This window comes from Leuresthes tenuis, unplaced genomic scaffold, assembly GCF_036924035.1.
Source record: "Leuresthes tenuis unplaced genomic scaffold, fLeuTen1.0.hap1 SCAF_2, whole genome shotgun sequence".
NCBI classification, from domain to species: domain Eukaryota; kingdom Metazoa; phylum Chordata; class Actinopteri; order Atheriniformes; family Atherinopsidae; genus Leuresthes; species Leuresthes tenuis.
Window position 1 is genome coordinate 8920994 of NW_027325356.1, and position 130288 is coordinate 9051281.

The following is a 130288-nucleotide window of genomic DNA, read 5'->3' on the forward strand; positions in this document are numbered from 1 at the left end:
TGATCTTGGACGTCGTTCTGAAATGTGTTACACATCTGTTTTATCAGTTAATGCCATGATATATCTTGACATTTTTAAAGTTTTTGATGCCATCAAAGCTGTTCTTGTTCAATCAGAGATATCCTTGTAAGTGTGAAATAAGGTTTACTCTAAATAATTTAAAACTTTAAATGTCACATTTTGTCATTTTTACATATTGTTGCTTCAAATGGATAACAGGAATAAACCAGAAATAAAATTAGTTTTTCTCATTTTTCACTCTTGTAGATCATTTCCTTCACATTTATCTGTAGGAGTTGCAGGGCACGTAAAGTGAAAGAGTCTGTTCTGTATCTACAAGTTGTCCGTTTCAATTTTATCGCCCATGGAAATGGACAAAAGGTTGGATGTTATAATTTACAGCTGAAATGGAAAAATCTGGGTGCAGTGTCTGAGCAGCTGTAATAAAACGCAAAGCATATTTCAATGTAGCGCCCCATTTTTGAAAAGAGACAATACGTTTATTTGTTAAACATCACACCAGACAACAGCAAAACATAACAGGTTGAATTTACTGACATAAAAAATTGACCATTTTGATTATCACAGAATGTTAGAATAAAAGTAAGTCAGAATGTTTTTAAATTGAGAAGTTTGGTTATACTTATCATAATACTTAACAATTTGTGTTTATAGAAAGTTAACATCCCTTATTTGTTTAACATATACAAGTATTCATATGCTACATTTCAATACAGGATACTGCATTGTTTAGATACATTTTGTGAGTTTTCTGAGAGGACAAAAACATTAATACACCACACAACAAACCGCAGTTGTATTCTTTGCAGGTTAGAAAGTTACACTGCTGAAACAATGTTTCATTAGATTTAGTTTAATAATCAAACTGTACAAAAGGATGAAATGCGGGGCTGTGTCATTTAAAGATAAAAGATCATATTCACCAACATGTTGCAATGTGCATGTTCAATTATTTCTGCGTCACAAACAAATGACCTGAATTACAAGCCCCCAAATTGACTTTGTGAAATCAAGTTGAAATATTTGATGATATACAAATTCCAGTATAGCAGACATACTGTATCCAAATTACTGACCCATGACTTTACACATGGTTTCTTTATGAGAAGACTGGTTGGTTTAATCTTTAATTTTCACTGACACATTGCTGTTTACTTCTTGATCGTAACTTCAAGTGAAAAAGTCTTTGGAAATGGCTTCTACAAAATTGGGTGCTGACATGAGGATCCCGATAGTGCAGAGGATAGTGAAGACTGAGAAAGCCATGAGACAAAGCCTGTCGATAACGGACGCAGCAAATTTCCACTCGTTGCACACGGTCTCATCCTCATCTTGGTCACGAAAGCGTTTGGCAATGTAACGCACCTCATCGAGGATCTTGGCGAGTTCCAGTTCCATGTGTACCGCTGAGGAGCTCTGACTTGGAGGGAGCAGCAACTCATCCTCACCTACTCGTCCAAGCAGCCGTCCACAGAGGACCCCGGAGTCAGGAGATGTGGCGGCAGTGGAGCTGTGAATGCTCTCCAGGCCACGGACACCAACATAGAGCATGTTCCCATTGGTGGACTGGGAGGCTGAGGTGCTAGCAAGCTCCATGCTGGTCAGGCTGCTCCGTCGAGTCTTGTTGTGACAGGCTGAACGCACTCGCTCCTCACCTGGGCGCTTCATGCGCAGGAACCAGGCGCACCAGTTCAGCAGGATCACACGGGTCTTTAGGGTGAAAGAATAATGAAGAAGTTAGGCATCAATTTTAGATTTAACCCTACGAACAACTGGAATCCTCTTCTTGGTACCTAAAGCCTCAGGTATCTCCCACCCAGAACTTAGAACACAGCCTTGACTCACCTCCCCAGGCGGTTTTACAACCATTCACAACTTGGATTCAGGTGGCTAGAACTGACAAAAGCTTTCGGATGAGAGGTGAAGCATCTTCAAGAATCAGTAAGTGAAGTCCAGTTGCTTTTGTCTGAGGACTACCGTGACCTGGATTACAGAGAATCTACCCCAACATTTAACTTCTGAAAAATTAGTACGAAAAGAAAGTCTATACTGTTTGGCTTACATGATTTTCTGCTTCAGAGAGTTGCTCAACTTGTCAGCCAACTGGAATAAAAAGCTTGATATACTGTGTCTAATTGGTCCTCAGGTGTTTATTGGATTGTGTGCAGTGACTCTTCAAAACCTTTAGTATAGTTTAAAATAAATTCACTTGGGGTGCTGTATTAGACCTCAGATGACTACTCAACTCTATGTTTTTGCAATTCATGGCATTTTATTTACTCTCTCTGTTTTTAGTGCTTTTTATTAATTCTGTTCATGATGTCTGATGTCATATTTCACACCTGAAAGCATTGACTATGCTGCAGACCAAATTGCCTCTGAGGAACAAACAATGATAAACATGACCTTGGATTTTCTCATTGTGTTATCATATCAGTAGACCTCATTGTGCAGCAAATACTAGCTAGGTTTAGAAGCAAAATGCAGAAGCAAAGAAAATTTCCACATTCAAACACAATGTCCTCCACTGCTCTGGCTTGAGGCTAAAAGACAGATTACCAGAGTAATAATACCATATAACTAGTCAAAAGTAATAGTGAAATATGAAACAACACTTACCCACTTTGGCATCTTGCCTCCATCAGGGTCATGGTGGTGATACTGCAGCACCAGCACAGTAGCAATTACAGAGAGGCCAACAATGACCATGGTAGTGGCAAAGTACTCAGCTGGGTAAAGATGATGAGAAGCAACTCAGAATCAACGCACAAAGTTGCGTCAGACAGTGAAGAATACAGAAGTAAAATTACATCACAAAGATTTTCTTTTAAAAGAAAAAAGGGCAAGTGGAACAGAGAAAAATCCCAGTAATGATAGTACTTCTCTAGTGTCTGAACAGAATCTATAAAATCTTCAGAGACAAATGCAAATTAACCAATTTAGTTTATTCTAAATATTTTTGATCAAATGTCCACAGTTTTTAAGCAACAACAAAAGGCTTTCATAGAGTAAAATGTCCACTTGACAAAAATACTGGCACTCTTCAGTTTTCAGTGTTCACATGACCTGAATAAACAAATCAATGGTTTTACTGCGTAGTTTCAATGTTCTTTTTCATTGAATTGAAGACAAAATAGCTGTCTGAGAGTATCAGAAATGCTACTATGAAATTTCAAAGCAATCATCAGTAATAAGTCTGCTGAGATTCCTGCACGACTTTGTGGTAAGAAGACATTAAGACATTGGAGCAGGTCTCCCCACCCTCTCTGACATCATCCCCTACCCCTTCTAAACACCTTTGCCGATATGAATTACTTCTTTTAAGGTAATAAGACATACTTATTTTTGCTCAAATACAGAAATATTCGGTGGCTGTCAAGTTTGCCACATTTTTGGACATTTGCATTAAACATTCAGATTATAATAACTGGTTCATTGCACTGATTTCTGAAGATATTCTACATTCCAGGACTGTATATGTGACGTTTTTGTTGTTGTTGTCATTCTACTACTGTAATTTTAACAGGATGACTCAGATCTCTGAATGAAAAAAGGGATAAATATTAAATGGCTGCTTAAACTTAGCTGCACTGTAATATTAGAGAACAAGTAAAGTGAAATGACAGCCGGAATTTTCACCAGTGCTTTTCCTCTGATAGTGTTTGACAACCACAGCAACTGCTTTTAACTTCATCCAGGCTTACCTATTAAAGGCACTGAGTCTGATGTGGCGGGCATAATCTCTGCTACTAGCAGCATGAAGACGGTAAGAGAGAGCAGGACGGTAATGCCTGGCAAGAAACAAAATCTCAGTTAGTGAAAAAGTATTAAAAAGGCCCACTTGTGAGAGGTTATCACGTCTCATAGGGTGTCTAAAGCCTACTAATTTATTCCAAACAGTTGTGTTGCCCTAATTTTGCCTTGTTTTATAGTTGGTGCTACTCTTTTCCTTCTTTACATGCTCTGATATTTAGAGGAATACTCAAAAACCAAATTGTGTTGAGGTTAAAGCTTCTTTTATCACATCTGCAAACCACATCACCAAATAAAGTACAAGCAATTCCCACATATGACACTTGTGAGGAGGCCAGATTTAATTTTTACTTGCACTAATGTTCTCTGGAGGATTTACATTTTAGCAAACATATGTGAAAAGCACACACACACAAAAAGAACATTATGATGACAGCTGCTAAAGTTTCTTACATCTTTAGACTGTGGAAGAGCATTTAAATTCCTCTTAGAGGACAAGGAAAGTTCTGAACAGCAGGGTAAGTCGACCCATCTCCTGTAACTTGGCAACCATACACTTTCATTGTCATGTGACCATGACATTTGAAGTGATAAGCACTAATTTTCTTCAAAAGCTCTGTTTGGCTCATGAGAATAAAATCTTAGCATATCAGGCTGATCCATGTTGGTGATTTACAATGTAAAAACAAGCAAATAAGCAAATCCATCCACCTTCTATACCCGCTTCAGAGAGGCGGGGTACCCTGGACAGATCAACAGTCCATCACAGGACCACGCAGAGAAACAAAACCATGCACGCTCACACTCACTCCTAGGGTCAATTTAGAGTCACCAACTAACCTAATGCGCATGTCTTTGGACGGTGGGAGGAAGCCAGAGTACCCTGAGAGAACCCATGCATACACAGGGAGAACATGCAAACTCCACACAAAAAGGCTGGGAATTGAACCCTCTTGCTGTGAGGCGACAGTGCTAACCATCACACGACCACCATGCAGCCAGAACAAGCAAATCATTTAGCTAAATATTAGCCTGAATTGCTAAGGTAACTATTTTTCATTTTCTATTCTTCTTTAATTCTTTTTTTTTTTTTTAAAGTCCCCCAAACAGCAACTATTCAGCAAAGTGGACTATGTCACAGCTAAGCTGATTACCTGTATTTCGAACAATCATTTGCACTGGTCTTCAAAAACCAGTCCCCAAAGTGAAAAAGGATTTTGCATTGGACATATCATGTCAATGTTAATTTAGGCAGCAGCTTTTGATTCAGTATGAGACTTACTCTTTTCACTGAATTGTGAAATTTAACTTCTGAAAAGCTGACTAACACAGCCAGAAAAGCTGGATTTATCCCTGAATGTATACGCTCAACTAGACATAAACTGACCTGGACATCCCGGACATGCATTTCTTTGTAAAAGCAACAAGTGTATATTAAGTGGCTGCTCTCGTTCATATATTTTTCTGTTTCTTTTGTCAGACAATTGAATGCATCAGATGTTGCGATTGAAAATTATTAAGATTATGTGTCAACTAGAATGATGAAAAGAATACGATTATAATCATTTCTCCCTTTGCTCTGTGTAGGCTGTAAATCAGAAGAGATTGAAGCTGTGGCTGTTTCCTGTGATAAAACTACAAAAATATGTTTATACAATCCAAACATTTACTTAAGTTTTCTGTATCATGACTCTTGGGAAATACACAACATTACAGCAGCAGTGTGTTTGTAAGTGTTATGTTATTCATCAGACTGAAATGCAAGTTGTTAACTTATCGTTATCATCTCAGATAGTTTCAGACTAACAGGAAAATAAGTAATCATGTAAAATTATTTGGTCAGTTTTAGCAAACTTCACACTTAAGTCTTGGAATTTGCTGCCATTCAAAATGTTCTCTGTTGCAATACACAACACTATATTTTTCACACAGATGAAAAAAGCTAATCATATTACAGATTAATTAGAACATTTAATTTTTTGTTTAGTGTTTCTGTGAGTTTCTTCTCATATATCACATATAAAAAATATGGAGTCTTATTCTTGTTAGTTTCTGTAACATTATTCTACCTGGTCTCTTGTCATATTTGGTGGCTTCTGGAGGAATCTTTTATCAGCCTCTAAAACATGACAACAAATTCATATGTATAGCTGAGCAAGTGCAGGTCTCTGACAGAAGATTGCTTTATATCCCACGAGTGTAGAAGAGACCAAAGAGCAAAAAATAGCCAAATTCTTTAGTGATGCTTTAAATTGCTGTAAAATATACAGAGAACAGAATAATTACACAAACATAGTTGATGCATACTCATGAAATCAATCAGCTTCTTTTTAAGTCGTGATCACTATTTTTCTGTATTGAAGAATGATTGTGTTGTTGCTCATCACATTTAGCATGGCTGTGCAAAGATTTAAAAGATTGTGGGATTTTTTTGTTGCTGTCTTATAGTTGGTATATTAAGATCAGACCAACCGAACTGTGAGTCATAGCTGATCTGAGGCAGAATGCTTTGTATAGCTGCCATGGACCCTTTAGGGTTGAGAAATAGGGACTTAAGTAAATAACTGTTTGATGCAAGAGACAAATTAGAGACATATTTCTCACATGGGAATTGCTGTGCAATTGGTTTGAGATGTTTTAGAACTCACTCTTCTGGTATCCCTGCTCAGAGTAATTGTTTGCTTATCTCCCCCACAAGAACCCTGATTCTCCAAACTGAGAGTGGTCTGACTGCTGTCTACCGCACGTCTAGGTCTTTAAGTTTTACATGACCAGATTGAGCACGCAGTCGAGTAAATGAGCAGTTCTAACATTTTCAGTACATTTATGCAAAATGCAAAGGTTGTTCCTGTGTTTTTGAATTTTAACCCAACTTTGAGAATAAATGCTGCCATAAAAACTCATTTCTCAATGAGTGTTTACCATTCTATCATAAAAATGACAGAGAATGGGCAGGTTGATGCATTGACTTCATATACACATGCGCACACAAGTGAAGCACAAACCATAACTCATTACATACGCCTGATTTGTACTGTGGCCTATATTATATAAAAACTTTCAAGCAAAATCTGCATAACAGAATATCATTAACTTCACATGGGCAGTTCTCATTTAAATTTCCTCTATCCATCAATGTGCTATCAACGCATCTGAGAGAGTGCATGTGTGTAAACACACACACACAAGCCCACACATCTGGCTCTGCAGCACAGTTGATGAAAGAGTCCAGCTGCAGCACATTTGAGGAAAGCCCTAACTGCATAAATCAACACCTTCCTGTCCCCACAAACAGTTCACACACACATCCCACAATCAAAACCCACCCGCAGATAGTGTTTGCATAAAGCCTTAATAATTCATGCATCACACGTTGAAGTCGACTGTGACAACTGAGATGAGATTAAAGAGTTTTCCTGATCCTTTGACAATTAGAGAGTCAGTGAGTGTTGATTATCTGCTCAGATCACAAGGCCACAGAGGAAGGGTTTGATAACAAACCAGTGTTTTTCATAGAATGGCTGATTACTCAGGAGACAAGTGGAATTGGATATTAAACCTAGATGGATAAAAACTGGAGGATAATAAAAAAGGGTTGGCTGTGTGTCAAAATCACTTGGGCGGTAAAGGACTTCCTTTGATTAAACAGTCATTTTTAACAGCTCACAACACAGATGTCACAGTCATATCAACCCCAGCAGGAGGCCTCTAGAAAGGTGTAAACCTTTTGATACAGAACCATAAAATTTTGCAGCATGCAGGACATGAAGGCTTGTGTTATTTTTATGATAACTGTAACTTATGTTCTTGTTTCAAGAGAATCTGCAACTTTATCGATCAGCAAAGTGAGTACCCAGAAATTAGCCAGGACTGGAGCATAATACCAAGAGATTAGATAAACTGAACAAGATGTTTCCTGCCAAAGAAATGGAAGCACTGCAGGTCCAAAAGGTTCACAATGACTCATTTTATAACTCTGATCATTCTGTGGGGCTGTTAAAATATATTTAGAGGAAAGTTCTGAGACATAGTGCTGTAGAAACAAACTGACTTAAAATGTTTAGACAGCTCAAAAGTTCTGTGGTATATGGATGAGTGGACACATTGATCCTTTTACTGAACAAAACATAATCCAGTTAACTTTGAAGTGACTTTTACATTTACATCCCAGTGTTTGACTGCAACTGCAGTTTTACATCCAGGTACCGTATTGATACCATAACAGTTTCACCCTGTTCATTGAGCTCATGGCTAACATCAGCTTAATGGCAATGCTAACACACCTGACAAACATGTAGGATAAATAAAGTTGAAAAATAAATTTGGTCTGCAAACTGTGCACAAACCCAGCGCTCAGAAATATTACTCCTAAATTCCCCCCGAATGTTTATATTCTCACAAACTTTTCTAGCAACTACAAAGTACGTTACTTCACATCTAGTCTGTTGTAACATATTTCCATATAACTCTCAAATGAAAAAAAAGGACGTCATTATTGTTCAAATGGCCCTTGACTTTGTTCATGTGTGCTTTTCTTTTTTGTTTTTCAGAAAAATTCTTAAAATCTAATCATACAATATCATACTTATACAATATCATGGGATTATACATCGTACTTATATTATGTAATGTTCATGGCCTCGGTTGGAAGTATGTGTCATGAGCAACATGTTCTCTGAGAAGTTTCAAATATTGAAAACTACCTTAAATATTTACTTAACAATGATAACAACATTAATATGTGAGAAATTACAACAGTACAACATTGCATTGCAGAGTCGGGTTTGCATTTTTCAGGCCAGTTAGCAATTATCAATGAGAGCCAATTAAATTCAAACTGGAAAAAAGCATCAGGGAATGATGTAATGAATGACATGTTCAATGAGTCAGCCTTATTCTCCAAAACATAAAGCATTTAGATGAAATTATCTTAAACCTTCTTTAATAAAGCACTCTACAGTATGTCAATTTGTGTGTTTCAGTTTTCCAAACCCAGTGAGATCTTTTCCCCAGAGTCAGCAGGCAGGAGGAAGACCAGCAGAGCCAGAGTGGAGATCAGGACACATGGGATGAGCAGATTGAGACCGTAGTAGAGGGTCCTTCTGCGCATCACCACAGTGAAAGTAATATCAGGGTAGGGCTCCTCACAGCATTCGTAAAAGCGCTCGTTCTTTCTTCCTGGAACCTCTGCAAGACAAAACACAATCTGTTCTGGTGAAATATATGTATATTTAGATATCAGTCCAATCCACAGGACAGCAGTCCTCTTTTACCGACGAGATCCCACTCTCCATTTGCGATGTAGCCGGTGATATCTGCCTCCAACATCTTTAAGTCCAGAGACCAGCCTCCATATGTCCAGGAGCCAAACTTCAGGTCACATCTCTGGACATCAAAAGGGAACCAGCGCACATCAATATGACAGGTGCTCTTAAAGATCCCTGTTGGAGTGAGAAACAATAAAAGAGGAATGACAGCAATATCTCCCACAACTTTAAAACCACTGACAGGTCAAGTGAATAACATTGATCATCTCCTATTTTATGCTTCGAAAGAGAAGCTACTTGGCTAATCCAGATGCACAGGAAAATTGATAAATTACACGCCTGTGCCCAACAACTGAAGCGGCAGTATGAGAGGTTTTATTCTGAAGAAATATAGAGTCAGTGTTCCATCCATCCCATTGGGAGCAAAAAATCCAATATGACAATGGGATGAAAGTGGAGGGTAATTCTCCAGGAGAGGCAGCGCCAAACTAATTTCCATCCATATTTAAGAAAGATATGAGATGTAGGCAGTAAACAGGGTCTCTCCTCTCACCCACTGCTGTGGAAATGATAAAGATGAAGAGGAAATAAATGGAGATGGAGAGCAAACAAACACAATGACTCCTATTTACAGTAATGAAACTCTGTGACAAAAACAAATGTCAAGAAATTCAAATGACTGGTCCATTGAGGTCACATCTGCATACATTTAATGCAGTGGCGTTGAGCTCATGCGTCGCTATTTTGTGGCAATATGGTATTTTATGAGAGTTAATTTGGAACAAGTAGAGAGGCAATTTGCTTGAAGCAGAGGCAATCAATCCAGTAGAACTTCAGTGATAGTGCTATTTATGTTGGTATTGATTAAGATGCTATGGGAAAGGAGGCCAGAGCTTTTGCATGGTAAGGGATAAAAGGGGAGGAGGCTGCCAGAGGGAGCAGGAATCGCTAGCTGTGACAGAAAGGCTTTCTTATTCCTGGTGCATGCATGCATCTGTGTGTGTGTTGATGGTTTTACAGAAGTTGTCATGTATTTCATACAACCGCAGAGTCTGGATTAGTTTTTAATACGAGTGATGGATATAGGTGTTGGGAAGATTTGATATTAACTTGCTGTAACTGGTATGAGCCCATAGTAAAACAAACAGGATTTACAGACAAAAAAAATTTGACTTTTCAAGGAAATACATTTGTTGGTTTACATCTCAAGATTTACATTCATATTACCAAGCTAATGTTTTTTTTTTCTTAGATTTGACTCATATCTGAATGTTCCAAGGCTGTGTAAACACAGAAATCCTGAAATAATTTTCAGTTTTAAGTCACTTCAGCATGCAGTCCTACATCAGATATATATCCAGGACATGGCCATGCAACACGAGAGAGGACTCGTAGATTTGAGCGCTGAGAAGTACATCATCTTCATGAACCAGACAAAACCTCTCCCCGACTATGCCTCAAGATCATGTCCATGAAAACCACTCACAGGATCAGTGACAAGAGGCAGCCCTGACACAGCTAGACTTTGTACGAAGAGTTATTGCTTTGGCTATACTGGGGCAGAATAGCCCACAAAAGTGATCTGGTACCCTGTACTCCTGTAGCAACCCCTGCAGAATCTCTTGGGGGACATGAACCTGGTGGTCATGAACCTTCTCTAAATCCACAAAACATACATAGACTAGATCATCAAATTCCCATGAATCCCTCAGTAACTCTGCAAGGGTGAAGATCTGGTCCACTGTTACCTGAGTTAAAAACCCTTCTGTGCCTCCTTAATCTGATATTCAAAAAATCAGTTCCAAATTGATGGACGAAAAATACTCTGCTGTAGTGCCTCTCTGCGTTGTTTTTTATGTCAGACATTTCAATAAAACTTCAGGAAATTATGTCAGTTTGAGAGTGAAGAGATTAAGGTAGTGATCACAGTTTTTCAATGTAACAGAAAAACGGGATTAAAATTCTTACCTGGAGGTAAGTAGGAACAGGAGCCCGAGGAGTTGACCAAAATGTTGGTGTGGAACGTTGCATCGAACCTTTCATCTGCACTGAACACAACAGTTAACTTTGTATTAACTGCAGAGTTATATCTAACCACTGTTAGAAATGTGTATGGCAACAAACAGCGAATAGAACAGATGTGGAGGGAAAATATATATTTCTCCAAGCAGTAATACTGCAGCAAAAGACACAAAAACTCACATCAGATGCAGCACTGATGATGGTTATTTAACAGTTACCCTCATTCTCCCATGCTACCTACATTTCACTCTTTCTAAATGAATTCCCCTGAGATTGGGGCAGGGTGGAGCTCATGCTGAGAATAATAATTATTTCTTTCAGAATCTGAAATCAGGGATTTACTCAGTAGGACAGTGACAAATGAAGTACATAACCCTTTCTCTCATTAGTGGATTGGAGAGTGGAGTGCCTTTAATGTGGTTTGTTCAGAACCTTTAAAGATTGATTAATAGTGATCTCTGTGGCACTTTCCATTAGGGACATATAATAAAAGCACTTTCTCCTATCTTTTCTATAGAAGTTTATTCATTTGTCTAAATGATTTATTACTCTAAAGCAAGGATCTAGACTGTGCAGCATAAATTTAAAGAGCCGAGCCCAGCTAACCTTGAAGTGTAATGTCCTTGTCTAAATAACAGCTTACCTAACAAGATAAGTCATTAAGGTGGAAAATGACTCAATTTACGACAACTCTTGTTAACCTTTCACTGTTAACAAAGTAATTCATTTGAAGAAAACTGATTTTCCAGACAGAACAGTGCTGTCAGAGGTCAGACATATCAAAAGGACACAGGATCATGTTTAAACACAGTAAGCTTCCTTGTGGATAAAAAATAAAAACACTGAAAGCTGAAACTTTGCAGAACATTCTCAACTGTAGTTATATAAAATTCAATGCCAAAAAAAAATAAAGCAAAGCAATGCTACAACCATTTTGTCATGTAGGCGGCCTCTGGAGTGAAGGAAAAGTAGTGCTGGCTGCATTTCTTTCACAGAAACAATGTAGTCACAGAACAGGTACGTGCCTGGTGGAAGAAAACTACATTTGTTTGGAGGGGGTTATCTATCATTTTCTGTTTGAGTCTCAGCAACATATTCTAAATAAATCCTGCACAAACACGCAGGTTGATGCTGTTCTGACCTCAAGAAGCAAGAGCAGGAGCTTGAACAGAGCCTGACATGAAGCTACCTCATTATATTTGTCTTATTCAGGCTTTTTTTTTTTAGTTCTATTGGATTTATTTTATTGGATGTTGTTTGGAATAATGCTCATTCAAAAGTAGTTTCACAGAATGCAGAAAAACATCTATGATATTATAAAGGTCTTGTTTTGAGGAAATTAACAGCTCGCGCTGTGATTCTGGAGGCTGGAAAGACAACAGACAAACAAGTAAACACGTCTATACTGTAGCCAAATATATATACTCTCTATATGTGCATATGTGAGACTTTACTCTCCCCACAGCTGATGTTTATTTTCACACTTCATGCAAACTCTCAGCTCTACAATACTTATATATAAGTGTGCATTGACAGTTATTCTACTCAGACTCAAATTCATTGTGTTTGAAGATGTTCTTTATCAACAATAATTTAATCAAATTCGGTTAGATAAAAAAAATTAAATAGAAGGACTAATGAAAGGGGACTGCCTCAACCATCAGATTGAATTGTTTTGGAAAGCTTTTAGCCAGATAAGGCAAAATGTGACCAGTTACTAAATGATAGCATGCTTGGAGAAAATGAACACATTTAACCTTTGTACCGTATCATAAAGACATATGGGGGTCTTACACTGAGGTATTGATCTTAGAAGTATATATGTCAGCTTGGCTCAAGAAAGCCTTTGAAACTTCTTTTGTTCTTTGTCCTACATATTTGGCATGGAAGCTGCATGACGCTGTGCACAGTATTAAAGAATATTCCCCACTGAAGACGATAGTCTCCAGCTGCGTTGATTCCAGCCTCCTTGTTACTTTGCCTCATGGTACTGCAGACATCAGAACAGCTACCTGGAGAAACCCTCCGAACACCAACATTAGGCACAGATAATGGGAGACTTTTCCTCCCTGGATGGTGCTCATTTCCCATACAGCAACACGTGACGAACCTTTCCATCATCTTTATAAAAGCAACAATCACACCGTGTGAGATTGTGAATTTCGGTGAATTTTAGCATAATACTACCACACATTGCAACTTTAAGGGAAAGTATTGTTGCAGTGTGTGCCATCATTTTGCAAAAACTAAAAGGTGTATAGATGATATTTTTTGGAAACTTGACAGATTAAGAACATTTTGCAGTGTTGGAGTAATGATGTACAACAACATCTTTTACAAAAAGTTTGTTACAATCAGCTTTTCTTTGTTTGTCCTGAGCTTCTTGTATTCTTGCTTCTTGAGTTGTGCACGTGTCATAAGTCAGATTCAAAATAACACAAAAATGACAAATCTTTGTTCATCCTCAATGGATGCCACCTGCTCTTGCCACACTGTCTATTCGATTGTTGAAGAGTGCATTCAATAAAAAAATTCAAAGGTTTAAGTCAGAAAGGAGGAGTTGAATGGTGCTTAAGAAGACAGGAATTTGCCAGAAACAAAATATCAAGCAAAGAGGCCCTTAAAAATGGAGGGTTCTCAAGTTTAAACTTTTATCATCCTCATATATATTAAAGTTCAATTTAGTAGTCATTCAAATCTGAGTTCATTCACAAGTCACTGAGTACTGAAGTCAATCAAGTTTTTATCTCTTCATTAACATTTTGTTCATACCAGAGAGAATGTTAGAAATTCTCTTGAATATCTTATACTTGCCACTTGAGACTGAATATCACAGTGGTATGAGTCTTGCACAAGCTGCAAACACGTGGTGGAAAAACAATGGCTTTCTTTTTGTTTCACTAAAGTCTAGTCTGTGCTGTTTAAAGTGTCACCGTGAGTAACAACGGAGCAGCTTCAATTCATCTCTGCAGCACAAAAATCCAAAAAGAAATCTTCCCTCTGACATCCCTCCAAATTATCATGCAGAGTCTAATTCCAGTTACAGAGAAACAACCAGCAGATCTGTCCTTTCAATGCCTACCTGTTATAGAGCAGAATGTCTGGCTTCCAAATGAGATGGTCAGGAAATCTCACGTTGGTCACACCCGGATAGTCCAGTGGGTTCCATTGGAGATAATGATCATTCCAGTACTGTGAGAAATAAAATCATATTGTACTTATGTTTCATATACAGACATCTTTAACATTCCCTGTTTTGGGTTCCACTTTTATAAGCGAGGGACTTAGGACACCTTGTGAAGTTGCAGTGACAGTTACTATTACAGGAAAAAATGCATGTCTGTGACAGCAGCTGTAGTTAAATCCATGCAGTCACAAACTACAAGAATTGAGTTTAATCACTGAACTGAGTGTCAGCAGCATTTGAGGATGAAATGATATTTGTCATCATGTAGGATACTGACCTTTTTAAAATTTGGAATAATGGCTTAAGAGAAAAAAGTTTAGGGCACTTTCCCTCTTGTGCCATTATAATTCACTCTGAACAGGTCATGCATGTGTACTTGTTCAGTATTCGTTGTGGCTTAATTTTCCAACAAGTATGTTCTCAAGTTGGCATGAAGTGTTTAGGTTTATGCAAAATATGACAGGAAATAAACTGCGAAGACATTGATTTTGATATTTTTGATTATTTTTGGTGTACAGTTCTTTTTCAATGCAGTCCCACACCAGAATGCATTGTAACTATGTTGGTCTTCAGTGCAGAATCATCAAAAATAGTTAAAATACTGCACTTTCTGGGATACAAAATTGTTATATGTCCGAATCCACCTATAAAAGACAAAGCATATATACTTTTTGTATCACATTGAACTGTCATACATGCTCAAAAATTGTAAAATTACTATATATTCAAAGCTATACAGCTATAAAGCTTTACATCTCAGACGATGACATATAAGGGACTGAGTTTGAGTCGCATTTGATTGTCCACAGAATTTTCCTTTTTCAACTTAGTGAAGTCAGTCATAGTTAGATTGAGTTTGGCTTGAAAAATGAATGGTTAGGTTTTAGATATTCATAAAATGTCATTAGGGTTAGGGGCGATACAAACCCCACTCAATTAGGCCTTTAAAGTTCACATTATGTTGCCTTTTCAGAACAACAGGCAATGAAAACTTTACCATGTCACGATTTCTGTTCCTTTATTGTGGCTGCTGAATGTGGAAAAACATTTTCTCAAATGTTTTCTTGAGAGATTGGGCTGTATTTTTCTTTTTTCTTTTCCCAATGACCGATGTGACAGCGATCCATTTGGCCAATGATGAGATTTTCAGTTTGGACTGAAGTGAAGGATGAATCCTTTGCTATTTCCATCCATAAGGCCACAATGCAGCTGGTGACAGCCACAACAAACAGTCATGTTGCCTAAAACTCTGCAACTGATTGCAAATCAAAAGGAGCCATGTCTTAGTTGAAAAGGAAAGAAGGAAACAAAATGTGAAAGCACAGAGCATGACAACAAGAGCAGCATTTTGTCAAAAACCCTGTTTGACTATCTTACCCTTCACACCAGGATTTAGTGATTTAAATCAAAGCTAATAAAAGAATAAGATGACTTTTTCACAGCTGCTGAACCAGTCTTTATGCTCTAACAGTAAAACATGAGACAGACTGTCTGCGGAAAACAACATGGCTGTAAAGTACTGCCCCTGCCTACTGGAAAAAGGGAAATATGACTAATTTTAGTGTTTTTTAAAGCAAATAAGATGCAATTTTCAGTCTTTCATTTGACAACACATAAAGCCCTGTTAAGGAAGAAGGTGGAGAGCGCAGCACTGTCATTCTTTGTGGGAGATGAGTAACAAGAAAAGACTTAACCTTCCTGGTTGGGTTTAAAAAACAGAATTAATTCACTCGGGTTAGAAAACAATCATGATTATTGATAAAATATGTTATATTTACATTGTGACCATCGCTTTCATGGAATGCAATTTTGGTGGTTTCCTTGATTACAGATATTGTCATGCCCTGGTCATCTTTAGGCGGTAATATAAATTGGTTAGGGTTAGTAGGGTTAGCGCAGGAATAAAAAGCAATCCTGGTTGGGGCTGAAAAAATTTTCTTTTTACAACACAACCATCACCATGTCAAATGTCACTTTTACCGTTTAAATGCAGTTGCTTTCACGACCACGAGAGGCTGCTTCTTTCCTTTTTTTTTTGCATCAACTGTTCAAATCTGCCTGCATGGATATTACAGTCCCAGGCCTGTTCTGATATCCAGATTGTGTGTGTTTGCTGAGTGCTGATTTGCTGGCTTAACTGTGCCATTCCCTTTTCATGAATGGCTGAATAGTGTTGACTCTTTCCTCCTTTGTATCTCGTACCACTGAACAGAGGGTTCTTTGGGCTGGTCCATCAATCCCGGTGGCACCTCAGCTCTGTTCTGTGCCATTTACTTTTGGTGCAGCTGGGATTTGGTGTGAGCAGCTTGCCAGTAGGCGCTGTTTGTCTCTGTATTATTTTAATGGCCATGATTATATTGCATGAAATAGTCCATAATGATCACAGGACCAGGGGTGTTAATTATTTTACTTATGTTAAAGTGGGTTGCTCAGTTTTTGATTTGCTATTTGGTTTTAGTAGAAAATGGTTAATATCCATTCTGATTTCCTTGGTTTAACACCCGCAAGCTCTGATCTCAGTTGCAGTTTTTCTTTCTTTATTGTACACTTAATATTTTTTCTCACAAAACAATAAATTACTTTACTGTGCATCTACATCATCTGGTTTAATGCTACTTCCCCTCTCCTTGGCTGAGCAGGGTCGTAACAATGAACAAGCGCCACATGGGCACATTTTAGGGAAGAAGATAATCTTTTTTTTTAATCTGGTTTCTGTAGTTACTCCTAGCACTTCGAACGGGATTTCCAATAATTCACTGAGCGTGAATGAAAATATCCAGTACGAAAGTTGTTCTAACAAAGTCAGTCATTGCCACTTTCACAATTGCCTTGGTTACTTCACAAGAGATCAAGTTCTGTTTTAAGTTGCCAGATTGTCTCGATCTTCTTTCAAGGAGCTCGTGACCTTTTTTTTCTGTTAAGTGTTAGTCAGCTCTCCAGCATATTTTGGATCTCTATAAGTCTGCGTTTTGCCTGTCTGTCTGCTCTTTGTCTGCACCATTTACATCTGCTGAATAACAATTTGAGCTTGACCTTTTGCTTGTTTTGGAGTTTTAACCCTTATCTGGTTGAGGAATCAGCCAATTTCTCAGATAGTTAAAATCATGTTTTTGCTCATAGACATGAAAGTCAAACTAAAATATTTGAATATTTAAATTTAACATATATATATTCTCTGGAAAAACTACATAGATTAAAAACAGATGTGTGGATACAAAGACTCTGGCTGATTTCTAGCTCAATATAGAAAAATGGCACAGCTGGGTGACACATGATATCTTGATTAAAAGGCTTTTCATGAGGATTTTTCAAGTCAGACCTGTAATTCACTTTTAATTAACTCAAAGCATCATGCTCAAACAATGGCTCTCAACAGCGTGGAGAGGGGTAGAATCACCTGTGCAGCACTTATGGTAATTTCAGAATAAACAGCTCACAGAAACTCGATCTCAAATTCTAATATTTCCATCCGCATTTAGGCCTTACCGCATCTGAACCACAACACAATAGTTTCTCATTGCTGTCAAACAAGCATTCATTTTCTGTTCATGCAAACATTTTCCCTCAGGAAAATGACTCATCTTGTGAGCTTGCAGAACGATCATCAGTCTTTCACTGTGGCTTTCAACAAAGAGTGCTTCTTTGGGACGTTAAAACTTCTTTTCTCGGATTCCACACCGAGCCAATGAGTGTTGGATCAGTGCAAACAGATGGTGGACCTTGTGGGTGCCTGTGCTTTTATGTGTGTGTGTGTAAGACTGCTGCTGTGGTTCCACAGGGTGATTTAAAACAGGCCTAACAGCCTTGGTAGAGCTTGCTGACGACGCAGCAGCAGGGAGCAAGTGTCACAAAATGAACAAGCTGTAATAAAGCATCCATGTTCATACACTTCATCTCACTGCATGGAGGAGAAAATGGTATGTTGCTCTGAGGGAGATGAAAAGGCAAAAGGCTGGTGTCACTACGAGATGTGAATTACACAATTAGGCATGGGCACTCCGTAGTTAAATTCATTCTGATGTGCAAGAAGGTACACTGTTTTCTCTGTTATAATCAATTTAAATGAAACTGTGAAAACAATAATTTGTTGATGGTAGTAATGCATTTTAACAGATGTCAGCAGCTGTAAAACCCTCAAAGAAGAAGAATGAAATAACTCGTTAGCTTTATATAAAACATCCAGCAAATAATCCCAAAAGACTAAGTGGAGTGCAGCCTTTCACTCACCCTGTTTTCACTCAGATAGACTCAGCAATTTGTGACCATAAACAGAACAAAAATATGAAGAAAAAACGTGGATTTACTCTTAAAATATATGTGTGTGAGTGAAACCATTAAGTTATGCAACTTATCTTTTTTGAGACTTTACATAAATTATCGAAGAAACTGGCTTACCAGCTGTAGCCAGATGTTGGTTGTTAAAACCTGGTTCTTCTCATCCTATAAGGGAAAAAAATGAAGACTATTATTCAGGTTTAATTTTGTTACAGTAGTCTCTTCTGTCAAGGGTGTGGTAGTAGAAAAAGCAGAAGCAATTACATGTAGATACTTTCAGTATATTCTCCTACTGACTGGTTTTAAAAGCTCGGGCTGTTAGATAAAGAAAAAAACATGTGAATGATCAAACTGCATCTATGTTCACAAAGGCCGATTGGAACACTTGATAAAATATGCTGGTATTCAGCCATAATGGAATAATAATTTAGCCATAATGGAATAAGCCAATATTCTTTTCCACTGGAACTAAATTCAGCTGTTGCGTGAGAAGCCAGTGATGGAGTTTCTAAGAGTTTAAGGTAGCTGATCATTTACGCACCACGTCCATGATCTGCATGAGGCTGAGCCCAAAGTGAACAGTGAGACTCTGAGAGTCGTTGTAAACTGGTCTCTCCAGTGTGTTGTAGGATGACATCAGGTCCCTGTAAAGTCTTCGCTGGTTTGGCCCTTGATGCGAGACTAGAGAAGACAGACATTTAATCATATCATTTCATTTTCAGTATCTCTGAGTGCGCTTAGATGTGCACAAACATCCTGTCTGTGACTGAATCATTGAAGTATCCTGGTTCTGTGTCACTCAAGTCATTTTATTCTGCTTTAAAGAGCTTGGATAAGGTCTCATGACTGGTTCATTCTGGTTTTAGAAAAATGTTACCTCAAATAGAAACCAGGGTTTTGGGGCATGAAAAGACCTTTTCTGAACAGTCATGCAGGTAAAGATATCAGTGTCTGCAACTCTAAGGAAACTGGCACAAGTGGACACACATGATCAGAAATCTGGATACTTAATCAACATGTACACAGGAATATGACAGACAGGATTTCTAATGGATCATGTGAACAACATAGTAAAAATTTGATCAAAACCAGGATACTAACATGTATACAAACAGTCAGGGTCAGACTTCAGCTATCCAGCAGCATGAAATAAATGACATGATTAATACTGCCTTTCTTTTCTTTGTGTCACAAAGTTTCTTTCTGTGAAGAGCTTTTTCTGAGGAATAAACAGGGAAAGTACAGAGTAAATGCATGAGATTACATGACCATGAACTAAACATTAACAGACATTAACAAAAGTATAACTCAAATTTCATCAACAGCTAAGAGAAAAGAGGAGGCAGTCGCAGGATGGAACCCTTTAATACTGGAAATTAAACTTCTCATTATTTAACTGTGCGGTATCTACACAGCAGGAATGAGGTTTCTTGATCAGTTCAATTGATTTCTGGCAGGTTGTATTCTGAATTAAAACTTGATCAAACTCAAGTCCTTTGCAGGAGGTTGATGTTCTTTGCTGTTTTTGGTGTTTACAAGGAAGGACAGAAACTGCCATAATCCAACATACAAAAGACTCCTTCTGTGTTTGGGGTGTGCCCTGCACACCCCTATGACTCTGAATTGGATTGAGCGAGTATAGAAAATGGATGTTTGGAGAATGTATTGATATCCCAATAAATATAATTTCAATAAAAAATTTAAAAATCATTCTTGCAATGACAAATGTATAGACTGTGAAATATAGTCATATTTCTGCTTTCATTTCTAAATGTATGATCAAATTTTGTACTAATACCTGTCTTGATTGAATTTTTAATTTAATTTATTGACTTAATCGTATATTACTGATTATTTGATCTATTTTTCTTTTAACCATGTATTAATTTCTCCAAAACCTGCCCTGAAGCAGAAAAAGAAAAAGACATCAGCACATATACATAATAAATGTCTTTCCGACTCTCTCAGTGTCAAAGACCAACTACACTTCATGGGAGATATCTCATCAGAGGGGAATGCTTATATTCTGAATGCTTGTCTCTGGTGACATAGAAAGATTTGGAGCAATTTTACTCATCTTTATCAATTAAGATCGCTACGATCTTTCTCATGTATGAACATACATTGTATTAAACTCACAAAACCGTTTCACCTTATTCTAAATCATTATTATGCTGCAATAATATATCTGCAGCATATCGATTTTATTAAAGACAGAATCTCCAGATCTACCTGTGCTTTAATGATGTGGTAGTGATATTGATCGGATAATTTATTATTAATCGATACATTCATACAGGCTGCTTTTTTAAAAAATTCTATTAAGCTAATTTGAAACTAACAGAGGCAAAATAGAAAACTTTTTTGGGTGAGACGAATCAAAACTTCTTTTTGGAAATCATGGACACTGTGTCCTTTACACCAAAGAGAAGAAGATCCAGCTCGTTAACAGCACTCAGTTGAAAAGTCTGCATATCTGATGGTATGGGGGTGCATAAAGGCCTTCATTTTAGTTTTGTGTGAAATCTGAGCCCATTTTGTAAAACACTGTAGTGTTTCAAGGCATTTTTTTTCAACATTGGCAATCATAAAATGTTGCCTTTTTTAAATGTCACAACATTTTATCAAATATTTCAGTTAAACAAAACACTAATACATCTTCTTGTTGTAGTGTAGTATGAGCCCACTAATGCATCCAAACAGGTCAACGACTGGGTCATCGAGATCTGCTGCAGGGATCGGTTTTACTCCCACACTCCACCAAATAGAACCGGAGGAGAAGGTCTGGTTTTTTTTTTTAATCTAGCCTGTTCATGAACTACTTCTTTCCTGTTGAGGTAAATACTGCTATAATTACAAAATGTTTAGAAACTGGTCTTTTTCTTTGGTCACTCTTCTATGTGGTTTCATCTTATGATGTCAGTCGTTACCAGATTGTGATCATTTCACACTAAATATAAAATACAGCGGGGCCTGTACCGTATGTGCCATAAAACAATAGTTACCATTTGGCAAGCTTGGGTACTGATTTGTGATGGTGTCATGTTGAAAGTTTTGTAGGTGGTCTAAGTCATGAGCATATATCATTTGGGAATGTTAAGCTCGACAGTAGATGAGACAATGACAATCTAACTGTGACACTTGAGAAAACACTGGGGATCACTAAAGGCAGTAGTAGTTATTTGTGAGACAGTCTGAGAAAACCTTTACTGAAGGCTAAAACTCATGTAAGAGACTAGACTTGCAGGTAGAACCCACCAGTACCCCTGTTGCTCTCTGGGGGAGTCTCTTTTTTTGTCATATATCCAAATTGCAGCCATCAGATCAATCTCAAATCAGACCTGATCCTCATTTTAACACTCTCACTTCCTCTCTTGAGTTATGGAGTGTTTTTGGCAGCATCCATTCACTTCACTGATGCCCAAAGCCCAATTATCCAAATCCACCTATGAGAAGCACATTATCCTGATGATTTGGCAGAGACCATGCTGTATGTCGGCATCTCCTCGCCTCTCTGTTCTCTACAGCATTCAGTTCTTTCAGTAGAAAAGATTAGCTGAAAGCCCGTCTTTGTCCATAACTGAATCCTCTGTGGATGTCCTCCATCCTGATCCCGCCATAATCAGATTTCACCATGATCAGGATCAGCAAGATGACATTAATGTGCGTTATTGTCCGAAAATGTCTCTGTAATACAACACAGAGCAGTTCTGTCCAACAGACCACACAAGGGGCATTGCTGAGATACTGTCAGTTGTTTGCAGTATGTTGCTGGAAATCAGCTCAGAGCCATAAAAGAAAGCAGCAAAATCTTTCAACTCCTTAATCAAATTCAACAGCGTTAGTAGTCAGCGAGATGAACAAGGGCTTTAATTACTCGTCGACATGTGCTCAGACATTTAAATGTGCAGGTATGTGCACACACTCACAAGATTTCTCTCCACCTACCTCTCTATGCTTCACTCTAAGGGAAGTCTGCATTAACTAGTGCCAGTAAAGTGCAGACTGAAGAGTCTCAGTGAGTGATTACCAATAAATTAATTGCCTCAATCAAACTGTTCCAAATTCCGAGCTGATTTTAGTAAAACCAATGAGAATGTCTCAAACATCTCAAGAGGCAATTATCATTTAAAGATTGGAGCTGAAGATTTCTGGGAATTTAAATAGGTTGACTTGACTTTTAGACAGGATATGGTATCCACAGATGTTGCGACATAGTGTGAAAGGCACAAGGGAAAGAGTGTTACTCTGGATCTTATACACAAACTGTCATTCAGTCACACAACAGAGATCTCTGCAAGAAGAATTAAGCTTTCAAGCTGAGATTCAGTCAGTTTGCATCAGTCTTTATGTCAGCCAGAATATACTGCCCTGCCAAGGAAATGCTGTGCCTACAGTCTGGATTTCTCATTAGTATACTTGTCTGCAAATCTCCACTTAAATCTTAAATCAACCTCACAGAGTATCAGTAGAAGTTGCAAGAAGTTCAATGCTGACAGACAAATCGCTCACACACGATACAATCTGATGCCTTTACATGACACAACATGAAATTGTGATTGTGGAATTATTGTAAGCTGCAAGTTGGATCTTATGCTCGTGCAAAAGTCTAAATCCACCCCTCATGTCTTCACATTTTGCTCTCAAGCACATAAACCTTATTGAGATCTTTTAAAGTTACATTCAACAATAGTTTTTCCAGGCTTTTTGAAGTTGTTTCAAAGATTTTCCTTTGACTTATTTTTCAGTCCAGTCCAGAGCGTGTTTTCTTGTTGTTCTTTAAGCAACTTAACTTTGATCTATGAATAATTGTAGCCTTTAAAAAAGCCTATCGATTTATTTCCCATTTTTCAAGCAATATGTCAAGAAATAAAGGGTGTCTCAAGACTTTTGCACAGTACTGCATTTCCACATATATATACAATGTTTGCATGGTTACGTCAACAGCAAATATAATCATTCATATAGTCATTCACAGCTAGGCTTTGGCATAGATTTTACATACTTTATGCATTAACAGGGGAGAGTCTATTGGATCAAAAAGGCGTGAAAAACCTACTAAGACGTTCAAATAACTCATCTTTTACTGATTAAAATAGCCTTTAAGACTGACACTACCAATAATTCGTGCTCGGCACAACAGGTATGTTTCCAATTAGGAGAGCTTGCAAATCAATCCAGCAGGATTTTATACACATGAAACGCATAAACCTAAGCAGAGGGCGATCCCCTGACTCCTAATAAAGATGATCCCCCATCTGCCTCTCTTCCTCTGAGAGTTAATTAGCGTCTGAAGCGCTGACTGCCTACCTTCCACTGTGCAGGCAGCGACTGCAACAAACAGTAGAAAATTCAGCAAGTCCATTTTCAACCGGGTGAGAAGTGCGAGAGGAGCTGTCCCACTGATAATCACTGGACCTGGCGCGATGCGGGAGAGACGATCAGGATGGTGGGGAGGTGCCGGCGGGGGCAGAGTTAAATAACCCCTCCTCCTAATGAACAGCAGATGCTTAGCAGGACATGAATGGGTTGCTATATCCAAACTATCCGATCACAGGACTTTGACTACAAACCTTTAATGAACTGTTATTTATGAACGCGTTTTATTGATAACAATTGCGTTACATTTAAAGGATTATTTCAGCTTCGTAACTACAAAAAGCATGCGCCATTTTTTTATTTTCGTCTTTGATCACCGTGAAAAATATTAATTACATCACTAAATATCATCTAACACAGGACATAAACACCAAATGCTGCAATACAGTATACTTAAAAAAAGCACTTAAAGTACTTAAGAACTACCTTATAAAACAGCTTGTCTATTGAAAAATAAAAATAAAAAATTACAATGGTTAACATGGATGATGAAAAAGTTGTGCAGAGTCCATCTGACCAAGAACAAACCCATGTTTGTTAAATACGGGGACATCTGCTGGTTACTGAGCGTCATTACAGTTCAATTGTGCAATTAAACGTAAGAGCAAAGTATTGTTTTTCTGCACTTTCTGGGCCTAATTCTGCACATGTATTTGTTTTTTCGTATTTTCTTTTACATGTGTAAATACATTAATGGCTACATCCTATATCCTAGATGTAAACACCGCATCAGACAAAGCTGGGAATTATCTTAAGTTGCAAGACTGAACCTTTCCCATCACAGTGGTGGAAGAAAACCCCAAACAATAAAAAATCATATATATTTAACAACATAGCAACAAAACTAAAAACAAATAGATTAATACATTTTTACATCTCCCAAAAGAAAAAAAAACACAATTCAGACAAAACAGAAAATGCAAAAACAACAAAAGAACTCCAACACCTGGATAAATGTCATTCAGATCAGCATCACGATTTGGTTGTTTTGTAGTTGGATGGTTCTGGTTTGATGTTGTGGTGTAAGGAAGTCTCTTGTGAATGTATTTCTGTTTTTTTTTGTTTTAGTGAAATGTCTTTCTGTTTGATAATGTTCTGTTTACTGTTGGACAGTATTGCCCGTTTTGTGTCTCAAAATTTACTTTGTTTTCCGTTTTCTTGTGTTTTCCGTTTTCTGTTAAAAGCAAATGCATGCGACTATAAAGGAATGATCGATGTTGCGTGTTTCATATCACACACATCTCTCTGTCAATCTTCACAACACAAATAAATTTGAGTTTTTTCATGAAGACACTGCACAGCAGACATACTGAGCCGGTCCTATTTTGAATAAATGATCGTTTTAGCTTCTGATAAGCACCAACCTCAAGGTAAGTACCAACATAGATGTTGATTCTTCACTTAGTTTTATTTTACAAGTTGCTGCTGCCGAGAATACCTACTTCTTTTTATCAGTACTTTATATTCTACCATAGTTGTATAAAAAATAGATGACTTAATGGGACAATAGCTGAGCTGAATGCAATCTGTATGTAAAACAATACATATTTCATCATCTTGTGACCTTGATGGATTGTTGCCACGGGATAATTACACGTCACAATGATTTTATCGGACTTGCAGAAAGCGCAGTCTGAATAAGCACAAGCTAAAATGCTCCCAGATTTAATGTAAACACTGTTCATCCCGCCACTGTGAGCAACATACATGATGATAAATGACTTTGCATACATTCAGTGCAGGTATGAGACTGTAGTATTTCACAACTGAAATGAATCACAACATGTGTTGAAAAGGAAATGTGCGTGAGTGCATGTGTATGTGTGTGCATGTGTGTGTGCTAAGCAATACCATATGGAGGTCAAAGAGAGGCCATATCTTGAGAGTCCTTACAAGGAGCTGTTTTTTGGTTCAACAGCTGGTCTCTGAATTTATGGAAAATTTAGTATATCGAGTTTTCTCTGGCATTTCAAGGATTTCGTAGATTGTAACTTCCACACTGAGAAAGACTGATCTACTGAAAGGAGTTTCTTATTCTTTCTGTTCTAAAAAGTTCTGTTCTTTTTCTGTACTTCACAACAAATACAAGAACATCCTGCTTATTGTGTTAATTATGTCTTCAATACTTCAGAAACAGCATGGGATGCATGTGTTTCATTAGTTGGGAGCAGCAAAGTCTTGTTTCCTACAAGTCACTGAAAGTGAGACTTGGGAAATATATGGAAACTATCAAGAAAGCCGAGTGTTAAAGACATTAATTTTGCTCTTCTTGCTGACATACAGCCGCTGTATGATCAGTACATTACTATATTGCTTCCTCCCCTCATTAAAGACCAAACATGTGCTCAAGTGTGAGCCACACCAACCAAACAAAGATGATTAGGTATGAGAAGTTGTTCTGGCTGACATGAACATGCGCTAATTTAGAGTCGAGGTTTTGGATAATAATTATGTTAACTAATGAAAGCAAAGCAACTGTATTAAAAGTAAACATGCACAGAAGAGGAACATTTTCTAAACTGGATGCAGCCCTCATTAACACATATGTGCTTGTCCTATTCCAAGTCAAAAAGACCATTCATATTGTGCACGTTGAAATTGCGGTAATTATACAATTCTAATACATTTTGCTGCCCTAATTAAAAGCTGCTTTTGCACATGTGAACCGAAACATAAAATTAAAACAAAAGGCTTTTGGTCCCGTTTGAACACCTTGGAGACCAGAAATCCTTTCATACGTTTGCTTTTAACTGAAATGCACACAGCGAACATTACTGAAAACATTCCCCAACATGAGGTACGGTCGCAAAGGGCTATTTCCAACCTCTAATTAGAGGATTGAATTTAATGAAGAAAACAAATTTAATAAATGGTATGATTTCAGTGGCATATACTTTGGTTCGTTGTTAGGAACCAACATGTATTCTTAGGAAATCTTATCAGGTAGAGTGAACACTTTAATAGCCAAATTCTTTGTTAAAATGTTTTTTCCTTTGAATACAGGTGTCACAGTCAAAGTTTTGCAGTTTACAGAGACTTCAACACAAAAGAGTTGCTACTCTTTTTGTTGTAGCATACACATGCTGGAACATCAGTTTATTCAGAGTGGATGCAGTCAGCAGCAGATCTCAGAATAACACCTTAACACAATATAAGATGGATACTGCCACCTACTATACAAAGCTGTGTGCACAAGAATAACTTGTTTTTTAAATTTTGAATGGAATTGCTTACAATCACACATAATTTAACCATCAAACTATAAATGTTAAAAGCCTGGCAGATGAGGTCTTCTAAGGACACTGTGTGCAAGCAGACAATTTCACTGGCATCTTCCTTTTACTGTTGGATCTGTTACAATGAAGCAACTTAGACCTTTATAAAGGTGATAAGTATTTACCACATAGCACAACTCCGTAGACAATAGGGGAAGTCTGATCTGCCGCAGTAACTAAAACCACTTAAGTTCAAAGATCCAGTTGAATAGAAAAATTTTTTTTTTCCAAGCTCTTACGAAAAATATAATTAAGAAAAGTTCTGGAGGGTTTAGGCAAACAAAACTAAAAAAAATATATTGTGTTGTCACAGGCTACTCATATGCATGAACCTGTTCTCAGAATTGTCCACATGAACCACAGTTCGTACAACTGGATGGAAATAATTGAATTACTAAGTTACTGCACTTTCTTTCTGTACTTCCCTCTATTCCTGCACTGTCAAATCTGACAGACTGACTAGTGGTTTCCTTCTACGTAGCTTATTGTTAGCTGGAATGTTATATCCTCATTTGTAAGTTGCTTTGGATAAAAGTGTCTGCTAAATGTATAAACTAAAACTCACAAACGCAAGTTTCCTAAAATCTGTGTCAAGAATATTTTGTACTAAGGAGTACACTTTTTATGCAGTTAGAATTTAAACTGAAATGTAGGTAATCTTCCCAGCTTTACAAGCACAATATACCACATTTGATCCATCGGCTAACTTTGTCTTTATCTAATTTAGTTTGGAAGAGTTTGCCTTCAAGTCTTTCCCCTGGGGTTGATTTGGCTCATTTCCATTGTTCATGACATACTACCGTTTGATTGGTGGATTACTCTGATGGGCGGGGTTCAGAAGGAAAACAAGGAAGTGAAAGCGCTCGTGACAGAGTATTCGTGTAGTTGAGTCCCGTTAACTCCTCACAGTTTTGGGAGATACATGTTAACTAAACAAGGAGAGTTTACTCAGAACTGACAATGGAAAATGTACGAAAACGTCGAGGCAAAAATGTACACAGGTTTGTATCGTGTTTATCAAAATGTATCCTTTAAGTCGCTGTTTTATGTTCAGAGACATGCAGTCGATTCAGGAACTTCAGATGTAGAGAAATGGACTAATGAACTAAGTTTCCAATCTGCTGCGCCACCCACATCTTCCCGAAACCAGAGGCGGCAATACATGCTTATGAGTATCGCCTGCGTATCTGTTTCAAGACAAATTATAACCCGTTTGTTGTGGTGGTATCTGAAAAACATGACTAACCGTCAAGGGTTCTTCAGATAGAAACCCCGCTACTGTTCATAGTTACCTCAAGCTTCCCTTCCGGCTTCCTACCAGGATTTTCTGTCATTATTTGGAAAAGCCCGCGTATTTTGTAGCTGCGTTCCTCATTCATAATTGAACTTTGGTTCGTTATCAGGGATGGAGTTGGTTACTAGGTCTGTTTCCATGGTTACAGACTCCAACATGCTTACATTCAGTTAACGTTCAGTTATACTTTATTAATTCCTGAAGGGAAATTACACGGCTGCAGTATGAACTAGAGGGGGGAAAACAACAAAACACCTAAATAATGAAAATAAAAAGCAGTCAGTCATCAGAAAGTTTTGAAGGTGCTGCTCTGTGTTTTAAGCTACTTGCACACAATCACAGGAGTCCTGAATTTTCATTTGAACTCGTTCGGATTCTCACTCCAGGCATTACTTTGAAGAGCTCAATCAGCTGCGACTACATGCTAACAACTTTACCGTTGGCATGGCTGCTTATAACAGATGTTAAACAGTGCCAGAATTGCCATCAGAAGTTATTCCAGCCGCAGCGTAGCCTTACTCATTAACACACTCTCAGTAATTAAAGCAGATTATTTGAGTGCATCATTTACAGAGGTTTGACTTCAGAAACAAGGAAGACATGTAAGAAATTGGTTCGTTAGACATATTTAATTGCTAGAATGGCTGGGTTAACATCTCAGGACCCACTTCCCTGCTCATTTTAGACATTTCCCCCCAACTCCAGCACACCTGGCTTCAGTTAATGGGTCAATAACAACCTTCTCCAGAACCTGTCAAGATGAAAGAGGTTATCACGTAGTTTAAAAAAAAAAATCATGTCTTTGAAGCAGAGAACTATCCAAAGCAAACATGGTAGTGGTTCCAAGGACCAGGGTTCAGTCAAATAGTAATTTCTAAATTTAAGAGGGCTGTGAAATTACTCAGATAACCATAAAAGCTGTCAAAATTCATAAAATTTCAAGAAAAGGAGATTCAATGCACAGGAAACAGTGGACCCAGCAGCTCTTAAGGTTCTGAGAGTTTCTTCCTCTTTAATCACTTTAACTCTATTGAAAGTGAGGCAGCTGTCAGATTGTCAAACAATTTCCCAGCATGTACATTAGGGCAGTAATGAGTAAAATTGTAAATGTATTCAGTTTGGGATGTACGTATATTGGTCTAACATCATATTAGTCAGTTTTCAAATTGTTGACTCCAATTTATTAGTGGAGATCCCTTAGAGTAACAATATGTTTTAACCTGAATTTGCAGCACTAGTAAATGCTGCAGTGAACCTCATTTTAATGCCGTATTCCCAACATGTCTGTTGAATGCTCAGCCTCAGTTTATTACAACGACTTACTGTCACTGCAAAATGTGTACTGACAGCACTCCTGGGGTTTCTGAGGAGAATGGGTCGCGGGGGAAAGTGAAGCCCTTCCACTTTGACCTGTGGTTCTGTCTGACCGCACAGAACTGGATTCTTGACTTTGGAAGGCCTATTGTCATGGTAAAGAGGCGCGATTCACTCAATCTGTACCTGATGTGGTTCAGCTGTTGCTCTCCCAATTTATGCATCAGTGAATACAAAATGTTTTCTTTATCATGTGCATTAGATCATCCTTCCTCTGGAGTGGTTCCCCCTTAATAAGCCCAGTGCTGGAGACTATTTCCACATGGCCTACAATGTCATCACACCTTTCCTAATGCTCAAGGTAAATCTTCACATGTCTGCCTCTTTCACATTTCACCTTTTTAGGCAAAAAAATCCCCAAAAACTTTGTTAAGCAGTCGCTTTTCTTCCTCGTAATTCACACTTAAGAAGCAGAGGTATTTGTGTGTCTTTATACACATCAAGTTGGCGTCATGGAATCAGCTGAGTGACATCAGCATCTTTGGTTAGAGTGGCGCTCTCTGCTTAATGTGTGGAAGCACGGTCGAAGGAGGGCCTTTTCGCCTCTTTCACTGCCTCCCTTGCCAGCTCAGAGGCTCATCAGCGGCGGCTTCACTTCGACCTCTGTTCTCATTCCGCCTCTGTGCTTTCGTACATGACATAATGCAGAATGCAGGCACATCAGTCCCGGCTTGATTTCCAGGCCTCTCTTTCTCTAACTTCTCTTCTCCACAAGATTTGACCATGTTTAGCCAAACAAATCATGCATGTTCGCCCTTGTGGCTTTCAGTGGTGTTGCATGTTAAGACGCTTCCTCCTGAGTTTCTCAGCCGACATCAGCAGTCAGACGCTCTATTTGCGTGTAAACGATGAAGTTGAAGCACCCTCTAATGATCAAACTGCGTTATGAGCCTATTCTAAACCACCACAAAGCATTTGTCCGGCATTTGAAATGTGTTTTGATATCAGGAAACCTACTGATACTAATATTTGTACTGTAGGTCAGAACTGGCGTCGTCAGTAGACCAATCAATTAGCTGACTGGCCTGTAGCATCTGTTATATTTGATTAATTCAGCTAATTTCACTTTGATGCTAAGCAGCTGTCTCTTATTATTTCAGCGCTGCATCTAACTGGATAGTAATTACTGATTTTGTTTAATCTTTTCATACAGAACACAGGATTAATAGTTTAATTCATTATCAGCTTTTAGAGAGTTATGGTTGATTTGGTTTTATTTGTTCCTCCGTTGCAGAAACCAGAATTGCTTTAATTAAATTTGTTTTGTTTTGGTGATTTTCCTCATGGTAAAATGACACTATAAGAATAGTAATAAGTTAGTGACTGACTTGTATTTCAGTGTGGATTGGTTAGATTAATGCACGCCAGCTCAAAAATCAGATTGTCACCATCGGTGTCGGCAGAACAAAGAGATATGAGAAGAAAACAGTGCAAAATACCTCAAATGAAGCAAGCTACTTTGTTGTTCTTTTAGCATACAGATGTGATCATATGAAGAATACACGTGTTGTTGCTCCCCTCAGCTGATCGAGCGCAGTCCCAGGGCTCTGTCTCGCACAGCTGTCTACCTCTGCATCATCACTTTTGTCATGGGCGCCAGCATCCACCTTGTTGGAGACTCCATCAACCACCGGCTCATCCTGAGTGGCTACCAGCTCCACCTGTCTGTCAGAGAGAACCCCATCATCAAAGACCTCAAACCGGCGTCGCTGGTAAGAGTCCAAACCTCCTCCATGAATGTACCGGGGAGATTGGGAATGTTTGTTTTCAGCGTTGGTATTTTATCACATATCAGGACAAAGGGCAAAAGAAAAAAAGGCAGACTCGTTTGATGCAGCAGAATTCATCCTGCTGTGTAGGAGTACAGATTATTTATCTCTGGTCTTTTTTGGGTCACATCTTTTTGTCATCTCAAAGCAGAGTATCACACGTATGACGCTGACTAATACTTCTCTGTAAGTGTGAGGGTTACTCGTCTCCATCCACCCCCATGATTAATTTAACTAACCCTGCTGGTTAATTCAAGGGTTTACATTGAGTCAAATTCAGTTTTCTTTCCATATGCTTTGTTTCTCACTTTTATTTGAATTGCGTTTACCACTTAAACTCCCTGATATGCAAACCGGCTCAGGTTAAAACTGTGAAATCATTTTAAATACAGATTAAAGTAATGAATCTCTCTCGCTGCTTGGCATGCACCAGAGACTACTGCCACATGAATATGTTCCACTTAATCCTGACATTGTTATAAAGGCAGCCTCTTAAGTTTTGGATGAACTGTGAAATTATATTCACTTACAAGTGTTGAAGTGGACCAGCTCCACGTTTTCTGTCAGACTTGTTGAGCTTTTACAGAGCAGAGTTTTTAGGTATTCCTGGATCCAGACCGGCATTCATATTTACTTGTAAATTTACGGCTCCAAAACCTGTGCAGATCAGATTATCTGGCTTACTGCCAGCGGAAAGTGGCTCCTTTCTCACTTGTAGGAGATGTTTTCCCCCCACAACATTGTTACCCCTGTGGTTGTTGAATTACATCCTTGCATAGTTATTTAAATGGCTAATCTGTTTGAATGGTTTGTTTTTCTGTGGGATTTGAATGGGCTTGTTTTATTATAACCTGCCTCTCTGTTAATTTGGTGTGATTGTAGCACTTTGATTCTGCCTTTTTTCTGTGTTTAATTATTCTTTTTTGTCATAAATGAACTGACTTGACAGTCACGTATGTTTGTCAGCGATATATTTTACTCTACATGACATCTAAAGAGCAGCACAAAAGCAGGATTATTCTAGTAACTGACGAACCTCATGTTAAAATGATGTTAATCCACTTGGTTTGTTTTGATCCCTGCAGTATTTCCTATTCAGAGAAACAGCTTGGTCTGCTCCTTTTCTTGTCTCCAGTGCATGAGCCCACTAGAAGTGATGATAAGTGACAAGAGAGGCTCAGACCAAGCTGCTGATGATCCGTCAGAGTGATGAAGGTTTACTGTGTAAAATGAAGGTGTTACAAAGAAAAAAAATCATACCAGTAATTACCTGCTTCTTAATGCACAGCTTGGAACTTCATAAGCAGATTCACAGACTTTATTCACCCAGCCTATTTTGGCATTAACATAACCCTGGTGTGTTTGTATCAAATATATGATCAAAGTAGGCTTATAAGGCCTTTTTTTAGACATTGAATTAATTTAGCAGACACGCTTATCCAAACGGACTAATAAGTGAGAAACAGATCAGGGGGCAGCGTGGGGTTTAGTATCTTGCCCAAGGATGCTTTGACATAACGGACAGGAGAACACGACCTTCTGAATGTAGGAGGACCACGGCATCATCCAGCATGATCGTGGCTAAAACGCGTGGCTTTAAATGGGCCATTATCAAAGAAAAATTACAGTAAAACCAAAAGTTATGTGTAGTAAGAAATCATTTGACTGTTTTTGGTTTTCATAACAGCATTGTTATTTATGACTTTTTTTATTCTGTTATCGTTTGATGTCAGTATCATAACAGAATTATTTATAACTATTTGTATTTCGGCTCAGTCTCCGACACTTGCTTGAAATTGATTTTGAAATAATCTTTTCATCGCCTCACTCTGCAGACACCCTCCCTGCACTCTGTCTTTGTTACACAACTGAACATAGAAAAACCTTGTTAGAAACTGGGAAGTTCAGTTCCACACCAAGGTCTCCTTCAGATGGGTTTACGCTAATCATCCTGCCTACGACAGGACGGCAGACATCTGTGCAGTGGCGGGGTCTGTTTAAGATCCGTTTCAGGGCAGAGAGGAGGGGTAGAGTCTCAGGGACCAGAGGCAGGTGAGTCTGATGAAGACAGCTGCAGGGCATCTTAATCAGTCTCACACTCCTGGACAGACAGAGCAGAAAAGCCACAACAAGCCTGTGGGTCTCTTTAGAGAGTTTTAGTAACAGTTTATGACAGTAAATGTCTGTTCAGCTCAGTAGTCTGGCATAAATGAACCAACAAAAATGTGTTGTGTTGGGGGGAGGGGGGGGGCATTCCACAGAAGCAGGTGGTCTTACACTCTGCTGTGTGAGGTTTCAGAAATTATGTAGCATCAAAAGAGCAGACAAAAAATCCCGTGACTCAGTCATTGGAGCAACATGGATGGTCTGAAATATCATGCAAACACTTGGCGATTTTGTCATCTGGAGGAGTCATCGTGGCCCGTGTTGTTGGTGTCGTACATTTATCAGAGTGCATTTAGTGATACCTACATGTAATTGTCATCCAACCTTTTTATTTTACATACGACAACCTGTTTAACATGTCGCTCTTATAGGTTTTCACCTTCAAATCTGATAACCGAGGGCCATATCCTGTGATTCCTTACATCATTTTATACTAATGAATCCTATCCAGTATGTACATATGTGCATTTGTTATTGTTTCTTCAGGCATTTAAGGTTTTCCCCTTCCCCCTGTAAATGTGATTTGTAAGTGTAAATGGTACAGGAACAGTAAGTGCACTGTGGGAGAATACTCCAGGCAGACTAAAACACGGCACCAACAGAACATACCTGCAAATGTTGAGTTCTTGGCAGTAATTCAGTCTTTTGGTCCTCTCTTCACAGATCGACTCCTTTGAGCTGCTGTATTTTTATGATGAACAGCTGGGACATTTGATGTGGTATGTACACACAGAGAGGCAAGAAATGAGTGACGTGTAATAATGAAGGACTCGTCTCTTTTAAAAGGAAGAGGAAAGAAATAACAGCAATTGAATTGGACTCAAAATAGGCATTCAAGTTAATGTTGTCCATTTAAGTGTTCTGAATGTTAGAATAAACATTTCTGTTTGATACGTTTGAAACCATTAGCAGCCTTCTTCCATGCTGAAGTTTATGTTGGCTCCTCTTTCCAGACATGGACTCTAAATAAGTAGCGACAGTGGTTTGCATGTGAATCCATAGTTAGTTCTTGTTTGGGTGGGAGATGAAACCTCAGCTCTAAATAACACTGACCACAAAGATCATCCCTGCACGATGTGATCTGATGCGGTTCATTAACTCAATGTCACTCAGTACTTCAAGACTATTCCTCCTGCCTGCTGGTCTTTCCAACAATTTTTCCTCTGTTAAGACTCCTAATGGCTTTTCTTACTCATAACAAGGGCTGAGATGCTTCATGCAGACCTTTCAACTTCTTAGGCTTCACTTTAAGGGGATTTTTTTTTTAGAAAATGTCAAGAATTTCCTGAGAAATTCATCTGTTGTAGCAGCTCTTTAATTTGAATCTTTATGAATGGGAGATATATTGATCTTTTTCCAGGAAACCGTAAGATAAGAAACATGGAATAAAAAACAATCAAATAAGGGAGTTAAAAGGAGTGTGAGAGACCTAACTCTGAGGGTCATTACATTCATAAAGTTCATAGGAATACAAATAGTTCACTAAGATATAAGGGTATTTACGTTTTAGTAACTGCCAGATTGTGTTTGGTAATGATACAATTTAAATGTTTAAGGAGATGGGATGTGATTCAGAAACTATAGCTGAGAAAGTTTAGAGATAAACCACATCAGATAATTATTATTTCCTGTTGTACAGATGGAAATGGTGAGTATGAAATGTGTCATTAGTGATAAAGCATCATGATGACCAGGGTTTATCAGCTAAAGTAGTGAGTGTTAATTCCACCTGCAGTTTGATGCAATCCTGATGAAATTTCAGTGAATTAAGAGGCAATTCTCGCAGATGTTCTGTATTAGAAACACGTAAGACCCAAATGCAGACAGCAAACCGGATGCTCATGGAAACTTACCTGGTTTATTAACAAAAATTAAACCAAAGACGCAGCAGAGCCAGAAAAACCACTGACTGAATTACAGAGACGAAACAAACTACAGGGAATAACCAAGAAGGTAATAACAGTGAGGATCTGACAGTGACCGAGACAAACCCAGGAGCATAAATACTGTGCGGACCTGATGAGTGGGCGTCTGAGTGTGGAGCTGAGGACAACTACTGGTGAGGATGTGAAACCGAGGAACGTAGAAACTAAACTGAGACCAGCACACAAGCACAGAACTGAGGCAAGATGAAAATATTACACACAAAAGCAAGAATAACGACAGACGAACCATGAGAGGAACTACAAACAAAAAGAGAATAAATCCTAATTCAAAGCAAGAACTCCAAAATAATAAGAAAACAGAATACAAGAAAACTAAACTGAAAAGTTGGAAAATTCACAAACGCATCTTAGTTCTTTCTTTCCTGGTCACAACATTTCATCACACCGAGATAAAAGTGACGTTTCTCATTCTTTGTGGGTTTGTTTCTTTGATGTCAAGTCAGCTGTTGCCAAACATAGGAGTGTAACGTGATCTGGTACAGTTAGTAAGAGTCGGACTGGTTTTCTTTGTCCAGGTATATTCCCTTCTTCATCATCCTGTTCATCTACTTCTATGGCTGCTTCTCCAGCACCGAGGAACAGAGGAAGATTCCTGTCAGTGGTTGGCTGTTGCTGGGACCCAGCGCTCTCTACTATTGGTCAGTCATCTGACATTTTTTAAATTCTCATGCACGTTTTCCTTGGCACTACATACAACACAAAACATACATGGCATGTTCACGCCAACAAGTTCTGTGAAAAAGAGACCAACAGACACGTCTTGGATCGCACGCATCTTTGACCACAGCCGTCTTGATGTCCCAACACTTTGATGCCATTTATCAGCCATTTGTTTGACGTTCACAGCATATTCTGTATTTTCTTGTCTTCAAGGTACTTGGTCACTGAAGGACAAATCACTGAACTCTTCCTGCTTGCTTACGTTGCCATGGTTGCCGTGGTGACATTTCAGCGCAGTAAAGGCCTCCGTCCAGACAGCAACGGGCTGTTTCTTTTCTATAGTTTCAGTGTCACTGTGCTGCTGGTGGCTCTGTGGGTGGCCTATCTGTGGAACGACCCGGCACTACGCAACAAGTACCCCGGGCTCTTCTACGTTCCAGAGCCCTGGTCCTACTACACCTTACATATCAAGAAGAGCCAGTGAACCATGTGTCGTCTGTGTTTTTAAAGCCATAAGTTACTGATGTTTTCAGGAGCTAACTGATGCATACACCTGGGACGGAGGGAATGGCTGAAACCTGAGCAGCAACTTCGCTGGAAACAAAGATCTGCTGGCTTCAGAGGGGAATTTTACTTCTCTACATTTCTGGACTGTGGCTTGTCGAGTGTTGCTTTATTTGTCTTATTTAAAACGTGCGGTCAGATTTGAAAAGCCGCTTTTATCTTGGGAATGAGATTTGAGAGGCCATGTAATTTGTAGTTACTTGTCTTTGAGAGAAAAGGCACATTTGACGAGTAGCTTCTTAAATGTTGCTGAGCACTTCTGCGACTTGTTCTTTTCGAGCTTTGGTCCATTAAACATGTTTCACCAAACAGTTTAACTCAGTAATAAACCATTTGTACCAACCCACTGTTGCATGTGAAGTTAGAGATAATTTGAATAAGGAGTAATTTATATAAATACAGATATTTGAAATGTCTCCATTTATATATGAAAAGTATATTAACTCAAAAAACTTCAAAGAATCTGTTCAATCAATTACTAAATGCTCAGGTACAGATGTTTTAATAAGAAAATGTGGTACAGCTGCTTCTTACTGGCTTACAAGAAGCTAAATTAGAGGTACGTAATCCCCAACTGCTTTAAGAAATATTCTCACAACTTAAGCTACACAAATGTAATAATAGTAACATCTAAAGCAAAAAGTAAGAGCAAAGCTCAGAGTGTAACTTGACAGAACAGTTTGTTTTTTTTATCAAACACCAGAAATAAATCTTATGAGACACTGGCTGTGCACCTGTGCGAGTGCACACAACATGACGTAGAGGACACAGTAATCCGTTGTTTTCATGTGTGATTGTGAAACCATGTGCATCAACGTGGAGCTTTAACAGCCTCCAGGCTTCTGGTTTCAGCCCGTCACATGTTAAAGTCTGAGGTCCAACATGTGGATCTGGCTCAGAGTAGATGTTCCAGCACAATTTCCACCTTGAAAAAGTGACAAATATGTTGCAGCAGACACCAAATATCCTGATTGAAATCCTTAAAGTAGAATCTCTACATGTGTCAACGTAAAAATTTTTTTTTTTTAAATGTACATTATTGTTCTTATTATTACTGATCAGCTAATGGTTTTACTTTAAAACTCACTCTGTTGAGTTCCTGGATCACATAAACACATGATCCACTCTGATTTTACAGAGCGATTCAACTTTAATCGTCCCATCATTTAAATAAATGGAATTACCAATGGTTGACTGAATATCTGGATATGGGGCTTCTTCCCCTCACAAACATTTAAATTCTGATTTAGAGTCTTGATTCCAATCCTAGTCCATGAAATAAAAGTATAGCTCAGTTTATTCTGAACATTCTAAATGTTTTTGCAGTCTGTGGGACGAGAGATTCTAAACCTACACAGCTCTCCGTCAGGACTCATCCACTGATGCGCTTTGGAAATGATAAGAACTGACATTTTGTTTCACCTGGAGTTGAGTGTTTTGGTTCCCAGCCCTGTGCATCCATGACAGAATCTGCATTTGTCTTGTGCGTTTCTGTTCTTCGCTGTTCTCTGCAGCCGATCTTCCATCTCATCTGTCGGAGGCACCGGTGTGAACCTGAGGAAGTTTAAATGAGCATTCTTTGTGTCTTTGGTCGTTCTGTCTGAAATCAAAGCTAAAGTTTGCATCCTTTGTGTTTCACTGTGTATTCACTCCTCCTGTGACATTAAAAACAATCCAGTGAGTTTTATCACTGACTGAAATAAGCATTTACGATTAAAGACCCACGGTTCTGGGATGGCAAGAGGTGAAACTACAAAAACTGCAGACAGATCCTTTTTCACTGATGAAAATGCTTTCATGGTCAAGTGGAAAAATCTGGTTGACAACTGGAAAAAAAACAACCTTTACGATCCCCTCTAATACAGGTGACACTGGACCATCCTTTAGGAAAGAGGGGAGATGATTCTGTCCCATCATTCCTTCTTCCATCAGGGAAGAACTTTGACATGAGCATTTCTGAATTACTAACCTCGATCATGAACTATTTTATATATATTTCTACATTGTGCACTTGAAGCCTCTTGTGCCCAAAAGTCTTTTAATCCCAGAGATGAACATCCCTCGATATAACTGCGGTTCAGAGGATTAAAAAACTGATAATAGTGAATGTATTATAATACATGTTTATTCTTTGGATTGCAGCATAGAATTACATAAAACAATTAAATTAATCAAAACCCAAACTTGTGCTCAGATTTTTCTTTTTATAAGTCTTAATATGCGCATATATACACATACATACAGAGAGCACCCACTCCGGTGGCGTTCTCACACATACAGATGACACATCTAAACAAACCTGCTCCACAGAATCAACAGCAGCAGTGACTGATGGTGATTAGTTACAATGATCATAGATAAGTAATACTGCTGACCAGGCCAAGGCCACATTAAACAAATGTTTGAGCATCTTTTTCCTCAGCTACATGTGAAAAGTTACAGGACTGGAGGAGCTTTTTTTTTCTTTTTTTTTTCTTTTTCTCAGGAGGAACAGCAGGAATAATCTCCCTGACTTAACAAGCACCAAACCCTTTCCTCCCTCAGCTCTCACTACCCTTCCCGTCACCAAATATGGCTGCTGGTACCTTGGAGAAGAAAAATTCATACCGACTGCCTTTAAAAATGCACCAGGCGGACAATCTGTGCCCCAATTTCCCTGGAGAGCAGACTCTGGAAAAACATGCACCTACAAACAGATTCTGTTGCACCGCCCCGTATTGCTCTTTTTATGTGGTTCATTTCAGCTTTTGACGACCCACAGAAACAGGAACTGGGAGGGGAAGGATTAAAAAAAAAAAAAAAAGGAAGGAAAAAAAAAAAGTCTGGCAGAACAATCTAGATGGCCAAAGCAGAGGACGAGGTAGTTAGAAGGTGAAAACTTTCTACCAGGGCAGGAAAACTGGCCAAACACTGATCCACAGATTAGTATTCGGCCATCTTATTTGTTCCCGGGTAGCTGTTAGGAAGCACCCTGCAGCAGGGCAGTGGTGGGTTGTAAGTTTGATCATTTTCTGGTTGTATATAAAATTCCCTGTGTGCTGAGGTTTGCCAATGCCCACCAGGGGGCGACATTTTAGCATTCCTTCTGGTGGAACAGGCAGTAATGAGCCTGACAGCTCCTGAGAACAAATTCCTCAAAAAAACTCTTTTAGAAATTGAACCAAAGTGGGAGTCTGTTTTTTTTTTTTCTCTTTTATTTTGTTTTTTAAACTAACCCTTCAGTGTAAAACATCGTGCTGAGGGTTTACTGTAGTAACGACATGCTTAAAGTGAAGAGCAAAAACCGGTCTGGCTCCAGGTTGAAGGCCACGTTAAGGTGGGAGGTTGCTCCAGACCAGTGAAGCCACACTCAGCACAGAGCTGCAGGAGAAGCAGCCGACGGCACAAAGATATGGAAAGCATTCAGAGCAAAAAGAAAAGCTAAAAAACACGATGGAGCCGCATATGCTTGGATCCAGATCAGAGGAATTAAATGTGTCTCTGATGGTTTAACCAGCCAGAAATAATAATGCTGGCTTTGCTCCAGCGGCAGAGATGAAGACGACTGGATGACACGATGTGCTTCTCTGTAAATTATGTCAGAGTAACAGTTAATCCAGCTTTAATGAATGTGGACAGACTGATGAGGAGGGTGTGTGCTGGAACTGAAGTCACTTTCTGGTCACCATACTGGACCAAAACCGACGCCACAATACCTGTGCAACAAACTGTTCAGTTATGCCTGTGCGTACACGTTAGACTTCCTGTACAACTTCTTCTAGTGCTTTTAATGCGGCGTACTGGTGTCATTTTCTCAGTAGCAATGGTTCAAGGTTAGCAAGAAGATCGCAGTGAGCCTCAGGTGGTTGATAACGTCAATACAGCGCCGTAACCAGTGCTGGAGGCGTACCCCACTCGTTGCAGTTCTGATCCCAAACAATGGGTGTCACTATTGGGAAAATGACCACTACAGCACAGGACTGGCACAAGCAGAGGTTTGTAAAGGAAACAGCTGAATCAAACACAAACGGAACTACATAGTTTTAACTGAGCAGCTTTACTTTTAATTGCTTTTGGATGTTTCTGTGGCATCTGCAATAATTGGACCAGCTTAGGTTTTGATGGGTCGCACAGAAAAAAGATTAAAAAATTTAAATAAAAATAGATAATAATTTGAGGAGCCTGATTGAGCGCCCGGCTCGCTAGCTATTGTGACATCAATTCTGGAGCTTAAACGGAGCATTACGTCGCCGAGTTGTCGTCACAATGTGCTCACGCAATAATCAAAGTGTCGAGCATAACTGCGGCAAAATAAAGTTAAATACTCTGTTACAATGAATCCAGGCTGTTCCTTTCACTTAAAGTAGGTAAAGCAGAGAGTGAAAAATCCCAACAGTGTTTTCTTCTGAGAAGAAGAGAACATATCATCGCCTCTGTGCAAATGAGCTGAAGTGTTGATATGAAAGCAGTGGTTGGAAGAGACACGGTCACGTGGTTTTCTGAGGTACAACAACAAAAAGGAACAACCAGAAGCCTGAAGTGATCTCAGACCCCCCCCAAAACAGTTTCTGATTACTTTCCATCTGACTCAGTCAGGTCCAAGCAACAAACTCACACACACACACACAAAATCACACACTAGAAAACTTTACAGTCTTTCTTCATGAACATCTAACTGTTACGAACCACATTGTTACAAAAACAACCAAACTACTCCCACAATAGCTCAAACTACAACCTGCCAATCAAAAACACACCAGACAGCCAGCGACCAATCAGATGACTCCAAGGTGTTGGGGCTTTAAGGCCAGATAATAAATACACAGATATTAAACTAGACTATGGTGATATACAGTCGTCTCATCCTGCAATTGCAACTTCAATATTTAAAAGAAAAACAACTAATTTTTCTTAAGAAAGCAACACTGAAGTGATTCCTCATCCAGAAACCGAGTCCTTTTCATCGCTCCTGCATCAAAGTGCCTCAATATTAGTTTTAAAAATATTGGCCACTGAACTAAATGCGCCACCATTAGCTTGTCCAACTCGTCTGGGATTCAAATACAAACCATTAAAACTCGATGTAGCGTACAGGAAGAGACTGCGAGAAAACAGAGAAATCAATCCATCCATTTACAAGTAAATTTACAATGATAAAAGCAGCAATTTTCATGAAATCATTTGTGCAATATTCATTCAAATAAAAAGGCTTTAAGTTCCATGCAGTAAAGGCATGTGTACGAGCATTATAAATACTAACTTCACACCCCTCAAATTAAGAAGATGCATGATAAAATAAATGAAAGGCAGGTGGTATCCAAGACACACAGAGCGCCGACATGGATGCAGTATCCCAGATTATTTGAACTAAAAGCATCATATAATATTAACATGATCAATCTGTATAGATTCCTCAGTATACATGGATAAACTGGATGTCACCATAGAAACGGTTACAGGCAGCAAACCCAGTCTCAGCCACACCAAAAACTGCCGTCATCAGGATGTGAGCTGAGCTGGCTGCTAAAAGATGAAATATATACTTTCCACCTTTAAATCAACTGATCGATCCATGCTTTTTGCTCACTAGGTGAGACAGCATGGCTTAGACTCTTTGCTTTTCCACTCGCCCCAGTCTCGCTCAGCAACGGGCGACTCCTCAGATATTTAGTATTTTAGTACAACGATTCCAGTTTAAAGCAGCAGAAGCAGAGATATCAAAACTTTTACAGTACTGTGCAAAGGTGTTGAGCACCACCCCCCCATCTTACAGGTTGCTTCCAAGCAGCTAGACTGTCTTGGAATCTTTTAAAGTAGTCTTGAGCAATAACTGTCCAGGCTTCACATTGGCTCATTGCAAGTCTGGTCTTTGTAACCGACCACCAGAGAAATGTGTTCATGTTGTTGTAGTTGTTAAGCCAGCCAACACTGACCTATGAATGGTTCAATCACAAAAAAGGAACCTAATTAAAGGGATGAACCAGTGTCGCGTCCACACATAAGACAACAAAGCAAAGAACCAATTATAAATAGAATCTTGAGGCACTTTGTTACAAGCAGCCTGTCACAAAGACAAATTGTTTGTTCCCATTTCTTTAGTTACATCTATGAAAAATACCAAAGATAACACTGTTAGACAGATATAAAATAGTGCATCAGCAAAGAGATTCCCTAAAAACTGTCAGCTGAAATCTTGGCATATCTCAGAGTAGTTTGCAGGATGTCCTTAAAAAGGAAACTGGAGAAGTGGAAAAAATCCAGCACAGGACCTGAGAGATGCATCTGAACCTTCAGTTGATCCATCTACTGTTCACTGAAGCCTCATCAGAAATGGCTGTCCTTATGGCTGCCATTCATAGGGGAAGAAAACACGGAGGAAAGGCTGAGGTATGCCAAAAGACAAGACTGAAAATCAGTGGCAACAGGTCTTATGGAGGGATGAATCCTCCCCAGAGCCCGGACCTCAACATCACTGAAGCAGTGTGGGATCCTCTTAACGCAGAATGGAACAAAAGGCAGCCCACATCCAAAGAAGAGCTTTGGGATGTCCTTCAAGAAGCCTGGAGAACTATTCCTGAAGACTACTTAAAGAAATGACAGAAAGCTTGGTTCAGACTGTGTTGGAGAATAAAGGCGCTCACACCAAATCTTGACTTTCAAGCTCGTTAGAACTACACAAACTCCATTTCCCATTTATGTTTGAACATGTTTCAATAACCCACTCCATCCATTTCCCTTTCTCCTGACATCATATAAAGAAATGAGGGGTTGCTAAAGATTTTCACACAGCACTGTACTTCCTGTTGGATCCTGCATTTCCCACAATGCCACTCGGTGGCAGCTTTTGTTGGATTCTCTCCCCCCGTGATGGGCTTTTTCTCCTAAATTTGTACAGCAGTACCATGATGACACCATCACTGATGACATCATCAGGGTTTCACAGGCTGATTGTGGGGGGAACCTTCTGCAGTAAACTGAATTCCATGTGAAAAGTAGGTGGAGCTGCCCTTTATCTTGTGGAAAGATAATGCATACACACATATTGCCATCCATAGAACTTTTCTTGAAAACATGTCGTAACAAAAGGTGCTGAACTGAAAATGTCTCCATGAACAAATGTTCAAGATTAAGGTCAGTAAAAGTGTTGCAGACCCTCTGGAATGTTCAATTAAAATAAAGAAATAATTAAAAATCTCCCAAAATCTTCCACGCCATCCTGGGTGTGTCAGGAATGTTTAGTCAGTCAGAACTGCCTTTAAGTTTAACGTTCTCCCAAAATGCACTCAGCTTGTTCTCCCAGTCGTGTCAGTATTTAGAAACAGAGAATAAAAACTAGGTTCTCTTTAAAAAGATCAAATGCATAGAATTAAATTAATCATTTCCTCAAGCTTCAATATCCAGCAGAAACTCAACTTACTCTTCCTCAACACATACTCCTGCCTTTCCGTCTACATGCTGCTGAGAGAGCGCCTCCTGGTGGCCGACTGTCATTAGTCGTTTACACAGAGTTTACTTACAAGGACGTAAAAACGATACCACACAGATGGAGAAGAAACCATCAACGTGGTGTCAGCTGGTTCGAGGGAGCAGCCCTCCTTCTCACCACCTTCAACCCACAGTCCCCTTCTGCTCACATCCAGACGCCTCTTATCCAACATCTCCAGTGCAAAATCTACTTTTAAAGCCTCTCAGTTTGAGCAGTCGCTCCCGTAGTGGCTTTTCCCGACTTTTCACAACACAACTCTTCCTGCACTACACTGCACGACCACAACAATATGAAGTTACTTGTGCACACAGGGCAAAACTGTACATGTACAAACACACACACAGACAGACACACACACCCCACCTTATCCTTTCCCGTCTGCAGTCCCTGAGATCACCTCACACTTAGCACAAGGCATTCTCTTCGACACAAACACAGCGAACAGAAATCAAATATACGGAGAAAAAAAAAAAAAAACACCAACCAGGCCGTGGTGAAGGCACATTCTGGGAGGATCTATCTTCAAAAGAAAAGGAGTCCGGGAGGGAGACATGAGTCTCAAACGATGAGTCAAAGTGAGTTCAGGAGAGTGGCAGTCGCAGTGAATTCTGGGACATGGAGTCTCAGGACAAACAGATGACATGCAGGGATGCAAACACACCTCGTGTGAAAACCCTGCTCTCAAGTTGGCAAGTTTTCTTCCCACTCGGACACCGGGTTTTTAAAATCGTAATTTGGATCCATTTCTATTTTCTCACTTACAAAGAACAGGAAGACAAACATTTTTAAAAGTTTTCCCCATTTGTCAGAAGGCAAACCAAATGCTCATCAGGGACCTCAAAAAGGCTTAAATTTGCATCCCTGCGTATCAATTCAGAGAGCATCTGTGAAGGAGCGACTAATCCACACCCACAGGTCCCAAATCTTCTTCCATTCACTCTTACCATCTTTCTACCAGACTGCTTGTTGCTTAGCATCATCTTCCCAAATGATAAACGGTCCTTCCTTGGACTTCTACAAATTCTGCGTAATCTCACAACCTCTCTGAGAAGTTGCTTCACTGTCTGTTCTCTGCTTTCATCCACTTTCTGTGAATGAATGCAGGATGTGTAGTTTCTAACTGTTAGCTGTCAGGCAGTAGGTCAGTTCTGATGTGTGAGCCTGTTGCATAGCTGGGAAGAGGAGGAGGAGGACCATGGGGAGTTCATCTCTCCCATCCAGCTCCTGGTTTCCTGTCTCAGCTGCTCCAGGACTTGCGGTTCTCCCCCCGACGCGCCACGATGGCTTCTCCTCGCAGGACGGGGACATGGGCTGGAGGAGGAAACTCTCCCGTCTGCCGACTGGTGCGATCGCGACTGGACAGCCGATCCGGGCGGACGAGCACCCCGTAACCTGGTTTACATTGGAAATATCGATGTCCTCCCACTGAACCGTCGTTCTTACCTGCAGGGGGGAAAAGAAATGGGTAACAACAGCTCAGCACCAGAATTGGGCAGGTTTCATCAGTGATCAGTCCATCATTACTGCGGCTGCTTGGTGAAGTGTCTCCTACCTTCTAACTGGATACGTACCTACAGGAGTATCCAGCTCCACTCCCACCCACACTCCTCCAGCAAACTGTGTCGCTCCAACATAGCGCACTGTCCCCGCCTTATTGCTTCCTATTGTGACATACGCCCCTTCTGTCAGCCAATCGGGCAGTACGTCGTCATGACTACACTCTTCATCATCCATCAAGATCTCCAGCCTCTCGAAGCCTTCACCTCTTCCTTCTCCTGAGTTAATCAGCTTCTGGTCAGAGAAGGAACACTCTGCAATGACGTTGTTGTGATTGGTCGAGCCATGGGATGCAGGTGGAGCCCCGACCGCCATCTGGGCGCCACACTGAGGAGGAGAGGTCACAACATCGTTCCTATCAGCGCTCTGCTGCTGAGGGTTTGTGGGGAGCGTAGTCTCAGCACCCACGAGGGAGGAGGACGAGGAGGAGGGTTGGAGGACGTCAGACAGGGTAACCGTAGAAACGCTAGCGGAGAAATAACCACTTGACGACTGGCTGAGGGGGCTGAGGGGGGTGGTGTCATGCGGGTCATGCACAGGAAGAGGAGGGACTTCTGGCAACTCTGTTCGTCTGTCTTTGGCCGGGTGCCGTAGGAGAGCAGCCTAGAAGGGGACCGATGGTTGCCACGGGAACAGAGCATGCAGAGACAACAAGGCAAAAAAAACAAAAAAAAACAAAACAACAAACAATAAAAATCAACATCTCAAAACGTTTACAAGCACATTCTGAGCCAACAGGGTGAAGTTTGTGGTTCCTTATGTGTTTCTTTTATTCATTCATACACTTGCTCGTTTAGTTTTACGTTTAAGACCAATAAACGTCTGTTTTGTCACCAGCTGCTCCATAACGACCGACTGTAGAAATACCGCAGTCATCTTTTGAGTTAATGAAATTATTCAAAAAATAATGAAACTACACAAACAATCGGATCAGGAAGTAAAGCGGAACCACTGTAACAAAATGAGCCCAGAATTCAACCGATCATGTTGAAGAATGTAAACCATGCTGATTTGTACATATTTACAGTAAAAGCTTCCTGGGTGGGTCATTTGTTCTCCCTCATAGATTCATTTTCTGTGCTGAACTAGAAGTTCCATGGGACATGTAACTCTGGGGTTTCCTCCATTTAAAGTTCTGAACTTCATTGGTCTTACGCTTCCACCTCTTAGATTCTCAGATAACTTTCATTTTAACAGTTCTTGGACTTCAGATTAGTCAGTGAGGAAGATGGCAGTGGCCGCTCCAACACGTGCCCCCACCCACCTGAGACACATCTAAAGACGTAACTGTTCTCCATGGCCTTAATTCTTCAGCATTTTAAGTTTTCTATTCATTTCTTTTTGGACCCTCACTATATAATCGTCTTATTTGTATTTGCAACTCAGGTTTTAACTTTGAATTTATTTTTATTGCCATTGTTTCAGCTCCTTCTGCTGTGTTTAGCTATAGGGTGACTGGGATAGTGTAGTGGTACGATTGCCGCCTTTCATGAGGGAGACCTGGGCTCAAATCCCCTGCATGCAAGGTACTACCTCCAGTAGGGGTCCTTAGGCAAGACTCCCTTACCCTGACTGCCTACCTGTCAGTCGCTTTGGATAAAAGCGTCTGCCAAATGCATAAACATAGTTGTGCCTTAAAGGGACAGTTCCAGGTTTTTTGATCTGGAGTTGTTTGTGACGCACTTACCCTACCTGCATAATTCCTCTCTGCTTGTCCACTCCTGAACTATCCCTTTAATGAGTAAAGCACTTAGTTCAACTCTGGTTGTTTTGAGCATACTTCATTAGACCCATTTTTACACAACTGAAGCAATTCATGAGGTTAAAGCCATTTTCAGAGCTGTTCAGGACAGGGTGTGAATACTTGTGTCTCATAAACAATAAAGAGGTCAGCGGGGAAGGAAGGTGACGCGTAATCTCACCGTCTCAGGCTTGACTTTGTTGTCGTCCCCTCCCGATGATGTCACGATGCGTGGTACATGCTGCCAGGTGACAAAACATGACGAGTAATAAGAGCACATGTATGTATGCGCATTTGCTGAATTCACCTGAAATTCCCCTGAATCAAACAACACACTGCAGTGATGGGCTCATGTCTGCTGACCTGCTGGTTGTGCGGCGAAGGTCTGAGCTCCTTCTTGTCGTCTCGTGCTGGAAACAGAGACTTGAGCAGTTTGGGCATCTGAGGGACCAGCGCCTTAACTGAAAGATAAGAGGCAGCAAGTCCTGAACGACCTGGGGGGAGGAAGGGAGGGGGAGGGAGGGAGGAAGGCGAGGCGAGACGAGAGAGGATGGAAAAGGAGAAGAAGGAAGCGAGGAAACAAGAGGAGGTCCGGGAGGTAGAAGAGGTGTAAAAGATCAAGACAGGAAGTTGAAAGCGAGTTCAGAAAATGGCAAAAATCCCAACACAGTGACAGAAGAAGCTGCCCATCAAACACACCAACACAGAGATGCCTGAATTAGCAATTATGATCTGGATTAAGAAAACACTCTAAATCAACACAAACTAATCAAGATTATTCATTTTGTTTGCTTCTGAAACAAAATGAATCTAAAGGACGTCACAGTGACGAGAACAAGAAGTCACTATGAATCAGCTACCTGACAGAGAATTTTCCCAATGATCACACAAGACATTGTAAAACTTTGGTCATCAAGATGAACAGACACACATTTCCAGAGTAAAACAAAGCAGAATGGATGGATGTGGCTTAAAGAAAGAATGGGTGGAGAGGTTTTACACATCTGCTGTGAAAGATGGCAGAAGAGTCTCGGCACAGTTTAAGAATATGAAAAATTAAATGGTAGTAATGAATGAAAGTTGTGTTTAGGAACATCTTATAAAATAGGCTATTCAAGGGCAGAGGAGGTAGGAAGAAAGAAGAGTTGTTGTAATGGATGAACCCAGGAAGAAAAAAGAAGGGGAGTAAAGAAGGATAGCTAGGAGAGTGGGATGGTGGAGCAAAGAGGGTGTAGAGGAAGATTTACCTTGTTCTGGCTCCTGCTGTGGGGGGGTTGTGGCAAAAGGAGTAGGGGAAGAAGAGGGCGAGGTGGAGTAGGTGGATGGGGAGGAGGCCGGGCGCGGGAGGGTGCGTTGGAACTGAGAGGGCATGAAGATGTCCTGCTGGCTCTCCCATCGACCCTGAGGCAGACAAACAGAGAGTGACTTGTCAGGTTTTACATGTTGATGTAACACCTCACATGTTTGACTCATTTCAAGCCAGACAGGTTCATTTGTGACTCTGTAAGAAGATCCAGAGATGAACAAGAGTCTTTTCAAAGTGATGAGTTACCTTATCATCCAGCAGGCAAGTTGTAGACAGGTCCTGTCTACTTCCTGACAGCTGAGAGATGGAACAAGCAGTGAGTATAAATATCTCAGCGTATTGCAATGTCATCTCATGATAAGACTTAGAAGCGTTAATGTTTTACCCTGTGGACAGAAGGAGAGCTTAAACTCCGTCTGTTACTCCTCCCTCTGCCTGCTAGCTGCTCCTTCACTGCCACTTCCTGAACCCACACACAGCACTTTTTAAATCAGATAACAAGCGTAAAACTGTCGTGTTATTGCTGATCAGTGCAGCCGAGTTCTATCTTATATACTTCACAGTTCAATAACTTTCTTACCTGTCTGAGTCTATCCAGAGTCAGGATGTTCTCCAGACTCATTACGCTGCGAAGGTATTTCTCAATGGCGGCCTCATCGTCACCCGACTGGCTGTTGTGTGCGCTAGCAGCAAGCCGGGCCAGCATCTCTCTATCCTCTGAACCTGGAGCGTCCTGTTGTGACATAGCATTACAAAAATATGTCTTTAACAGTTCGTCATGCTAAGCAAGACTAAATGTCAGGTAATGTCCAGCGTACCTCAGGGATGTTGGAGACCACCTCAAAGGTGACGCCACAGCCGGGTATTGTGCTGCGGGTTGACATCCTTTTGAGAAAGTTGTGGGCAAAGCCCTGGCGGCCCGGGTTAACATTTACACAGATCCTCTTCCTCAGCACCAGCTGCATGTCAGCGGGGTGGCTGAGCTGAACCACCACCCGAATCGTCAGGTAGACGCGCTGCTCTGGCCACGTTCCCCCGCGACTGAGCTGGGGACACTCATGGACTGTGGAGTCCCATGAAGCCTCTGCTTTCACCTGCAAGTCAACAATCACAATTAGTAGTCAGAGGTTCGTAGAGTTGGAGGCACGCACCTTGGTTTTTCCAGTAGGTCAGTTCTCACCTCTCCATCATAGTGTTTGACAATCTGCAGGTCAAAGAAATCGTCCTCATCTTCTTCGCTTAAGATGGCATCCCAACCTCCAGCCTCAGGCACCTCAAACTGATCTTGAGAGCTAAGGTCATCAGCTGAGGAAGCAACAAAATATATTAGAGGAAAAGAACATGTGAGCATACATCACTAAACAAAAGAAAAGATCCTTACGTTTGAGGTCCAGGAAGAGGACGGGAGTGTGCGTCTCCATGCCTGGCAGGGGAACCCTGTGAATAGACACACATCGTTTAAAAAGCCGGTATATGTTTGCATCTGTGTACCTCCAAGCTTTAAAGTTTGGACAAAAAAATTTAAATGAAACATTCTGTTCAATGAAATCTGAGGAAGTGAGTTGTACCATTCAGCGGGAGCTCCAGGGATGCCGCTGCCAGCAGAGGGCACCATGACAGCGTTTCTCTCCTCTGTCAGAGTTAAGCGCCACTCCAGCAGCTGGGCCTCCCTCTCCATGTCATCCTCTGTCTTTTCTGTACACAACACTCTCACAGTAAACACATCCTACACTTGAAACAAACTAAAATTAGCTGGCCTCATTCTGCACACCCTACAGCACTCCTCTCCCTAACAGTGACAGAGAGTTCTGGTATAAAGCATTTGTGTTACCTGCTTTGCTAACGAGGCTCTGAAGGTGTTGGTCCAGGTATTCCTGTCTCTTGGTGAGAGCAGCTAACCACTGCCGCCGCAAACGTTCCAGATCTCTCTCCTACTCAAGAAACCTCTCAGTCAATACCTGTTTCTACTGCTTCAAGATTAATAAAGATAAAACTTCATGACATAAGGAAAGGGTCAGATGCATTAAGCTTCTGTACCTGATAACTGTCCATCTCATCCCCTTCCTGGTTTGCAGTCGTGTTCCTGATCTCTACACAACCCACTGATACTGCCAGCACGATCTCTGCTATGAGAGGCATTGTGCCCGAGTCCTGAACTGAGCGCACGTCGATCTGGATTCGCCTCGACTGACCCTGGACATGTAGAGGGAGAGAAGTTGAGAAAGAATGACTCAGTGCAGAATATTAAATGAGCCGTTTCCCAGCCGTACACAGGTCCCTTGTGGTTATGTAGAAGCTTGTCCCTACCTGCCGAAGCTGGAAGATCCCACCAGTCCGCACATCTCTAGCCGGAACCACTTCCACTGGGACAAAGTCTCCGTTCTCATTTATCTCCAAGATTTGGATCCAAAGCTCCAAGCGACGTGTGACCTCACTCCACCTGCAAAAACCAACATCACACATTGTTCACGATACATCTTGCAGAATCAGGGTAAAAGGTGACTGAGTGCGTGTCTACCTGTCTCGTAGTGTGCGTGTCTTTGCCTGGATAATGCTGAGGTCCCACAGGGCCGGGTTTCTCCCTGCATCAGCCTGTCTGTGTCCGTACACCTCTATGGCGACTGCTCCTTCTGTGAGGTACTCGATGAAATCCTCGCCTACGGACACTGCGAGCTCCTACAGTACCCAAAGAGACGGTGTCACATCAGCTACTTTTAAGAGGGATGAATACCCTGTGCATAGTTGGGTAAATATTTACAATCAAATATTCACACACAGTTATGAAAGCTAACAGATCGCCTCCCCTGTGTTCACCTTGCAGCTGTCAAACACCACCATGCAATGAGGGTCTTTGGAGCTGGACGATGAAGATGAAGTGTCAACTTCAGGAGCCACGATGAAGGGCTCAGGCTGGTCCCAGAAAGAATACTGGCAGAAGACGAAGTTGGAAAGGTACTGAGGTAGACCAGTGGCTTGCAAGATCTTTATCTGCAGAGGAAACCGAGGTCAAAGTTCATTTTGATCCAAATTCAGGAGCGTTAAAATTACATAGTAAGTACTCTAGAATGTAAAACACAGAGCAGAATGATCTCAAACCACGACTCACCATGCAGACCAGTTTGCGATCCTCAACTTCAGAGTCCTGGTTGTTGTCTAGTTCATCCCCTCCGGCCATGTTGTCCTCCAGGCCCCCTGCGACCCTCACCACCTCCACATGCAGGCGTCCGGCAACCTGACCACAGGGAAGATAAAAAATTAATCTGGGTGTTAGTCTGCTCGACAGCTGTCTATTCATCTTTTGGAGTTCTATTGTCGTCATCCAGTTTAATGCAATTTGTACTTTTTCTTTCCACTTTTACATCATAATTCAGGTATTCCAGAAACACAATTCTCATCTAAATATTATACTGAAGTCTACAGACTCTGATATCTTCTTCATTCTTATTTTTAATTTGGGTACCTTCAGTCAGGGATAAAAAATTAAAAACAGAACTGTTAACAACTATGACTCTACCTCTCCCTTTTGGTTGATGATGGGAACGGCGTACTGCAGCTTAACGTCATAGAACAGACAGGAGAGGAAGACGTTGGCAACGCCGATCAGACTATGGTTTTCTTGCTCATCAAAGAATGGGTCTGCTCGACGAAAATACGAGCGCATTACCTGGAGAAGGAGGAGAGTTTTAATAAAAAATATGTGTCCAAAGTAGTCCTTGTGGACTCTGTGAGCTGAGCAGTTCTTACAGGGTTGTCCTGATGATGGATGTTATAGTCCTGCCACTCCTGGTAAAGTTCTCTCATATCCACCAGACGGTTTTCCATCTTCTCCAAACTCCAGATCTGTTTCCCTCGACACCGTCGTCGGACCTGAATCGCAGGTTCACTGAGCACCGCATCCCTCTACACACACACAGACACACACTTAGATTCAGGGCTGCAGGAACGACGGATGACAACACTGACATATGAGGCCCTCATTTTCGCGTGCGAGACCTTGCGGTTTGCATTGAGGTTGTCTGCCGGGATCTGCAGGGTGACTCTGTACTCTGTGTGACGTTCCAGCTCATCAGAGATGAAACAGGCTTCTTGCACCAGGAGGTTTGCTCTCACTATCTGCTCCCTCAGCCTCCGAAGACTCCTCACCAACACCGCCTCCCTGCGGGACAGGAGGTGGAAGACATCAAGAGGGAGATGGAGAAAAGGAGGGAGGATGAAAATGTCAACTTGCACAACATGCGTACAAATGCAGACCAGTACAAGTCTTAAACTGTCCCTTGTTTCTTTAAACAATTCCACGAAAAAGGTGCTGCAATTTATTTATCTATAGTGTTTAAGACAGCCTGGATCCTTTAAGACAAGATTGCCTTTTTCCTTTAAGTTGTCTTCAGGAATTATTTTCCAGGCTTCTTGAAGGACTTTCCAAAACTCTTCTTACATCTGCTATAGATAGTCTTTGTTTCTATGCCTGACTCTCCTTTTGTCCACCTTCTGTAAAGATATGCTGCACACCATGCTGAGATACAGCAAGTCGTCTTCTAATAGCTCTTTGGGAATCAACTTGATAAAGCAGAAAAATACTACTTTGGCTTGTCAAACTCCATTTTTGACATTGTTTCCAAGATGCAATGAAAGAAATGGCCACACACACGGTATGTCTTTGTGACTGGCTTGATGCTGCTAGTATAAAAGTGCCAAAAATTTAAAAATGGTAATTTGCAAAGCTGTTAGTTCTGTGAGGACACAAGAGTGGTTCACCCCTGGCCTTAGTCAGGAAAGTCTGAGTACCTGTCCTCACTCCACTGCCTCAGTCTGCTCTGAGCACTGGATGAATGGCTCATCCCTCCCATGCTGAGTCTCTCCAGGCTGCGGTAGTGAGACTGTTGTGCTGGTCCTTGCTGGACAGACGTCTGTCCTCCTGATTGGCCTGTGGACAGACGGTCCGGGTTGAGCTTCTTGCGAAGCTGCTGGAGCTCTTGCTCGTACATCTGCCTTTGTCGCTCCAGAGCAGAGCGCTTTTCCTCTTCATGCTGCCTCTCCAGAGACTGGAGGACCGCCTGCATTGGGTCTGACCGGACACGATGCAGGTAAGTCACAAAGACTGATGCTCTGCCTCACATTTAATCAACATCGCATCACTTTTCACTCCTCTCACCATTGTTGCCAAGGGCCTTCATCATGACCTCTGTCTGTGCAAACTCATAGGAGAAGCTGACTTCACTGGACACTTCACTGGCTGTGTCACCGTCTGCATCCAGCTGCTCACTGCTGCCACTGTTCTTCATCACACCACCCTCACCCTCCTCATCCTCCGCTGTCCGAGACCGTCGCTTTGGCAGATTGATCCTTGAAGTGGGATAAACACGAGTCAGTCACTCAGTAATATCTGATGTAGCTTCAAAATCTCCAAACAGTGAGCACTGCAAACACAGGCTGAAAAGAGGTTTACCTGAAGAAGTGGTTGTTTCCCCACAGGATTCTGTCACCATGGTGAAGTTGCAAACCGCTGGTAACTGGAGACCCATTCACACATGTCCTGTAACACCAGAAAACAAAGTAGTGACGTTAGCAAAGGGTGGCTTTAATCCTTTAATGTCTGGAGCAGAAGGAAGATTTGTACAATAATTACAACAATATCTGCTGTAAGAAACCAACTTTAAATTGTGGTGGTGGTTGATCCCACATGTCGGCCACAGAGTTCACTCTAATTGGCTTATTCATCATCAGTCTGTGGATTTGTAACGTTGATGTTCCTTACCGAGCATTGGGGTAGGGGGTGAGGATGACAGCCGCCTCTGCCGTGATGTCAATGACACAGTGCTCCGCCTGGATACCCATCCCACACAGCTGGATGTCCTGGGAGTCCACGGAGCCCACTTTGGTGTGTTCCTGAGAGATGAAATTTGGGATGATACAGTCGATGAACATGGTGCGGAGCCACGTAGTTTGTTAGATGCATGCAGTCTTTCTAAAAGCACCACAGCTGACCTCAGCTTTAACTCGACTGGCTCTAAATGTTGTCAATTTTTCCATCAAAGCTGTTTTGTACTTCAAACTTAAGTAGCAAACCGCTACTCAGCAAGTTCAGGGTTCCTACGTGTTGTCCATTAAAATAATCCATACTCTTCAAGTCTTAAAATGACAGAATTTCTTTCATTTTTATATATATTTTTTCCATTTGTGATACAAGGACAACAATCCAGAGGTTTAATACATGGTTTTGAAATGTAAACATGAATGTCATACTACATATGCCACTATTCTGCTCAGAGGATAGCAGATGCTGTAGCTCAAACAAATCAATTACCAATAAAGAATCACTGTCCAAAGAGGGGATAAGCTAACCTGTGCAACATATTCTTCTGTTACCTCCCCTTACCATAATAGGCAAACATATTGTTTCCACCATATATTTATTTTAAATAAATGTATAAATAAAAAAAATTAAAAATTTAAATTGAATGATTGTCTACTAACTACAAAATGGGAAATAATTGAGTCGCATAAAGAATCAAAATACTAATCATTGCAAATGCCATTCACTTATTGCTGTGGGTAGGACTGTTCTCTTTTACTGTTCTTTGTTGTATTGGAGCTGAAGAAAACTCTGACTGAACACACTTTGCTGTTTGATCACAAAATATCTTAAACATTCAAATTTTCAAGGACTCTGTTCGGCTTCGATTATTCATGGACTCTACAATGAAGGCAACTGTAAAGCTGTCAAAGACATCAAGCTCTTTCTGGGGGAAGTTGGAAAAAAAAGGAGTTCCATGACAAGGTCTCATCCTGCAAAGCTGATCCGTCTACTGCTATACGAGCAAGCTGGGACCCGATTAATGAAGAACATTGTTGCCAAAACAAAACACCAAAAATGACAACAATTTTGATTCATTTTTGTTTGGTATGTTCTCCTAAGCCAGAGTGTTCAGCTGTTAAATCAAAGAGTTTTGTGACGCATCTGCAGTTTTTTAAACAAACCAAAACAGCTAAATGAACATCACCCTTTGTCTTAGATAACCCATTATACACATTATACAAAACCGTGATAAATTAGTTCATATAAATGTTATATAAAGTGCATAGCTCAGTGGGTTTGATGAATTCTCTGTTTATAGAATGTAGGATTGTTGTAATGTATTGTTTGAGCTCCTTCTCAAAATTTTAAAGAAGATGGTTTGTGATTAGAGAATTTAGATTTGTGGTTATGGTATTTAGCAAGTAAAACAAGCAGGTTGACGATGCAATATTCACAACATAAACATGAGTCTGCGTACACTGAAGACACGTTTGTGACGTTTGGTTGTTTCCGTTTGTCTGGTGGTGTTGTCCTTCCGGTTCAAAGGACGGACCACCAGTCCAATCAGCAACGATTCATATCAAATCACACTGTCCCTTTAAAATCTTTCAGAAAATCGTATAAAATCGAACCGAATCATTGGCTGAATGCTGTTTATCGTATCGTGAGATTAGTGTATCGTTACAGCCCTAATGTTAATTTTGTAAAACTATGGTCTAATCCAAAGGACAACACAACAAAGCACAGTATGATTCATGACTGGGCTGAGTTGTGACTGAAAAGTTGCTCAAGTACACTCCACTATATAAAAGACATCAGTATATACTATTAATGGTCTGCATCTATGTAGCGCGTTTTAACAACAGCTGTGTTCACAAAGCACCTCACTTTGCATCTCTCAGTCATCCTCTGACACATGGGTGCTTGTCAGTATCTTGTCCGACATTTAAAAACATGGAGAAGCCGTGGACTGAACCACTAAGTCAAAGCCACCAACGGCAGTCAGAGTCGTACAGGTGCGCAAACACACGTTTGGGTCTCTTTATGGAGAGGCTCCCTGATTGTTTGATCAATTCATTTTTCAAAAACCCTCATTTTTTTTATTTTACTATTCAGAATATGTACATCTATCCAGACCTGGAAAAATACTAAAAACAAATTTCATACTTGTCTAACTGTTTAAGATTGCGTAGGAACCCTGAAAGCTAGAAACATGAACCAAAATGTGTAAAGATTTTCTGAGAGTGCTCTGTAGAGATGTAAAATTAAATAAAGATGGTTAATGAAATTAGCTGTACAAAAGAGGCTGGGACTCTTAAAGCATGAGGAAAGTGTATGTATGTATGTGTTTGTACCTTTAGGTAGTACACAAGCAGCTCATTAAGGGCAGGATCAGCATTAAGGTTGACAAGAAAACTCTTATCATCTCCAACTTTGATCCCTGAAGACTGCAGAGAAATACCCAAACTCTCCAACTGCTTCTGACGCTCCTATAAGCACACAGAAAACAAACCAAAAAAACCACAGAGCAGTTTTAGAGTTTTAATCCATCATGAAAAGTAAGCATCAAAGCGAATGATTTGAAAAAGCAGCTCAACATATTTACTTGTGCAATTTCCTCAGTTTTGCGAAGCTTCTCCTCCCAGGTGTAGGTCATCTCTTGGATTAACTTTTCAGACTCTTCCAGACGGTCTTTCAGTTCAGGAGCTTTCAAAGACTGTAAAACAGGCAGCAGGTAAGCGCAGGGGAAAACAGACATTTAAACACTGCGACGTCCAAAGCTGTGATGAAGTTTCACCTCTGCCTGGGTCAGCTGAACACGTAGTTTCTCTACTTCCTCCCGGAGCTCCCTGATGATGCGAGCGTTGGGGTCTTCATTGACGACAGCATGGTTAACTATGTTCTTTGCTCGGTCGGCATAGCGCAGTGTGGACAGGGTCTCCTCGTAGTTGTCAGCTGCTGGACTCACAGTCGCGACCATGGCTGTGCGGCTGTTGCCCCCAAGGCAGTCCTGGAGACGGGGAAATAAAAGCAGATGTAGGGCCTCTGACTACGAGATAAATGTTTACAGCATCAGAAAACAGAGAAGATGCACTCAACAGTAATGAAAGTGGGAGATGTTGCCGCTTACCTTTAGCAGCCATGTTAGAACCGAGTCTCTGTAGGGAACAAACTTGTTCTTGTTCTTGGCAGTTCCCTGTTCAGCCAGTGCAGAGATCACCAGACCTAGTGTTGTTAGGGACCTAGTAAACAAACACACACAAATACCCAAACACTCAGCATCACAGTCTTTTTGTGTTTGTCATGTAGGTCAACAACACTGAGGGTGATATCAAATGAACCACAACACAAAATTCATTCAAATCAAACAAGCGCAGAGTTTAAATGCTTTTCTTGACATTTAGTTTCAAGCTAAAACAACATAAAAACAACCGGTCCCATGATTGAGATGATGATACTCATCTGCTTACTTGTTGATGTTACTCCCCTCCTTCAGTCGCTCTCCTGCTGCTCCAGTTTTTGCTGCTCGCTCACTTCCAGCCAAGTCCACCAAACTCAGCCGACTGACTTTCTCACCGCTCGTCTAAAGAGAAAAACGAAGGAAAATGGTAAAAAAAAAAAGGCTACATATTTTCCTAACTTTTTAACCTTTGTTTTTAGAGATAATCTTATTGAGACACAGGGGTCTCAATCTGTAGAGATTGTAGAGATAGAGTCCATCTGTAGAGATAACTACAGACAGACATAATTATAAAATGTTTAAGTACAAGAATCAAGGGAAAGCAGCGAAATGGGAGAAAATTTCCAAGGATCCTTTTCCATCATCCTTAAAAATAAGTTGACATTCACTTGGTGGGATCAAACTGCACAGTCTCAGAACCTGTTGTAGCATTTTCCAAGTCAAAGGGGCAGAAGGACCACCTAAGGTAACAAGGACTGGAAGCGAACATGAACATTTGTTGACATGGATGCATTTGTAAATAAAGTTATACCAATGCAAAAGTCAGCGTATAAATTATGATGACTAGTTGACCAGAGAGTAAAAAATGAGACGGTGAGTCAGGGGTTTACAGCCTGTTATGACCTTGGTGCTCCATGATAAACAGCATCCAACACCTGCAGCAGTGACACCATAATCAATAAGAGGTGAGAGGGTGGCAGGATCAGACAGGTTCCTGGCATTAAATCAAACTCAGGATTTATTCTTTAAGAAAAATCCCTGATTTAGTTTCAGTTTCTTTAAAAGATGTTAAATATTAGGCTTAAAGGGGAGATTTTCATCAATTAAGCTGCATAGGTATTTATAGGCAGGACAAAAAAAAAAAAGCACTACAACAGATTCTACATGGGATTAATATAGTATCTTTAGATTCTTTTTTCATTTTCGCAAAGTTGATAGGAGTGCTTTGTGTGGATTTAAAAGAAGGGAGTACTTCTGGAACTTTCCTTTAGTTTAAAAACAGTATACCTTTTGTTTTGTTAGCATTTAGTATAAATTTAAGATTAAATAAATGTGACTGAACAGTATCAAACGCAGGCTGCAGACGGTCAAAAGCAAGCCCAAAAGTGTTTGCACCATAAACAACTGTGTCATCAGTATAAAGATGGAAAAATGCATCAGTAATATTCTGGCCCACAAAGTGAATGTACATATTGAAGCACGTGGGTCCTCAAAGACAAACTTGGGGAACACCAATGATGACATTAAGATTAATCGATAAGAAAGCACTGAGTTGAGACAGGTGTTTTTGTTTCATTCGTTTTCTTAGGAATAAAAAGAAAAGAACCACAGAACTGCTTCCCTCCAGCTGGGGCCTTGCAGCCACACCTAAGTTAGGGATGGTCTTTTCCATCGAGTGGACAATGCAAACAGATTTTACTCTCCTGACTGTTAATTTGTAGGTCTTACTCAAAGCTCCAGTATGTTTGAGCTAGATGCCTTGGCTCACGCTTGCTGATAGCTTCTATCTATGGTTTTCTAAGGGCTGTTGAAGAGGAGGATATCACATCCCTATCAGTATGCTGCTGACAAGAGTGAATCTAACACCTGATCAACGCCTGCTGCGAAGTATTTAACATCAGCAGGTGTAGTTCTCTTTCTCTCTGTAGCAGATCGACCCAGCACAGCAGAATATCATGCACACACCAAGAGCTGAAAGTAAGGGGTAAGATGTCGGCTTTATTGACCATCTACCACTGAGATGTTAAATTGAAACTGTTTTTCAATGAGGGGTCTCCACACGCATCCAGCAGTTATAACACGGCCCTTGTAGTTGAATAGGTTCAAGCCCTCATAACTTCACGAATTAAGCGTGGAATCCCTAATTTTCCTGCAGTGTTATCTTATCAATAAAAAAAAAAACAAAAAAGAAAAACATTTGGCATTTTTCACCAGATTGCATTCTTTCTTGGTAGCGTCATTGTTACAGGAAACAAGTAGCCTTTAAAATATGGTGCTGCAAAAATTAAAAAGTAAAGAAAAAAAATTTTAAATCGTGTTTTATGTACGTTTACTAATAAATTGTAAAACAGACACACATAATTCTGTAGTGGAGTGACAAAAAGGAGAGTTTCTGCCTGTGTCACTGTAACCAGAGAATTTGTGAATGTTTGCCTGGGGGGGGGGGTCCGATCCATTGTGTTTTGCAGACAAAGGCAACCTTGTATTGTAAAAGGGATCGCGTTGATCTTACAAATGTGCATGAACTTCTCAAACATTACATCTCACACGTTGTCCAAAAAGAAAGTAATAAATCACACGTGGAGCAAGATCAAAAATCTGACCCTGAAAACACACAGGGAAGAGATGTAAGAAAGACCAACCGCAGATAGGAGTGACACAGATCATCTTCAAACAACTTCCATCCAATCGGAGTTTAACAAAGAGCACATGTGAATATGGATAGATAGATAGTTACTTTACTAATCCAGAAGAAGATTTTGGGTAGCTTTTCTCTTCTGAAGAGGCTTAACTAACAATAATAATAACAACTAAAAATAATTTATTGTTATTCAATAATAGCTGCTCCCTACTTTAATGCCAGGACTGTAACATACATTAGCAGCATCTGTTCTGTGGTAATAGCAGAGTTACCACAGAGGTTCAGGCTCGTGTGTTAGTCTTATTCAGTTCTAAACAAACAGCTGAGTTGTAGTTCCACCAGCCAATGAAGCATTTTTCTTACTAAATAAGGGACTCTGATCAGCCTTGTTAACATCTGAGTCAGTAAGCAGATCAGCCGGCAGGATATGCAGCGTGGCAACCTACTTGGCAGCAGCTTCAAAGGGTACAGAAGAATTGCAGAGGCATCAACACACAGCTACATATGGTCAGTACGTAATCAAGTGAATGCCACCATTGGAGAGGGAATAAAAAAAATATGTGGAAATTTTCTTTTTATACTCTGCTTTACAATGAATGGTGTTAAAAGTATTTAGCAGCAAACAGCACAACTTACTGCAAATAAGGTCAAAGTGCGTACTGAGTGAGCTCTGAGTGGAGCGTTGAGTTAAAAAGTCTCAGCAGGGCAGGTTTCTGAAAGACTCCTGTGAAGAGCTTCTGAGTGTCACTGTGACTCATCCAGCTGTTGGTGATTTTACTACCTGTCAAAGATTACTTTGTTTCACGTGTCCCCCCCATCACTTGTCTTCTGCTATCAACACTGGCTGCACCATTAGGGGGCACAGATGAGCTCTGATGCATTTAGCAACAGCAACAACATCACTGATGCTGGAGCCGATCTCACAATAAGACTTTAGAAAGATCAAATGCAGTTGATTTACAGTATAATCATGTGACAATTAACTGTGGTAAACTCTGTTTCTATTGACCTGAAAAAATTACCATGCAGCCTGTGGTTTTAACACAGCAGTTGTTTGTCTTCTGGCATAAAGACCGCCATCCCTGATCTGTGCCTTACCATTACTGCACACAGAGTGCAAAGAAAGTTGCTTGAATTGAACTGAAATGGACAGACATTGTGCCTAGAAAAAATTCCAGAGGTCCAAAAAGAGTTTTATCAGACAATACAAACCAACAGAGGCTTTCAGTTTGACCTTTGAATTCTTCTTCTTCTTATCAAGCATAACAAACAGGAAATAAACATAATTGACTTACTGATGACACATTATTCGTTTGATTGTTTAGCCAGATGAGCTGACCAACTTAGTGACTGACTGGGTGTGTGCTGAAAACAGAGCGGGCTGTATCAACTGACAACCTCACAGTCACGCCTGTGAATTATTAACAGGATCTATTGGTAGCAAGAAATAAGAGCGAGGAGCGGGGAATAAAGTGGGGCAGTAAGGATGAAGAATTAGTTACCAAGATCTTTTCTTAGAGTGTGTTGTCACACAGCTGAGCTGACATCATCCTATTCGGCAACTGTCCTCTCACTCCCTGAAGGGAGAGGCCGACCGGTTTAAAAAAAAAAGATTAAAAAAAAACATACAAGAAAAAAAAATACTTGCCAGCAAGTAACTGGCATGTTTTTTCGCCTGGATAGAAAGCAAAAAGACACCTAGAATATACAGAATGAACTCCCAAGGAGTAAAAAAATGTGACCATTAGGTATCATTTTACCATCTTATCATAATTTCTCCACAGTCAGAGGATATCGGATGGCTTTTTGAGAGAAATTGCTGCTTACAGTGACTGAACAGCTTGATGCGCACAGAAACAGAGGGATTCTGCAGCAGATTTATGGTGTAGCGTTGGAGGTGCCGCATGATCTGCTTTCCGGAGGAACTGTACGGATTGAGTCATGATACAAATAAATGCCCTGTACAACTCCACATGAAGTAAGAAAAAGCATGACTGGCGTCTTTTCTGTGCTGTGTGATAGAAGCTTTGTGGAAGAAAAGTATCAAAGCAGCCATGTGCACAACAAATCATGAGATTACATGAGCTCAACTAAATCTGTGGGAAGAATTCAGATCACACACACTATGTTTCTACCCCAAAAGATCGTCATATGATTTTTGAGCAAATCCCCAACGCTGAGTGGGGACTAAGATAATGACTGGGTTAACAGCCTCCTGAATGACAAAAACCTGGTGTAAGCAATCACACATCAGCTCTCTTCTACAACCATGAACACTACCTGAAACACCTGCTGCCTTCAGCCCTACTTTTTCATTGAATGTTCTCTCCATTTTCTTCCACTCTTTGTTTACTTTCAGACAATCTCACAGAAATTTCAAATCTTACTTTTCAAGCTTTTCTTTCAAAAAGGATTCACGTGTGCTGAGTTGAAGTCTTCCTTTGTTCAGTTGTGCGTGTGTGGTTATATCTTACCCCAGACTTCAAATCTTTGAGTGTGTGAGTTAGGATGATGTTGAAGACAGCATGTGACCGACTGCTCTCCTCATTCATGTTGGTAGCAGCGACAGTGCGAGACTTATTCCCCTCCGACATCAGAGACTCGATGTCCTAAGAAATAAAAAATAAATAAAAACTGAAGAAATGAATAATATTAATACTACAGATTATCAGGAATCAGTTCAGTTCTGGTGATTCCTACAGAACTGAACTGACTGTCAGCCCCATCATCTACTTGCTTTTGCAGTGGCTGCTCTGGATTTATGGAACATCCTCTCAGACTTTAACATATTCAAATCACTGCTGAATACTCCTTGGCTATTCACTTTAGAAGAGTAAGACACCTGCTGTTGTACTTAGAGTTGCACGATACCCACGGTACCAAATCGTTACGGTTCTAACTATACTAGAAATTCTACACGACGGTACTACCGTGGATCACTATACTAATGGTGCCAGTTTCCGCTACACAGCGGCCGCCTCGACTCTCCTCCCGGCTTCTCACAGCTTGCTATTCCCTTTAAAACAAACCCACACGGCAACCACTGCAACCGAACTACACAGCTGCTAATGATTGGCTGTTTGCCTGTTACTGGTGGCCTCCGGGATATGATAGGCTGTTTCCGCACGCTGGGTCTGCCCGTCTGTTAGCTGATTGGCTGTTTGTGTGTTTCTGACGGCTAGAACAAACTTCATGTAGACAGCTCCGCTTCAATTTTGTCTCGCCCAGACGCACGTACAGCGGTCACAAACACGAGACAACACACACACACACACACATCATGGCAGAAGCATCGGGCCAGAGCGGCGAGTCTGCCGCAGCATGCTAGTGGCACCACTAATCAAAAAAAATAAACTCCAAAAGCCACATTTGGAACTATTTGGGGTTTAAACAAGGCACAGACAGTAAAGCTATGGACGATGGCCATCCACTGTGCAGGCGCTGCCACCAAGCTATAGGAGCCAAAGGAGGCAACACATCCAACCCCATAAAACACCTGCAGTGTCCTCACCCAGATTTATATGTGGAATACCAGGTTAGTATTTCCAGTTTATTTTCTAATTGGCTAATGTTAGGCTATATGCTCCGTGTACAGGCTGAAGAATGAAGAGTTAAAAGATGTTAAAGCACCTAGAAAATACATAAAAATAAGTTAAAGTTTTCACAGGGAATCACTTCCTGTTTATTGTATTTTGTCCTCTGTTTTATCATGCTGGAGAAGAAGCATTATTGTCAAATAGATTTTTTTAAAAGACAGTTGATTTGTTATCCTAAGTCGATTCTTTTATATTAGTATTATGTTTATCATGCACATAACAACATACATAATTAATAAGTATTTATAACTTGTACAAATACATTACAGTTCATGAAAATAATAATACCCAGAACCGTGATACTTTGTCTGGTAAGATATCCTGGTTACTTATTTTGGTATAGTGACAACTCTAGTTGTACTGTATTCCCATTTATTGTGTTTTTACATTTCATTGTCTCGTACTGCTTTGTTGTTTTAGTTGTAAACTAAACGAACAGCACATTTCGTAAAGTCAAAAAGATGAATATCTTACCTTGTAGCTGGCCACTGCTAGTCGAGACAATCCATCCACATAGGGACCCAAAACTTTATGCTCCCTCACCCTCAGAGTTTGCCTACCCCTGGACACAAATCAAAATAATAAAAAAAAAGATCTTTAGAACACAAACAAAATGGCCACCATCTGTGGCAAATCGCTTTGTATCCCCTGTTTTAGCAGGAGTGAAAATACAGGCCTGGCTCATTCTGGTGACCAATGAAGACATCTCACACAGATTTTATTATCACTTGGCTCTCTGACCCTGATTCTAACGGACTCCAGAACAGAACTCCATCATTAGCGGATCCACAGTAGGAGCGCATATGGCTGTCAGATGGTGCTCTTCTCTTCGGCTGCTTTTACAGAGGTTAAAGGTCTTGCACTGAGTGAGAGTCAAAGGTTGTGGTGTCTGGGGCAGCAGACGGAGGCCTGCAGTTCTGATTTACTGCTGACCTGCTGGACATTAGCTGGCCTCAATCGGTGGCTGCCAGGCAGGCCGCTAATCTTTTTATCTACTGACCACTGCAGTAGGCTACACTGCAAAGATACACTGCCACAACGGCTAGCACAACCCACCACGACCCTCCTTGATTTACTGCCGACTTGAGTCTACGTTAGAGCTAAGCTAAGTTAGCGGCTAACTTTAATAAGTACACATTAAGAGCTTTCTGTATAATATGTATTCACAACATTATAAAACAAGATGAGTAGAACATTGTCAAAGATACAAAACATAATTAAGTTAATGTCCCATTTTTTTTTTCTTGTTTGTTTTGTTTGGGGCTTTCATTGCTCACCAACTAGATTTGCATTAGGAAATTAAGTGAGCATAACTCAACATTTCCTCTTGCTGCTTCAATGCTATCCATTTGGTTGAAGGATTATACTGTAAATCAGCAGCAAGAGGCTGGATCAGCATTAACAGGATACAATCATTGTGAAGACAAAAGCTGGATGGAAAGGATATCAACAGCACTAAGGAACCAGCACATTCTGTAAAGTCAATATTCTATCGATTTCCTTTTGGCTCGAGGAGCAGAAAATGAACAAATGCATGAGTGAAAGTGTTGTTGTTTTGTTTTTTTTCCCCCAACTTTGGGATTTAACAGAATCCTTCTTTTCCAACAGAGGTTAGGTTGAGGACATACCCTTTGGGGTCCAGCAGATCTCGGACCTTCTCGTTGTAGATCTCCATGTAGGACACCTCAACAGTGAAGCTCTCCTGCTCCCGCTGTTCCTTCTGGGTTCGATCAAACAAAGCACTGCACAGGCGAGGAATCAGCCCAGGCTGGTCCCCGGAACCCATCATGGTGTACGACTTTCCAGAACCTAGAAACACCAGCACACACACACACACACACATACACACAAGCATTAAGTGGACAGTTCAACTTAACTCAAAAATAAGAATGCCATTTCTTACAGATGATACAAAATAACAATCGGAAGATAATATTTATTACTAGCATTTGTAAATTTTTTTAAAGGTTTGAAATGATCATAAGAGAATAAACTCATTCTGTCCAAGTCATTGTTGCAGACCCTGGATTCATTAAAGTAATAATTGTACTTTCTCTATAAAGTGCCTTTAGATGACTTCTTCCTTGTGCCGTAACTTAAATAAACTGAACTGACTTCAGCTGTAACTTGGGTTGCTGTCAGAGTCAATATTGTAAGCAAATCATATATAAGATAATCCTGTTATACGCTGTAAACACTGAACACTTAAGTCCTTTCCTTTAGAATTCAGTCTGTCTGATGGAACAGCAGCCAATACTCCTAATTTGATATTTTGTTTGTGCCGAGGAAAATAGTGACACAACTCCTACCACAAGAGAAAAAGTAGATGAAACTTCTTAACATGCTCTATCCAAAAGCTGCAGTTTATATTGACCACAAAACAGTGAGGTCTTCAACTGTCAATTACCAGTTTGTCCATAGGCAAAGATACAGGCATTGTAGCCCTGAAAGGCGTTGTGGAGAAGACTTTCCCCAAGGCACTGGAACACCACCTCCTGACCTGCAGGGAAGCCATACACAGACAATCATTTTATACAACTGTGCACTGCCCATGCAGTTATATTCTTTAATTAACCAGATCGTATAGTGATGTTGTACTTTCTCTCATAAGATCTCTTGTCATTAACTGACCTGCAAATTTTTCCTTATCAGTCTCATCCATGGACCAGAAGCAATAATCGTAGGCAAAAACCTGAAGGAAATAGCCAGAGAACAGCAGGAGCATGAGTAGAGTACGAGACTATTGAAAATATTGATGTACAGAACAGTGAGCTGGCCAAACACACACTGAAAACGTTTCAAAGGTACACGTTCTACTCAAAGGTTTAAAGTTAGCAACTTAAAGAAGACTCTTGATTTTCACAGCTTTATAAATCATTACTTTGTGTCGTTGCCTGTATGGTTGTACACAGTTCTGAAACAGACTTGCAGAAATACAGCGGCGTCTTTGTATTACACAGAGATGATTCACAACCATGGAATTAGTCCGGTGCTGAAAAGGTCTGTCTGTGTGTGTGTGTGTGTGTGCCGTTACCTTGGACTGATTCCTGATGTGGGGAGGGTCAAGGACCACAGAAGCATGTGGAAAAGATGGATGACATTTAGAGCACATTAATAAGTTATAAGTATAACATTTTGCTTTTATAATAACGTGTTCTGAGCCTAAATTAGTCAGAGAGGAAAATGTAAACATGTATGGACAGAGCAGAAAACTGCATAAACGCTACTGCCTTAAGCCCTTCCCTGTTCTGATGAATCACCTGAAGGCACAACCGACAAACCTGTAATCCTTGTGGACATGTTTTAATCACATTTGTCACATGTCAAAAACAAGCTCAGGGGATTTCATAAGGATGTGTCTGTGGGTATCAGAGCACACGGTGTTCATCTCTGAGAGCTTGTTGAATTGTTCTAAGAGAGTGTGTGTGTGTGGAGAGTTGCTAAGGCTGGCACGGGGTTGAGATAATGGAATCGGATGACGGCATGGAAAGGTTACTGGGCTGAGGTCAAATTCAGAAATTGGCAGGCATGTGGGGGACAATGCCTCGGATGAAAGTTAAAAAGACGAAAATAAATAAATAAAACATACAATGACATTTACAAAGAGGTGGGATGGCTGCCCCCAATATCTGTGTGATCTTTTACAGAAAAACTAAGACAACATATATGCTGGCAGGCTTATACACATGTAAACATCATAGTATATAGAATACAGCCAATAGCCATAACCTTTAAGAAGTACACACAGATGGTTGACTTCATCTGGTTTTCTGCATATGGGGAAACATTAAAGCGGCTAATTTCAAAGACCAGGCTAATTTTATTGTAAAGGGGTAAGAAAATTAGGTCCAAGCACTTGATGAGAAACCACTAACCTTAATTTATAGATAATAAACCTACAGCTAGAAGGTATAATGCATGTTACTCAGAAACACACAACTTTGACAGCTGGTATACCCTGAAGACACATTGGTTGATATGAGAACAGTAAATATTGACATATTTCTGCAGTATTGTTGATTATTTGGATGACAATGACTTTTGATATATAAATACTTCAATATGTGGTGCTGATCTCAGGTGTAATCATGAGGGCTGCATTCCATTATGCAAGCCAGTTAGTTGTAGAATATGTTAACAGCAGGGCAGCACCAACACCTCATACTGACAGTCAAGCACAGTGGTGGCGGGGTGATGATTTGGGCCTACTTCTATAAAAAAAAAAAAAAAAATAAAATAAATCCACAGGCTAAGAGGTAATTCATTTCTCTTTCTTCTGTTCTATTCATCCAAACCTTTCCCTTTGACATCTTCTTTCTCCATTGGTAGAGTGCTGACCTCGCCCACAGGTTTAGTACAACTGTCAAGATAACTGCAAAACCTTGTTGCCAAAATCATTGCGATTACTTTCATTTTATGCCCCTACATAATAATTCATGCAATGAAATATGAATATGATATAAAGTTTCTGGAAAATTTCTACAGCTGGGAAAATATTAAACTGTTTAATCGCGTTAATCACATGATTTCCTGATTAATCGCATTGTTATACACAAAATCCAATAATGAATTCAAAAGTAGCATATAACGCACTTTTATTGGAACTGTACAGTCATATCATTAGACAATTCAGCGTTGCAGTGCTTACAAATAACTTTGGCTCTGTCGACTGTGCCATCTGGAAGAGCTTTGAAGTGAAAATGGTCATGTAAAAGTCCCATAACCTTCTCCATGTTTGTTTAGCCCGCTTCATCCGCCATTCTTTTCTTTTCTGACTGTTTCCTGTGAGTGCCGCAGCAGTAAGCAACATACTAGGCTGCTCAAGATGGAATTTTTCAAAATAAAAGCTTGTGAGCAACAGACGTTTACAATAAAAATAATAAATAATAAAAACTGTTAACGGGAGACAAATAATTGTAGACATTGAATTTATTAGTTAACGCAAAATTAACGCGTTAATGCGCCCAGCCCTAAAAATTTTACAATAAATTAAAAACAGAACAGGCTCAGCAAACAAGAGATGCACTTAAATATTAAACAGCAGCCACAGAGTATTTAATCCACACTAATACGTTCTCCTTTCTCATTCAGCTTTTATTCAAAATGTTTCTTCTTCAGAGGATTTTGACTTACAGAAACAACATTCAATATATCAATCAACCTTCACAATAATTAAGCTTTTATAAAATATGTAGGCGATTATTGTGACAGGCCCATACCTTACCATTATTTTTCCACAAAATACCTTCAGTGTAATCATTAACAACTCATAGTGGGTCTTGTTAAGATAATAGCACGAGAGAACACTCCAACAACAAAAGCTCTCACACACCTGTTTCCTTTTACCCATGCACATTCTTTGTAAGCCACCAAATCTGCAGTTCTTACACAAACCAGCCAACAATCTTTAACACTTCATATTTCACTGGCGTTCCGCTGCTGATGTGCTGCACTAAGAGCAGATACACACACACACAGGTACTTCCATCTGCAGTTTAATTGATTCCAGTAGCTTTTTCAAATGATGATACAATTAACACCTTCTTTCCACTGTCCTCTTTTCTCACAGAAATCCCTATTTGAGAGGGTGTTTCGTGCCAAAAAGTTCACTTAAAAAGTTCAACATTAATCAGGGGCATTCATAAAGAATGAAACAGACCGATTCTCTGACTGCACAAAATTACCAGATGTGTTGCAGATTTGTCAAACTAAATTCCATCACCCGCATATTCAAAGCTTTGGGACACTAAATTGTTTGTGACACCCCGATTTCAAGATATTCTTGCTTCTCTGAAAGCTCCTCTCAGGGGCCTCTGGGCATCCTGCATGCCTCATATCTCCTGCAGTCGTATCTCTGCTTAAGGGATAAGATTAGGATGGCAGGTTTTGACATACATAATGATGACAGCTGTCATGGTTGCTTCAAAGGCTATAGGAGAGAAGGGTCACCCATGTATTGCGCTCAAACACCCATAATCGAAGTAGGGCCCTCCCTGACCAATGAGAGGGGAGACCAAGGCAGTCAGGAGAGTGGTGAACCCGCCTCTCTCGGTCCCAAAACAATCCAATTTGTCCCTCCTCTCTTTAGCTTGTCGCCGTCATTTAAAAAATAACTTAATGCATGGTTGATTCCTCCCCCCCTTCCTCTTTTCCTACTGTTCTTGCATTCTTTTTTTCCCCCTCTCTTGCACCGTACCATCCATGGGAGAAAGAGGGAGCCGAAGATGGAAAGAAGGCTGAAGGTAGTCAAGGGGTTTAGGGAGAAGAGAGGCTGGCCTGAGACTGGAATTTTAAGCTCAAGTACAAAGGTCATTAGAGCAACACAGCACAGACTGATGACACATGACAACAGGACATGTATGAGCTTGATGCTCAAGTACAGTCCACAAAGACTGTAAGGCTACAGGACAGCGGGGCCTTATACTGTGTAAATGATTAGACTGCCTGCGCATATCAGCCTGCGAATGCAAACTGTGCATCCCAGGCTACAGTTTGCAGGTGGTCAGAGGCTCTCCCTCATGGAAAGCCCATATTTCACATTTAGAGTAAATGTTTTCTAGCAGCCAACGAGTGTTAGAATCAGTGAAATGCCACAAATTACATGACAAGACTGGGATTACCAGTGCAGTGCAAATATCTGAAACAGTTATTCAGTAATTCCCTGCATATTTCCTCAGTGCAGCTAAAAAAAGCTCAGCAACAACCCATCAAATTTCCGACGTGGACGTTAACTCAGTAGGATCAACTGTCTGAGTCTGACTTGGTGTAGAAGAACTGGAATTATCTCAGACTACACTAAGCTTGGGTCAAACATAAGAGAAGATGACTGTGGAGGAAATAAACGAGTGTGGCATGTGAATGAATCACTCTTTATATTAGCTGACTGTTTAAGGACATATGCTGATGCACACACACAAAACATACCACATCAATTCAAGATACAAGGCCACAAAGCCTCTTTTGTCTATCATCTTGGAGACCAAGCTGCTTGTGTTTGCATCGTTGACATGTGACAGGAGTTGGATCTTTGTCAGAGTGTGTCAGCATCCAGCTTCACTGGGCCAGGGCAAATGGCCTCAGGTCATGCAAACCGCAGCATCTGGGCATACAGCTGTGGGGTGGTTAGCCGTCTGCTTATCAGACAGACCAGTACAGAATGCCCCGACCCTGTGGGTCACATTCTGGAGGTAAGAACATTCGTGGTAGTTTCACCAACACTCAGCAACAAAGAACAAGTGCCAGAGCAAAACTAAAATACATCATAAATATATAAAGAAACACTCACCACTGCCATGAGTCACCGAGTGTGGCGTGGTGAACAACTAAAGTCTGGCCTGCCTGGTGGGTCCTGCTGGTGGAAAAACTGAACCAGAAGCAGAACCCACATTTGACAGCTAACTATTAGAAAAAGGAGAAGAATTAAAAAGAGGCCACAGAGTCACGTCTTTCCCAACGTTTTCAATGTGGTGTTATAAGTATAACTGATCATCTAAATAAAGGGGATTTTACTTCGGTCTTTGTAAGAGAAATAGCTACAGAGTCACAACAGAAATCAAATACATTTCATAAGCAAAACATTAGGATGTTGTGCTATAGTTTGAAAGCAAATGTTTTTACGAGGCCTTTTCATTCCATTTTCTATATGCTGACCCCTTTCTCAGATTACAGTAGAAACCACCAACATCTCAGAAGAAAAACAAATGGCACCAAAAGGAAAAACAGAACCAAGTTAGAGCTCATCAGCAGCTTGTATGTCTCCCTATCTCAGGAAGGCCAGATGCTGACCTTTAAAGGTCATTTCAAATTATGTTTTTTTATTTTTTTTATTTGGGAGATTCTGCCCAGCTGTTTGATACAGACCACAGGAAATAGACTCACATCAATGTCCATGAATGGTCACTACAGCATAGAATGTGAGAGAAAGAAAAACACACACACACAGCAATGTTACCCACACAACATTAATATTCAATCATTTTCTACATTTCCTGTATTTTCAGGAACTTTTCACATGTTTCCCAAAGAAGAGGTATAAACCCCCCACGTCCAAGTATCATACCAAATACAATCTTGATGACAACATGGGCATGCTTTAAAATTAGGGGCAGCCAATTGGAAACAATCATTTGTTGCTAAGATCATTGTGTATAAATGATAACTTGTCTGCAGGTATTTAACCAACATTTGTCCACTCAAACTTGTCCATGCAAACAGCTGAGTGAAGCTAACAAAAATGTCATATTTCCACATCGTTTCCATCATTTTATTGACTGACAGACAGAGTTGATGTCATTTTAATGACATCTTCTTGCTGTTATCCCCATCTCCTGCTGCAAACAGAGCATATCCACCATGTGCAGTTCTTGTCAGGAAAGCCTACTGGCATTTAATTACCAGTATTAGTTTCTAATAAATGCCTCTTCTGCACAAGGGTAGGCTCACACTTTAGTAGTGACAGAAAAATAAGCAAAAAGAAAAATCATTTGTGTTACGTTTTGTCAACTACAATTTAATAATTGTGGAAGCGAGAAAATGGCTGCTACAGCCGTCCTGTGTGTCAAGTTTTAGTTTACACTGTAAACTGTGACTATACAAATACTCAATGTTACATTTTCCCAGATGAACACTGCGCTACTATGTCCAAAACGAAAACAACAGATGGGTGCGAAGGTATTAGGTGTAGTAGGGCATTCAGCCAGATTTAGTGAAAATCTCTGTTGCACTTAATCAAGAATAAGTTTGACGCTTTGAAATGGAAGTTCCTCCTCTAAACTACATTTAGAAATCAGACAATCCCTGATATTTGGCAGTGGCTTTCCAAATTTAACTGCACAGAAAATGGTTTCCAAAGGACCTTAAGTAGGGGACAGTCCTTTGTGTCCAAGCAGAACTAATCCCGAGCTTCAGCAACAAGTCGACACAAAAACACCAGCGCTGTTTGTGAAAACAGTGTCCGACTGCAGAGAACAGGAGTATAGTGTAGCAGAGAATTAATATAGACATTCCAAGAGCACACACATTCCATGGCCGACGATGAACTGAGCTGAAACACAGCAGTCAGGCTGGGAGCTGCCCTTTCAGAGGCTGTTACGCTCAAAGACAGGAAGTTATCCCAGTGGCAGTTATTTGTTATCATCTATGACCGTGTACGAGGAAGGTGTATTTGTCTGCCTTTACTTATTAAACTAGCTGATTTGAGATCCTTGATGCAAAGGTTCCTTGACTTTGCTGGACAACCCTGCATAGGGAGCCCTTCCACACAGCTGGAGTAAACCTTTCCAAATAACGGCCTTTTTCCATTCCATGCTCCGGTACAGTACAACCTTTTATTGTGTTCTCATTACTTTGCTCAGCTCTGAAGTGGACGCAGGCAAACATTACAGCACTCAAATGGTTTTGCTAATCAACTGTGGGCTAGTTTGACTCATACAGATAAAGATAGAAGCTCACGGTGTCCACTGTGTTCCCATTTTCAAAATCAGTATCTCTACAGGAACAGCAACCACCTTTGAGCTGCAACATATGCGTACATATTTTGATGAATCATGCAATGAAGGCATAGCTTTCAGTGAAGTGTAAAGCTCCAAAGAGAACATATGTACAGCTTTTGCTGTGTAATTGGTAAGGCCACATGTCACATTTGACCTCTGAAACAGGATATCCTTGCTGGAGCTCATTTGTGTAGCAGGGAAATGTGCAGCCAAATAATCAGGCCAGCCTTTTGTTCTACACTATGCTTCAAAAACTCAGTTTAAGTGTTTCACTGTGGTGGTTTAATGCTCAATCAAATTCATTTCCATGTTTTAGAAAATGACGTAATAAAATAAATAAGGAAGAAAAAAGTGATGATGTGTAATGAAATCTCAAGAGAAGAATTATAGAGCTGAGGGAAGATGTAATTATCGGATGTTGGCAATCTAAGAAATGAGTATCAGCTGAAGACATTGTAGTCGAACAGCAAAAAATATGTATGGCAACATATTCACAGCACAATGGATTCAAAACTTTAAATATATCCCAACCTCACAACTTAGTGCTCTGAAAGAATAATTCAAGTTGGTATGAGACAAGTTTGTATGATACAGTTTTAACAAACCAAAATAAATTAAAATTGTAATTTGGAAACCTTAAAAAATGTGTTAGAATTATTGAAGTTCAGGTTTTGCAGTTTGGATTATTTTCTTAATACGTCTTCCCATATTCAAACAAAGGCAAGCCTGGTAACTTAGCTTAGCTTAAACAAACAACTTGCACCTGCTAGACCCCAACGTTACCTCTTACTTCCTCTATGCACCCACTCGTGTCTCTCTCTTCCAACAACCATGTAACGCACTGTGTCAACATAAGCTGGACCCAAACAAACAGAATTAAAACGGCATCTGCACACTGTGAGCAGCAGTCGGTCAACCCTCCTGTCGCTTCCTCGCTCTTTTGTCACAGAGAGACTGAGAGGGAAACTCCAGCTCCGCTCTTGTTCAGTCCTCCATAAACGTCACTGAGGAAAGTTTATGGTCGACAGATGCTCGAGTAAAATGAGTCTTCTTCCCCCTCTTCCATCTCCTCCTCACGAGGAAGGGGCTTCACGGTCACCAGCAGCGACCCGGAGTTAACCTCCCACTGAGTTGCCATGGAAATGGAAGAGTTGAGAAAAAAGGAGGAAGCCAAGGAGTGGGAAGTTACGACCAAACGGAATGAGGAAAGAGAAAAGCAGAGTGGAGAGGAGTCTGTCTTTTTATGTACAATTGTCTTGGTCTGACAGTCGGTCTCAATGCTATAATTTCTTTCCAGACACCTCCAACACACACACTGTGGCTGTTGTCTGTTCCTCGCTCCATCTTGAATTCAACATTTCTTTTTTTTTTTTCTTCTTTTTTTTTAAACTGATTCTGATCAGGCAAACTGCAGTCTACTCTAACAGTCACAAGGGGATCTTTATTCCGACACAGTTGGCTTCCTCCAAGATGACCATTCTGTAGTCATGGATGGCCTCACAGCTGATTCTGAACCATCATATCAGTGTTACTTCTCCAACAGTGCGTTAGGTCTAATTTCTACACAGACACACAGTCAACAACATGCACACACACACATTCCCCACTCTGCCTCGCAGCCAAGTCTAATACATCTTAATGCCTCTTTCAATGAGGGGATTGAAAGACTCGGCACTAGACAAAAAAAATTAAATAATAATTAGCTCGACTCAAAAACAACAGGTGGTGGCGACGATGATGATAATGAGACAGGGTGAGAGCAAAGAGACGGGGGAGCGAGTGACAAGTGACGCGAGCTGAAATCCACCTGTCGTGAGGAGGCCCAACAGGTGGTTAAGATCACTTCCAGCCAAAAACTCCATCAAGAGCAAAAAGGAACATTCCAAACAAATCTGAGACAAGACTTTAAGATGCGAGTCATTTCAGGGCTCTGCAACTCCCTCAGTATGAGGGAATGAGCACAGCTGTAAATCTGCCTTGAAAATATCTGACGAAAACAAAGTGGGCCTCTGGACGCTCATAAGCAGCTGTAGGTCTGTGGCTACGGGAATGAAATTCAAGGTTTGTCTCAGTGCAACGCTGCTTGTGACCCCCCCAACATGCAACTAGACATGCAACTAATATTCTTACCTGGAGTCTCCTTTTCCGAGGTTTCCTCCTGCAGGGTGGAGGATCGTCTGGTTCTTCAACATTTCCACAACACATTTTGTGTTTAATTCCTTTTCTGTTGATCAAACAACACAGTCTTGTTATCGATACTAAAAACCTCAGATGAAACATATACCAATCATCACAGGAATTTACAGCCAAACCGGATGTTTCGTAAACTGTCCAAAATATTTAACTTTCATTATGGTGGCTTTGATTTGCGGACACATCTGCATTAGGGTTTGAGCAGGAGTTAAACAGCTTCACAGGAATGTTGAGCATCAAGTTCAAATATCTAAGAGCGCAAACTGGGAGACACACGATCTGAAAATGACCTTTCACCTTGGAGTAAGCATTGGGCAAATCAATAAAACAGGAGCAGTCCAGCCTCTTTCTCAAACACACGCACGCCTCTGACCCTGGCCTGTTTGTGTCATGATGCAACACTTGGCCTTCAGAACACCAACTCATCAATTCCAGCTCAGCAAAAGGAGTGGTCCTAATGCATTGTCCACTCAGGTATTTGTCTCAACAGGCAGCAGAAGCTGGGATAAAATACTCACCACTTTAGTGCTGAATACCAATAAAGTCTTTGCAGTGGCCACCTCTCAGTTACAGTTTGCACATCATATTTCATTGATTACACAACCATAAACAGACATGTTTGTTGGACCTCATCCCAACCAGACTGTACGGGGAGTTTTCTACTCTTCTCTCTTTCTGTATAAGATCAGATAAGTCCACTCTTATCAACAGGTGATGTAATGCTGGCTAATTATATACCTTCACCAAACTTCCAGTTCTTCTGAATTCTAACTTGAATGTTGGAGTTAAAACTTAAAGTGGAAATAAAGAAAAACCAAAATAAAATGTCAACAAAAAGGCTTCATCCTACAGAACTGATCTGTCAACTGCAGTAAGAGAACGCCAGAACTTGACTGATGAAGAATATCGTTTTCATTAATGGAGTTCACATCTCAAAGACTTAAAGCCGTCATGAAAGCCAGAAGAGCCGCAGTTTTTTTTTGGTTCATGATTGTGGTTTATGGGGTTAATCACTGTAAAAGGCAGACTTTTTGTTCACCACACACGTGTGAACATTAGATAAATCAGTAACACGGTGAAAGACCATCAGGAAGCTTGTATGTAAGCCCAGGTAACAAAACTCAATGCCAAATTCTTGATATTTAACCTGAATGATAAGATAAAGATGGGAACAGGATTCTTTGCATCCATGTGCTCCCCTTGGTGAGGAGGATACCCTCATCTATTTTGCCAGAGGTCAGTGCTCGAGCTGCACTCCTTCAGTAATCAGCCTTTGCTCAAAGACACGTAAAGACAATAAATGCTGCTCTTCAACCTAATTCATGCATCCAACCTGACCAACAGAAACCTAGAAACCTGTATTTTGAATCACCTTTTCCTGTACAAGCAAACCATGTATTTCTATTACCATTTTCATTACACATACAGAGTGCTAGAGGTTTGCTCCCAGGCATATTAATCATCATTTAGCCAACTGTTTAGACACAGACTGATACTATGATACGACTTAAAAAAAGAAAGATGCGTGAATGAACACATTTGCAGTAAGCTTGCAAGTGCATGCAAGGATGTTGATCATTACCAAATGTGTTAGGACAGGAAAGTGTCAGTAGTTTCAATTCCTTGCTACTACAAGAAGTCTTTAACTGTATTACACAAGTGCTGTTTTAGAATATGCTGCTTTTTATGACTGAGGCGCTACTACTGTAGAGCGGGAGTACACACGTACAGCATTATCCACTAGTCAGGGCGACGCTCACAGCTGCTTACCATGTGCTAATGGTACAAGCTTGTGAACAAACCGTGCACAATCCAGGGTGTATTGCAGTGTATAGGAGTCAGCCATTTCAATAAAGCCTCTTCTCATAGTGCAACCATTTCATCAGAAGACTACTTGTTGCTTTGGTGAAAGCATTCTTGCTCCACGATACCAAATCCAGCCAAAAGTGTTTCAAACTGCTGTGCAGGGCATCAGCGGCTTTTGTTTGACTTTTAATAACCAATTATTTCTAAAAGGTGGCTGCAGCTGACAAGTGTAGCTTACAAGCCACAGTCAGAATCCACTATCACTTCCCTTACTGAGATACAGAGGGGATTCCAAACTGTGATGGAGGCTAGCTGTTGCTGTAAAACCAGAAACATTGGGTTTTTCAGACGAAACTGTTTAATAAGGAGGAACCCTTCTGTTCCTGGTAAGAACACACGGGTAAAGCCATGGAAACTTGATGTCAGAGGTTAGAGGATCGGAGTCCCCCTCCAATTCTTCTGCTGTCAAGGGTACTAGAAGGCAAAAAAAAGTTGAGGTGAGCCAACAGAGAAAGACAAAAAGACAGAGGCTGACATAGATGGCTTTTGAAGAAGATGTTTTTCTCTTTTCTTCTTCTGTTCCGGTCTACAACACCAATGTGGCCTTACTGTACTTCCTTCTCAGCAGAAGGGAAAGTGTGATGCTGTATAGTTTGGAGGATAAATGTACCCATTGTTATCGGCCTCTCATTGCTCCATAACCAGTTCCCACTTTCCACTGGCCTTTTCTCCGGACCTTCCCCGAGCTTCCGACCGCGTTTAGGTTTGACACAACAGCCCTGACATCAGCCAGGAAGCTCACTGGCTGTGGTGCTGCCGTTGCTACGCCTGAGGTTGCTCTGTTCTTCGAAGGCCACAGCCATGGGAACTTGGAGCATTATGCAATGTTAGCAAATACTCATTCAGACTCCCTCCCTTCCTGCCTTTGTTCAGCCAGGCAGCAGCACCACCTCTCCTCCTCAACCTGGGATACTCAGGGACAGTGGCCTCGAGGTTATAGATGCCTGCACAGTAGAGACCTAAATCACTGTACTGCTGGAGAAAAATGAATGAATAAAGAGCACTCCCTCAACAGCAGCCACTGTGTCCTGAAGCATCTGTCTGCCAGTGGAAAACAGAAGAAGAGCTGTGGTTGAAGAGAACAGCAAAAAGATGTGAGGAGCCCGGATTGACTGCGACTAGCAAAGAGCACAGAGAGATATTTTTGTGCGAATGTCTTGATATGACATGATAGAAAACTTCTATCCCACTCAAGCAGTGAGTGGACAGAAGGAGTATTCACATAGAAATGACCAGGGAGGAAGTAGTGGAAAACATGGCACAGCTGGTTCTGTCTGTTTTAAGTGAAACATCAATTTCCCTGTCAGCAGCCGTTTTTGGGGAGTTTAGCTGGTATAAACTGAGCTGTGTAGCATTGTGAAAGGGTGGAGGAATAGGCTGTCTATGTAATTCAGTAGAAGTAGTTTTCCAAACCAGAACCAAATATCGAGGAAGAAGAAAAAACAACAACTGCGGTGGACATCCACAAGAGAAAGATGAGGAGAGATATTTCTTTCATCTTATGAAATATCTTGATGATTACATTGTATCTGGGAAGATGCTGGTCAGTGATGTGCGTTTATGGTCTGCCACCTCAGACCGGAAACAGCTGGCAAGTCACATCATTTGAACCTTTTCCAGGTAAGATGTGGTTCTCTTTCCATTCCTACTAATGGATATCAAGTCTTCTTTGAAACACCACCTCAACCGAACATAGTTTCTGATATGTACCTTTTCCATTTATCTTTTCTTGTTCTAATCTTTTAAATGCTAATAAAACAAACCAAAAAAAAATAAATCACAATGGAGACCCAGCTGCTGTGCCATCAATTGTGCCCATCAGGTCAAGGCTGAAAGGCCTGACTGAGGGCATGTGTGTGACATGGACGAATAGACACAATCCAAATACATAAACAGGATGTAGCAGGGTTTTGTATAGACAGTAAATATCAATCAAAATAGACCTAATCTGAAGAGTTCTGCTGTATATGTTCCCTTTACACATCTACTCAATCACCGTCCATCAAAAACATCAATGTAAAGAAACACAAATACACCTGTTCTTTTACTTTAATAAAATGAATGTCAAAATCTTGCAGCGTCATGACTTAAACAGTCTCTCTGAGAACAGAGTTTATCTACATTAGTAGTAATGGTAAATCCCTGCCTATGGGAACAGTGTGGTGAACCACTGCCTTGATCTTGTGACTGAGATCTCCAGCTCAGGGAAAGAAGAGAAGGGGAGTGTGGGGTGGGCGCGCACATGCGATTAATTCTACCAGTTGTCGGTCAACCACTCTGCCTCCTCCTCCTTTCATGGGACACATGGTATCCCACGGCACAAACACGACTTGGCAGTCGACCAGGAAATGTCATCTCTGCCTTGCTATGCTGCTCTGAAAATCTGCTATATAATGAAGTGGGGCACTGAAGCGTGAATGAAGATTTGTGTGACACTGCCTTTGTTATTTGAGCTTTTCTGAAATTAGACATGAGCATTTGTTTTCCAGAAACAAAAAAGATATAAAAGCGTAGCTGAATATAACAATAAGTAACAGTGTTGAAAATGACAACAGGAGCAAAAGAAAGCCTCTGTCGTGAAAGGACATAACGGAGCAACTTAATTTGTAGCAAATGACCACTGATGCTCCAACCTACTTTTAGGGTAAAGTTCTTTTCAGACACTACAATGTAATTTTTAAAGTAACATGAGCCAAAGTCAGCCGATGCCTTCAGCAAGTGAAGTGACATATGAAATCAAGAACCTGCCATCATCTCTATCAGCCAGCAAGGAAGACAAATAAGCTCACACAGCAGCTTGGCTTTAAATCTAGCTAGATGGCAGGGAGCCATAAGGGAAGCTCTGTGGCAGCACTGTATAAACATGTGCCAACCAGACCAGCCAGGCTACAGCTTTTTTTTTTCCTCTTCGTCTTTTAAATCGGCAGCATCTCATTTCACTAATGAGTAGTGATGTCTGACTGCCACCCCTTTCCAAGGAAATTAAACAAGGAGTGCTTAAATCAGGCCAGTTTCCTGTAGACAATGTCTTTATGAGTTGCAGTTTGGTTGTAAACTGAGACAGTCTGTGTATCCTACAAGAGGCCATCACCAAATTCAATCACAATCCACCACGTATCAATATTAAGGTGGGTTTAAGACCTTAACTCGGGGTGCACAGGAGTGAAAGTAAAACAGCATCACATGCAGTATCTCAGCAGACTGGAACCCCCTCACCTCTCCTGTTCATGGGCCGAACACGCACAGCCACCTTGACATTGGCGTCGTCGAGGCTGCGCTCTCCCATGCTGACTCCTTACTCCAGGAAGGGAAAGCAGCGCTGGTCCAAAATAAATCAGCTCCTCAGCTGAACAATCATCTAAAAGCCTGGAAATGTTGCGCTAGCCGGACTGTCGGCCAGCTAGCCCCTCATAGCTTTGCTCCATAGACCAGGCATGTCCACGGAAAAACAAAAAGCCTGGGCAGAATCCCGCAGGAAGCCAGTCGCCGATGCTTATTTTTTGCCCCCGTTCATATCTCAGGCTTATTTAAATCCAAAGGGGCGAGGGAGCTGGAAGGGAAATTAGAAATGAAAATTAGATCAGACATCGCAGCAGCCGGGGTTTGTGAATGAGCAAACATATGCTATCTGCAAGGCAAAAAAAAAAAAACCCAAAAGCGGGCTAGCCAGCTAATTTGCCAGACAAACTGAGGTGGAGCAGCGGCAGGAAGGGAGCAGGTTTTTGCCCATTTCTGAACATTTCACAGCATAACATCCCCAGACAGCCCCCAATCATCGAGCAACATACCCAAGTGGATTCATCCTAGAGGTGACACCGTTAACCTACAAAAACAACAGCGAGAGAGCCACGGGGAACAACCTGACGATGATCTACAGCTTCCCAACGGAATTCAACGTCCTCCCTCTCTGTCGAGTTAAAAGCTGTTAGCAGCTTCCGCCCAGAATATTTCCCCTTCAAATTAATAGTCCTACTTAAGCGCGTCTGTCAAAAAAATATTCAGTCTTCAAGAAGTCAACAAGAGCACACGGGAACATTTGTCTTCCATACACTGAGATATATGTTCGTAATTTCGGAACCGAAATCAACCACTGACACTCGTGTTGTCTAACCTCTGCAGCCAAAGCGATTTCATCAACACTTACATACAAATCTGTTTATGTCAAACTACTCATCTAACTGTGTTTGATACGCTGTTTAATACCTTCGCATTTCCTTTTAACATTTAAAAAGTTAAAAAGTTTAGTTCGGCTCTATTTTAGCAACAACCTGTTTCCGCCGGGAACGTCAGAGCACGAGCACAGCCGGGAACAGTTAACGGCAGATTAGAGAATGGAAATAGTTTCGGGTCAGAGTTGGTTAGTAGGAAAAAATAAGACAAATTCCACTAAAATATTAGTATGTAATTTTTAATTCTGTCCAGGAAAAGTAAAACGAATAACAAGTAATACCACACTTTTTTGGAGAATGATAAGTTTGTTACCAAACATGCTCGAGACCCCAGGAAGTCACGCGACACTTCCGGTGACTACCACCCTATAAAAAAAAAAATCGATTAAAAAAAAGACATCCTTAACACTTCCCATGTTTTTCAAAATAAAGACTGATGAGTCAACATCTGTAAAGACTAAATTATATAAACCTACTAACCAGACGACATCCTTTTTAGGGATGGCTTTGCTCAGAAAGACAACATTCTACATTCTGACTGTAATACAAGGCTCCGCCGTCCACACCTGTCACCCACCCAAAACATCTGGAACATTATGAAAATGTAAGCATACCACAAGGTGATAAAAAGTAAAGAGAATACTTAAAACTGTGCATATATATCCAACAAACATCTTCTGTTTACAACATTTGAGATACTTCATTTGCGCTATGTTTGATTAAAAACATGTTTAAATGATTATTTTCTGTTTTGTGTTAGTTTTGTAAATACATGCAAAATATGCCACAAATGAAAAGTACAAACGTATCATTTAGTGAAACAAAAGGTTGTCATGTTCGATTTTGACCATGTTGTAGTTGTGGGCCTCAACAATTAACTGTTTCTGACACCTGCTGGAAAACAATCTGAACTACAAGCAAAATGTCAGATTGGGTTGGTTTTTTAAAAAGTGAACAATGATGTGTGTGGCCTCAGAGTAAAGTTAACACCATATCCTACAAAATTGCTTGGTTGTTATAATATCATTTTGTCAACTTATAAAATACTGTGATACAATTGTGATTCTATGTACACTGGGAAACTGAAAGCACAACTGGGCAAACACTTGTGGAACTAGGGGGTCAAAGGTTGAAACCGTCACAAGTTAATCTCCTCTCACCAACAATGTAAGGAAGTTTCTCAATATGTTAGGGGTCCAAGATGAGAACAAGTAGAGTGCTAGAGTAAATCAGCAAGAGTGAGGGCTAAATGAACAGTTAAATAATAAATAAATAGGATTTAAACCCTCCCAAGAGGCCCTTTAATTCACAAGACTGTCTCTCTAATTGTTTCACCTAATTTATATGTCTGCCTTATTGGAAAAGTGCAGAAGTTTAAGAGGGAACTGTCTTCACTGTTCCTTAAAAAAGACTTTTTAAAATCTGGGTGTCAGTCTGTCCCAGAAAGTTCTTCGGGATATTGACCCATCAAAAGGGGTCTTTTTTATTTTTGTTTGAGAACTCCTTAATAAGAGGTACAGACAGTGATGGTATACGTTTAGTTAGGCAGCTCAGACCACTAGAGGATGCTGTGCTGTAGCAAAACACAGCATCCCAGCTCAAGCAAAACTGAAGTGCAAGATAGATTCTACCTTGAGAACAGCTGGTTTTGTAAAAGGTACTCCTTGCACAGAGGCTCTGATTGTGGCAGCAAAAGAACAGGATCTGACCCCAGCCGATGAGACCAAAGGTACAGACTGTGCAAAGATGCCGCTCAAGCTGCACATGGCATGTAGTAAGGTGTGAGATGCTTTACTGTTACACTGTACTATGTACACTATTACGGAGTGGCTGTGATGGAGTGCAGGGCCATCTGTGTCAAGTACTACAATTCAATATTACTTTATCAATTACTGAAGGGAAATGATATTGCTGCTGTGTAAACTATTGTTATTGTGTGTTGTTGTTGCAGATAACAAGAAAAATAAAAGGAAAATAAAACAAAATTTGGTAACACAGATGAGCTCTCTTGGTAGACAGCATGAACAATGTCCAAACAAAACTAGTGCATAAATGACTGTGAGGAAAAAATGTGATGTAAGCACTTATTTACAGAATCCTATCTGCTACTTTACTTTACATCATCGTCACTACTTTTCTCAATTAAAATGTCTGTTTAAGGTCTCATGCGTTTCCTTTTCAGTCTTCTGCTCCCTCACCCCATCCCTTCGCTCTGCAGTGACCACTCACATGACGTATTTAAATACGTAAGTGCTGAGCAGAAGTGAATAAGGGGATTTCAAATGATTACTGAAACACACCACTCCTCTTATACGTAGTAGAGCTTGAAATAGCAGATTTAAACAGAAGTGGGCAAGGGTGACAGGGTACAGGGGGAGAAGAAAGTAATGAAAAATGTCCATATTTAAAACAAAGTCAAGTTAACACCCAACTTTTAAGTTGTGTGTGCAAATTTGATGCTGGTTAAATCAAAGCAAACATTTGTTTTCCACCACAGAAGGAAGCCTGATGGTCCAAGAAAGATTAGGACTCTTAAGGGGTTTTCCTTTGCAAAGAACACAGACTTGAAAGAATATGAAGAACTTTCCTTCTATTTATGTTATTTAGTTTCACTGAATTTGGTCCAGTTAGGCTAATGAGGAATTAACCTCTTCTTATCTCCTTCACACAGATGCATAGAGTATACACCTGTTTAAATGAGAGGTCAGAAGTATGAAGCAATGAGGACTGAAGCACACGGAGCAAAAAAATATATTTTAGTTTATTACAATTGTTTTCTTACAATTACTGCTCAAGATAAAAATTCCTCATCAAAAACAATGAGATAAGTTTAAGTTTAAGCAGATTATTTAAACAACAGCTAAAGCCTGAAAGAGAGTTCATCTGAAAAGTCAGCAGCAATCTATTATCCATAATGTCCATTATTTGATTTGGGCAGGAGACCTTTATCAACATCATAAACCTCAACTATTAGCTCATAAGTGAAAGTCAAAAGATAAAACAAAGGAGTTTCAGGCTAATGTGGGAGTTCAGCTAAACCCTCCTGGTTAGTTTTCTTTTTTGTGATAAAATAGAAAAAATAAAAAAGGTCAGGTGTGGAAAATCTGTAACTCTTTGCCTGCTCCTGTGTGGCTAGCAGCTGGTTTGTCTGTGGTAATCTTCAGTGAGAGCAAAAAGAAAATTCATGTGACGGCGGGAATCTGCAGGCAACCAGCCCAAACATAAGCAAAACCCATATGTACAAGTGAACGAGCTAGCTTTTCAACTAGGCTAATAAGGATAGCAATAGCACAGTCATGAACATATAAAAACAAGCACAAACTTGAAGAGGACCCCATAATGTTTTTACCTGAAGTTCAAAAGAAAAACTGTTTGTGGAACGAAATAGGAAAGCCAATAATAGGTCATTATAGGGAGCAGCATTTCAATGACATTGCCCAGGAGTTTCTTTTGAAGATCCAAGCTTGTCATATTATCTCACTTTGCTCTGAGCTGAATGCTGATACCACCAAATGATCATGCTCATCTGTACTTTCTCTGTCTTCCCCGAGTTAGCATCTGAACACAGTTTTATAACAGATGTTAAACACAAAGTACCACTTGACTTAAGTCATGACGATTGCACTGATTAGAAAGATAAATTCAACATATTTCTTGCTGAAAGGGACATGTGTCACACCGGTAATGTCAAGTTGAGTTTTAGTCCTGTCTCTATGTTTGTTTTGTGACTTCCTGTTTTATTCTGGAAATTAACTCTCCTCTAGTTTCAGATTCCTTGCCCTTCCTCATTTGTCACCAGTCTGATTGTCTTCCCTGATTCCTGATTGTGTCCACCTGTTCCCCACTTCCCTCCATGTGTGCTTATAGTCTGCGTCTCCCTTTGTCATGTGTGTCATGTCTGTTTGTAAAGAGTGATTTTTGGTTGGCTTTTTTTGTATTTCATAGCTCCTTAAGTTAAGTTAGAGCTTTTCCTGATCATCCCTCTTTTTGAGGGGCCTTTTGTTCACTGGAATTTCCCTATTTTGTTTAAGAATAAAGTGTTGTCAGCTAACTCCTGTACTCTGAGTCCTCTCCGTGAGTTCCCTGCCTGACAGATATGAATATCCGAGTCAGATTTCACATCAGTCTAACAAACAGTTGTTAACATAAAAAAATAATTTGTCAATTATAGGCCTCGTCAAATTGTCCCAGACATTAGGAAAACAGTGTAAGATTAATGGGGGAATGAGTAAGTTCATGGAAAAAGACTGTAACAATAATGTTAGTGGAAAAAAACTACTGACCACACCCCATTATTGTGGTTGCAAACCTTCGAAGAAATCCAGAGGATGTTGAGATATTTCAGCCTCCAGGAAGTAGTGACCTGAATGGGATAATTCATCTTGCTAGCTTTTAAATGAAATAAAGTATGCATCGATTCCCTGAATTTACACTGTGAGTCATGAGCTGCATTATTAAGTCTTCTCACATTTAGTTACCAAACTCTGTTATTCTTTCAATTTCTCTCTTTCTCTTTGATGAAATGTGTAGACATGCTGCATGTGTGTGTCCTGAATTAGAGTGAAAATGATAATGAACACGATTAAGGAAAGAAGTTTCGTTCTATCGTGTATTTCTTTGGCTTTGTGTGTAAGTGTGTGTTTTTGTTGTGTGGGTGTGGTGATCGAGTGATAAGGGTGGAGGGGAAGGTCTGACTTCTTATCTGTTCCTTTGTTAAGATGACACGATTACAGTAATTGTTCCGGCTACTAATCAGACCAGTGCAGGAGATGGTGTAAGTGTGTGTGTGTGTGTGTGTATACCTGCTTTTTGTGATGATTAGCTGAAAGATTGGTGTTGGGGATTCTGGTCAAAGCGCCATGATTTCTTGTTGTGTGCATAAATATATTGGGGCTTCCTGTGATTTATTGAGTAATACCACACTTGTTTATTGGTTAAAAAAATAAATCAAAAGGTTTCTATTTTTTTATTTGTTAAAATTTGTTAAAATTTTATCACTTTTTTCCATTTGTAGCCAAACACATTAAAGTCTCAGTAAACTTGACAGAATACAGAAAATATTGTATTATTTGTGTTGACAAATGCTGCAAAGAGTCAGGCGGAAACAGATTTTTCTTTTTCCTCCTGTGCCAAGAGCGATAATGTGATATATCAAATGGTCCACATACAGATGGACATTAACCAGCTTTTCTTGTTTCCCGCTCTGCCTGCAGCACACAGCCAACAGTTGCAACAGGTTACAGGAGCGAGCTGGGGAGTGCTGCTTGGTTGAACTCCCAAAAGACCTGAGGATATCCAGGTGGGATGGAGACATCATTGAGTGATGCTCCCTCTGGCTGTGTGCTACACATACAAACACACACTTTCCACACACTTTTTTGATAATTATGTCTTCTTCTGGAAACAACTTGTACTTTTAACCACAACGTTGTCTCTCCTCTTTACCCGCCTTCACCCAGTCTGGAGAAGAAAACAAGACGGTGTGAGATTCAAGCCGAGTCTGATATCACTCCATGTTTACCACCTATTTGTTTCAATTTCCAAATTCTGCATATCTAAATTCACTCACAATGTAATACTTCAAATACTTCAAATACTTCATAATGAATCAAAAGATCTGCTTGTGTTATCTCCACCTTAACCATTAAGCATTTCAACAGCTGTACATAAGGAAGCAAAGGTCATGACAATGATTAGTGTCTGTAGGATATCTCGGCTTATTCCTAACAATTAAGTATACAATATATTGGAAGTCTCTTTTATTTAGAGCATTTTAAAATTATAAACAAGTAAGCATGGTGACAAATCACACCGCTTTCAGCCAACAATCTACAGTTCAATGCTTTTAACTATTAAACTATTAAGTCTCCACTGTATAGAAAATGATGTAGACGTGAACCATTGGGTGATTTCAAACACAGCTTTAGGACATCACGTCATAGAAAGTGTAACTCTCAATTTGTTGGACATACACCAGTGTTGCCTGTCTTAACTAACCTGGGTGAGATCATTCATTGATGTTTAACATCTGGACTGGTCATGGCCTGAAATAAATCAAGCTCAGGACATAGTCACGACCTGGGACACGTGATGTCTTCCTGTCATTTACAAGAAGTGAAGCGATGCATCAAATCTCCCATATCTCCCAAACTCAAACCAAAAAACTCCAGCCAACCAAATCCTAATGGGATCTCAAATGGTTGCATAATATGATTGTCTTTATTGCTTATTGCCTGTGGAGGGCATGGTGGGGGTTAGGGCTGCAGTTAGTGCGGTGTGTGCATGAGCGGTGGGTGGAGGTATGAGGCTAAAAGCCGAGCCCTGGTCAGGAGACGGTAGAGATTGCTCTTTATAGCCTTGGGAGCGGAGGTCTTTGCCAGAATATGGCCCTCCATTACAGCGAGCTCTATTAGGTTAATGGCTTTAGCAGTTTTATGGGCATGAGCTTATTACTTAGACAGGCCAATCTAATCAACAGCTGCACCAGCGATCATGGACATGGCAAACTGGTTTGTTGTTGAAAATGGACCCAAGGGTTTTCCCTAAGCAGCTCAGATTTTATGGTGGTTTCTGTTTTGTATGGAACATTTAACTTATAAAACTCACTAAAAAATCATCAAAAGCCACCTGAATATCTTCGGTGTATTTTTCAATTCATACTTACTCTTGTTTCAAAACATTCTTTTAAAGAATTGGACAAACTTATTGAATTTCACCCTGTCAGTTGGAATAGATCTATTCTCAGGATCTAAATCATACTTAGAAAGAGAGATGAAAGGAGGACAGGTGACACTGCAGATATAAAAAATATATCATTGAGCCTCTTATCATAATGAGGTAACATGTTGTGTTTCAATATTTGACCATGGTAAGGTGCCAGTATGGTCATAGATGGAGTAGGTATCATGCAAACCAGAGTCTATGCTTGGTGCACCATTACCTACATTAAACTTTTTTTTAAAAATCTTACAAAGTGATTAATACTCTGAAATATGGTCTCAGTTTAGGTTGACATTCAGTAACTTTGAAGCCTATTACACATCTCTCCTGGACTCCGCATTCCAGTTAAAGTATCAAAAGATGTGCAAAATAGTACATTTAGAAAAATAGAATGATTTTTATTTTTCAAAAATTAAAGCAATACAACATTCGGAATTCTCTATTTTACAGATTCCCTCAGGTGTGTAATTTTGTTCAGAATATTTGGACTTTTATTCATCTCCACCAGTATAGTATAGAGGGATTTTCAAAAGGGGACCTCTTGCATTGAGGTCTGATATCTAACTTGTATAAGTTAACTCAAGCAATGAATCCTCTGCCTTAAGGAGCAGTGAGCAAAGGACCTCAGTGATGAAATTTTAGATGAGATCAATTTGTATCATTCATTCTGTATCAGTTGCCAAACTGGTCATCTATTTTTTAAAAACTGTTTCCTATATCTGTTATGAGGCGATTAACCAGATCCAGTAATTGAACTATTTGAAGGGACCTGTTGAGTGCCTTTTCCATGGAGTGAGTTGCAGGGTACTTTATATTATTACAATTATTATTGTTGTTGTTATCGTGTGTTTATGCTGTAATTGCAATTGAAGTTCAACTCTTATTGTTTTCTGTAATTATTAAAAGAAGATTTAGATAAGACTTATCTTTTAGCATTTAATATAGATTTGATTCGCAATAGCTATCAGCCATGATTGTCTCTTGGCCTGTGCAGTATGAATATTTAGAAGCATGTGTGTTTAGTGTAGATACCGACCAACAGACAGTGTCGGGCAGACAGTGATGAAAAACAGCAGCAGCAGCATCGACTCTTCCTGCATCGACTCACCAGGCTGGTGCTTCCTGGGTCTGCAGTGTTCAATAGAGAGCTGCAGGAGCTTGTTTGGTTCGTCTCACACGTCAACCACTGACAGGGTTATTTTAAGCCCAGGGTTTGATGGTACACAGTGGTCTAGAGGTTAGGGAACAGGCTTTTGGTGGTGAGGCTAAGGTGCAAGTTCACATTTCTATCATGGAATGGTTCATACTCTACTGCTACTTTCCATCCTTCCACTTTCATCTCAAGTGTTAGTTTCCCCTCAGTATCTTTGTTTTCAATTGTGCATATTGAGTCTTTACCCAAGATAATGTGCTTTACTGTTTTGCATTCAGCAATATGAATATTACACAGCGTTTCAGTTTTGTATTTGGCTCCTTAACAACAGAGCAGTTAAGTAATGACGAACTCATGGACATAGCAAACGGTGTAAAACAGAATTAACACCAGCCTTTCTTGTATAAACCTAGATTTACTACTATCTCTTTGTTTTCACAAATTGCTACATAATCAACACACTACTGCTTTGCAATTCAATAATGTAGAATTTCATGCACAGCATTGTTCTACACAAACATAATTTATTTGGGATATTGTACTGTTTGGTTGTAAAGAAGTCAGGACTATACAAACTGTGTGAGTGGTATGAAATGATATGAATGTCCCAGCTTGGAGATGTTGGTGAGGTTGTGTTAAAATCCACAACTTAGTTGCAGGATGATACTGTAGAGATGTGACAGGGAAGCTGTTGGGCCAGAGAGGGTGTGAGATCTTTGCAGCTGGAGGCAGCTGAGGAACATGCTGTGTTCTGAATTGAACATATTGAAAAACATGTTGCGTTCATTGCCTCTGTCCAGACTTTCATCAGTATGATTTTCCCTTTTCCTTGAAGCCCGTGATCTTTTTAATTTTTGATGACATATCTTTAAATCTCTTCGTTTTCATCCAGATTCTTTCTCTATTACCTCCTTGCTCTTGCATCTATTTCCAACTTTTTATTTACACTAAACCTTACACTTTCCCTCCTGAAGGCTTTCTTCTTCATTTTCATGTTCGTTTTCAGGTCACTGATGGTCCAAGGCTTATTACTGGGGAAGCACGTCACTTGTGGAGATCATAGCCTACACAGAGAATTTGATATAGCCATAGACTCAGTCATGGCAGAATAGCTGTATGCATATATTTTCTTTGCAATTAGAATAAATCCAACTTTTGTTTTTAATCTCTGGTGGAGCAGTTGACGAACAATTGGAAAGCTGGAACATTGGGGTGATGCGTTTGTAACCTGGCAACGACTGAGTTGATGACATCAGACAGTGTCAGCAGCAGTGCAGGATAAGATACACGACCACTAGAATAACATAGATAATATGGATGTAAACTCTCAGTTAACAGATCCAAAACTCAGAACAGATCCTCTCCTCTCCAGACATGTCTAGAATTAAACTGTTAACAACTTGAAAGTCATGAAGAGACGGATTGGAGTCCAGTATATGGCCTGCAGCCATGTCAAACACAATACTGCATTCTCTATATTTCTACAATGTTCTCATGAGTGTTGCAAGCTTGGCCTTTGTATTTGCTATAAATCTCAAACTCCACATAAGGATTAAAGTAAGATGGTTAAAACCCCTTTGTCAGTGCATCTGTTCACCTAGCCTATCATGCCCTGTGATCTACTTCTGTTTCACCTGTCCTTGTTATTTCTTGACTTTATGTGGTATTTTCCGCTTTTGGACCTTTGTCTTAGTCCTTTACTTATCATTTATCAGAGCTGTCAGGGACTCTTGTTAATCACCTAAATATGCAGGTTAGTTAAAGTGTGACACAGATACAGGAAATAATTCTAAAGTGAACCTGAAAAACATGAATTGTCCCCCTCAATAAAAATACCCTAAATTATTCAAAATTGAACAAATGTCCCCCCCAATCCTGACATCAGATCTGCACCCCTGGAACCTGGATTCTGTGATGGGAAGGCAGACTCAGATGCAGAGTACTGGTAAAATGAAAAAGAAAGTTTTCAACAAGCTGAAGTCAATCACAGGAAGTCAGTGGGCAGAGGAAAGATCCACCAGGAAGTAAGCAAATAAGCTGAATTCACATACAGGCCAAAAGCGTCCCTGGAACAGCGCAATCTTTATAGGTATAAAGCAATGTAAAACTCAATATCACCCAAACTGGGAACAGGAAGAGATCAAAAACATGAGTCAGATTACAGAAAAAAAATGTCTGGAAAGCCAGACACAACATAACTCAGAAAGTCTGGCAGCCAAGAAGTAAAACAACAAAATTAGCTTAAACCAACACAGAGAGATATGGCAAGTGAACACAGGGCCGGAGTAATCAAATAGCTCAAAGCTGGTGTGGAACCAAACAGACTTGAATGCACAGGGACAAAAACCTTTTTGAAATAAGACAGGAAATGTGTGGGAAACTCCCTTTTAAAATGGAATATAAATCAAGAGAATGAAACAATGACAAATGGCATTTGCTTTTCAAAGTCAATTGGATATGTCGAAGAACAAATAATTTACTGCACTAAAAATCCGTAATTTGTGTTCCACTGAATTCTATACTCCAGAGGCCATAGACTCCATCATTGCCTCATCACTAGTTACATTAGAAATATTCCTTTGCATTTTGTACATTTTAGAGGTTAAGTCCACAGTCCACATCAGCTAATAATCCACATTTGATTCTCCTACCATCTCTTCCATTAAATGTCAGTACTTGATATAAATTAATCTAAGTAGATATCTACATTTACATGCATTGGTTTTTATCCAGAAGTAGATCCATATATGCATAGACTTAAATGTTCCCCCAAGTGTCTTTCAATTTCACAATTCTTCTTTTCAAATTTTCTCTCCTTTATATCCCACCAGCACATATCACATAATATCAGCTGCTGAGGCAACAATAATTTCTGTCTTTAAAGTCTGATGAAGAACATGTCAATTGAGGATTTTTATTCAAATTACTCTCTATATTGTTTCAGCCAAGCAATGTGACCCTGTTCTACATTTTAGACTATTTGTGCACTTTAAAAAGAATTCATCCGTAAATCAAGCGCTTTGTGCCTCTCTACAAATTCAGACAGCTGTAATTGTGTTTGTAGCAGTGTATGTGCTTGCATCTGAGCATGATTGTAAGAAATTGAATGCCTTGCATGTGTGTGTGTTGGACAGAGGGAAGGCGGCACAAGTGAAGCATCCAGGGAACTCTGGTAGATAATGAAGTGTTTCTGCTCTCTGCTCTACTGAATACCAATCACTTCAACTTCAGATAAAGAAAAGAGGGATGAAAACAGACCAGTGAGTGTATATGTGTGCTTTTAAGTCTATGCAAGGATGCGTGACAAAGAACCATTTACTGTTTTAAAAGCCTGGTATGAAAAATTTCTACAATATTGCTGATCCAGCTGTCCTTGAGTCACATTTCTCATTTTGAGTTTAGCTGACCCTCTGAAGGTAAAAAACCTACAAACCACTGGGTTAAGCATCTCTGAGTCCCCGATGCTTTGGCCTGCAGCCGGCATCCAGTTTTCTTAGCTAATAGTTCTGACCTCTATTACTGCCCCTTTCTGTCTGTCTCCCTTCTACCATCCTCCTCCACGTATGACTTTCCTCCTGCAGCCTCTGCTTCTAAAATTATTATTTTCTTTTTCAATAATGATATCACTAACCCTTATTTTTGCAACATCTGAAAAAGAGAACACATGGTCTGTTTAGAAAGTATAGACTCAGGATGATGTGGCTTTAAATGAGGGCTCAGCTTAATCTTCTTGTTTGTCAAAAGTTCCAGTAGAATAACTCCAAAAATGCACATAATAGGAAAATCCCTATACATTTACCGTCATTATCTGTTTGATGTTTGCTGCACTCTGGTGCTTTGTGGCATGGGATAGCTGTAAATGCACATCTGATGCAGTGGTAGCGGCTGGTTGAAGTGAAGTAATGAGCAAAAAATAGTTAAACTGAATAAGATAGAGCTGGCCAGGGTCATTATCCCTGAGAATAAAATGTTCTGGTGATTTCTGGTAAGTTTTGGGAAAACAAACTAATAGACTGCAATTATGGATTGTAACAGCACTATGAAAAATAGAAATACCTGCACTTTACCATAGTTACTTCAACCATTATTCCTAATGTACACTACCTTACTTCATTCATCTCATTGCTTTAGTTAATAGTTAGTTTTCAATAGAAGATTTAGACAAAGAATATATGAATGTTATAAAATATTGTGCAGTTGGTAAAGAATAAATCTTACAGAGAAGTAGAGCTTAACTGGGGCTGCAGAGTGCTTTAATGTCTGAATGATGCTACCAGAGACTCCATGCACAGTATTGCGACTGTGCCCTGTAATCTGAGCATGAAGTCATATGTGTAAATAGACTATCCGCCTTTGATCTGATATAATGTTACGTGGGAAAATGGTATTGCTTGAAAAGAATATATAAATCTTTTTAATTGAATTTGTTTTAAGTACGTATGAGCAGTCTCACCTGCAGTGGACAGCAGTCAGAGCACTCTCAGTTTAGAGAACCAGGGAAGAATTCTGACTGGGAAGCCGAGCAAACAGCTACTCAGAATGGGGTAACAAAAGAGCAAATAATCCAAAAAATCTAAAAAGATTCAAACCTAAAACAATGTAAGCAAATGAAGCAAAACGCTATAGGTATAGTTAACTTTACACTGTATTACTTTTGCATCTGTTTGTTGTTTTTGGTACTAATTTCCCCAATCGAAGACATCTGTGCTCAGCTGTGACTAAAAAGTTTATTGTTCTAATCCCGAAAGTACAAAACATGAGACGGTTAAAATTAGTAAAAAAGGAAAACAAACCTGGAGAAGCACAAATACTTTTACAGCGTTTAAAATATTTGAAAAAGTTATGCCCAGCAGTAAGGAATCCAACAAGTCTGACACAACACCCGGCAGACTAAGCTGATCCGTAGTGATGTGTAGGGTAGCCCCCATGCATGCAATGGCACAAAAGCACACAGATGTTCGTGAAGAATTGTCTTTGTGAAGAACTTTTAAACTTTGAACCGTTTAACAAGGCACAAATGAGCTCTTTTGTGGCCCCTTTGTGTGTTGCTGTTAGAGTATCTCTACCATCTTTACTGATGCTCCAAACAGAGAGCGTGATGACAGCTGTCCGTTGCTGGTAAGACACTGACCACTCATAAGTGCACATAAGTACTTTACACAGCCCCACTAGAAATAACCAAGTTACAGAATTATAAAATCTGGGTAATAATTCATGTTAGAGCATGAATATTGTAATCAGGTCATTTCTTTTCCCTGCTACCAAAATGGGAGAGGTCAGTCGCATTCTTAAAACGGCCTTATCATTCTTTAGAAGCAATTCCCTCTTAACCTGATGATCTGTGATACAGCATAAAGAAATGGAGAAAGGTACTATTTGTGTCATTGTGTGCTTACAAAACATGGACAAGAGAGAGACTTGAGAGAGACTCTTCCCTTCTGAATACTTAGAAGAGAAAATAATTGCAAAGCATAGCTAAGGTGAAGGCTACAAGACCATTTCTGAGTAGTCTTATGTTTCGGAAGTCTAAGGTTCATGGAACTGGAGCCAATTTACCAGGGTCTGGCCTCAAGAGGAAAACTTACCTCAGGTTGATCGAGTCATGGACTGAATGGTGGAAAAGGAATCAAAACTTCGAAAACAAAGTACAAGCTGAACCCCAAGATCAAGGCAGCTACATCAGTGGCTGGTGGCATTATGAGAGGCTTTCTGAATTACAGCTGGCTCCACGGAGATGAACCAAAAGCACTCCATCTCTGACAGAGAAACAGAAAACCAAGCAAGAGTTTGCTGAAATACTTGTCAATGCTTTTGGTGAGGGAACCATTGGACAGATTAAACAAAATAACGGGCACGATTATCAGCTCACAGAGGAAGAATAATGAAGCTCTCAGCAAAAAGTTTAATCCACCACTGTGAATCATGTAGTTAGGTTCAGTTATTTCGGGCCTGTAAATCTGAACAGGTTTTGAAACAAACTACCAATGTTCTTATAAAGCCGAGAGATTTTCAGTTAACTAGCTTTATTTTTAACTTGAGCTCAGCTGACTTGTTTGAACTGATAATGGAGGAAAACTGCCTCAAATCTTGCATTAATCTTTAAAATGGAAAGTACAGGCAATTTAAAGCCTTTTATGTAACACTAAATTTGTCATTTAAATGTGCATATATGTGGCTGTGTTCTCATGATCTTTAGAACATGACTGCTGTGACTCACAGGGGAAATAATATCTTGTTTTTTTTTAATTTACCGCTTTTGTTCTGCAACTTGTGCCCCTGCATAATATTTGAAGAATCCTGCTGGCACAGTCAGGGAGGAGGGGCCAGGTTTGATCATCATGAAACATTATGGCTTCGCATGCCTATAAACCTGAAAGGAAGAAGCTGAGGAACACAAGGAGACAGAGGTAAGTATCTTCTTAAACATATCTCAGAATTATCTTGGAGGTGACCTGATTACCACACAGAAGACATAGACAATGTAGCAAATGATGAGATTAGATGGGACACAGGTGTGGAAGCAGGAGCCGACCCAACTCCTCCCAGGAAAGCTCTGCAGCCTGCTAAGCCCAATCTCCAACTCAAACTAATCATAATCATGAGCGTGACAATCTTTCAGTATGGCATGTCAGTCTTCACCCTTCTGTTACCTAACTAGAACCTGGCTCCTGACACAAATATGTGGCATAGCTTTGTGACATATTTATAACACCTTGAAATGTCAATCAGGAAATCAACAGTCATTCACATTTTTTTTTTGTCAGTGCTACTGTTGATATAAGAATTGTGGTTGCTCTTACAGCTGACCTTTCTGTGTGTAAATCAAATTCACATTAAATTCCATGTTCTTCCCACTTTGAACGTCACTGTCTGAAACATTCAACTTGTTCATCTCTTTCAGAAGATACCTTGACTTGCAGTTTCCTTCCATCTAAATTCACCTGGAGTCACCCTGATTGAAAAAACTGTTACTGCTGATCAGTCTGTCATTTTTAGCCTCCACCTCAGCCTGTTAATGAAGACGTTCAGCTCTGCTACAACTCCATTCAGAAGAGGAGCTCTCTGGGTTATCTGGTTTGGGGAGAGAACATATTTCAAAATTTTAGATAGAAATCTTAGTTGTATTCTCCTGTCAGTTTATCTTTGAACTGATGGATGTGTTTAGTTCCATCTCTCTTTTTGCACAAGCCTTCTCCTTCTTTTGTTCAGCTTGTTTTCTTAATCCACATTCTACTAAACAACCATTAGCTAGATTACAAACACTATGACCATTGACCAGCACATTTTTGATAAGAATTATGGGCATTGCCTATGGTGCAATTTCAGCTTTCTGTCATCATTAAATCCACTAGATGCAATGACAGTGATTGAAAAATATATTTATTCAATCATTTTGTCATGAATTCAAGCTGATGTGGCCATCACAGTGTGGCTTTTAGAGGCTGATAAATCAGCCAGTGTGGTAGAAGGTAGAATTGAAGTCTAATTGGTTCTATCCTCAATTTCCTAAGCTAAATGAAGCTGGTGATTGAGAATATTGCAATAAAAACTAGCAGTGGTCGCTCCTGCCATCACAATAAGCATCAATCAAAGGGGTTTCAACATTTGACTTCTTAAGCCAGGACTAATGCATCTTTGTTGCCCATCTGTGTCATGTACGGTAATACACAGAGTCATGTCAGAAGTCCGAGCTGATCCACCACTGATGCTCCTCTGAACCAGCAAGGGAGGAAATCATAGAGGCGAAACAGGCTATTTGCTTAAGGTAGAGCTGGTATTGCAGAACGTGCCGCTCTAACTAACTCAGCTGACGTCATTGATTTAGCAACGCTGGTTTGATGGGTGAAAAAGCACACATTGATGCAGGGCTCATCCTTTGTCTGGTAAGTGTGAATTACCAAAGAAAAACAGTGAAATGTGTTCACAGATATGTCTTTTTTTGCCGAGATAAGGCGCAACTAAAATGTGAAAAGTGCTATAGCCTTGAGATGAGGTACACAACACATTCTGCCTTGTCACTAACTGAACAGGTGATTTAATCAGGATCTGAGAATGCATGCAAAGATGATGGTCATATGTCAGGCTACGTAACTTACTTGCATACAGAATTAATGTTATTTTTAAAACCAACAAGTGCACCAATAGAATTGTTGATAGCCTTTGTGGGGTTGCAGTTTATGCTAGAGACTCATAATTTGCTCATCCACTCAATAGTTTGTGAAAACACAGATGCCTTTAGAGTTGGTTGTACAATTAGCAGCAATTTCCTGCTCTCTAATACTACCACACTACCTGTCAAACTTATCTGAGTAAGTGGTATGCACAGTCACCTCACAGCAGGAAGGTTCCTGGATCAAAACTATGGATTTTGCATGTTCTCCTTGTGCATGTGTGGGTTCTCGACAGGTACTCTGGCCTTCTTCCCACAGTCCAAAAACATTCATATTTAGTTAACTGGTGATTCTAAATCGACCCCAGGAGTTATTGTGAGCTTTAACGGTTATTTTTCTCACTTGTGTCTGTGTTGGCCCTCGGATAGACTGCCGAGCTGATGAGGGGGTAATGAAACACTGACTGAATTCTAAAATATCATTTCAAAGTAAAGTTTTTCAAAAGCATTACCTGACAGACACTTTCAAGTGCAGTTTTACAAATGCAGACAGTGTTGGTAATCAAATACATTGCAACAATAGTTTTGTGATTGTTTCACAAATTGCAGTGACATACCTTTCTCTATGGAACTATATTTGTGTCTGCTAGCAAGAGGGAAACAGTGAAAATTGTGCCTGTGGACACAAATCAATAGATTTGATCATAGGTTTTCATGACTTTTTCACATTTCTCTATGAAACAGAATTATGTGATCAGTTGACCCAAAAGCAGACTATAACGATATTTTGTCTAGCTATTATACAAGTTTGACTACTTGTGTACAACATATATAAGACCTTTGTGGATCTTTTGATTTGTAGTTCCATTAGTTCCATAAAGTATAATTTTGCTTTATATTTTTGTGTTCTCTGTAGAGAGCAAAAAACAGAAAAATAAACTACCCATCCATCCATCCATCCATCCATCCATCCATCCATCCATCCATCCATCCATCCATCCATCCATCCATCCATCCATCCATCCATCCATCCATTTTCTATACCCGCTTAATCTGTCGGTCGGGTTGCGGGGGGGCTGGAGCTTATCCCAGTGATCATCGGCCGAGAGGCAGGGTACACCATGGACAGGTCGCCAGTCCATCACAGGGCCACACAGAGACAAACGAGACAAACAACCACACACACGCTCACACTCACTCCTAAGGACAATTTTAGAGACACAAATGAACCTAACATGCATGTTTTTGGAAGGTGGGAGGAAGTCGGAGTACCCGGAGAGAACCATACATGGGGAGAACATGCAAACTCCACACAGAAAGGCCCCAGCCGAGAGTTGAACCTGCAACCCTCTCGCTGTGAGGTGACGGTGAAAAATAACTAAATAGATTCAATTGAAATGAATAATAAGAATCATAATGACAAAGTTTTTAAATTCTCTGAATGATCTCCAGTCTTCACAGAAGCAGTGGTGTTATCACAAAGTAAAGCCAATCCCAGCTGTCAAAGCTACCCTTAAATTATTTTTTTCTTGAAATTAGCCCATAGTAGTTGATGATGTATAGACTGACTACAACTCAGCTGGAGAAGTTTGAAAAGTAAATCTTCATTGTTGAATATACATTAAATGTATGTGAACAGAGAGCTACAGAAGTGTATTCACTTTATGCATCTGGTAGACATCTTGACATAAAGAAACACATGAGTAATTAATGCCAAATGTTTGCTTGGAGGGGCTGTTATGACATAATTTTTTTGTGATATATATATGCACACCAGACTATTCATATTTATCAAGATAGAGAATAGCATTTAAAACTCTAAAATATGGATTTTTTCGAAGCTAAAATGTAGAAGTATGCTAAAAACAATGTACACCAAAGCTTTATTCTTTCCCATAAACAAACGCTTGATCTGACATGACAATCTAGAAGTCTTTGCAGTCTTAGTCTTTGCAGACTGTTCTCAATTAGGTGGGAAAGAATGGCAGTAGTCTGCAGCAGAGAGGAAAGGGGCTGGCACAGTAACCTTTTAACATGCTGGACGGAGGGAAAATGATTAGGTCTGGCGCTTTAATGCGTGAATCACATCTGTGACATTTTGTCCACAGACACTTTCAGAGGAACAAGCAACTAAACAACACCATTACATGGAAAAGAAAAGTTCAAGATTGTTGAAGATGGAAGAATTTTCAACTCTCTCAGCATTTAGAAAGAAAAAAAGCACAACTACAGTGCATACTGTACTTTACAGTTTAGGAGGTTGATTAGACACACGTTTCATCTCAACTTCAGATGAGTGTTGCATCTATGTGCATGCAGCTCAAGGGTGAAAAACTCAATAACCATGCAGAGAACAACAAAACCAAAAGCACAAAAAAGAAGTACATTTGAAATAGCCAGGCTTTCTTTGTGTACTCTGGCTAGACAAATTTAAAATTTCCACCATGGTAGTGATAATGATCTTTCTTTTTTAACTCAGGCTTTTCCCATAATGCTCTGTGTGTGTATACGCAATGTTCACGCGTCACTTGACATTTCTGTCACTCAAATTATGGTATTCCTGAGCTGACTGTGTCAAAGGATAAGTATTTCTCTATACATAACTACCAGGCAGCTGCCTCAAGCTTAGCATGAGAGTGAAGTAAGAGAGAAATTCCGTTTCAAGAAAACATGCCAACACAAAGATAGGGTCCTCAAGTGTTGAGATATTTTTAAAATGTGAACTGCTTCTTCAAGATGTGGAATTTAACAAAAATCCCAAACAAATCCACCATCTTGTGTCCTTGCCCCTACCTATTTCTTTTTGGGCTTAGGTTTAAAAGTCAATGAATTGTTTTAACCAGGTCTTGATTGGATCAGGTCTTTCAGCGTCTGGCAGGGAGAAGATAAGGCCCGTTATCTGTCTCCAACAAATCTGCAACCTCTCACCGACCTCCCTGTCACTAGATGGTAGGACGTGGAAAAGAGACAGAGAAAAAAAAGACAGAAAAAAACAACAACAATAAAAATATATCTAAAAAATATATCAAATATCAGAGGTGTTCAAATATGATGGATTATGTAAAATACTCCAAAATTTCCCAATCATAGTTAAATAAAAGAGTAATATAGTAATTTTAAAAAGTCATAAAAATCCTTATAAATACAATTAATTCAAGTGCAGCCTCTTTCAGTTCTAAGGTTTATTAATGTTTTAATTCAATTTGTTAAAAATAGAATTTGTAAATACAACCTCAGATGAAAAACAGCACATACTAACATATTACACTGTGTCAGTATATATCTATATATTAAATAAATATCTATATCTACATAACACTTTGTAAACCAAAAGCAGGGTGTGAAAAACTCAGTGGCTCAATTCAGTGGCTTGTAGAGCCAGGAAATGTAACAAAAACTAAATAAAATAATTAGTTTTCTGTATGACGTTATCAATCTCTCACATGGCCGAATTCATTTTGGCCCATTCTTTATTCCAATGTCGCTTTAGTTTATTAAGGCCTTCTGACATCTTAGCTGGGTTGAGGTCTAAACTTTGGCCGAGCCATTGAAACACTTTGATTCCTCTTTTTTTTTTATGTTCTATTGTATATTTGCTGATGTGCTTGGAAATGTTTTCCTGTTCCTGATTAACTTTTAGTTCGAGCTTTAGCTGTCAGGCAGATGGCCTCGCATTTGACTTTAGAATATTTTGGTGTTCAGAATCGTTCCTGATCGACTCAAAGACTGTATGTTGCCCAGGTCCTGTTATTGCAAAACAAGCCCAAATCATTACTCCTCCACCACCGTGCTTGACAGTGCATATGATGTGTTTGTGTTAATGTGCTGTGTTTGGGTTTCTCCAAATATGGGGTTATGCATTATAGCCAAACAGCTCCACTTTGGTTTAATTTGTCCAAGACACATTATTCCAGAAGTCTTGTGCTTGTTGAGATGTGACTTTACAAACTCAAACTGTGCTGCCATGTTCAAGAGGAGAGGTTTTTTTTTCCTACAACTCTTCAAAACAAGCCATACTTAGGTCTTTCTCTGATTATACTGTCTAGATCTTAAACATTTGACATGCTATCTGAAGCCTATGGTCTGAGATGTAGTTCTTCTGTTTTGTTTTTACAATATTCATCATTATATGGTTCAGCATTGGGGAGAATTTGCTGGGATGTCAACACTTTGGAAATTGGCAACTGGCTTAAATAAATTCCATTTATGAATAGTTTTTCTACTATTTACTTTCCATAGTGCAAAATGGAAAGGACCTCATAATCCTCATAATCCTTCTAGATTGATTGGCAGCAGCTGCTGCAACAGCTTCTTTAAGATCGATGATGTCTGTCCTCCTTGGCATGGTGTTATCACGCACCTTGCATGCTAATGATCAAATAATTAAGTGTGTTTAATTAGCAGCATCTGGCTGCAAAGTTCTTTCAGTAGCAGTAAGGGTGTGCTTAGGCATGGTTTTTGTTGAGTAAGTAAATAATGACACACAGAATAATATGTCATATGTTAGTGTTCATTTAAGGACTGGATGACTTTGATTAAGTCCTGACATAAAAACTTTTTTTTAATTTTTAAAAATATTTTATACAATTAAAAGAGCGAGAACTTTCTTTCCAGGGAAACATGCTTTAATGTGTATAACAGTACGGGGCCGTTGTTTCAGTATTATTCTCACAGTCATTATTTCATCTATGTCTTTTTGTTGTTGAACTATCCCCTTGTTTTTATTGGCTGCCCCTGCTGGGACGTTAGGTATCTGGTATGTGTCCAAATACTATGAACTCGAATGCTACAAACCAAGGTTTAACTGCAGAACACTGTACTGTAGCAAGATTATCAATGGTAATTATTCAATGTGTCTTTGGTTTTGCTTTCATGGCTTTCATGGAGCCATAAGTAATCTGCTGACTGGGTTAAAGGTAATATAATGACCGTTTACAAAGGATGTTTGAATAGTCAAGCATGAATGTAGTTTGGAAGACAGGGGTGGTCTACAGATTAAAGTCATCATTCACCAAATGACCAATGTCGCCTGAACTGAAAGGTTGGGAACTGGGAAGTTTGATAAGTTAGACTGAGTCAATATGCAGAATATTAATAATTCTATAAATTGAAAAATTTAGGCCATAACAAGTAAGACTTGATGGCTCAAATCTAAGCTACAGTCTTGTGCTATATAATATGTTTTCTCTTTCTTCTCGTTGGTTTGAAGCAGACTAAAACTGACATCTGATGTGGTTCTGTCTATTATTCAATTGGCCATTTCCCACAGGAAAAGCCTTAATGAGTATTTAATAAATGACACTGATTTACTTGATGAAGGAAAATCTGCTTTGCGGATCAGACACTGAGATCAGATACAGCAAAAACCTCATTGTTTCTCAGTCCTTGCCACATGGTGTTTTCACACACTTTATTCTTTCAAATATGTGCAGAACTACTTTCAAACGAACCCATGTCTTGTAAGGTTTGTTGTGCTGTTTGGTTCAATTAGTGATGTGGATATCAGATGCGGTTGCCTTCACAGTGTAGCCTAATTGCTCATTTTGCATTTTGTGTCTCTTTTCAGATTGCCGACAAAACAGCAGAAAGCGTAATCAGGGTCGGGTAGTCAATGAGGCAAGGCAAATAAGTCAGTATTTTAGACCATCATTACTGTGTGGCTGCTTCTGAGGTTTATTTTCCCCTATTTAGTTTAGTCTCTGAAGACGGAAGAGCATGTAACTTTGAACTGAAGGAGATATGCATCTGATGACTCTGTATCTGCTCTCCATATTGCATACTAGCTGCCCTCCTGTTAATCTTATTTGTGTGTGAGCTGATTCCATATGAGTCAGTTTGAGCTTAGCTTGGATGAGTTGAATCACATTAAATAATTTAATTATTTCTGGCTTTATTCTGGTGAATGAGCTACCATCCACTGCCTGTCAGTGTTAATTATCTTGTCTTTTTGAGAGAATCTAGGAAAAATCTATCATTGATTTCACTTTAGTTGTGAAAAAAGGTACTAACAAAGTATTTCAATTATAGTCTTCACATTACAATCATGCCACTGATCTACAGTGAACTTTAGGTAATCACGATTCATAAGGCTGCTCTGCACAAACAATTAAATTTCTTTTTAGAAAAGAATGGAAAGAAAATTTAAATTAAATTGAAATTATTCTGATGTTTTACCAATGTCTGTTATGAATTGTATGAATATGTGATAGTGGACAGAAATGATGAGAGAGCAGCGAACATGTGACGACTTGTTGTTGGCTACTGTCTCTCTTTTGATGGCTATCTACTAATAAATTATGGGGTACAGGAGACAAACATGATAATGGCCTGTTGACCTCAACCAATTACTGAACAAATGCTTGTTGGTTTGGTGGAAGTAACAACTTAGACTGCATTTCACAGAGCAAAGACTTGAGCAGTGACCCTCAATCTAACCATTTACAGTCATGTGAAAAAGAAACAATGCCCCCTTTTTAAATGGAGCTGCTGTAATGAAAAAAAGAATTTCAGATTAATCTGATCCTTAATTGATGATTAATCTATCATCATTATTCCCATTCAACTATAAAGTTTTATGCATCAGGACGTAACAAGAAAAATGATCTGGTCCTTACCAGGGAAAAGAAATAGGTAAATACAACCTCAGATAACCAACAGCATATGACATTTTACACCATGTCATTTGTTTATTCAATTAAAACTAAGCCAAATGCAGAAGCAGTGTGTGAAAACAAAGTTCATGATTCAACAGCTTGTAGAACCATGACTGGCAGGAACAAATTGGGAGTAATGGTTTCTGTACAACATCATCAATCTCTCACATCATGGGGAGGAACTTGGGTCCACTCATCTTTACCAGGTGGCTTCAGTTCATTTTGGTTTGTGGGCATTTGTTTATGCAACTCTTTTAAGGTTCCTCCACAACAGGTTGAGATCTGGACTTTAACTGGTCCATTGCAACACCTTGATTCTCAGACATTCTGTTGGGATCATTGTCCTGTTGCATGACCCTGTTTCAGCCAAGCTTTAGCTTGTCTCATTTAACTTTAGAATACATTGGTACAGAAAGGAGATCATGATTGACTCAATGACTATAAGGTGCCCAATGACTGCAATGGCTGCAAAACCTGCCCAAATCATCACCCCTGCACCGACGTGCTTGACATGTAGTAAGAGGTTTTTAAGATGATGTGCTGTGTTTGGTATTTCCCAAACATGGGGCTCCACTTTGGTCTCATCTGTTCAAAGGAGATTGTTCCAGATGTCTTGTAGTGTCTTCAAATGCAACTTTACAAACTTAAACTGCGCTGTCACATTATTTTTAGAGAAAAGAGGCTTTTTCCTACAACACTTCTAAACAAGCCATACTTGTTCAGTCTTTTTCTAATTGCACTGTCATGCCAGTACAATCATGCTAAATGATGCCTGTTGAATCTGAACATTGCAAGGTCTGACCTTTTGATGAACTTGCTGGGACGTCCACTCCTTGAATATTTTACACTGATTAAAATATTTCTCACAGCAGAGTGATGGACTCCAGATTTTTTGGAAAAGGTCTGCCCCAGATTGATGGACAGCAACAGTTGCTTTTCTAATATAATTGATAATGTCTTCCCTTCTTGGCATTATGTCAACACACATCTGAATGTTTCAGATCATCAAACAGACAAAACTTCTGCTAATATAGAGATGCTCACATCTACTGATGATGAAGTTAATTTGCTCAGTAGAAACTGGCTGCCTCTTAACCTCTTATTTCTTCTGGAAGCAGTAAGGATGGACTTTCTAATACAAATACGTTTGATTTATTTAATAGATTTTAGGTTTAATAGATTATGACATGTTGTAATATGTCATGTGTTGTTTCTGAGCTTTTCTTTATCATGACCCGGTAAAGACCAGATGATTTATTGTTATTTCTTGATATGTAAAACCCAAGAATTAAATTTCCGTTTTTCATTTAATTTTCTTTCTTATCTTTTTTTCAATTACCCATTCTCCACAACCCAGAAGATTGATTTGCCTTATTTCTTAAACACTCCTAATTGCTTTCTCTCCCCGAGAGTTAGATGGGAACAGAGGACCATACGTCAGATTGTTCATCATAAGCCAAGTGACGGCACCGTTCAAAGTTGCATGTTGCAAAGAGCAGGAGTATGTCTTAGTAGGGAGCAGTTTTCTCTTGGATTTTCTTCTAGTTTTCAACTAAGCTTACAGAAACTAAATATGATATTGCAAAACTTGGTTTTGATTGAAAAAATAAAATATATCATGTTCATTTTTTTTGCATTTGCATTCACAAAGGCTAGCTGCTTCTATCTGTGGGCATTCTTTTGCTACATTGATTTTTTTCTCCCCTCTTTTGTTAGTAAGAAAATGTAAACGGTTCTTTTTTAAGAACAATATATCAGAAAAGCAAAGCTTGTGTATTGGTGAGTGTGTATGTGTGCAGGGATTGAAGTTTGCAGTTTTTAGATCCCATCTCAAAGAGCCTCTGTTGACTTAAGAAAACCAAACATGATGGATGCAACCTTAGGCAGGAAATGCTCCAGAAATAGTAAACTTACTCACCACGTTGACATGAATTCTCATGAGGCGTGACGACTTGAGTAAAAACCTGTTTTAGATTGCTCCTGTTCCTCTGAAATGATTGTTCCCTCCCTGATTGATGTGCCTGAATTATTGTGCAGAACATGTCAATGCCAACATAAGTTTACCCAAATTAACAGTCCTTAGTCCTTATCATGTATCATCTTTTCTACTTAACAAGACAATATTTCAGAAACATCTTGCTGTATGAAAACGAAGACAACGTGCACACATTCGACTCTGAAGTTGCACACTACCTGGATTGATGGATTATCTGCTTCGTGGTTTAGAAATCAAGCTCTTTTTCAAATGGAAGCATCAACTGAATATGTATGCCATCATGTGATTAAATGACATTTGAGAAACACTGCTTGGCATGTCCTGGCTATTTGAGAATGTTAAATACATATACGCTCTTGCTATTATTGACCTCCAGATCAAGGACAACAAATGTAAAAAAAAAACTAAAAAAAAACTACAGTAGCCATGACATGATGAAAGGAAAAGGAAATGGAAATATATGATAATGATTCAGAATACAATCCTTAACATGTCAAAAATATACTATATAAAAAAAAGAGCACCTCACAATGCCTGATGCACTCATTTGTGTGAGTGTGTCATGGACAGCTTGTACAGAATAAGTACTGTCTGAATGTGTTTGTAAAGGAGTGAGTGAGAAACACAGTTTATAGTGCTTTGTAGAACCTAGCTAAGTTTAAAAGTTTACAAGTACAAACTATTTAACTCCATGCAGAGTGAAGTATTTGGGTATTCAGCCAACAATGATGCATTTGCTTGCAGACATCCAAAAACAGCACATAGCTTTTGGACATGAGTCCACATGTAAATGGAATGGCATATGTTTGAGTAGTTACAGAACCATGTTCAAGCCCTTAATCTGTGTGTTTAAAAGCTGCTGTTGTCTGTTCTGTTTGATTTTGGGACACTAAGGCATAACCACTGTGTGAAAGGGCTTATAGACCACAAATACCATCATGATTTGTTTAATTTGATCTTTAACGGTTCTTTCTTTCAGTATATCCAGTGGGCCAAACATTGTTGTCTTTACTATGATCTGAAGGTGGTTTTACTGGTTTGGCTGTTTTTTTCTAATAACTTCTTTGTACAAAAGATAAGATTTTCTTGAGCAGTAGCTTTTTATTCAAGCCTATTTTCAGATGACATTGAATGGTGGATTTAATTGATTTGTCAGATACATGTTCTGGTAAATTTAGCAGCTGTTCACCTACAATCCCAATGCTGTTATTTGTAACAGCCTAATTTCACTATAACAGTATTGGGATTGTAGAATCATTGCAGCAGAACAAAGAGAATGCATGTGGAGTCAAATTTTTATTCTAATAAGCAAAGTGGCGCATTTTTCTTTTACTCAATTTATGGCTTGACTGAAGGTTTCTGGAGGTTTTGTCCATGGCACCTTAAAATTCTTTGCAGAAACTGAATCACTGAACAATCAATGCACCAAGCTTTCTTCCCTGACAGAAAAACAAGTTCTTTGCAGAAACAGAATTTTATTGAACAGAAAATACAAAACTGATCAGTAAAAGTCAAATGAAAAGACAGCTGCCAAGTTGTGTCTCAGGCAATGAACAATATCTCAAAAATCATTTTTGTGAAGAAGAACTTAGGCAAAATATTTTGGGTGGAAAAATATATAGAAATGTCAAATATAACCATTCGTCCATTTTCTATACCCGCTTAATCCATCTGTCAGGTCGCAGGGGGGGAATCCTCTTGCTGTGAGGCTAACCACCACACCGCCGTGCAGCCCTGTCAAATATACATATATATATATATATATATATATATATATAGCTATATATATATATATATATATATATTCTAATATAACAAAAATAGGTTATCTATATATACATGGGCTCTAAGCTCTAGTAGCCTTTATTTAAAAGAGTGGAGAATGGCAGAATGCAGCAAAGGTTTACAGGCTGGTTGCGGACCAGTTGTACTCGCTATGATTTCTGACGCTAAGAGTGGGGGTGTATATATGGACACAAACCAGACAGAGAACACATACTCACACTCCAAATTTGTTTTGTGATTGTAACAGTCACTTGCGTGTTTCATCACATCTCATTCTGCATGAACAGGCAGACACATGTCCAGAGTAAACTCAGTGATCACAGGTAGACAGGTCACATCCTTCTACTAATGAAAGCCAGACAGAGACATAATAAGCAACTCTTAAATAAATGCTTGTCGTGATTCTTTTGTTTCCAGCACTGATTTTTGTTTTTGAAGTAGAGTGACAGTAATACAGTCCTGCCACTGCCTGATGAGAGGTTGGAGAATATTTGACTGTCACTCCCACATGTTGAAGGAGAAGCTGGAGGACTTCTCAACACATTGAATGTGGCATGTATTTATAAGTTGGAAACAGTACAGTACCTATTCTCGGCGAATAGTAATATGGGGAATTATGAGTGTTGGTGCAGGCTACTTATGAAGAAATGACGATGTTTTTGTGTTGGGCAAACATACAAGGCTTTGACACTTCATACACATTAGTAGACAATGAAATAATTATCTTATCACTTATAACTTCATGTTATGATTATGGAAGGGAACAATGGGCCAGGCCGTACTTTGGTTTTCAATTAGTTAGCGCATAATATTGAATAAGATACAGAAAAGATAATCAATATTTATTCTCAGAGGGATGTGTTTCATGTACAAAGTATTCTACAATCAGCGAAAATGAAAAAATACTTGAAAAAGGTTAGTTGGACTGTAGATTAAAAGCAATGTAAATATAAGTTCATATAAGTTTGGTCTTGTAGCTGTAAACGATCACTAACACAATACCCATTCTTCAACTACACTCGGAATTGCAGCCAGTGTGGGATGCCAAATCCATTTCTAGGACGGTGTTGGTTTCATCAGATTCAAGTCCACCGGCACCATTAAAACTCATCTGTGTTCCTCAAACTTATACATTTTCAATATTTAGCCATGAGAAAACCTTTCACGGCCTTGAATTGGCTTGGATATGACTCTATAAATATGCTAATCTGACCTTGCCCTCATCTCGGCACACAAGCTGATGAAACTACCTGCCCTGTCTCATTGGACTCTGCTATGCAGTGCAAGTGCCAGGTCTAATATTTGGGTAATTTAACCATAAGTTTGAACTAGAGAGCTCTTCACAAGAATAGGAGCCTGAATTACAAAAGGTTACAGACAGATGGAAGTATCAGAATTCTCATGTATTACAATTTCTGTGGCTTTTAGTACTAGAAATGTAACAGTATGGCTAAATTCACATGTATGTGTTTTGGGCATTGGCCTCCATTTCTTATTCACTTTGAATGGAGACCGATGCCGATTTGACATCATTGCCAACTTGAATTCACTAGCTTGCGGTGGAAAATTGAATTGTTCAACTTTTTGCAAGCCAATCAAATCACCTTACAAGTCATGCGTCTGATCTTGCGACAGATTGTGGCTCGAATTTAAAGCATGGGATCCGCCCACTGTTGAGTATTAAAGCATTGTGTGAATCCTGCCTTAGAGATAATATGAACATTTTGCTTTACAATTTTATCAGCTGGTGTTTGGTAACTTATATTAGGAGGACATAACAGCTGATTATGAGCAGGGCTGCTAACTTACATGCATTGAGTGCAATGCTCATGGGCTTTTCAGCTCAGAAGCAGCAAAGACACATAGGCTGCACACAGGTGAGATCGGGTGCTTGGCTACTTGAGTAGTTTTGCTGTGCTGCCAGCAAGTGCTGGAGATCAAGGCAGTCACTTTGCATATTCATAGACATACTCACACTCAATAAGGCAACAATTTAGAGTTATAAATCTAAACCATTTTAAGGCAAACTCATTGTTTTCATTTTCAAAATATGTAATTTTGATAAGCAGACAATGACTTTTGTGGTTTAATCACAACCATGATACGAACTTTAGGTCTGTGTTAATTAAGTATTCATAAAAAATTGTTTTGATTTGTGATTACTAGATGGCAAATTGTACATAGATATTATGAGGAAAGAATAACAGGAGGGACATTTCTGTGAAATGGGACATCATCTCAATAGTGGTTAACAGGTCATCATACTTAGTAGCTAGTTTGAGAATTAATAATGCTGTTTTAACCATCTGATTCAACCAGAAAAGCTAAAAAAATCTAAAATATTTTTAGGTAATATAACATCTAATGTGATATCTTTTATCTGACCTTTCTCTTCAGTCCTCTCTTTTTTTTAGTGCCCTCCCTCGTTCTTTCTTTAATTGTTCCATCTTCCTTATCCCCTCTCTCCATTCATTTTTCTCTTCATCCTATCTTTCTCTTCTTGCTGTGTCCCTTCCATCTCCTTCACCCCTTGCCCCCCATCTTTTACTTCCTCCCTCTCTCTATGTTTTTCATTCCTCTCCCCATCTCTGTAATGAAAGAAGGACTTTTGAAAGAGAGGGAGAGAGAATCAGAGGAGGAGGTAGAAGTGAAGGGGTGGGTCTCTATAAGAGCAGCTGCCTCCAACCTCCACGTAGCCAGAGAAACCACGCTGAGACAGAAGGAAGGAAACATACTCTGACAAATCTGCGCGGACTCCACATCGGCACACACAATCTCACACCCAACACAGGTAAGAGGATTCTGGGGAGAAAGGGAGAGACTGTGGAAGAGGAAAAGAAACAGCATGACCTTTGACCTCTGATAAAAAACCTTTTACTTTTGCATTTTTATAGATTATTTTCACTAATCACAGATTTGTTGCTACACTGGTTTAGATTATTTTGAGAAGCAATGCTTTTTATTGTATAGAATAGATAATTTTGCATCCCTTTAGCTGGCTTTAACAGAGGTGGCATTTCTGAATTTAACAGAAACAATGGCACACGGAGGGAGAAAGGAAACAAAGATGCTCTTTTTTTTCTTTTTTGCCTTGTTGAGTGTCATACTTGATTATTCCAAATCAGTCTTCTTCATTTGTTATTTGTTCACACCTGTTGGTACATTGCAATGCTGTGACCTTCTGAGACTTGAGATATTTTGGACACTGATTAAAGAAATATGAACTTAAGCTTTTATTTAAGAAACTTACAGCATCTTAACTAAGATTACAAGCACGACATATTGATTGAAGCTGCCTTGTGTTACCATGACTAAAACTGAGATAGCATTTGTTGGGCTTCTTTCTCTGATAGACCTGTAGTTGGAAATTTAACATCAGTATCTTTAAAACATTGTTATAAGACAGTTAACTCTAATTTCTCTCTAACAACTATTTAATTTGATGAGAGGGTTTTCCAAATGTTTATCTGGCTTGGTAATAAGAATTAGGAACATACATAATTTCAGAAATCTCTGAGCTGTCAGCTATCCATAGAGGCTGGTGCTGCTGTTCTGTTCTGTTGTTTTTATAGTTGTGCCGTTGTCACTAACTGAATTTAGGTACGTTCTTTTGGTGTAAATTTCAAGAAAAGGCTTAGAGTTTAAAGGGTTTAACCTACCCTGGTGGTAACTGCGGCTGCAAACAGGTGGCTTAATGACACAGATTGAGTTGAAACAATCCCTCATGCTGCAGATTCTGAGTTTGATTGAATCAGTGCATCACCGTGATGTCTACACTTAAGTCCTATCAGCCTAAGTGGGTTAAAAGGCAGAAATAATGTACACAACAGAGGTGAGGAGGCACTATCTGAAGTGCGGTGGTATTTCAGAAAGAGGAAGGAAAAGGTCATAAATTGCTGGTCCTGATTAGTCATAGTCGTTAACATCTGATTTACTGCTGCACTCACTGCTGGTTCTATGAATGAACGGGGAGTTTTCACCGAAACATCTTCTTTGCATTAACACTGCAGCTCAAGACAGAGTAATGAAAGGCTATTTGGGTAAGTGTATGTTGGTTAATCAGGGTAAGATTTTGCACAACTCATTTCATCAGTGGATTATGTTAGACCTTCAGACACATTTTGCCTGAAGATTCCTGTGTTTTCTATGATAATTCCCTGTCAAGTTGTTCATTACTAAAATTTCTCTCGGTTAATTATTACAAATACTATGAAACAGTTTGTGACTTTTATAAGCAGTGTTACTTTTCATACAGTAGATACCCGCAGACTACTTTCAGCTGTCATTTAAATAACTGATGTTGGAATCTAAAATGTTTTACATGTAGTGATTCTGAATCTAGAATTTCATTGGAAATTTGAATACATTTCTAGTAGACTTTATTGTTGACTTTCGGCACTTGCCCATTCACTGGAAAAAGAATGCCAGGTTCAAGGGGGAGCAAAAAGATTAAAAGGAGTCCTACAAATTTTTTTGATTACATCTGATGGGGCACATCTGGCATATTTTTTGCTGCAGGTCCCTGTGCTCTTTATGTGTCCGAACCATTTTATAACTGGACTAATGAGGCAAAGCTACGTGACTGAGATACATTTTTTGTTTAGTTTTGTTTTTTAATAGATTGTTAAAAATGACAATTTGATGAATCAGAATTTATCCAACTAATATATGAAGTAGCTATATGTGTCTCCAGGTGTTTTTTGAGAACCGCTGATCCTGGCAACAAAGCTAGCCTCAACTTGACATGTGTGGTGTTAAGGAACCAAGAAAGTTTAGTATTAATTATTATTCTTATTTTTTGGATAAAAGTAGTTTTCTTTTATGCTCTCACTACCTTGCCAGGTGTTAAGCTATGTATAGATACATCTGTAGCAGAACTTAGATTAAGAAGTGATGTTGGGATTTGTCATGTTTTGAAAAAAACGTGTTAATAAAGTAACGTGGGGGCCATTATGTTACAGAACTTTGCAGAAAACGTTTAAAAAGCTGTTATACTAATCTCTATCAAAGTGAGCACTGCTTGTTGCAGTGTATATACTTGTTATATGATGAAGATGAATGTTGTTTTGCTGAGTGACCAACAATGACTTTGACAAGTAAAGTCACGGGGCTTAGCCATTTAACCACAGCCAAATTTAAAGGTTAACGATGTAAGATGTAGCGAGATTTAGAAGTATAAACTGAAAATTGCAATCACTTGAGCACCGCCTCACTCTCCCCTTTCATGTCATGACAGATCAGGTTTTAGTTCTGGCTAGTTTTTCTGCTTTAATATCCCAACCTTTTAATTCTTTCATCATAGGTTCTTGTGTGCTCTGTGTGAATGCAGCCTTGTCTCTCCATCCTCCTGGTATCCGTCAGTTTGTTTTCCTCACCATTTTCACCTTCTATTGTTTTTCAGCAATTCTGTTTGTCTCTGATCTTTTGATAACCTGACTCTGTTTTAACATGGCCCTTGTTCATCATTAGATTTTATTGAAGTTCTCTATATAGTTCTCTTTTTTCATTTCTCAAGACCTGCCTTCCAAATGTGTCTGCATTTGTCCTTTTAAATAATGAAAAAAATAAGGGTAGGCCTTAATTGTTATATTTGTAGCTTGTAATAAAAACTATGGTGCCTACAAAAAATCACAGGGGATGGCGCCTCTAGGATATAAATGAATGGATATAAGGATATAGTTAATTTAATTAATAGTTAATTAATCACTCTAATGTGATGAAAACGCATAACTTTGAATCACCCTAAATGTTAGATACAATACATTTCAGCTTTAATGAAAACGAGGAGTGCTTGTTTATTCTGAGGGGAATCCAGAAAGACTCTATAGGCTTTTCTGCACTGAAAAGAGGGATAATTTCATGCCAAGTCACATAACCCTCAAGTCATGGATTTTCTTTTGAAGTTTTTTACATAAATTTTCTGCTTTATTAAGTCCATGAAACCTTGCAAAATCCTAAAGCTCTTCTCCAAATTCTCCTTCTATGAACGCGAGGTTTGGCCACCTGAGCTAGATTTTTTAGATTCTTCTCAAGCCTCACCAATTACTATTTTTTTCTGGGGGTGAAATGTGTACTGCACCTCACTGAATGTGCAGAAACAAATACTATCGATTGATTTCCACTTTTTTGAACTTCCACAGTATTATACTGTGCATCATCAATATAGTTTCATAATATCAACGGAATAAGTTAACTAGCATAAAAATTACATCATTATTGTGTGCATATTTATTTAAATAGTGAATATTTTATTAATTTATTAAATGCACCCAATTAGGAATGATAAACTGCTCCGAGGGCTCATTAGGACACTTTCTGTTTATTTTAGTAATATAAACATAGGACAAACTCCCAAAAGTTTAATTAACTGTTTCCTTAAGCACATAAGATTAAAAAATGTATTTAATGAATTTAATATATCAGCCCAAAATTTATGTATTTGAAACCATCCCATTCCTCCTGAGGCAGATTGCTTTAATCAGTTGCTAATTAATTCATTGTTATACATTTTAAACAGATGCAGAAAGACAGATAATATATATTGGTGTTATGTATTTTGGTTTTGATTGAAAATAAGGGAAGAAAGCATTTTTCATTCTAAGCCTGATATTCTTTAAAACATAAAGTTATTTTCTATACATTGATTCGTACACTAAAATGAATTAATCTTCCAATGTGGAAAAGCAGTGGCTGTTCCAAACAACCTTTGAATGTGCACTACGACCAGCCTGGTCTCACACAGATAGAACATCACTTCCTTAATACCATGTGAAGTGGCTCCAGAATTTATTGAACACGATTGCACCAGAGAAAGAGTTCTATGCGCAGTTTTGTTATGGAGGATAAAATCAAGGCTTAATAAACCTGTCCACTGTGACGTCTTGTAATCCTAATAACGTGTGCTGACACAACCATTGGAATCTATGAGACCCCCTGCCAGTAAAAAGGCCTGTGCTCGTGAGCAGCTTCTGCCAAAGAGCAAAACATCAACGATGGGAATGCGCCTGAGATTTGTTTTGTTTATTGCTAATAAAAGGACCAGGGACACTTAGTCATGTTTTACTGGAAAGAACTGCTCATTTGAAAAGGTAACCAATTGCATGCAAAACTACAACAACAGCATTAATTATGTCAAAGGTAAATCTAAGTATTCTAAGACATTACTTTGTAAGTAAAAAGCTTACTTTCTAAGACTGATGAGCAGTTCTGATAATACAACTTTTACAAGTGGCTGTAGCAACAGTCACAATATCAGACAACTGTATTTCTGAAACTGAAGCTCTATTAATAGTACTCCGTTTTTGCCTTCAGGCATGTACGTCTGAGACTCATTACTAACAAGTGTGTGCTCTTATTTAATTCTGCCAGGAAACCTTCATGAGGTCAGGAACTAACCTTAAGGTGGGAATAATCAACCTAATGTTTGTGTTTAGCCTTGGGCACACTTTTCACGTCACCTTGAGAGAAATAAAGACACTTTGATTTGCAAAAGTAAACTCTTACCAAGAAAGGAAAAGAAAGAAAAAGCTGATCGTATGGTAGGATGTAATAGTGTGCCAAAAATGTACACATAGCTACATAATGCTACCAAGATCAGCTTGCTCCACAAAGCTTAATTTGTTTATTACCTACTCAGAAAAACTAGCTTATCAAGGTGGTCAGAAAATGGTATTTACATGGCAGTGTCTTAGCTAGACTGATGTATTAATCGGTTTGATATTGGAATATTGCTGTGCATTAAAATGTACACATTGACACAATGGAATGAGAGAGAGAAAAATATCAAGAAAAAAAGGTATACTGAGTATAGAAAAGGATATCTTGTCTTCTGTTTTATGAACTTAAAATATAGAAATTAAGATAATTCTCATCTCAATACAGGTGGTCTGTTTGGGGTAAACTGATGAAGAACTGTGTGTACTACACAGTACGTAAGAAATAAAGGCCCAGTCTGTGTAGAAACAAAGAAAATCCAAGAAAAAAGACACAAACTTTAACATATAGCTCAACAAAACACCAACAAAAAGAATGATAAATACACCAAGTATTACACTTTCCTGAGTAGCAACTCCAACTCCCCAGTCCATGCTTAAGGTATCTAATGGCCCCAAAAATCCTCTTTAATCTATCTCCTCTCTTCAGTATTGCTGAATTTGTTGATTCCCTGTAGAACATGGTACACCTCATCTTCTTTATGAGCATACTTCCTTGACCCTTGCAAACCATTTTGACTCAAATGCTATATGGGGAAAATGGAATGAGGACACGGAGTGCTGGATCACGGGACGCACCCCATATTGTGCTGTTGCAAACAGCCCTCACAGCCTCACTGATTTGGCTGTGAACATGTGGAGTTAATCCAAGGATACAATGTTCCTTACACAGTGGGGTCTCTTTCCACCCATTTGTGCTGCAAGGATTTCACAGATCCTTCTTTATGTCTGTTTACTGCCCCCAGTGCTCCTCTTTTCCCTTATATATCTGCACCATAAGAGAACTGGATCCTGACAAATGTTGTTGATTGAGCAAAAAGTCCCAAACTTTTCTTCATTCTCCTTTTTTGCTGACTTGTAGAATGTAGAAGCAACATCATGGTAATATTTCTTGAGACCAAACTGATAGCAGGGACTGGTGTCTTTTAGCAAAGATTTTTCATTCCCATGTCTTCACTTTGTCTTCACACAAGGATGTAGCTATAAGAAGAGCTGGACAAGGTGCGTTGAGGCAACCTTGCAAATGGTAAAGGCAAAATGCAAACCTGATCACTGTTGTTTTTCATAGCTAAAATGTAAGAGCAGACATAATCTTACAGAAGCCTACTATCATGGGGAGGGTACTCCTGCTGGAGGAGGTGGAGTCACCTCAAATTAATTTAATCTTTTTTCTTTTCTTAGCTTGACAACAACTTAATTTGACAGTCAACACACAGCCAACGGTTCATTGCAGAGACCCTCCATCTCAGTGTTGTATATAAGATTACATCATCCATTGTTAACAAGCACTATAATCCCTCCTCTTTCACTCATACCACTCTCTCTGCCCATATAGTCTTAAAGCTGAGTAGGGAGGTCTTATAAGGTAATATTGTCTTCCTGATATTCCTGCTGCATCCTCATGAGAGCTCCAAGCTCATTCATTTTATCTGCTATTGATATCATATTTTCCAATATTATCAAGGGAAGAAATGGTTAAAAGTCTCAGTTTTGTTCCTGTTCTACATCCTGGATGTCTTGTCTTCAACTCCTCTGGATTTGGGGTCTTATTCTAAGGGTTTGGAAAGCTGCTCCCACGTGCAAACAACTTTTCTGTTACCGTAATGTGAAAAAGAGCGAGAGTTACCTGCAAAAATCATCTCAGCAGCACAGAATCCAAACCAGTGCAGAACAATACTTCAAAAATCTGTCGTCAAAGAAAAAGGCCACCAGAAGATCACAAGAAGATGCAAAAAAAAGACACAAGCTGTCCATATCTGACAGGTCTAGACCATATGTGAAATCTATGTAAAAGATCTATCTGACCATGACAGAAGAACATGATTTATCCTTTTTTTGTGTTACCTGGGTGTAAAAACTACAGAGGTAAATTCAAAACCCCATACACTGTACTTTTAGCTGTTGTGTGGCTAGTTTTAAAACTGCTTGGTTAGGTTAGAAAAATGTTGTGGTTTCAGCTAAAATGGACTTTTTCAGAGATTGCCTACTTAACAATGAATATCTGCTCATTTTTAACGCCACTAAATAATAGAACATTCTAGTCCATTCTTGTGTGAGATAAAATCGTTTGTGTTTCAAAATGTAACACAAAGTACATTAACATGTCAGAAAAGAATCAACATCAACTGTTAGTCCCATTAAAGCCAGACTTTTAAAAGCTAGATTGAAAGCGTGATCATTCTAGTCTACGTTCTACAGTTCAAGCAACAAGAAAAAAAACAAGAATCTCAAAACATCAATCAGTAAATGTTCAATCATTACAAATCAGGTAATTTGATAATCTATTGTATATCAAGATTAAGGAAAAATTAAGCACTCCACGTAAGAAACATGATAAAAGTAATTTGGTAACATTGATGGTAACACCCTTGGAATAATCCATTTAACCACTGAAAATAATGGTTCTATGAGCAACTTTTTTAAAGAAGTGAATGGATGTAAAACAACAGCTAATAGATTTTCAGATTTTCTGTTCTGTGCCAAGTACAATCTTATTATGTAATAGAAATTAAATCAATAACAGGGGGAAGCCATGATGTTTGCAACCTAAAAGATGGTGGTTGTTGGGACCAAAAATGAACATAATGACAACTGATTATTTTGTCTATTGTTGTAAGCAACTATCAGCAGCTTATTGGGATGCCTCACAACATTCTGACATAATACATTAGTCTTTTGTCTCATCAAAATCACAAAAATTTGTAGAAAAGTCAATAGACACCAAAAACTATGAAAACACCTATTAATGTTTTAACACCATGTGTTTAGATATATACTTATAAAACTTCAATAACCAGAGAGTCAGACAGGAAATGGTAGTGGAAATGGAAAATAAAGTTCAAACTGGTTCAAGTGGAAATGAAAGGTAAGAAATTACAGTAAACCATGATCTCAAAACATGAATAAAAATCAATGAGAAATGATTCCGAGACCCTGCTGTAAATATGTGTTAGCAACCTCTCAACCATCAATCAACCTGAGGTGATTAGTTGCATTGAGAAGGAAAATCAACTTACGTTAGCATGTCTGTCTCTAATGGCTTCAACTGCCTCTCCAAAGTCTGATTTAGAGGTAATATTCTGTGAGAACACTCATGGGGTCTCATAAATGACTCAGCAGAAACATCTGTAAGCTTCTCTGCAGCTGGTGTGACCAGAAACTGTATCAGAAGTATATTCTTACTGTGTGGTCTGATTTTTCATTTATCTCTCGCGCATGTAGAAAGTTGTAAAACAGCATAAATAAGATTTGATGGTTGTTTTTCCATTTCCTTTTTTTAATTTCCAAAAATATTGGGAAATTTCCGACTTTGAGGATATTTCAGGGCGGATTTTCGTCCTTTTTAAGTGAATTCAAAAGAGTGAAAGTGAGAAACTATAATAAGGTCTTTTTGTCTTTGAGGAAAAAGAGGAGTGATGACAGATAAAATATATACTGTAAGTATGTAGCATATGTATATAGGGAGGTTTCAAATCTAGGTTATGTACTTCTAATCCTTCTGACTGGTAGCATGGATCCTGCAGTCCTGAAATGTGTCAAATCACTGGCCACTCTGCTAATATGCCAGGTAGACATCAATATCACAGCAAAGAACACAATGTATTTTGAGTGGGCCTGGGAAGAGTTGTCAATCAAACTGACTTTTCAAACAGATGGCTGCTGGAAGAAGACTAAATAACATTTAATTACCTGTCAAAGTGACTCATCTACTAACAATGCTAACATCAAGAATATGCTCTAATTATTGAGTAGTTCATTATTTAGCTTTAAAACGCCTGTCTTCTCTGCTTAAAAAGCTTGGAGCCATTGTTTAACAAGTTTAAATCACTTAATAGGGCTGTTTTAAAATGATGAATTTAAGGTAATCTTTCAATAACTATGGACTTAGATTGGTGTAATAACAATAACAGCAAACATGCACATTCTAGCACGAAAACATAGATGACCTTAATCATTAAATCAGTCATAATTTTCAAGATTTACATCTTTGTCCCTGAAGAGAAATTTGTAAGCAGCACAAGTGCTGCAGAGAGCTGCATCATTTTACAAAATCTAGACAAATTAAGCTGCTTGTTCTCACATAAATCCAATGCATCCTCACACATTTCAAAAGAATTGAACTGTGTAACAGAAATAAAATAATGACTGTCAAAAACCAAGTGTGTAAAACAGGTATACATTAGGTGATCACACTATGGAGGTATATGGAGCGTTTGATACAGTTGGTTGTAGAGAAAACACAGGTAAAAATTCAGCAGAGCGGCCGTTTTTGTGCACTGATGGGAATTTGAGAGTATCGTGGTTCAGCAGTAACCTGCAGACCAGCTATTCAAAATAAAAACACTCTCCAGAACAGATGCACACAGCTCCTCTGTTCAGCCATGCATAAATAATCCAGCTTTAAATCCTGCTTTGGGCTGGGAGTACTTTATTTCATATTTCCCCTTTTTTAATGAGAAAATGACAATAATGGGGGGTAAAAGGGAAGAAAACGTTAATATCACAGTGTGAGTTGGTTTGAGAATTTCTGAGTGCTGGGCTGTTGTTGTCGTGTTGGATAAAGAGACCGTTAGTCTTAGCAAAGTGGTGAAGCATTTTCTCAAGCTTTACAGGACTTATTCCATGGTTGACAAGTTGTGCTTTTTTTAACAGCTTCTGCAACTTTAACTGTCATGTTGTTTTCTACTTTACACTTTAAGAACCTAAACTTATGGTTACCTACCCGAATACTAATAAGAACATATTCAATGTTTCTTATTTTCTACAAATAAAGTGTTCTAAGGAATTGATGACTGTACATATGGTTTCTTTTTGGGCTTAAACCACCTCAGAATGTGATTGAACCAGACTTTGCCTTTTTTCATTAATTTATTTATTCAAATAACAGGCGTGTTGGGAATTGCCAGTACTAATCAGCACTAATCAGTCTCCTTTGTGCTACCAACACAACTCTCATCCAGGAGGTGTAGACATAGAACCTCTGGGGGTGTCCTGTTGTATCTGGCACTGGTACTAGAAATGTCAACAGACATTATTGGTTACCTGATTTATATTGACCATAGTGATCCAAATAGCTTTTTGTTAGTGCCACCATGAGGTGGATACTTTCATCTGAATGTCTCAAAATCTACTGAATGAATTGCCATGAAAGTTATCCTGATTGAATGACTCTATAAGTTCTTTGTTCTTACTCTCTAAGCAATGAGGCAAAAGCAACTTGGTGAAGTTGGAATTACACATTTGTGAGCCCCTGAGATTGAACTACAACAATATTTGAAATCCTTGTTTTTTATAGTGTTATCATTAAAATAAAACATTTTCTAAAACACTTTGTTTTTGTGTTCTTTAAAACCTTAGTCACACGTGAGATATATAATAGTAATTGCTTAAGTAATGTCATTCAGTCACTGGTCAGTTTAGCCTATATGTTTCTCACCCTTCATTCAGCCATGCCTGTAAAAGTAATGAAAGGAACCATGGTTTGTGAATATTTGCTATTTGCATGAGAGTGGACATTATACATAAACTGTGGTAAAATAAGAAGTAAAACCAAGAAGGAGGAAAATCTGAACAATGCTTTTAATTATTCATTTTGTTACAGGATCTGTTGGACTCATCTGAACATCTGAATACTTCAAAATGAACCCATCTGCTGTTTTATGTGTCAAAGACATACACAGCAGTGTTGAAAATGATGGGCATAGTTAACTGGGTACAACCTAGTTAGGCTGGCACTGCAAAATGTTTTGGAAAAGCACCAGGGGGCTATTCAGATATGATGACAATACACTCAGTTGCCACAGGATTAATGGAAATCAGCACATGCATGAAAGATTCAGTCAAACTAGGTATGTTTTGATTGAAAATATATCTAAATGGTCCATGGATGTCTAAGCCTAAATTTGTTCAAAAGTGAATCACTAGGTCTATTTGAAGATTAAACGTTTGCATTTAGAGTATATTCATCCAACCATTTCCTATATTTGCTTAATCTAATGCAGGGTTGTGGGGTGAGGGTTGCTGGAGCCTATCCTAGCTGTCTTTGGGTGAGAGCTGGGATACACCCTGGGAGCTGGGAGTCACCAGTCCATTACAGATTTAGAGTACATATATGTAATATCTTCATCACATTTCCACCACAGCAAAATACGAGTTTAGAAAAATATTTTCTCTCATTTAACTCACACCTCAACAGTGTTTTTGACATACTGATGTCATAACTGTACATTATGGGGACTGAAAATTGGGGAATAATTGGGATCGGCTTTGCTAACACTTAATGTATGGATATGTAATCGGCTCACAGTGTGGATTATCCTGCAGAGTCTTTCCTCAAAAGGAATTGATTATGTTGTTCTCCCGTTCCTCATCTTCTTTGTCTTATATGTTGTTTTTGTGAACAGAAATGGAGCCAGGGGCAAGTGTAGTTGAAGCTCACACTCCACATTTTCGTGCACTCAAACACAATGCATGAATACATGAAGCTGTTATCAAAGGAATGATTATCAGCTTCAACAGGAGTGAAAAAGGCATCACGTTTGGAGACTGGAGGGAGAACATGTCGTTATTCACTTTTCTTCACCCATAGGTAGACAAATAAATGGCAAACCTGTATTTGCATCCTCTGGCCACACCTTAGCAGAGACAAGAGATATGGAGATGTGAAGGTTTGTTTTATGCATTATCCCTTTACTTTTGAAGGCGAAGTCAGAGTTGACAATGGAGGACGCTATGTGTTGTAGTCAGCTGAATGCATCCAAGCTGTTTGTCTGAATCCTGTGCCATCTGCCAGTTCTGTCCCGCCCATATATTCCTGTCTGGCTATGTTGCTCTTTTGTCCTTCACTGTCAAAGCCCAATTTCTTATCAGACAAAAGTAAATTAAGAAACACTTTTATTGTTTTCGCACAATAACACAGATTCATTTTGAAGAGTTGCTGCTTTATGGTTAGTTAAGGATTAAGAATGAACCGTAGTGCAATTAAATTTTTTATCAGTTTTTAATTAGTCTTAATGAATTCCATGTCAGAAGACATATTAGTGTTTGACTGAAGACAAATTAATTTTACTTTCTTCCATGTCATTTTAATAGATAATAACAAATTTCGGCTAAAAGAGAGGTTGTAGTACCTGTTTCAATGTCCTATGGGTACGTGTGAAAATACGTGCATTTATCTCCATGTTTGTGAGTTGTTTTTTTTTGCCATTTGAATGTTGACTGTGTGTGTGTGTGCTGTGTATAATGATTGGATGAGAGTTTGTGTGTGTTTTTGTCAGCAAGAAACAATGACTCAGTTTGTTGCCAGAGGCATAAATTGAGGCATCAATTAAGCGTGTTAACGAGTTTGTTAAATGAGATGAAAACTCTGGTTGTGTTTCTGACGTCAGACTCACCAGACTGAAAGTCTCCTACAAGAATAAGGTCAAACATTTTAATTTCCTCCTAATTATCACTATCAGCAGTTGCTATGCTCACTGTCAGTTTATGTATCCTTTACTCACTTCTTGTTCTTTTCCCTCATTTGTGTCTTTTTTCGATATCTTTAAATCTTCTCTGTGTTCTTCCAGTATGACCTTCTCACTTATAAATCCAGATCACTCATCTTATCTGTATATTATTGGTGCTTTCAGACCAAACTGTTTTAGAGGCTTGTTGAGGGTCATGTGGACAGGGAATCTCTCCAGCAGACAACACATTGTACCGCCACAGAGTTTTTATCTGGTTGCATTAACACTGTCAACAGAAAGTGCCGTAATAAGCAGCAGGAGGATGGTTGATGAGTAAATTGACATTGTAATTCTGTCACTGCATATCAGCTCAGTAAAACCCGGGCTTCACTGTCAGGGCTTCACTATCCATCCAATCCTCAGTATTTGATTCCACTTTTTAAAGCCAAACATAAAGAACTGCTGTTTTAACGGTCAGCATTTTTGCTAATGTTTTCATGTTGCAGTGATGGATTCCAGTGAAGCGATCATGAGTTCGACCAGTCACAGCACACTTACATTATAGAAAATGAAAGGTAAAAAAAAAGGTTATATGAACAATGCTCATCTGCATTTCTTGCAATGCAGAAAAATAGAGGGGTTGCTTATTCCAGTACTTCAGAAGAACCTTCTGAACTCATATAAATGTCAAATAGCTCTTCTTGTAGCAACACTCATGCTGTTAGACAGCCAAGTTAAACACCAAAATGTAATACCAAATAATTGTTTAGGAGAGTTTGTGTAAAAGGCATCATGTACCACTTTGTAGGACTGAAGGTGTGTATTTGCTTTCTTGTACAACAGACGGCAGGACCATGAAGACCTTGGTAGTTCTGCTGCTCCTCTGTCTGTGTGATCCTGGACACAGTGACTGCCAGGCAGATTGCCTGTCCTGCAGCAAAGTCCTGCCCAAACCCCTCAGTTTGAACACTGCGGTGAGCCACTCACACACACACACGCGTACACACACACTCATAGTCATTGCAAACTGTCAGATCGAAGCCTCCATTCAAAGTCTGAAAGGTTGGCTTCAGTAGTGACAAACAATGAAAACAAAAAATAATCTGGAGGCTATTCATTCAATTTCATGTAGACATAACTACACAGCGCACGCACAAATATAGTCATACAAAAACAATTTCTCTGCTGGGATTCATCTGATGATGAAATAACTGGAAACACCACCTTCTTGTACTCACCCTGCCCTCTCAAAGATTCACTGACTGATTAAAAAAAATAACCCTCTTGGAATTTTAATTTGCTGTGGCTAATTGATTCCTGGGGATAGATGTATGTTTCTCCTCTCTTTGACCAGTGGTTGTTTCTCTCTGTCTCAGACATTTTACAGGCAGCACACTAGAAGACATTTAAGAGTTAAAATATCAAGCTCTTAACTCTTAGTGTTAGGCACTCAGTTCACAGTGGTATTTAACGGCACCTCAGCTGAGCTTAGTGAATTGGATGTACGCGGCATGACGACTGTTGTCTCATTGTCTCATTAACAGGCATCTACTGACTCACTGTCCAATTTTTTTGTAATCCATGTGCTTGTAGCCTTTTTTTTCCATGTTTTCCTTTTTACCATTTCTGGCTGAAAAGCATTTTACTTGTGAACAATTTAAGTACCAGACACTCCATATTAAGCTGCTTTTTGGAGAGAGTGCTTGAGGCAATTTGATTATTTTGTACAAACGTCCTTCTTGATCCATATATTCTGTAATGAAATAACACACATATGTGTACTTGCATGATTCATATTTCGGAGACGTATATATGTTTCAACTTGGTTTAAGATTAAAGTCCTATTAGGGCTAGATTAATGTAAGGTTGATGTTTCTCACTTGCTGTTTCTTTATTCTGACTTTGTTATGAATTAAAAGTAATTGATTGAGGTTAGAAAATAAAAAGTGACTTGTTAGGGTTAGTAAGTACTTGGTTAGGTAAGGAAAACATCATGGTTAGGAGATAAACTACAACATTTTAACTGCAGAAACATTTTTTCATGACACTCAGAGATGTTTCCTGACAATTACACCAACAGCAAGGAAATACATTGCAGGTTGAAAAATGATGCCATGAGAGTAGCCTGCACAGTGGCAGAAGGACTCCCTGATCAAGCATAAGTATATCGTAGATAGAAAGAGTTGGTATACAATGTACTGATGAAAAGTCTGGCATTTACTAAAATCTGTGCTTCTAAATTTGCGTGCTGGTGCTCCTAACTACCACCAATAGAGTAAGTTAGTCTGAAGCCCTTTGATTCGTCTAATTGATTCCTTGTTCAGATTACAAAATGTTTTTTTTAAAGAAGAAAACAATCCTTATTTGAAATATTCAAGCTCAAAATGCAATTTTGATAAGGTACCTCCTCACATAAATTGTTAGCTATTTATGTAGCTTTACAATGTTGTACATTGTAATCCTCTACATGATGGAGAATTATTAAAATGGCAGCCTATCTAGTGGGGGATTCTATTCCTACATAGGGGTCCTTCCATTTATCAATGGGTGTGCTCAAGAATTTGTGTGAAGAATTTAAATTTTCTTTCATTAATGGTAAATTCCAGTATTTCTTTCTGGAACATAGGTTTGATTCTTTGAACCGTCTACAAAAATAAATTGTGGATGATTTCTTGCCTTTGTTTCTGCCAGGTGTGTCTCATTGAATGTGAAGGCAAAGTGTCCCCTTCCTTCTCCTGGGATCTATGTCGTAAAGCTCTGTCGTCACCCATTTCCTCCCTAGAAGGCACCACAAGGAAAAGATCTCAAGAGGAGGCAGAAGCAATTTTTCCAGAGGAAGAGGAACAGATGGCTGAAGGTCTGTTACTACCTGCTCTACAAAGGTTCGACCATGTGGCCCGGGCACTCAACATGAACGAGAGGGATCTGGGTGGCAAGAGCAGTCAGCTGAGCACTGCCTATGATTCCCATAATGCCCTGTCCCTTGAGAATGAGTATGAAGAAGATGAAGTAGGGCAGGAAGGGGAGGATGCTGGTGTGGCAACAAGAGGACTGGGTGATGCGGGGCTGAGCATCTCCAAGAGGTTTGGTGGCTTTGTCAAAGGAAGGCACGGCTACAGGAGACTGATGTCTCCAGGAAGGTCATACCAGAAGAGGTATGGTGGCTTCATCGGTATTCGGAAGTCAGCACGCAAGTGGAACAACCAAAAACGTTTCAGTGAATTCCTGAAGCAGTATCTGGGGATGACCACTCGGGCCACAGAGTTCAACAGCATGTCAGACCTCTCCCAACAGAATGAAGTTTAGCAGAATACACCTCGGAGCGCCTGTCGTAAAAGAATCACCGGATGGGTTTTCACAGATCTTGTTTTGTAAGTGGTAAAATCAAAGTTGACCTACTGAATCTACTGTAAGTAACTTACCAAAAATTTAGCTAAAAAATGAAGACTCCTATTGGAGTCATTGTTGTCCCACAATGTCAGGTTGCCTTTTCTGTTTTCCATCCCTTTTATTTAAGTCAATTCATCAGACACTGTTGTAAACATGTCTATCCACCTTGATGCTCCATGGAGAGTACTGGAAACTTTGCTCCAGCTGAAACTGTATTTAATGGTATCTCTGAGGCCCCTATCCAGCTCTGGATCCCGCAGTTGTTTAGACTTCTTATTCCATGACCCTTATTGGGTACATATCAGTTTGATTCTACCAAAACCTCTCATGGGCTTTGAAGAAAGTCTTTATTTATATATCTTTATTATACCTCCACCTAGTGGCCAAGTGCAAACATCAGTCTTTATTAAAGGATAATACCAGTGTTTTTTTTTTTTTTATATCCTGGCATCTTGGTTAGAAGAATATCAGCAGTAATACTGTATGTGATTTGTGTGGAATAAAGGAAGATGTGTTAAAACACAGTTAAAATGTATTGGTTTATATGTATTCCAAAATATACCTGAGACAGAGTGACTCAGGCAGTTTAAATGAATGATTAACCATAAGATTAGACAGCACGCAGCAGTCATTCATACTTATGACACTGGTCATGTCATGTACATGTGAGAATAATCTTTGACTGACTCTGGTGTTTCGATGTCACAATCCTGTGTGAACAAGCTGTCTTTGAACTGTACTGATGTGAAGTGTTTTGGTTGCACAGCATGAGAACTTGTAAATAGCTGAATTTAAACATGTCAATAAATATAGTTTACTATTTCCTTCATGGCTTGTCATGCAGCAACTGATTCTGTGTCTTTTAGTATTTTGTTCTTAATCATCATGGTGTCCTTTACAGAGCCATTTATAATGGTTGTGCTACTTCATTAAATTAGATTTTATGGGAGAACTATGCTTTTTTATATCTTTTTATAAAATTATTTTGGCTGGCTTTTGCAAGTCATGAGGTACTTCTAAATACCGGTCATCTATTAATAGGTGCTCATTGGATTTTCTACAATAAACCATCAAGTCGCCAGGTGTAGATGTTAATATATATATATGTAGTAGCGGCTTCTTACAGACATCCATTAAAGGGTGGGTGATGCAGCTTTTTCCCAAGACATCTATTACAAAACTTTCAGTTTAGCTTACTTAAGTGAATGAAAAAAGACAATAGTAAGCCAAATGATTAGAAGACATAAGAGGATAAGCTATTAGTTTCTGTTAAAACTTTACACAGAAAAAGACACGTTTGTTTTACATACATCAGTAACACCAGTGTTTCCGAAAGACATTAAACATTATTAACAAGGGGGGAATATATTATTGTACTTTGTGACAACCATACCAGTCAAATAAATTTAAAGGTTACTCTGATCTGGTTTTGTTAGAGTGAATGTGATGTAACTGACTCGCTCCTTGTAACAAATCCTAAGTAATCCCTTGGTTACAGGTACAATTTCATAAAGATCATACCAAAGTTATTCTTCCTGTCTGGTACTTCTTCGTGTAAAGTATTTAGAAACAGACATATTCATGATAAATGAACATACAAAGATTTTTCCTCCTTTTTAAGAATAATTATAGAATAAACATGTCCCCGTCAGTTGCAAACTACCAGCTCACAGAAGAAAAACAAAATACATCTTCAAGTGCAGTTGCTTGACACTATGAGGCTCTATAATCCCTGTAGCAGAGACTGGCAGCCTAATCAAGACCCATGGGAGTTCCTCCTTCATTTGTCAAGCACAGGGAAGCATTTCAGACAAGATCATTTTCTACATGTTGTAAATATTCATAAAAACAGGATGGTGTGCCAGTATTCACAAAATATTTCCAGTACCTTTCAGCATCTCCAAGTGGTCACTATTGAGCAGGGTCGACTGCACATGTGACCACAGAAGCCAAAAGTCTTCAAGCACAGCCAGTTCACCAACAGTCCTGATAAATGGCAATGTTGATATTTGTCAGTTTCAACCAGGTGTTGGAAACATTTTAGTTTTTTTTTTTTTCTTCAGACAGCCATACAGTCTTAATCAAAGCAACTGAAAGGCCAAACACTGGAATAAATTGAAACATGTGCACAGTATGCCATCTGCCTCTTCGGTCAGAGAAACATTCACTCTGTTTTGCTTGTATGACAGTATGCAGCTAATTTTGTTGCTGACATGTGGATGGGTGAATTCTTTGAAATATATTTTGTCTAGCAGCTATGGAAGGAGATAGTTTCAGGGTCTACCAACATTTGTCACTAAATCTTTAGACGTCATTCGGAAAAATGCAACAATCAGTCAGTGTCTCTCCTATTTTCTTTCTCTCTTTGTTTTTTTTTTTTTTTCCTTCATTCAAGTATTAATCCCTTGGCTGATCCTGCCAGCTCTACCACTGATCTTGCCTACATGGCAAAGAAAATGTGAGGCCTGTTGTAGTCCAAAACATAGACACATCTCTCTGAATTCATTATTAAAATGCTGCTTTAGAATGAAGTTGGTTTGTTTTCATTTGAGGCTGCACAGGACTGGTTTGAGAAGATCCGCAGACTGTCTTCTGACAACATGTGGTTTTTGCAGCATGTCACAGTGTGACAAAGTGGATGAGTGACACCATTTGTCACTAAATGCAACACACTTACAATGTTTGGTTTTGTTCAGTTAAATAAATAGTTTTTCTATTCTGTTTATTTTATGGTTGAAAGACTTACATTAGTTTACTGTTGTATAGTGTATACATTAGTTTACATAAGGCATATCGGAGATGTGTACTGCAAGTTAGTACATTCATTGAACTGTGTAAACCTGAAAATAACTTACTTATCTGTCTAGGTGGAAGAGTCCAAGGCAGCCATTTTATGATGAGGATCCGAAGGGTATTTAAGACCTGACCTTTTGTCTGAGCAAGGGGAGGGCCATGACTATGTGGCTGGGTGCATGTAGCTTATTTTTGGTATGTTTGAGGTCAGATATCTTTACTTTTATTAGTTTAGTTAAGTTATGTAGTTTGTGTTAATACATTTTTTTTTTTTTGTTGCAACATGCACTCTGTTAATAAACGCCTGGGTTTCTGGAAGCCATTTGCGTTCTGCCACTTATTCAGCCACTCTGGCTTCGCAACTATCTCACACACGGGATAAACATCCTCTGTTTGCAACAAATTGCAAAGATCTTTAAAACCACAATCCCGGAATACACACCTGGACACTAAAAAACAACCAAATACTTACTCCAGTATTTGCACTGATGCACCTAACTTTCTGCACTTTTAGCCTGCCTGTGTCATCTACTTCAATTAAATTAGTTTCAGACAAGCAAAGATGCAGAACAT

General features: G+C 39.4%; 4 protein-coding genes across 5 annotated transcripts; 2 read left to right on the top strand and 2 right to left on the bottom strand.

Annotated features, from left to right (window-relative positions):
* Nucleotides 1-1028: 1028 nt before the first annotated feature.
* chrna7a (cholinergic receptor, nicotinic, alpha 7a (neuronal)) lies at nucleotides 1029-23956 on the bottom strand. The gene is made up of 10 exons (XM_072380103.1): nucleotides 23836-23956; nucleotides 19067-19206; nucleotides 18646-18690; nucleotides 14146-14255; nucleotides 11010-11089; nucleotides 9048-9215; nucleotides 8767-8961; nucleotides 3726-3812; nucleotides 2641-2750; nucleotides 1029-1731 (listed from the first exon to the last, which is right to left on the bottom strand). The coding sequence occupies exons 1-10, from the start codon at nucleotides 23888-23890 to the stop codon at nucleotides 1192-1194; spliced, it is 1530 nt and encodes a 509-aa protein (XP_072236204.1). The 5' UTR covers nucleotides 23891-23956; the 3' UTR covers nucleotides 1029-1191.
* A 4076-nt stretch (nucleotides 23957-28032) lies between these two features.
* On the top strand, nucleotides 28033-39135 carry LOC140301571 (ceroid-lipofuscinosis neuronal protein 6 homolog). Its single transcript, XM_072380109.1, has 7 exons — nucleotides 28033-28180; nucleotides 29823-29943; nucleotides 30050-30148; nucleotides 31371-31559; nucleotides 34446-34501; nucleotides 36244-36366; nucleotides 36602-39135. The coding sequence occupies exons 1-7, from the start codon at nucleotides 28140-28142 to the stop codon at nucleotides 36870-36872; spliced, it is 900 nt and encodes a 299-aa protein (XP_072236210.1). The 5' UTR covers nucleotides 28033-28139; the 3' UTR covers nucleotides 36873-39135.
* Nucleotides 39136-40126: 991 nt separating this feature from the next.
* On the bottom strand, nucleotides 40127-81689 carry LOC140301570 (kinesin-like protein KIF13B). 2 transcript variants are annotated; one of them, XM_072380108.1, is made up of 39 exons: nucleotides 81575-81689; nucleotides 81003-81336; nucleotides 75858-75951; nucleotides 67271-67283; nucleotides 66868-66928; nucleotides 66644-66736; nucleotides 65865-66045; nucleotides 64711-64798; nucleotides 63115-63249; nucleotides 58289-58401; nucleotides 57949-58060; nucleotides 57616-57828; nucleotides 57424-57534; nucleotides 57173-57307; nucleotides 54777-54907; nucleotides 54468-54554; nucleotides 54174-54364; nucleotides 53807-54086; nucleotides 53015-53177; nucleotides 52766-52921; nucleotides 52536-52685; nucleotides 52128-52253; nucleotides 51836-52009; nucleotides 51540-51697; nucleotides 51329-51461; nucleotides 51059-51214; nucleotides 50853-50952; nucleotides 50590-50716; nucleotides 50403-50458; nucleotides 50202-50326; nucleotides 49840-50115; nucleotides 49602-49754; nucleotides 49407-49484; nucleotides 49268-49318; nucleotides 48963-49116; nucleotides 48079-48176; nucleotides 47897-47956; nucleotides 45989-46577; nucleotides 40127-45860 (listed from the first exon to the last, which is right to left on the bottom strand). In XM_072380108.1, the coding sequence occupies exons 2-39, from the start codon at nucleotides 81070-81072 to the stop codon at nucleotides 45655-45657; spliced, it is 5397 nt and encodes a 1798-aa protein (XP_072236209.1). In that variant the 5' UTR covers nucleotides 81073-81336; nucleotides 81575-81689; the 3' UTR covers nucleotides 40127-45654. The 2 variants fall into 2 exon arrangements, with proteins under 2 accessions (XP_072236209.1, XP_072236208.1); XM_072380107.1 differs by having other exon boundaries at nucleotides 48079-48209.
* Nucleotides 81690-111081: 29392 nt separating this feature from the next.
* Nucleotides 111082-127751, top strand: LOC140302378 (prepronociceptin-like). Its single transcript, XM_072381205.1, has 3 exons — nucleotides 111082-111163; nucleotides 124376-124506; nucleotides 126224-127751. Exons 2-3 carry the CDS (start codon nucleotides 124387-124389, stop codon nucleotides 126836-126838), a joined length of 735 nt encoding a protein of 244 aa, XP_072237306.1. The 5' UTR covers nucleotides 111082-111163; nucleotides 124376-124386; the 3' UTR covers nucleotides 126839-127751.
* Nucleotides 127752-130288: the final 2537 nt, after the last annotated feature.

Excerpts from the sequence above, each read along its gene's own strand:
- chrna7a (XM_072380103.1), bottom strand. The coding sequence starts at position 23,890 with ATGGACTTGCTGAATTTTCTACTGTTTGTTGCAGTCGCTGCCTGCACA. Across the intron at positions 14,256-18,645 it reads CCAACATCTGGCTACAGCTG|TACTGGAATGATCATTATCT; the intron begins GTAAGCCAGTTT and ends TATTTCTCACAG. Across the intron at positions 3,813-8,766 it reads TGGGGAAAAGATCTCACTGG|GCATTACCGTCCTGCTCTCT; the intron begins GTTTGGAAAACT and ends GTTTCTTGCCAG.
- LOC140301571 (XM_072380109.1), top strand. The coding sequence starts at position 28,140 with ATGGAAAATGTACGAAAACGTCGAGGCAAAAATGTACACAG. Across the intron at positions 28,181-29,822 it reads CGAGGCAAAAATGTACACAG|CACTCCTGGGGTTTCTGAGG; the intron begins GTTTGTATCGTG and ends GTGTACTGACAG. Across the intron at positions 30,149-31,370 it reads CACCTTTCCTAATGCTCAAG|CTGATCGAGCGCAGTCCCAG; the intron begins GTAAATCTTCAC and ends TGCTCCCCTCAG.
- LOC140301570 (XM_072380107.1), bottom strand. The coding sequence starts at position 81,072 with ATGGGAGAGCGCAGCCTCGACGACGCCAATGTCAAGGTGGCTGTGCGT. Across the intron at positions 53,178-53,806 it reads AGGCAGTGGAGTGAGGACAG|GGAGGCGGTGTTGGTGAGGA; the intron begins GTACTCAGACTT and ends CCTGTCCCGCAG. Across the intron at positions 49,319-49,406 it reads GCTCTCCTTCTGTCCACAGG|CTGTCAGGAAGTAGACAGGA; the intron begins GTAAAACATTAA and ends TCCATCTCTCAG.
- LOC140302378 (XM_072381205.1), top strand. The coding sequence starts at position 124,387 with ATGAAGACCTTGGTAGTTCTGCTGCTCCTCTGTCTGTGTGATCCTGGA. Across the intron at positions 124,507-126,223 it reads CCCTCAGTTTGAACACTGCG|GTGTGTCTCATTGAATGTGA; the intron begins GTGAGCCACTCA and ends TGTTTCTGCCAG.